Here is a 144,179-nt window from a genome sequence, read left to right on the forward strand (position 1 = left end):
TTAAAATATATGACAAAGCAAAACTCCCTCCTGCACATGTTTAAAACAAAACTGTCCATTGTTTCACTACATTTATCCAGCCGGATGATGAGAGGGCATCTGACACAAAAGGACACAGGAGGATGGGAGGGCACACATTGCTTTGTTGAAGGAGAATTTTATATCTGAAGCAGTTTGATGTTTGTCCTCGGAAGTATTTTAGAATTTAAAATAATCTCCCCTGTCTTACTATTTCACATATTCTCTTTGATTCTGTTCAGTGTTTTATTTTTATTGTTTCATTTTCTTCCTGTCGTTGATTGGCTGATTGAATTCTGAGAAGGTGATATGGCAAAAAATAAAAATCACTATTTTCTTGGGGCCAGATCACAATTTTATCACAGTTCACGATGACTTGAATATTTGTATGGCCTTAATTCACTTGACCAGCCAGAATCACACACTTTGACAAAACTTACTTACAAAATGTATCTTGTCTCCCTGATTCCAGAGTAAAAAAAATAAAAATAAAAAATATGACTGTTACATAGAAAGAAGGAGAATAAACAATATAAAGGATTGAGAAGTGGCCTGGATTTTCTCAGAATCAACAATAAAAGGTAAAAGAAAAGTTCTGAATAATATAAGAGATTTTTTTCTGCATTTGAGAGGCATATGCTACAAATGAGACCATATCAAGTTTGGATGGAGATTTGTCACAGTCTGTGGCCCCATTCCAGTCCCTCCTGGATTCACAAAAACGCTGCACAGACAAGTCATTAAAGCCTGATGCTTCGGTTGATTGGTTAAATCCAGCTGTCATTCCCTCTGTAGGACGAGTTGGTGAGAAAAAGTGTCTTTGTTTGAGCAGACAGCCATCTTAAACAGAGAAATAATGAATCACATGTGGCGATTTGACCAAAATAGCAGATTTGTCCGAAAACAATGAGGATGAAATCACTATTCTGTTTTTATGACCACAACAGTCTAGATTGAATTTGGAACAGAACTACCAACTACCAACCTTCAAAGAAGGAAGGTGAAAAATGTAACATATTTTGAAATATTTGATAGATTTGAGTCCTGCATGAGTAATTTTGTAGTAATGTTATTTCTGTTGAAGAAAATTCCTCTGGCCTAAATCTTGTTTGCTTTGCTGTGTCTTGGTCTGCAGCTGTCAGTCTGGGTTTGGCACCAGGTGTGAAGAGGTGGGCGTTCAGAATCAAACCTGTTAAAACGGAATAAAAATAACATGGCCATGTTTAAATCTGCAGAGACTCTGTTAAAGACACTATACAAGATTATTACCCTGTATCTGAGCAGCGTTTGAATAGGAAGTAAGCACGGTCATCAAGCGGGTCCTTCAGGGTTTGGCTGCAGTTCACTTTCTTTTGAAAAACTCTGGCCCCTCTCACTATAACCACTGCTGTCAGACATGTCATGTTGGTCTTTTAATGGTCTTGGCCCAGTAAAGAGATATTCTTTAGTAACTCTTGATAATAAGTTTGCTGAGTTGTGAATAATGCTTTTAAACTCACAGTGAATAATAATAATAATAATAATAATAATAATAATAATAATAATAATAATACATTAGGATGCTCAGAATGCATAAGGTAAGTGAGGAAGAACTTTGGACCATAGCAAACCATTTCAAATGAACTATTTCAGGTACAGAGACTTTAAAATGAAATACACAATAAAAAACACATTTGTAAATTTGCAGATAAGTCATAGGACGTGAATAAAATAAGACATAAATCGAATATGTTCTAGAAGCACCAAACAGAAATCAGATTGCGGTAACAAAGGACAGAAATCAGATAACTGTGACACTGTTGACCCTTTTTATCCTGTTTCCTGGAGCCAAACCTTATTACAAACCAAATCTTATTGTTATTAAATCTAATCACCAAAAAGAAGTTGTAGTAGCAGCAGTAGTAGTAGAAGTAGTAGAATAGCAGTAGTATGAGACACATTCATAAACTTCAACTTAACTATCCTCTAGACTAGAACTTTGATCAAGTTAAATTGTTTTTATTCAGATTTACCATAAATAATTGAAGTAAAAACTTGTGCAAACTTTAAACTTGTAAACTTTTGTGTGTTGCAGGGTCTTCTGTCATCTGTGAGCGAGGGTTTGGACAAAAGAGTCACAAATGTAAGTCCTGCTGCAGATTTAAAATGTCGTCTTTGATTGGTTGGAGCAGGAGCCTGAGCAGGTCAAAGGCCCAACCTAATGACAGTTTGCACAGACCAAGTTCTTCCACAAATGTACGATTAAATTCACTTTAGGATTGGCCTCATTCCCGTCTTCTGACTCTCTTTTCACTACAGAATGAAATCAAAATTGACACTAGAGTGGGTTAAAATAAGTCTTACTTCTTCCCACTTCATTTTGAGCATCAACCTTTCATTTGTGTGACTCAAACTCGGACTCAAATTGTGGAGATGTGTTCATGTGTGTAGCACCTTCTGCTTGGTCTGCTGTGAGATAGCTCCAAAGAACGAAAGAACGATGAAAAAGGAATACTGTCCCTCTGCACATGAGCACCCACCCCCCACCTACTCTGTCCTTTTCTCTTTCCTCTCTTCAGTCATACTGCAGAGAGAGTGACAACTGAATAATGTTCTGACTTCTTTTTTATAACTTTGTTTTTATTGGTTTTAAGTAACATTTCAAAACATACAAAAACAATATAAAATCAGAAACAATGTAACAACAGTCTGGAGTTGGGTCCGGTCAAGTGGTAACGGAAGGAAACAGTGGCAGATTTTTTACATTCAAACAGCTCTTATTCAGAAACTAGAGGGACTATTGAAATAAGTAAAGTATCAGAATGTAGGAAAGAGTTAACACTCCAACAGGGTAAAGTTAAACCTGCGATATTCTTTCAAGTTGTTGACAAAAAATTAAAAAACTCATGTCGGTAACGGAGGGAATGAAATATGCAGCACTGTTTTGGTCAATAAATACAAACAGTGATAACTAGTGGTTCTCATTTACATATCCTTAACAAACTGGTTTGAATATTTGCTTCATATAGTTTTTCTACTATACAGTATGGTACAAGATTAGGTTTGAAAAACCTCTTGAGATTTTTTATTAAGAAAGGTCATGGTAAAGGAGGGAAAAGTAACAGAGGGAAAATTGTACAAGCAAGTAGAAGGTGCATGATTTTGCATAATTTGTCAGCTTTTTTCTTCCGAATACTTTAATATTACTTCAAAATGAAAGGAAACTATTTCTATAAAATATGTCAGTCCTTCCAAGCAAATTTTTATCATTTACATTTTTTTTTTTTTTTTTTATCATGTACCTTCATCGACAGTTCAAAGATCAAATAACACAAGATATGATGAAATACATCCATTTATTTACATGATTTGCAGGTCTTTGAAATTTGGGAAATAATTTTTGTTCCATGTTTCATACATGGTCTGTTTAAAATGTATGTAACTTTAGAAACAAAAATGGTACAGAAAAAAGGTAAACTGTTTCATAAACTAGAGTACATATTCTATCTGTTGAATACAATTTTATATCAGATGCATTAACTTGAATTTTTGGCCTTACTGTTTACTTCTGCTTGACCGGGCCCAGTTACAGGTTCTTATTTAAACATGCATTTGGTATTGACATTTTTATGCACTATGTAGTTTTACTGTCATTTATGAATACATTCCATTTTTCCCATTGCTCATTGTATTTGTACCTTTCAGTTTAAGATTATATGTTATTCTTTCCATCACTGAAATACGCTCCACAATCCTGATCCAATCTTGTTGTGCAGGTGGATCTGGTTGTGACCAATTCTTTGTAACTGCCTCTTTAGATGCAGCTAAAACAATTTTTGTCAAATACATGTCCTCCTTCCTTACCACATCAGATATATTTCCCAGATACATCACCAGACATGTGTTCGGAATTACATATCCCAGAATACTCATTAAGGATATGTTCAATTGTTCCCAATATACCCTCATTTTCAGGCAACTCCAAAACACGTGTGTATGATCAGCATCCATTTCTCCACACAACCTCCAGCGCTCCTGCGGGGTGGAGGTCTGTCTACTTTTGATTTTAGGTGTAATGAAAAACCGTGTCATATTCTTCCAGCAATATTCCCTCCACAACTACAACAAGTACTACTACTCCTACTACTCCTACTACTACTATTAAAAAAAAAAGGAGGAGAAAGGGACCAAAAGAAATGAGGACAAAGGCAGTTAGTTTCCCTTCCAAACCAGGTAAAGTAGGTCCAAACAGCTAAACCAAGTCTCAAATAGGTCTGAACAAGGACTTAACTGTATTAGGTCCAAACTAGGACTGAACCAGGACTAAACCAGGACTGGTCTGTTGTCAGTTTTCAGTTTGTCCAAGAAAGGGTGGAAGTAAAAGACTGGAGACCAACTGGACGTCTTAAACAGGAGAAGTTTATTTACCATTAATAATATGGGTCCGGGGGAACTTGAAAAGTCAACATAGTATGATTTCAAAAGTGAACATAGTATGATCTTTGAGTGTTCTAGCCCCTTGACTCTGCTTCCGGAGGAGGAGGAGGTTTATAAAGCAAGTGGTGAGATGATGAAGACCAGTAGACACAGTTTAGATCATGATGCCAGTGGTGTGTCAAGGGAAGATCATGGTGTAAATACAGCTTTTGTGTCAATGTTAAACTGAGATGTATGTGGAAGATAAATTACTTAAATTCTCTTACATGGACCAGAACTGAACCAGGACTAAAGTTGGTCTAGCGTAGATCTAAACCCAGCCCGTCCCTCTGTGATATCAGATCTAGGCTTTAGTGTGTCCTCTCTGTGCCCTGGGACCCTGGGGTGATGTGAGTGCTGCGGACAGTGATGCTCCGTCTCCGTGGTGATGGGGAGGAGAGGTTGCCGTGGCAGCAGATGTGTAACGGCAGGACCCTGGAGCAGTCCCAGGGTCTATATCCGAGTGAGCCCCTGCTGAGACCTGGCCTTTAGGAGAGGGGAGGGGCCGAGGTCACACTTTACAGCAGCACTGAAGCTAATGTCGTCTCGTCCACTAGTATGTGCTGACTTTTATACATAGGCAGACATGAGATGGACATCAACATTTACATCAACACTTTAATAATGCCACTTTTTATGCAAACTATATAACAAAAGACTATATTTATTTTTACTCACATTAATTGCGTGTATGAATCTGAGCTATTCTGGAGTCAAATTAGAGAGACCTAGACCTTAGAGTTTATTACTATTTGGATATGGGACTGTATTTTACACCTGCATCTGGACAGACAGAACAGAAATGAACCAACCTGGCAGTCGGACACATAACGCTCCTCCTCCATTTTATATCCACATTCACATATTTCAGATACAAAGAGAGAATATACCAGCAGAAAGAGGGCTTCACCATGGGGGACCCACTATTGTCCATCATGAGTGGGTTCTACATGACATGGAGGAGAAGGCCGTAGTTACAAGAGAAAATGTGGACGTACTTTATGGAAAAGGTACATGGACGACACATTGGACAAGATGAGAAAAACGACACACACAGGAGCTGACAGAGCACCTACACACAACAGACAGAACCGGAAACATCCAATTCACACATCAAGAAGAAGCAAACACATTTTCTGGATATGAACATTAAACACAGAGACAACATCAAAATAAAAAAATACATATAATATAAATACACCATCTTTGTACAAACAGGGCTATTTATTTCTATTCCTACACTTGATTTATGCAGCTGAGTCTTCAGAACTGTTCTTACCTATGGAATTATTATAATACATCTAGTAGAAACCACATGAAGGACATATGACCACACAAAATGTACATTCATGAAAATCATGGAGACATACTAACAACAACAGTGCACTGGTCAAACATGTGCACTTATACCAGAGCCTGATGGGTCACAAACGTCCCCTTAAACACAGCCCTGTGTTAGAACAGCACCATCACACTCACCTCTCACTGATGTAAAAACATGTCTTTCCAAGTCCAACAGGTCCAGAACACACACATGTTCCTTCACATGTGTGTAATTGTCTCACACTAACACACACATGTGTAATAGTGCTGTTATTCCACGGACACTCTTGATCTTTCATAAACACACAAGCACAAAACATGCTACATGTCTCCAAGAACAGTTAATAGCCAAGGTCAGTTAAATACAATCAATCAATGAACCTGCCCAGGGACGACAGGTGGAAATTAGCACTGATGCTACAACCTGATGTACAATGCATCTCTCCTGTAAAAAAGGTTAATGTAAAAATTTGTGCACTGTCTTCCCTGCTCCAGCTGCTTTAACTCCATTGCTCCATCCGGATCCTCCATTTCACACAATCTCACCGTGAAACTAACTCACTGTTTGTCCATTGAGATTCATTTGGTCTTCCAATATTTTATGTTATTAGGTTCTTTTTTCAGACCTAGAGTTTTGTTTCATACCTGACAGTTTGGACTGTTCACTAGCGCTCTTCTTCATGGTGGTCACATGATGGATGTTTCTGTGTCTTGTCGCTCAGATGATTTAAACAGGGTTTGGCGCTGTCTTCCTACCGGTGGAGGCAGGACAACAGCGCCACCTGCAGCCCCACTTCCTCAGGACATTATCCCAGGTGTGTGAGAGTAAAAACGCCCCTTGTCCAAACATCATTGGGACAGAGGAAAACAACCATCGCAGCTGGATTAAAGAGGCAATCGAAATACAGAAACGTGCCCATGGGACGATAAACCGGGACAAGGGGCTTTTTTACTCTCACAAACCTGGGATACTGTGATGAGGAAGTGGGACTGCAGGTGGCGCTGTCGTCCTGCCTCCATCGGTAGGAAGACAGCGCCAAAACCTGTTTAAATCAGCAACATCACATGACCACTCTGAAGAAGAGCTAGAAGCGCTAGTGAGCAGTCGAAAACTGTCAGGTATGAAAACAAACTCTTGGTCTGAAAAAAGAACCTAATAACATAACTCACTGTTTGATTAAATGACGGCCTCTCTTTCTAACTAATATCTAATCGTTACAAACACATCTCTTGCTGCACATGCACACTTAGAAGAAACCGCTTCACATCTCCAATTCCATCAGGTTCCTGTGGATGATGATGTGGTCCTCAGTACACACGCACAAGCTTCTAAAACAATGGGTTGGCTTCTCCGGCTGTAAAAGAGCATGTAGAAAGCATCGACTGTAATAACTGTAAGCCGCGCTCTCAATGCTCTTAATATGTGCCTCCAAGCCTTTGTAGAAGGACAAAAACAACACAAGTTATGGAGATGTTCAGACCCACGGTTGTTGATGTTTCAAACAGAAAGAAAGAAGAAGAAAGAAAGAAGTGAAGGGAAAATGGGATTATTTGGATATATAGTTTTGAATTATATCCAACGCAATGATTTTAGATTTTATTGGGCAACCACTGCTCCCCTTGATTCCTCTGACCTCGTCCATTTACTGTCACTTACATCAGTGCACCACGAATGATCCAAAACTTCTACAGTTGTAACAAGAATTTTTTTTCACTTCTGAATTATATCGTGACCTGAATATTCACAATTATCAAATAACTGACTGATCTTAAAGAGTTGGTATTTTACTTCTAAGGGCTTTGAACTGCTGACACTTCGCTGAAAGAGAGAATAAGATGCACTCTGAATAAGGTAGATGACCACGTAAACAAACCACAAAAACAGTCAACGTAGAAAGAACAGGACAAACTTTGCTATCAACTTCCAACTGGATGAAGACACAACAGTTACTACGGACACATGAAAGGATATTTAAAGAAACAAAAACTAGATATGTTAAAAAAAAATTGACTCTAATGATGCGGAAGAATAAAAACAAGGCAACAATAGATGAACCTATAACAAATAAATAGGTGAAAAATGTACCAAAGTGCCCCCTTTCACAGACAGAACTAAACATATTAAACTACGCAATAACACCAAATAAAATCACACGAAGAATACATACTTGTTACTGAGGTTACCATGCCAATCAATAAAAGACCAGGCAGAGAAAGCGGAACGTAGAAACAAAATAGCAAGGATTCTCAAAACATTCAAACTGCCATCAGGCAATGTAAATAAAGACAAAAGAAAAGCAATACACGTGTTCGCCAAGAACAAAATGATCACAATAATACACAGGGATAAAGGAAGTGCTATGGTGATTATGGACACAGAAAAATATGAACAACAGATGGAAAACACGCTGAAGGACCCAAATACATATGAAGTGATAAAGACCCAACAGGGGAGAAGAAAAAGAGGCTCAAAACGCTGCTAAAGCCCCTGTTAGAGGAAGAAAAAATAGACAAGAAAACCTACAATTATATACCAACTGCAAATGTCACACTGCGAGCACCCAAAATACACAAAAAGGACACTCCACTGAGACCCACAGCAGACAGCATCGACTCAGTAACCTATCATTTATCAAAAACGTTAGTAGAATTTATAAAACCATTATTAAGCCATACCCAACAACACTGCAACAACTCCAAACAACTGACCCAGAAACTGAAAACCATCAAAGTACAAAGCAATAAAATATGAATTTCCCATGATGTTATATCCCTGTTCACAAAAACTCCCATAAACATCACTTTGCATAGAGTCGAGAACTGCCTCTGGACACTCAAGCAACACTAATATGGGCAATAAACAAAAGAAAACAACAGGAAAACCAATGTATTGTCTTAAAAAACAAAACAAAAAAACAACAAGAAATTCATGTACATAAGAAGGCAAAATGAATGTTTTGGATTATAAAAATGACAGGTCAGAGTGAATGAAAAACAGAACCAGAAAAACAAAAATAAAACTGAAAAAAAGAGCAATAACATGACTGTACATCAGGGGAAACACAGAAAAAGCACAAAGGGCGATGAGAAAACACAAAATCAACACATGAGTTAAACTGTACCTGAAACTACTACAAACGTAATGTCATATATGAAACACCTGCATGTCCTGCAATAAAACACACATCAGGGACACAGGGAGGACGTTCAGTACACAAGGTGAAATAAAATAAAATAAAATAAAATCAATATTTAAAATTTAAAATTTAAAATAAAAATAAAATAAAATACAAAATAAAATAAATCGATTTTGCTTTATACTCCCTCGTTAGACAGTTGTGTAATGCTCACTGAAAGTGGAGTTCACAAATATATAAAGTATAAAAAACAAAAACAATGAATTCATGTACATAAGAAGACAAAATGAATGTTTTTTGTTTTAGTGTTTGTTTTAGTGTTATGTTTTAGTCCTGTTTACTCTTGTTTTACTCTTGTTTTAGTCCTGTTTCATTATTGTTTCACTCCTGTTTCAGCTCCTGATTTTCACTTGTGAATTCATTCATTTGTGAAAAGCGTTGGTGAGATCTGATGTATCACTTTCACTTCAAGCTGAGAATTACTCCTCATAAAACTCCCTCCTAATCCTGAAGAAATAAACTAATAAAAGATTTCTGCTGGTCCTTCTGTAGTTCTGTTAATACAAATATCTTAGACTTGTAAGGCACTTTACAAACCTATCACTGCGTCTCAAAGAGCTCAGCTGTGTCATTCTTTATTCACTCCACAGCTGCCCTGGGACAGACCAGTGCCACCAACACCACTAGGCCGCTCTCTCCTCTCTCTTTCTCTCTCCTCTGTTATATATCATGCATGTGGACCCTTTCTCTCCTTCCCCTCTCTATTTATCCCTCTCTCTGTCCCATTCCCACATGGTAGGTGATGTGTTTAAGCACACAACAACAGATCAATGATCCTTTGACCTTCTGGTTGGGGATCACTGCTTTGACCACTGAGCCCTACTGCTGATGATACTACTACAGCTACTCCTAAACTGCAGCGCTAAAGCTGAACTAAACTAGGACCAAACCTGGACCAGTACTAAACCAAGTCAAGACTGAAGTGGGTTTAACGCCAAACCAGGTTAAATGAACAGAGCCTTAGTTATGTAACATGTTGTGCAAGCCTCTCCTCATCATCCATTTTGTGTCTCCTCATTCAGTTTTTTTGTTTTTGTTTTTTTTTGAGCAGGTCGTAACACATTATTTATATTAAAGGCGCACTGTGTAACTTTCCAAGTGGAGGGCCTGTCAACTGCTTGTCTTCATGGAGATGTTATTACTTTGTCTAGAATGTTCCACAGTAGGGTTCTCCTACCTGTAGCTCGGGAGCTATGAGCAGCTCTCCATCCCCTTCAGAGTAGCTTGCCAAGGGATTTCTGAATAGGGGTGTGCAAAAATATCGAAATATCGATATATTGTATTGTTTAATGTCATGACACAGTATCAATATCGTGGGCTGCTGTATCGATATATCGCCAAGAGTATTTTTTGGTATGTTTTATAAATTATTTTGTTACAGTGCGACAGTTTTGTTGTTAGTTTAGTGGAAGAAAACTCGTGTATGTGACACATTTGACATTTTCACTGTTTTGATGATTAAAATTTTGTGTTTCATATTAATTTTGCACAAGGCATGGTTTAACAAAGACTTTTAGTATCACAGCTAGCCTTTAGCCATTATTTTTATTGAACCATATTTGAAATATATCATATCGAACTGAACGTGCACTGTATGGAGATATGTATCGTATTGTGGCCTATGTATCGAGGTATCGGCAACTTCTTAATGATACCCAGCTCTATTTCTGAATTATGTGTATTAATTGTAAGTGTATCATTGTGATGTCTAACTGTGCACTAAAAAACAGGTAATGGTTTATGTTTACTGCCATCTAACTGCTCCTCATCTGAGTCTGCTGCGGCTCTTATGTATACTCATATTCTTTGCTTCTGCTAAAATTTGTAGCATTTTTGTTTTGTAACGGTAGCTCACTGGAGGAGAAAGGTTGGAGAATGCACCTTTAAAGAAAATGGGACATAAACCAAGCCAAGGAAATGACTCGTCCTCTCTTCCCTTCGCTCTAACACTGTCTGAAATGATTCAGCTCCAAGGCTTGAACCACAAGGGAGGTGCACACCGAAGAGCAGCCCCATGGAAACATGCACTAGAGAAGTTTAGTTCCATGTTTTTTAGGTTTATGAAGAAATGTAAGCAACTTTTTTATTCATTTAGTCATTAGTAGGATCATCTAAGCATTTATAAATTAAAGATGAAATGCTGCTGACATTACACAAGATAAACACATAGTTCGGTGTAAAACAGAATATTCAGGTGACTTTATATTTTATTTTAACACTCTCAAAATACCCTATACTCCCAGAGCACCCCCTACAGAACACCATGAGGGACACGGTCGAATGCCTTCTCCAGATCCACAAAGCACATGTGGACTGGTTGGGCAAACTCCCATGAACCCTCGAGCACCCGATGGAAAGTGTAGAGCTGGTCCAGTGTTCCACGACCAGGACGAAAACCACACTGCTCCTCCTGGATCCGAGGTTCGACTATCGGCTGGATTCTCCTCTCCAGTCCCTGGCATAGACCTTACCGGGAAGGCTGAGAAGTGTGATTCCCCTGTAACTGGAACACACCCTCCAATCCCCCTTCTTAAACAGAGAGACCAACACCCCGGTTTGCCAGTCCAGAGGTACTGTCCCCAACCCCCACGAGATGTATGAGATGTTGTAGAGCTGTGTCAGCCAAGACCCACAACATCCAGAGACTTAAGCTACTCAGGACAGATCTCATCCATCCAGCCTTGCCCACCACCTCAGTGACTTAAGTCAGGCTATTGGGTTTGGGGCCCTTTGCTAAGGGCTGTCCGGTCCCTGTATGACTGCAGCAGGAGCTGTGTTCGCATTGCCGGCAGTAAGTGAGACCTGTCTCCAGTGCATGTTGGACTCCGCCAGAGCTGTCCTTTGTCACCTCTTCTGCTCATTTATGGACAGAATTTCTAGGTGCATTCAGGGGCCAGAGGGGGTCCGGTTTGGGGACCACAGGATCTCATCTCTGCTGTTTGCAGATGATGTTGTCCTGTTGGCATCATCAAACTAGGACCTGCAGCACTGGGGAGCTTTTCAGCCGAGTGTGAAGCTGCTGGGATGAAGATCAGCTCATAGAAATCCAAGGCCACGGTTCTCGACTGGAAAAAGGTGGCTTGTCCCGTCCAGGTTGGTGGAGAGTCCCTGCTTCAAGTGGAGGAGTTCAAGTATCTCAGGACTGGTCAATCTACATTCCTCCCCTCGCCTGTGGTCATGAGCTCTGGGTAGTGACCGAAAGGACGAGATCGCGGATACAAGCGCTCGAAATTAGTTTCCTCCACAGAGTGTCTGGGCGCTCCCTTAGTGATAGGGTGAGGAGCTCAGTCACATGGGAGGAGCTCGGAGTAGAGCCACTGCTCCTCCATGTTGACAGGATAAGTGGAAGAAAATGGATGGTACTCTCAAAATATTTACTCAGCAGAAATACTAAAACAACACAGACGATGCCACCCAAGTTGGAATGAGGGGGCACTATAACTTGTGAGAGACAGGTAATTACACTCATGAGAGATGAGAGAGGAGAGCATCTGACATAAAGCGGTACAGTTAGGACAGGAGGACATCTGACATTCACGGATACAGAAGAGGGGAGGGCATCTGACACACAGGCACACAGGATGATGGGAGGGCATCTGACTCTCTCCTCTTCACACTTGTTTGATTGCTTTCACAGTTGTAGATTACTTTCATTTTCACTACAGTCAGAGATCACACCTCTTTCACACATTTACCCTGCTTTCCCTCCTCCTCTCTAGCCCTCTATGCCTCTTATCCCTCTATCTCTCTTACTTTTCCTCTGCTCATGGCAGTAATAGTAGTACACTTCAAATAGTTTATTTCTTCAAACGTAACTGAAAATGCTATCCATCTGTTTTCTTGCACTTATCTGAGGCTGGAATGCAGGGGCAGAAGTCTAAGCGGCAACTCCAAGACTTCTCTCACCTCAGACACTTGCTCCAGCTCCCCCAGGCCAGCCCAGAGACATACTCCCTCCAGAATGTTCTGGGTCTTCCCTGGGAACTCATACCAATGGGACATGCCGATAACACCTCCACATGGAGGTGTCGGGGGCACCCCAGAACAGATGCCCTCCCCTCAGACGTTCCCAACAGACTCTCACAACACACTTGAGTCTGCCAGGTCTTCCTAGCTTCCGCCTCCAGCTGACCAAACTCTGGTTGTGGTTTGATGACAGCTCTGTCCTCTCTTCACCCGAGTGTCCAAGACACACTGGGCTGTTCTTCCCGATCACCCCGCTCTGTTGTTGCCCACATGGACATTGAAGTCCCCTAGTAGAACAATGGAGTCCTAGTCGGCGCATTGTCTGGTACTGTCAGGTGACCCAAAGGTGCGGGGGGGTCGTGCAACTCTCTCGTTCACCAGGGTGAACTCCAACATGTGGGGGCTGAGCTTTGGGGCAATGAGCAAGTCCACATCAGCCTGCCACCACTCCCTGGAGGCAATGCCAAACAAGTCTCCACTTCTCAACTCGCCTCAAGATGACTGGTTCCAGAACCCAGGCTGTGTGTGGAGGTGAGGCTGTCTATATCTAGTCAATAACACTCAACCTCCCACACAAGCTCAGGCTCTTTCCCCCAGTGAGGTGATATTCCATGTTCTCAGAGTCAGTTTCCATGTCTGGAAATCTGGTTGTCAAGGTCTCCGTCTTCAACAAGAGGACGGTCCGTGGGGGAAGACCTGGTCATCAGATGTTCAATGTCAAGCACCCAGCCCTGGCATGGCTGGGTGAGGCTCTGGTAATGTTTTTGTTTCATTAATGTCCAGTTTGTACAGTTTCACTCGGTTCCGAGTTTGCGGATCCTCGGAGCCCACGACCAGGGCGGAGCTTGGAGCTTGCAGAGACTCGGAGTCGAAGCTCGGAGCCCACTCTGGTTCCGGTCTGGTCCCGGTTTGGGACCAGACTAGACCAGACCAGACCCTGAACCTTCTGGAGTGAATAGAGCGGATTTACTCGCACAACCAAATTCCCAAACTCGAACAACCTGGATGAGCAAATGAAGCATATCAGAAGCATACCAGCCGGCTGATATATCGGTCAGGCTCTAGTTTGCACAAAGAGCTCACGTTTAGCACATTTTCCAAATAAATCGATCTTGCTGATTTCATTGTCTGAGTCATGATCTGCATAATAGTCTGTTCAAATGTCAAAATTTGTCAAGAACATGATACCATGAACACCATATATGAATTTTTTTTTGGAACATTTGATAAATTCATGAAAGTAATTGTCTTCCTATCACACTATGTGATCATGTGGGACAGTGTGAATTTCCACCATGGCCCACTCATCAGGGCCTGGTTCACTTCTAAAGATGCTCATGGAGCTACTATGGCCATACTCTCCTTTCCTCAAAGAGTTTTTTTTTTTCTGCTTGGAGGTGGAGAGTGTATGAACATGGGACTCCAGACCAGATTGTTTAGTCAAATGATCTTATAGTTTTAAGAATGTCATTTCTATTTCAAGAAATGAGTCAAACCAACGGAGAAAAACTGTAATAGGAATTAATTAAGGGACAAAATGGGAAAATGAACACACCAGGATCATATAGATTGTAATACAATCATTTTAAGACCAAAATGAAGAGGCTCACTGCAGCAGTTACAGAGAGAGAAGCCACAATATTCCAGTGTAATGTCAATTGAAGCCAGGGTCAGAAGGATCCGGAAGCTCCTCCATGAACACGTCCTATTTGGAACGCAGCAGCTATGTTCATTTATATACAATCTGTGATATGAGCTCAGAGATACTGCCTTGTTTACAAAAAAGAAAATAAGAACAAATATTATGAGATTTGTGTATCTGTTAAAGGGGCAGGATTTTGGAATGAACACTCTTACAAAAAAAAAAAAAGAAAGTTATTTCACTTTTTTTTTCAGTCTTTTCACTCTAGACAGATACAGAGAGAGATGGATGGATGGATGTGACATAAACATTGTTCCTCTATGTTGCCAAATCAGTTTGCAACTGCAGATCAGTTAGTCTGGAGAGCAGTGCCCCCTCATGGTCTGTCTGTGAAGTGTACGTGATTTACTCATACTGGAGAGATCTCATTTAGTCCTGGTTCAGTCCTGGTTTAGTCCTTGTCTGTTAGGTCAAGAGCTCTGTGGAGCAACAGATTGAGGCTCAGCAGCTGGACCAGACTCAGATCTGGTTTAGTCCTCCTGTGTCTCTGTGTGTCAGATGCCCTCCCGTCCTTCTGTGTCTTAGGTTTTTTGGCATACTTCTCATCACTCATGACATTGGGTTTTGGATGGAAACATGATTTGGTGAAAAGTTTGGCTCTGGCCCCGTCCAGCTCCTACTAAGATTTACTACAACATTCTGTGCACCATATGTACAGGAGGGAAAAGAGAGGGAGAGCCACAGAGAAGAGAGAGAGGGGACAGAGAAAGCAACAGACTGGAGAGAAAGACCAAAGGAGAGAGAGATTGTAGAAGGTAGAGTTAAGTTAAATTAATTAAGGCCAAAACACATTTTTGTCACGTCATTTTAATATTTGTCTGTTTGTAAATTAACCATTATTATTTTATTACAAAGTGAATAATAAGAAATTATTGTCCCAGTCCTTGTTCAGTCATGGTTTAAATCTAGTATAGTCCTGGTTTAGTCCTGTTTTAAATCTAGTTTAGTCCTGGTTCAGTTCCTGTTCTGGTTTAGTCATTGGTTTGGTCTTGGATCAGTCCTGGTTTAGTCCTAGTTTAGCTCTAGTTTAGTCTTGGTTCATTCTTATTTCTGTCCTACCATATAGAAGGAGGTAAAAGTGTGAAAACCAGGAGTCATTTGGTCTAAAGTCTTATTAATCTCCCTCATTGTTTTTCTGTCTCTACACTACATCACTCCATCCTCCTCTCCTCCTCCTGGACAGAGCCTGGTCTGTCTCTCAGGTGGTTTTCACACTGTAACTAGTTCAGTGGACATAAAAAAAGCATTCCCTCTGAGAGTTTGTTTGGACAGTGTGAACATGACAGACATGTTCTGATTCACATTAAACAGCTGCTCCAAGGGGGCTTCACACAGGAGCTCTCAGAGCTGCTTCTTTCTCTGTTCAGAAAGGTTCAGTGTGGTGTGATGTGACCTCAGTTCAACCTCAGTTCAACCTGTGGTGACACTGACAGAGCAGGAACTGAGTACAACTGTATATTAGTATGAATGTATATTCATACAATATACATTTCAGATCATCAGATCATGTATCTATATGAATGGGCTCTGTAGAGCTGCTGTCTGACAGAAATAAGTTGCACAAGTTGTTATTGCTTTGAAATGTTCCACAGTGCAACATTAAATGTATGTATCTTGCATTTCTTCAATCACATGTTTTTATTAACAATTATAATCAATTTACTAACAGCAAAGCATGTACTGTGAGTGGACTCACCTTTCCACAGATCTGATCTATACCTTGACCTAGTGGTGCCACCTGCTTGTTATGGAGATAGATGGAAGCAAACATCTTCATGGAGATAAGTTGGTATCAGACCTTCCCTCAGAAAAGTTACTCAGTGCACCTTTAAAGTGTGACATTTGAAATGTGATCATGTCTGTTTAGCTCTTTGCTCATGTAATAAAATCAAACATGTCTTCCTCCAATACACATATATTGTATAAGAAGCTCTTTAGGTCAGAATATGTCCTTTTTCTACTGTCTGCATTAAAAAGCCTTTTATTCTTAGATAATCAGGAAGTGTGCTGGGGGTTAAACTCTGGTGTCTGGAAGTTGTGATAAGAGTTTATAAACTCATCATGGTGAATAATTATGAGGCTCAGAATGCATAAGGGAAGTGAGGAAGAACTTTGGACCACAGCAGACCATTAAAACCATTTGTTTTTTCACTTTATGAAGAGTAAAAGTCAGACACAGAGACTTAAATGACAATGTAAGTAAATAGTGATATTCAAAATGGTGGATCTAGGAAAACCATCATGTGATTTGTTATGCCATATTTATCTTAAAAGTGCATCTGACATGTTAGACTAATTTCACTAAAACATGATTAAGATCATTACATTTTTGCAACATGCATAGAGATAATACCATAACTGTTACCTAGCAACCATAATGCACACAAAGGCTGAAACTTGTTTAAATTAAACAATTGTTATGATTAGACCAAAAATAAATAAATAAATCAGCACCTTAATTTAGTTACTTAAAATTTGTTCAAAAAATGCCATCCTTGTGCGTAAATTGTGTCTGCATTTTGGATGGAGTTGCTGTGTTGATGGCATCAGGGAGGGAGGCTGTTTTACAACTTACAAAACTTTTTTTTTTTTCCTTTCTCACAGACTGCCACTTGCCTGGTGTAAAGTTATGATGAGGATTTACCCCATGCACTATCCCACCAAACCAACTCTGAATTAGAAAAACTAAAAAATCTAACATAAGCACTTTCATCTTTCTTTCTGCTCCAGGACACTCCTCTGTTGTCTTCTCTGAAAACGGGGTTGCCCTCACTATCATGAAGGGGCTCGGGGTCAACCGTAACCGCCTCCTGTCCGACTCCTGCGACCCCTCCTCCTCTCACCACCGGGAGGCGCTCTACCCTCCCAAAAACGCCATGAGCAGCAGTAGCACGCTCCCACGCGCTCCTTGTCTCCTCACGCCCGCGACCATGGACCGCTACGGGACCTTGGACCCTCACCTCTACCCCACCAACCCTCCAGACTGCATGCTCAACAACCAGATGCCCAACAGCAGCACCTTCCCTGGGCTCCACTACAACCACTATGACCCCCAAGACTTCTCCCCTCCTGAAAGCCTTGGAGGACTAACAAGTTCAGGGACTTCCATGTCTTTGGGAATGCAACCAGGAATGGGCATGTCCAGTTTACGGACTCCAATGATTACGAGCGGATCTGCAACAATTTCACACCACATTAGCAAAAGTCAAATGCCTCAAAGTTTGCTAGAATTTGACAAAAATCTTCCAGGAGCGAGGGATGGTTTTAGCACATTGCAATTCCATAGAACGACAGCATTAGCAAACTCCAAACAGCGCACGGATAGTCCAGGGAAGATCCGCTATATGCTGAATTCGGTCCAAAAACTGTTCAACAAAACGCAGTCCATGGAAGGGCATCAGGTGAAAAATGTGAACGGAAGGTCGTCGGGGAGTGGAGGGGGATCTTCTAGTGCGGAGGATGGAGGGAAGCAGAGCCGGAGAGCAAAGAGCAAAGACCGAGGGACCAAAGAACCCAAGAGGCGCCCCAGGTCGAACATGTCAGGATACTGGAGCTCAGACGACCTGGACAGCAGCGACGTGAGCAGCTACCACCACACACTGGGCCGTCTGGGCACGCACGACGGGATGCACAGGTGAGAGCTCAGGCTGTATATCCAACACGCCATCCTCCACTTTCCAAAAAGGAAGTGAGCATGGTGCTTTTCTGGCTCGATTGACTCCAATTCACTTTCGACTGAAAAACTGTAGCTCCTCTCTGTAACTCACACTGCTGTTGTCAGGCGTGTCATATTTGCTTCATATTAGCCTCCTCTACAGAGTGCAGCAGATTAAATGCATATTTCAAGACAATCGTTCACTTTGGTATAAAAACATGACATTTGGCACAGATTCTCTCTAAGGGTAATTTCAGATTCAAAATGGTGACCATTTTTCCAGATGGTCGCTATTTCTGTCAAATGCTCATTATGTCGATCATTCAAACTGTAATGTAGACAGTACATTTTATGAAAATACTCTTAAGAATACTGTTAAGAATGTTTTTTTGGAGAATGGTGCTTGTCCTTCAAAAAATCCAGATGAAAACCATTTGATGGTTGAGATGCCACCAGCATTTTTCAAGATGGCCGCCATTTCTTTTAAATCCTTGCATCAATTTATCAAATGGTGATGATGTCATCAAGATTGGTACAAACATTCTTCAAGGAATATTCTCATGGAAAAAGATGTGTGCCACTCAAAAATTCAAGATGGACACCATTTTCAGTCCTGCTCGAGTTCATTTTTGGAGACCTGCACTCACCCACACCCGAGCAGTACAACACCACACCCTCCCATTAACCAGTGGTTCTATTAAAGTTCAAACTACTCCCACCTGGACCCTTTAACATTCCACCCATTACCCACCCGTGCCCATGATAGATCAGGGTCAGCCCATTAATCCAACAGGCCAGAAGTCCAGGACTAAACCAACACTGAACCAGGACTAAACCTACGCCGTGTCATTAGTAGATTATAAATATATACACGCCACAACTGCAGACCCGATCACCAGGACTACACCAGAACTAAACCAGAACTGAACCAGAACTGAACCAGGACTGAACCAGGACTAAACCAGGAGCACATCAACTATTTGCGTGTACCCCTTGAGTATCCAGTGCAGGACTCTGAGTTAGATGAAATGAATTGACAGGTTGTGTCAGAGCGGGAGAGTCGAGCCAAGACTGAACAGGACAATACATGACTTGTTCATGTGTGTTTACCCAGAAGGTGAACAGACCACACAGGACTTAAATGACACTGGATGAATGATCAGGCAGGTGGAGGTGACCTGAACCTGGTTGTATCCCAGACATAAAAGTGAACTATGTCTATGATTGAGGTGGTAAAAGGATAAACCCTCCACCTTAATCATACAACTGTGTCAGAAAAACACAAAGAACCCTCCAATCACCTTCTACCATCATGTTTCTGAACATGATGAGTATAAAATGATTCCCACCAACATTCCACTCTTTCACAAGATCAACAAAATGCCAATGACCCTGAACCTGGAACGACTCGATGAAAGTGTTGGTATAGAAGCTACTTTGAGAAGGAAAAGTATTTCTGCCTGATTTTATGTTTGCATCACTATTTGAACAATTGAAATAATTAATCTTCTACAGGAACAGTGGCCATGTTTAAAAATGGTGGCCGTCTTGAATTTGTGACAAGCATCTTTTTCCATGATCATGTCCTTTAGAGAATATTTATATCAAATGTTCTGCTTGGATCACTTTTGAATCATTTATATAATAACCATTTAATAGCAATGGTGGCCATCTTCAAAAATGGCCGACATATTGAATTTTTCAGTGAAAACCTTTTTCAAAATAGTGGCCCTTAGAGAGAATCTGTGCCAAATTTCATGCTTTTATACCAAAGTGAACGATTTTTTTTCACTAACCTGCTGCACTACATAATTAGTTGTCATACAGGAAGTTCTTGGGTCTAGTCACAAATTCAGCAGACTCTAGAAGTGAACACAATATATTGTTTATACAGGCTTCTCCTTCTCTTCCAGCCCTCAGCAGAGGTACATCCACAGCGGTTACAACACCATCAGCTCGTCCAAAAGCAGCGGAGATATGAAGTTCTCCACCCTGGCAAGAGGGGAGGGGCTTGGGGGAGTGGGAGGACTGGGGACTCTGAGCGTCTCTGACCAGGACTATGTCAAAGGAGGGTCCTGGTCCGCTCTCACCATGGGCCAGCCACCGCGTCAGCTCCTCCAGCAGGGGGCGCACACACTGGATCGCTCCATGCTCAAGTCCAAATCCTGCCAACAAGATCTCAGCACCAACTACCTGCAGGTCGGGAGGAGGGTGAGTGAGAAGTGTTTTCAGAAGTATTGAAAATATGATACTGATCGACTAAAATTAGTATCAAAACATTTGAACAGCTATCGATACCATTCACATTGACAGGATGGAAATGAACCGTTCCTGAATGACTGTAGAATGATGTAGAGCTGTATCAAAACAAGTAGAAGAGCACATAGACTAGTACACACACATGGACCTACCTGGACCACTGAGGGAGCACATCGATATAAAGATGTTCATATACAAGAAAGTACTGCCATTTAATATTGAAAATCACATTCTATTGTCTATTGTCGACATTTGGATTCACAGAATGAGCTGGTTTTAAAGCTACATTGACACTGGTAGTTTATCTTTTTATTTTCCTGAAAAACAAATCATGAGGTGAACAGCATGTCAAAGCCTAAGTGCTCTGCTTCTGGATTAGCACTTCCCTTCAGTGACAGTTCAGTTCATTTAAACTGTTCTGTTGTATTCAGTTCTCAGCAGGAGTGGCCTTGCAGGGTCTACCAACATGAAGACCTAATGAATCCAACAACATTTCCCAAAACTTTCCATTTAACCAACAAAAGTTAGAAAATCAAACTTCATTGGTCCTTAACAGACAGACTAACCTTTTTCTAATCTCTTCCCAGCACGACTGGAGCAGCAGCTTAGGCAGGGCCGGGGTTATGGGGCGGGGCGTTGCCATGGAGATCCCGTGTCGGAGAATGAGGAGCGGGAGTTATGTGAAGGCCATGGGCGACATAGCTGACAGTGACGACTCCGACCTCAGCCCCAAACCCTCGCCCAAGAGCGCCGCCCGGAGGCAGAGCTACCTAAGAGCAACGCAACAGAGTCTGAGCGACCAACTGCCCCCGAGGAAGTAAGTACTATTACCATTACTGCTACTACTACTAGTGCTAGTGCTACTACTACTACCACTACTACTACTACTACTACTACTACCGCTGCTACCACTACTTCTACTACTGCCCACAGTACAGTACAGTAAGAGACCAAATATAAAATATGTCTATCTGTGTGAAGATGACCCCCCATCAAACACAAAACTGCACAAAATCTATGTCAATCGTTTGTGCTACAAAAAGTTCTGTTTGTGCTGTTTTCGTTTTTGAGATATTAATGATTTTTTTATAGGTCAGATTAAGGTCAGCCAGGCCCCAGGTAGCTTCAAAATGCTCTAAAACACCACAAAATGGTGCCATTCATTTGTACTTCATTCGTGCTGTTTTGTGCTGCAATTATTATTTTTGTGGACATTCTTTGAGGTCAATTGCGCTGAGCTGACGACAGCGACTTTAACAAAACTCCACAAAACTAGTAAAGAGGAATGACCTGAGGCTATGGAAAAGTTTGTATCAGTCTTTAGGAATTTGCTTTTGATTCATATTTGATATAATTATACAGACTTTTCCACAGCCTCAGATTGTTTCTCTTCACTAGTTCTGTGGAGTTTTCAGCTGTCAGCTGAGAAGAATTTATGTTATATAATTTCCACAAAAAAGTGCTCTGTCTGACTTAAACGACAGTGAAAATGAGATGCATTTTCTGTACAACTGTCCTTTGTATCATGACCTGCACTGTCAGTTCTTGTCTAATGTGTCTTACTGTTGGTTTGCTGTGTCTGATGAGGAGAGACTGGAGGATTTGTTTAAATGTAATGTTTTCAAGTTGGTTCAGTTTGTGTTAAAAGCCTAGGGCCACCGTAAAAGGACACTTTCTGTTTGATGTGTGATCTGCCTGCTTATTGTTTTATGTGTCTTATAAACCCATGCGGACTGGGCACCAACTGGTGCATGACACTAAATTAGTAAAATAAACTAAAAAAAATAAATAAAAAATCTTAAGAACCAGAATCACACAAACAAAAGTTTTTGCAGCACAAAACAGCACAAACAAAGCCAAACAACTGACAATATTTTGGGCCATTTTACGATTTTAGAGCATTTTGAAGCTTCCTGGGGGCTGGCTGACCACAACTGAATTGTTAATATCTGAAAAACTAAAACAGCACAAACAAAACTTTTTGCAGCACAAAAGAGCACAAGAACACTGAGTACAAACATAACTTTTGTGTAGGCTTGTGTTTGATGAGGGCTCAACTTCACAGAGTTAATAAAACTGGTGTTGTATAAGGAAACATATTTATTGTGCTCTCTTATCCAATCATCTCTGGCTCCTCCCTAGAGCTAAAGTGACCCAGACACTCCTGAGGTACTAACACCAGATACTAATCAATACTAAAACTAGTATCAAAACTAGATACTCATTTGAGCAGGTATCAGTATTAAAAGTCACATTGACAGGACAGAAATGAACCTTTCCTGAATGTTTTTAGAATGATGTTGAGTTGTATCAGAACAAGTATACGAGCACATAGACTAGTATACACACATGGACCAACATGAACCTACTGCACACTGACCATTACACACATATAACACACATGGAATAGAAAAGAAAGTTTGGTGTTTGTCATTTAATGCTGACAATCACAACCTCTTGTCGAAAGAAAGAATGTTTTTATTATTATCAAAATGAAGTATCGAGTCTCTTCCTTAATATTGAAATTGAGTGTAAAATTCCAGTTCCTAAGCAAATCAGAGGAAATGGCTTTTACAGCAGAAGACCTTTGTTCCTATTTCACCTCCACATTCTGTCCCCTGGTGGTCCTAGTAGTTTTGTCTCTAACACTCTGCCCCCTGGTGGTGGCACGCAGCAGGACAGTTGACTGGAGCTTTCTTCATGGACACTCTCTGGATGTGCTCTGGTCCCCGGTGCACCACAGCGCCCCCCTGTTGCAGCAGATGGGCAGGTCCATGAGCAGGTCAGTCAGCGAGGGGCACTGGAGGAGACAGAGCTTAAAGAGCTGACTGTTTGTGGCTCTGTGCAGCTCCTCCACGAGAATGAACATAGCGAGAAAGTTCATGTAGATTAAGTTAGCAAAATCATTCATCTCATGTGCCCACTGTCCACCAATAGAAAACTTTAGGCTATTTAAAGGTGCAATATTGCATAAAAGAGCTTTAAGGCATGTTATAATATTGTTATCTCATCAAAAACATACCTGGAGTTTTTTTTGTTTTTGTTTAGTTTTTTCATTTACACATGTTTCAGTTCCAGGGCTGAAATAATCAATTATCTAAATGATTCTAGTAAAGTTGTACTGAGTTTAAAAACACAGTGGAGCACTTCCGGTTTTACCACATGACATCACAATGTCGAAACGTTTGTTCTGTTTGCAGATTTGCGTGTATAACATGTGTGAATGAAACAAAAACAACTCCAGACATGTTTTTGATAAAGAAAAAAAGCAGTAAAGCATTATTATTTTTCATCACTCTAGTTGCATGGTAAGATTTTATACTGCTTATTGTAAGGGTAGAAATATCAAGGTTTATGGGCAAGTGTTTTTCCTTTGTTTTGTTTTATTTTAAGTTATAGGTGAAAAAGGTAAGTGGTACTTTCACAATTGTTAATTAATTATTGTATTTTTTTAAAGATGCAAGTTCTTAAAGACTCTGTACCTGATTTTTACAGTACATGAAAAAACAGAACTTGTTCATTTTAAACAGGTTGCAGTTTTTCAGAGTAATTCCTTATGCATTTTCACCATGATGAGTTTATAAACCATGGCAGAAAAGATAATAACTATTACACAGTTGACTTATTTTAATCTCAAGAGCTGCTTACACAAAATATATGTACTGGTGCAAGACATTTTGCTCAAGTACATGGGGAAAAAAATCTGGTACAGACCCTTAAAGTCAAAGGACTAATGTTACTCCAGTTAACAAGCTTCAAGAGGCTGACACATGAGTTTTAACATTGACTTAAATAAACTGTAAAATTGTACTCAAATTACCTTTGCTCCTTCCCACTAGAGGTCTGCGCGGGACAGAATTTTTAGTCCCGATCCCGAAAAGAATTGTAATTTTCAGTTCCGCTCCCGCCCTCATCTGCGATATTTTGTCCCGCGCCTGCCCGTATGTCCCGCAGAATGACATTTGCTTTCTTAAGCTCTATCAAACACGGAGAAGCGAAAGGAATTGGGCTGCGTATGGGAGGAGGCATGGTGGGCGGTATGGCGGCATAGTTAATTCCTGGCTAAATCCTGTTTTAGTCCTGGTTTTAGTCCTGGTTTTAGACCTGTTTTTAGATAAATATTCCCTGAAAATATACCCAAAGTTGTGTTGTGTTTTCTGTGTTGACATTTGAGCACAGCTTCACTCCTCAGTGCACCAACAGCTGGAGTCCTTGTGCTAACTGCTGGTATTTTAAATGCACCACTAAATACCAACATATACATACTAATGACAGAGTTTGTTTAGTGAAACACCAAAGCTTACATAGACCTTTCAGCTGTTCACTGGAGACCTGCTCCTCCATCACTTTGCACATCACTGTAGAATATATGTTCATACCAGACTCATTTAAGCCCTGTAGGAAGAACTGTGGTGTTAAAAATGCTGACAGTCCTTTTTCCTCCTTCCATCTCATTCTCTCCTCCTTTCTTCCTTTCTTCTTTTGTTCCTTTATCTCTTCTCCTCCTCCTTCTCTTCCTCTGCTACTCTCTCCCCTGCTCCTCCTATCCTGCCTCTGTTCCTTTCCTCCTCCTTTCTTCTTCTCCTCTCCTCTCCTCCTCTCTCCTCCTCTTTCCCTTTCCTCCTCTGTCTCCTCCACAGCTGTCTTCCATCCCTCCAGGAGTTGTCCTCTAACCCTCCCCTGGATCAGATGCACTCGTTGGGGGGAGAACGTTTGGATTCTCTGGGTGGGACAGTCTCTTCTGGATGGGACGATGATGATCTAAGAGAAGCCGTGAGCTCACTGGCCCGCCGCAGTGGCATGGGACAGGTACAACGGTTTAAGCATCGTTACGTAACACAGGGGTAACTTTAAAGGGCTCTATTGCGTCCCCCTGCAGTACCTTCACAGGCCCCCCTGTTGAAAATCTCTGCTTTAAACGGAAGCTTGACGGTCCATTCTTTGGGCATGACACTTTTAGATATGATCCATACATGTTTGAGTACTGATACTTTCAGCTGATGTCATCAACATTCCCTGGACGTGTGAAGTTAACTGAATGCACTATTTTGTTAAAAGTACTGTTACACATGTTAGACTTTAATCTGAGCTTCATTTTAACACAATCTGACGAGAAAGAGGTGGCTTGGTTGGAACTACAACATCTGAGCTGTTTGTGCTCTTAAAAAAGTAATTCAATTTGAACCTTTCTCAGGAGTAATATTCTGTACAAGACTCTGTCCACAAGTCTATATCACCCAAGCCTCTGCACTGCAATTCTCCAAAGACATACAAAAGCATGAAACAAAACTGTGCACTACAACTTCACAAGTCTGATAAGATGTGCAATAGTTTTATTAGCAGGGTGCTCGCTGATGATGTTGTAAAACTGGCAGCCTTTGCTTTGAGACACAATGAGCTGAGAGAATGTATTATTCAGCTTTAGCCCTGCAGTCAAATGTTCCGCAGTGTCATTTGTGAATGTAATGTTGCTGACACGGGGCTTTTAGCTTTTAGGGACAGGCTTGATAACTCTATGAATATAACTCTGAATATTCAAATCAGTTCATTTTCAGTGAAGCAGAGGAGAGCTATTTTTGGCTTGGCGGCACTTGACTCTTAGTAAAATGTGTCATGTTTTTTAAACTCACTGTTTTCTGTTTTAATAGGCTTTTGATGCTTTAGCAGAGGGACGCATTTAGCTGCCCTCTGGTGTCATTTGGATGAAGAACAAGTCATTAGTGTATTATATATTATATGTTATATATCATATATTATATATTATATATTATTACGTAGGATCTGAATCATCCATTTGACACGAGCCATTATATTCACACTGATATGACAAAAGAACAGATTTATAATGGGCTTCTCTAGGTTCTTCAAAGTTCATTACTCATTCAGTGTTCAGTCACAGTTGCCCTGGGGCTAACTGACGACTGAGATGTGGCTGCAGTTCTGTGCCTACTACTTATGGTCTGTTTTATGACCCTGTCACTAACTACACAAACATATTCAGTATTATTCACACATTCACACATTATTCTGAGCATTCAAAATATTCTAAATAACTCTCAATATTCACTGTGGTGAATTTACTCTCAGGGCCAGAGGGGAGTTTTGCCATCACGGTAATGCTGACCTGATACATCAGTGTCCTGATTTTCCTGAAAATCACTGACTGTGTATATTACAGACATCGCCTGGTCATTCTGCCCTTATGGCTATAAGCAAAAATCCCCACCCCATCCCCAGAGGAAGGGCACTACCCACTTATTCCCTATGCAGGCACAGTCCAGTCTGAGCTGTAAATCTAATTCCTGCCTCATCAGATTTGCACCAATTTTAAGTCACGTCAATAAGATTACACTGATAAATGGCTCTCGAGAGCTGTGAATGTTATGTCCATAATAAACTAAATCTACAATTACAACATATCTGTACTGGAGCAAAACACATTTGAACTGCATGGACATAACTTGGGTACAGGTCCTTTAAGTACACATGAGCACTACATCCAGTACATTCCCCTCATGATGTCATTCATGTCTCTCTTCTGGCACAGCTGCGGGGCATGGACAGTGGACCATATGAGGACCACAGTTCTGAGTTCTCCTTCAGAGACGCTCAGGACTCGCCCCCCGACCTGCCCTCTGACTTCCCCCCTCACCTGCCTCCCGATCTGCCCCGCCCCTCCTGCTTCCGCTCACGCAGCCACAGTTACCTGAGGGCGATCCAGGCCGGCTGCTCCCAGGACGAAGACTCGCTGTCCCTAGAGTCCACATCCCCACCCCCAACAGAGAGCAGTGTGAGGACCTACAGTACCAGTACAGGTGAGACTACACTACCCACAATGCACTGTTTTGAATATAGCGCTATACTTATAGTCTCTATTCACGCTTACGTCACAAACCAACATTGGAAACATGTGATGTCGTGATGACAACTTCCGGCGGGTTCTGTTTATGGTCATAAGTCTGACAAAATATAAGAAAAATTAGAACCCAGTTTTCTTCATCTCCATTTTATTGTATTGTTTTATTATGTTCAGCTAATCAACAATTCCATCCAGACCTCAGTTTTCATCATTTCCCCACTGACACACAACTCCGAGTGCACTTGATTAGAAGAAATGAGGGGACAAATTCCAGATGATTCCAAACAGCAATCAGAATTATTCAACCTCCACTGCAGGTTAGGTTTATTGGTAAAATGTAACTAAAACTAGCAGCTGTTGTTGTTTTGAGACTGCAGCTGACTACTGCAGTCTCAAAATTATTCAACCCCTTGATGACAAGCACCCCTCTTTAGAGCTCCCTTTTGCTCTTATGAAATGCTGCAAACGTGATGCATAGCGAGACACCAGCTTCTTGCAGGGTTTCTGAGGAATCTTAGCTCATTCCTCAAGGGTAAAGGCCTCCAGTTCTTAGGGTTGCGTGCTGCAACCGTCAAGTCCCACCAAAGATTTTCAGTGGGGTTGAAGTCAGGCGACTGTGATGGCCTCTCTAGTATCTTCCCGGACTTCTTCTGAAACCAAGCCTTGGTGGATTTTGAGGTACGCTTGGGATCATTGTTCTGCTGGAAGGTCCAGTGGCCCCTAACCTTCAGTTTCCTCACAGATGGCATGAAATTTTCTCTTGGGATTTCCTGATACTTGATTGAATCCATCTTGCTGCAGGTTTCCAGTGCCAGAAGTGAAGCAGCCTCAGACCATCACTGAGCCACCACCATGCTTCACTGTAGGCAAGGTGTTCTTTTCAACATAGGCTTGACTCTTTCTCTCCCAGACGTATTGCAGATCCATAGACCCAAAAAGTTCCAGTTTTGTTTCATCACCCCACAGAACAGAATCCCCAAACCTATTTAACTTTTTTATATGGTTTTGAGCTAATTGGAGCGGGCTTTTCTTGTGCCTTTGGGTCAGTAGTGGTGTACATCTTAGAGTTCGGTCATGGAACCTTTCAGCATTTAATATGGGCCTTACTGTGGAAACTGAAACCTCAGTGCCTGTTGCCACCAGGTCTAGCTGCAGTTCTTTTGCAGTCAGTCGAGGTTTTCTTAGCACCTGCCTCCTCAGGACTCAAGTGGCAGCCGTTGCTAGTTTCCTCTTTCTGCCACATCCAGGTCGTGTAGCCTCTGTTCCTTTAACTTTGACTTTCAAACTCTGCTTCCAACTGTACCTCGAGGAACATTTATTGCCTTTGCTTTATTTTTGTATCCTTTTCCGTGTTCGTACAAGGCAGTGATCTTTTCACTGAACTTTTTGGACAATTCTCTTGACTTAGCCATATTTCTAACATGCAATGAAATGCCACCGTCAACAGTCCAGATATTTTATATATTTATAGGGGTTCTGTCAAGTACACCTGATGCAACTAATGAAGCCCTTGATTTGCAAAAGTGTGCTCTGATGAGGAATTCTATTCAAGGGGTTGAATCATTCTGAGACTGCAGTAGTTATTAAAAGTAGCATTTTGTGTTGAATTTGGAGAAACCACTTGTAATATTAGTTGTGTTGAGCTATTTAAATTGTTCTTATTATTTTTTGTAAACAGCTGCTAGTTTGTACTTTTTACCAATACACCTCATTTGCAGTGGGGGTTGAATAAAATTTTGTACGTATGCAGTCTTACCACTGATCACATTCACTTTAGTGGGTTTGATCACAGTCGGTGGGTGAGTCCAGTGTCAGGAACTACACCAGAAGATGTCATCACATGTTTCCAAATGTCTTCCTGGTTTGTGACGTAAGCTTGAATAGAGCCTGTTTGAGATGAGATAGGCCTGCACACATCTGATCAGTGACTCTGGTGTCATTGATAAATCTGCATCAAAAACCAAAGACAGATGCAGCTGCCTGGTGCAGCTACTGCAGTTTGATGGGAGCCAGGAGCAACTACCTTGTGGATAGCATAAAAGAGCCCACCTGCGAGCAGAGAAAGCACTTGACTGCAATGAATGAACATGTCAGCAGTGAAAATCCCTTTTTGTCCCTAGGTCATATATAAACATTAACCCTCTCTTATCCAGGGTTGCTCTCACTAGCATTAGCAGTACTGGCCACAGATTTTATTGACAGCTATCACAGCTCGTTGCTAAGTGCCTGCCCTGTCACAAACCAGCCATGTGGGCAGGAAGAGGCGTGCACCTTCAGCAACCTCTCTCCTGATTGACTCTTTGATTTTGCACCTGGATTTACAAATTTGAAACTTGACTCCAGATTAATTGTCATAACTGCTAGCCTCAACTGGCTTCATTTGTCTGGAGCCGAAGAACTCAGAACTGCTCACAAAGCAGTTAAAACCATAAAACCCTTATGAGCAGGTAAATGTCCAGGCAACAGTTACATGAAAAACAGGTCTTCTCTGCTGCCCTCTTACTTATATATCATATTTATGCATGGCCGAAGCACAGGCTAGTTCCAAATACATCAAATCATAGCTCCTAGATCCTAGCTTCTAGCCCCTAATTCCTTTACCTTTGGACGTCATGGGGTTGACCATAAGAGAGGAGAAGGAACTTCAGCTGCATTTGGAGAATTCAACCATCCTAACTAGTGCAGGAACAACAGAGAAGCCACGTGAACCCTGCAGTTATTTAATTAAAAAATAAAACACCCACAAAACATTATTCGATATTATTCACATTGCTCAGAATTTAGGAGGAATATTTTCATTATTATCTGTGGTAAATTTAGAAGTGTGCTTCACAACTATCAGGGATCAGAGGGGTGTTTTGCCATCATGGTAATGCTAAATGTGTTTAGGGTTAACAGTGTTTGCACATGAGACATGATGCTGTTGAATAAGGAAGAAGAAGAACTAAAGAAAGAAAGATAAGACACAGACTGTATGACCTGTAAACATGAACCACCAACAACATCTGGATATGCGCCCATGCACAGAAGAGAATAAATATATTCTCCAGACTCATCACCTTCAGTCTCCGCTTTGTTCTCTGTCCCAACAAATATTCCTACCAAATCCTGTCCTTTAGTCCACGGGCAGTGGAGAGTAGAGCAGAGTACTCTCTCCTTCATCTTATGCAAATGAGCCATCTGGCTTTAAGTTTCGTTTCAATAAAAGTAAACAGTGTGCGCAGATCTCCCCTTATGTCATTGTGTGGTCTACAGATAAAGCACATGAAGCTGTGATGGCCCTAAAAGCTTTTATTTTCATGCTTATATAAAGGATTTTGTTTGTTTTGTTTTTTTTCCAGGCATTTGCATTGTATGTCTGAGGCAATGAAGTTAACTAAATAAGTTAACGTATTACCAACTCTTCATGTCGTGGAAACCGGCGCAATCTACTGTGGGATGCCTCATAGCTGTTAGGCAACACAGTAGTGGACCCCAAAAAAGACTCAAAACGAGGACAAAAATGCAAAAAGTGACAAAGGCTTATTGACTCAGAAAGATACGTGGTAAAGGGTGAGTGTTTTGGCTTAAGGAGCTAGGAGTTTAGAGGCCAATGTGATGTATTCGGAGCTAGCCCCTTTTTCCCTCAGTGAACTGGGGTCAAACAAGATGGTTCCTACAAACAATAGTCAGTCAACACCTCCCACTTTTACCTTTTGAAACTTTTTGTTTAATCATTTATTTTGATATGTTCTTTAATGTTTTCTTTTAATCCCATGTTTTCCTTTATTTTAAACCTTGATTTTGACCCTGATTCCAAACGATTACACCTCAAACCGCCCCTCACCTGTTGCCTGACCCTCCTTCATCTGTTGGCCATTACCTGTTGCCCCTGCTCCTGACTTGCTGGCCCTCATCTGCCACCTTTGCCACCCCCATCACTGCAGATGACCTCTCGGCTCAGTGGACTCAGTGGAAGTATCAGTTTGGCTCATACCTGAGGGCCACAGGTTTGGACAAAGCTCCTAAAGAGAAACAGCTGGCTGTGTTACTGCAGAGACTTGACCTGCACCTGCCCCAAACCTCTGATCAGGCCCCTGATCAGGCCCCTGCTCACCCTCCTGCTCGGGCCCCTCTTGGAAACAAGAACAGGACAGGTAACAAGAGACAGAAGAAAACATACAGGATTTAGTCAGCAAATATGAGGTGAAATGGATGAAATCTGATGTGTTAAGTTGGCGTGAAAGAGCAGTAAGAGTAATAATATTTGTATTGGTACTTGCGTTTTACTTGTTTGTTTTGCATCAAGCATCTGCCCTCAAATGCAAAGTCTCCAACTAGAGGCATTTGATGTGATTTTTGTTGCTCACACCATATCAGACTTAGACTCGGAATACAGACCTGCTTTTCTCCAAGATTGTTAAGTTTTATATCATTCTGTGGAATTTTAAGGATGGTGGTCAAATGTGGTTACAAGGCTTGCGGTTGGATCATCTGTTTTTCTCCTTTTTCTCTCTTTCTCTCTCTCTCTACAGTCTCCACCTGCGTCTCCACCTGTAAGCGCACCGCCCCTCCCCCCGTGCCCCCCCGCACCACCTCCAAACCTTACATCTCTGTCACAGTCCAGAGCAGCACCGAGTCAGCCCAGGACACATACCTGGAGCGGGAGGAGGGGCGGCGGTCTGACAGGGAGGAGGGGCGGCGGTCTGACAGAGAGGAGGGGCGGCGGTCTGACAGAGAGGAGGGGCGGCGGACTGACAGGGAGGAGGGGCGGCGGACTGACAGGGAGGAGGGGAGGCGGACTGACAGAAAGGACGGGCGAAGGTTGGAACGAGAGGTAGGTTTACAATAATAACAATATTGACTTAAAATGTGGGGTATTATGCTAATAGGGGGTTTTATTTGTACCATGTTAAAATGTTGTTCTCTGAGCAAACACATGCCTGAAGAGTTTTAGATGTCATCTGTGCATGTTTGAGTAACCTAGTGATCTCTCCTGGACCTGATTTGAACCCTCCTCATGGTTAGCAGTACGTTCTGTGCAAGGCTCCATCCACAAGCCTACATCATGTTCCCACACAACAATTCTCAATAAATATTATATCTCTATCTAATTAATTACTGGCTTTGTAATTAATTCATCTCAAGTAACTGCATAACAATATTTGCACCAAAAGCATTACACATGACATTTAAAGCTTTTTTAGGCACTCACACTTAGGATTCCAAAACCACGGATCGCCCCTAAAGCGCAGTACGTATGTCTAATGTGAGCGCAACAGCACGGTTGAGACTTTGGCCCGGTTGGAGGAAATGAGCCAAAGCACGGCACGGAGCTCATGTATGAGCACATGCACGACTTCACTATACGAGCCCTGTGTGTGCGCTGATGTTACTCATATGAGGAAAACAGTGAATAAAGTCTGCTCCAAAACATACGGCAAATATGCACTGAGGACTGCTGACAATGACAGAAGTTTTGCAGCCTCATTTCCTCCTGTCCTTTCTCCTTCGACTGTTTTTATATCCATAAACTCAGGGAGAAACGTGTATCACAGCAGAACTAATATCTGTCCATCCATCCATTTTCTTCGGCTTATTCAAGGCCAGGTCACGGGGACAGCAGTCTAAGCTGGGATCCCCATACTTCCTCCCAGGCCAGCCGAGAGACATAGTCCCTCCAGGGTCTTCCCAGGGGCCTCCTCCCGAGGAAGGCACCCAGGAGGCACCCAGAAAAGATGCCTGAGGCACCTCAACTGGCTCCTCTCGACGTGGAGGAGCAGCAGCTCTACTCTGAGCTCCTCCCTTGTGACTGAACTCCTCACCCTATCTCTAAGGGAGCACCCAGCCACCCTGCGGAAGGAAACTCATTTTGACTGCTTGTATCCACAATCTTGTCCTTTCGGTCACTACTCAGAGCTCATGAGCATAGGTGAGGGGAGGAACGAAGACTGACCGGTAAATCGAGAAATCAGGTTCAACTATCAGTTGGATTCTCCTCTTCAGTACCCTTCCATAGACCTTACTAGGGAGGCTGAGGAGTGTGATTCCTCTGTAATTGGAACACAGCCTCCGGTCCCCCTTCTTATACAGAGGGACCAGCCCCCCAATTTGCCAGTCCAGAGGTACTGTCCCCGACCGCTACTCGATGTTGAAGAGGCGTGTCAACCAAGACAGCCCCACAACATCCAGAGACTTAAGATACTCAGGATGGATCTCATCCACCCCCGGAGCCTTGCCACCAAGGAGCTTGCCAACCACCTCAGTGACTTTTTCCACAGTGATGGACGAGTCCACCTCCGAGTCCCCGGTCTCAGCTTCTTTCTTGGAAGACGTGACGATGGGATTGAGGAGATCCTCAAAGTATTCCTTCCACCGCCCGACAACGTCCCCAGTTAAGGTCAACAGCTCTCCCTCCACAATGTAAACAGTGTTGGTGAAGCACTGCTTCCCCCTCCTGAGGCACCGGACAGTTTGCCAGAATCTCTTTGAGGCTGTCTGATAGTCCTTCTCCATGGCCTCCCTGAACTCCTCCCAGCTCAGAGTTTTTTGCCTCCGACCGCACGGGCTGCAGCACGCTTGGCCCGCCGGTACCCATCAGCTGCCTCAGGAGTCCCACGAGCCAGCAAGGCCCGATAGGACTCCTTCTTCAGCTTGACAGTATCCCTTACTTCCGGTGTCCAGCACGGGATTCGGGGATTGCCACCATGACACGCACCACAGACCTTATGACCACAGCTCCGCATCGACAATAGAGGCCGAGAACGAAGCCCACTCTGACTCCCCAGCCTCCACCGGAATCTGTGAGAAGTCCTCCTGGAGGTGCGAGTTGAAAGTCCCTCTGACTGAGGGCTCCGCCAGACGTTCCCAACAGACCCTCATTACACGCTTGGGCCTGCCAGGTCTTTACGGCTTCCTCCTCCGCCAGCTGAGCCAACTCATAACCAGGTGGTGATCAGTTGACATCTCAGCCCCTCTCTTCAGTCGAGTCTCCAAGACACGCCACCGGAGGTCAGATGACACGACGACAAAGTCGATCATCGACATCTGGTGTAGGGCATCCTGCTGTGCACTGATGGGCACCCTTGTGCTCGAACATGGTGTTCGTTATGGACAAACTGGGACTAGCACAGAAGTGCAATAAGAGAACACCACTCGGGTTCAGATCAGGGAGGCCGTTCCTCCCAATCACCCCTCTCCAAATGTCACTGTCATTGCCCACATGGGCATTGAAGTCCCCTAGTAGAAGAATAGAGTCCCCGGTCGGTGCACTGTCTATTACCCCTCCCAGGGACTCCAAGAAGGCCGGGTACTCTGCACTGCTGTTCGGCCCGTAGGCCGACACCACAGTGAGAGACCTGTCCCCGACCCAAAGGCACAGGGATGCAACCCTCTCATTCACCGGGGTGAACTCCAACACACGGCGTCTGAGCTGTGGGGCAATAAGTAGGCCCACACCAGCCCGCCAATGCCAGAGAAATAGTCCCTCTCAAGGAGTTGGGTTTCAGAGCCCAAACTGTGCGTGGAGGTGAGGCCTACTATACCTAGTCGGTAACACTCAACCTCCCACACAAACTCAGGCTCCTTTTCCCCCAGCGAGGTGACATTCCATGTCCCCAGAGCTAGTCTCCATGCCCGGAGATCTGGTCGCCGAGGCCCCCATCTTGGACTGCCACCCAGATCTCTCTCCACCATGCCACTATGGATCCTCCTGCAGTTGGTGGGTCCACTGGAGGATGGCCCCACATCGCTCTTTCGGGCTGTGCCTGGCCGGGTCCCGTGGAGAAAGACCCGACCACCAGGTGCTCACTGTTGAGCACCCATATATCACTCATATCTGTATCACTATTTAATAGATATTTCTTGGTGCTGGAAAGGCAAACTCTTTTCTGCACAGTTTGGGCAAACAATGCCTTTGTCATTACTTCTATCGGGTAGTTTTTTTGAACAGAAATTTACTGTCCAGCAGACCCTGAGCTCTTTCATGCGTCAACTCTGAGTGCGTCAGTATAATTGGCATACCATAACATGATGCACTGACAAACGTTCCGTGTTGTTTGGCATGCAAACTGCAATAAAAAGCGCTAATATTTTTTATGCATTATTTTCTTTGTAACTAATTTATTGTAATTAACACGTCAATGTCCCACCCCTAATAAATATACAAAAGCATGAAACCAAAACAATACACTACAACTTCACAAACCTGATGTGATGTGCAGTAGTTTCACTAGCAGGATGTTGTGATAGCGCTCTGAAGGAGGACTGACTTAGCGTGGAGAGCAAAAGCGAGAAACTCAGAACATTAAAAAACGAAAGTGAAACTTACAAAACATGTTAATATATTGTTGGCAAATATAGCAGTAAGTTGTTAGCAGGTGTTAATATCCCATAGAAGTCTAATACCCTCTCTTTAGCAGTATTGTAGATTCGGATTTTTTATTTTTTATTTATTTATTTTATTTTTGCTTTTGGGTTATTGTTTCAGTGGCCTAAATTTGTTAGCAATTAACAATATATACTGCACTTCAAAATGTGTTGTCATGACAGGCCTACAGGGAGGAGGGTCTGCGGTCAGAGGTCACCAGCCAATCCAGCCAGGCCCACAGTAACTCCTCCGACAGCCTGGACAGCACGCACGCTAACAGCCTCGCACGCAGCATTAGACGACCTCCGCAGATCACCGCTGTCGCCAGGGAAACCAGGTGAGGAGCCAGGGCCGTCAGAAATTCTTTTAACAAATTACTCACAACATTCTACAGGCCAAATATATTTAACACAGTTGGAGGCAGCTCAGGAGTATTGCTCAAATGCAGGTTTGTGTTGTCATAGTGAGTGGGTTTGTTGGTTAGAGAAATGATCAGGTTCAACATTTGTGAATTTACCTTTTGATATTTCATGACAAAGTATAATGTGATCAGTAGATTGGCTACAAAATCACCAATGTAGAAATACACATCAAACCTTTATTTTAAGTCAGTGTCTAAGATGCCACAATGTGTTCCTTGCCTGTAAAATTTGGATGAATGGAGATGAATATTTAGCACAGGTACTGCCCCACCAAACCACCAAACAAGTCAGAGTTTGAAAAAGATGAAAAACTTCTGATATGCACTTTCTCTCCTCCGCCCCTCTGCTAGAGAACCTTTAATCCAAAGAGACACGAGAGAAGCCATCGTCCCCAACAAATCCCACGCTGCCACGGAAACCACCGACTGTGACACGAAAGGAGCTAAAGCTAACATGACGCTAACAGGAGCGGCTAAAACTAACACCACGCTAACACCAGATGACCCGCAGGAGGCACCTGCCCCCAGGAGGAAGCTGTCCTCCATAGGCATCCAGGTGAGAGGGAGGGCATGTGTGTGAGAGAGGAGGATGAGAGAGGACTTCCAGGACCTCTCAGCCTCCCCATGTTGTCTGGGGTTGTACCTAATAAAATGTCACTCCTCCAGGTGGATTGTGTCCAAGAGTCCTCTGACCCCGTTCCTCGAGAGGACACGCCCCCGCTGAGCCGATTCCAGTCCATCGGGGTCCAAGTGGAGGACGGCTGGCAGTAAGTCTATGTGTGGAGAATCCATGCTGCAGCTCTGTACTCTGGTCTGAACTCTTTAGAATGTTTAAATTCTCAAAGATTTAGCACATTGCTCTGATTGGTCAGAACTGGTCACACAGCACATGCTTCTGTTGTCAGTTGGTTGGGGGGCCGATTGAGGGAATACATAAAGAGGAAGAAAGTTTTTTTGTTTTTTTAATCATGTACCAATGTGTGCAGGCCACTGAAACAACATGACGCCATTTTTGTTTCAGCTTCAGATCGTATTATACTTCCATGGCTTTGACATATTCTATAATAATGATGCCCATGAACCAGTCAGCATGAGTCTGATGTTGGCACAGGTGTCTGGGGATCCTCCCCCTGGTATTTCTGTGCAAAACAGAAGTTATTCCATGTACTATGTAGTTTAAAGCAGTGTTTCCCAATCTTTTTATTTTTTTTATTTTTTTTCTGGGGACCCATATTTTAAAAGTCACAAACCTTCATGACCCAAGTCAATAGACATTATTTGTAAATCACAAAATAAAGGTGAATATGACCATTATTGAACATTAATGGAGATATTTTAATTAACAAATATAGCTGCAAGCAGCAATACGGAGGCCTTGCAGTGTAGCTGCAGAATAGACAAGAGCAGGAATGGTAACACACGCACAATGAAATTTCATTTTTAATCCAAGCAGATAGATATGCCTTAAAACATGTTTTTGCCAATTAAAACACTCCCTAGAGGTCAAAGGTTACAAAACAGTTTGAGAGTCCAGGGTAAGTCACCACAGGACCATTTATGCAGTTTGGTGCCAATACGTCAAAGCGTCTCTGTGCAGCGAGCTCACTTCCTGTTTGTCCAAATTTAACCAGCTGGTGGCGCTATAGCTCTTGAGGTAGAGACCCAGAAATGACTGAAATTGATCATGGGCCTGACCTGAATCAACATGCCAAATTTCATAGCTTTATTCCAAGGCGTTCTATGGGATACCCAACAAAGAGCATTTTTGAATAAATTCAACATGGCCGCCAAATGCAGATGGTCACGTGATAAACATTTTAGGACACGTATCACCGAGTCAAACAGCATCAGCAGACACAGGAATTTTCTTGGAAATCCAAACAGATCAAGAGATCACTTAAAACATCTTTTTGCTAAGTATAGCTACCCCTAGAGGTCAAAGGTCATAAAGATTTGTGAAAATTGGACAAACAGGTGAATAGTTATAAGTCCTGCAGCTGCATTGCAAGGCCTCCAATAATACAAAACATGTCTTAACATTTGAACATTTCTAGTGAGACAGGTGGTCCTATCAGGAGGAAAGCACAACACACATATCGTGTCAGAAGTGTGTATTACAGAACTACATGCAGACTGTGACAAGACCACCCAAAAATAAGTCTTTGGGAAAGAATTGTTTAGATGAATCCAAATGCACACACAGTGATTCTCATTGGGCTGCAAGCACCTTCAAGGGATGCAAAACGAATATCATACAGTATATATTATATAATTAAAATGTTGTAAGTTGCACTCTTGGATTTACGCTCATATTTGTTTCAGTGTGAATATGAGGCAGGGTGTCCAAATATTAAAAAATGACCCAAAGCTTAGATCATCTTTATAGATTCTAGTATGTTTCCAAAGTCAGTGATTTCTCACGCAGAACAGAAGAAGAGTCTTAAGTCCCTCAGTGTCTCCAGCTCCTCTGGGCTGCAACACACACTGTGATCTATAACAGTGAATCTTAACCACAGGGCCAGGGCCCAAAGTAGGGCCAGGACCACCTCCTTGGGGGCTGCACAATCAGTACATTATAATGCATTTAATATGAGATAGGGCCCCAGTTTACTTTGTTCAGAAAAAGCCAGGCCCCAAGATTTAAAAGGTTAAAAACCACTGATCTATAATATAAAAATATCACAATATCACCAACACTTCTGGACAAGACTAACCCCTTTCTGCAAATGCATTTTATTTTTGTTCATTTCAGGAGTCGGTCCAGCAGCATGACCAAACAGGACACTGACTCTGACACTCAGGAAGTCCCACTCCCTTTGTATAAGCCCCAATCAAAACCCTCAGAGAAGAAAGTGATGGTCAGCTGTGGCAGCCAATCAGTGGCTCAGGACTCTCTGGACCAGGAAGTGCCCACCCCCTCGACCCCACCCATCACACGGCAGATCCTCAACAGGTGCTGTTTTTTATGTTAAAGTTAAAATGCAAAGTATGTTTATGATGACAGAACTTTCACAAATGTATTAGAGAACATAGATCAATCTAACAGGTCCTGTTTTCTTAGATAAGTCCAGGGTGTGACTTATGGTGAATTATTGAACAATATGAAATGAATTGTAATCGCAGCATGTTCTTTGCTGCACAGGTCTACCACCCGAAGCAGCTCCGACTCCTTCTCAGAGAGCTTAGATCCTACTTTAGATCCTACTCTAGATCCCAGTCTGGACTCTGGTCTAGACCCGGCCTTGGACCCGTCCTGCCTGCCCCCTCCGGACCCGTGGCTGGAGAGTGGGGTGTCGGGGGGAGGCGGAGCAGCAGTCTCTGGGGGAAACCTGTGCCGACGTGATGGGCAGTGGTTCCTGAAGCTCCTGGAGGCTGAGAGAGGACGCATGGAGGGTTGGTGTGAGCAGATGGAGCAGGAGACACAGCACCACCAGCTGTCAGAAGAAGGTTTGACACTCACATAGATTTCATCATGTGCCAGTGACACAAGGAACTGCCTTTTGTTGTTGTTTTGCTTTTTATAGAATAGTTATCTTACTTTTAATTGTATAGTTCTGTACAGTACAGTACAGGCACCTGTTCTTTACTTTATTTTAAATCTTTTTTCCTGTACAGTTTTGGGGAAAGTGCAAAGTGCAGTGAGCAGTGCTCAGCTCCTCATGTCTCAGAAGTTCTTTCAAATTCTACTGAAATTCTTAAACAAAACAGTTTGAGAAAATAAATTTAATTTCACACATTCCTCTGTGAGTTTGTGTGTGAAATAAACTAAAACTTAAAACAAAACTGTAGTTTGTTGTTGCTGCTGATCTCAAACAAGTGAGTACATGACCGAACACATGACAGAATATAGATCAGTCAAGGTAGTTGATAGCTTGACTTTATTTTCACAATTTTATTCCCCACAAATAGTTTAAATGTTTTTTGGTAGTTGAAACCTTAGTTTGGTATTCATTTAAAGTAAATAAAGTCAACAACGTATCATAAGGTTTATTTTTACAAAAACACTCAACACCATGTTACTGTAATCATAAAACACATGAAATATTACTGCTTGGCCACACTGCACGTGTCAGTGTTTACATACATAACCTCACAAAACCATAGCCGTGCAACGACGTGAGGACGGTCACACCAGCAGCTCCAGCAGGAGGAATATGCATGGGCTTTGTGTTTATCAATGGGAAAGATGATCAGACTTGACTGAGCGTGTTTCTCCACTTGTATAGGTCTACATTAAAAACAACACACTGAATAGGCCTTTTTGAGCCTGGGCTAAACGATACAGAATGGCCCCAGGAACACATTGTGCTGATGTTAAATGCACAAATACAGCAACAGATGCATGCAAGATCATTTGTTCCATTAGATTTTGAATTTCAGATACCGTTGAATTCATCACTTTGAATTTTTTACTTAAAAAAAAGATGTTTGAATTATTTTTAGTTGCTGAAATAAGTATACTTTTTCAAAATATTTCAAATTCAAAATACACATTTCAACTACGAAATGTAGCAAATTTTTGACAAAACATTGAGAATCATAAGGGAAAAGGAGAATGAAATGACCAGGATGAGTGTTTAAATGCCATTTCCTGGTTGACTGTCCTGTGTTCCTCTTCCTCCACAGGACCCCCTCCTCTCGCCTCGCCCCTCCCCTCAGGACCTGGCCGGGTTCTGGGACTTGCTTCAGGTCTCCATCGAAGACCTCAGCCTCAAGTTTGACGAACTCTACCACCTCAAATCCAATGAGTGGCAGCCCCTCGAGAGGAAGGTACTGCCCCCTGCTGGCTGGGGTAGGAAAGCCGCCGCACCGGCCCCTCTCCTCCCTCCACCACATACCCCTCGTCCTCTGCCGCACCGCCGCACAATGGACATCCTCATGATGTCAAACAAGAGCAGAATATTTATCTGGTTTGGAAAGGTTTAGGCTAAGTGAGATTGAGATATTTAATCTCTTTAGCAGCTGTAAACTTTATAAGCAAAGCTGTGTCTGGTCTGAGTCATTCTGTCACGTTTATCTTGTGATGCATTTGTGGAGACTTGCAGATTTAGTCTCGGGGGCCAATAAATCTCCGACACAAATTGGGGGTTTACTTTTTAACCCTCACGCTCTCCTCGGGGTCACATTGACCTGAAGAAACTTTTTTCCTTGCCGCTCTCTTCAGTCAGACCCAAAAATGTATTTTCAAATAAATTCTCGCCAGGCGAGAAAATAAATTTTGCATGAGGGTTAAAAAGATTGAGTTCCAATGGCCCGACTCCCACTGTTGTGATTGGATGTGGTCACTGGTGGTTCAGACCAAACACAAAACAGTGTTGTGGTTTGGGTGGACTCAGAGGTGAGGTGCCAAATCAAACACAGTGACACCAACAGTCGTACTTCAGCCTGTTCTATACATTTATGTGGAGGGAGGCACTTTGTGCTTTTGTAGAGGAAAACATGTCTGCTTTTCTCTTGCTGCTTCCTCATCAAAAACAGATCTGGAGTTTTGTTTTGTTTTATCCACACATGTTTCACACACAAACTCTACATTTAGGCTGAGCTCTTCTCTCAAACAGAACACACTCCTGTCATGTGGTAACTGAGGAAACTCTATTTAAACTTTATACATCTTCACTAAAAACAAATGGATACATTCAGACTTTGAAATGCCAGTCTCCACTGAACTAAAGGGAAAAGGTAACAATGTGGGTGAACTGTCTTGCCTAAGGACACAACAACAGTTTTTTTGCAACTGGCAGCCCCCTGTAGCCCCTGACAGTGGTCTCCCATCCATGTCCTGACCAGACTGCTGAGCTTCTGAGATCTGACAGGATCAGGCTTTGACAAACCTGTATGACCACATGAGACATGCAGCCAAAAGCGGCAGATACAAAGCACAACAAATGCAGCCTGGAGCACGCATGGACGGTAAAGTGCTTTCTCTAGTTGGAAATACACACATTTATTATTTGGCCTTAGTCAGTACAAGTGGAAAGAATATTGTGTTCCATTGTCAACAATGTAGTGGAGGCAAGACAGAAAACTCCACACCAAACCTCTGCAACAGTTTGCAATAAAGTTCTTATTGCAGTAATTTGTTTAATTGAATGAAAAACACAACTCCAGGTAGTTATCTCCAGTAAGGAGGTAATAATTTAATGTAATAATTTAATAATTATAATTTAATAATTTAATGTAATAATTTAACTTTTTTTTTTTTTTTCCATAATTGTCACAATGCTCCACCTTCTCCAGTTTGCTTTCAGAGAGAGTTGCTTCTGATTGCTAAATGTGTAGAACATCTCTGAGAAACACTTGACAATTATCGGCCTAGTTTGAGGGTTTGAGGGAAAGTTTGAACTGAAAGTCAAATGTAAACTTATCCAAACCAGAAAACTGTTGTGGTTCCTGTCTGACCTCCTGTGGGTCTGTTTGTGGCTGTGTTTCCTCTGGGCCAAAGGGGCAGAGCACAGTGCCCCTTGAGACATGCATGGACACTGCAGTGAACAGTGCCCCTCTGGGCTCTTGAACATGCATGTCGTGTGACAGTGGGCATAGCCTGGGCTTCTGCTGCTGTTCTCTGTTTGTTCTGTGTGGCTCTTTTTCAAAGAAATGGTTAAACCAACTCAGTTTAAAGCTCCTGTATTCTGATGAGTCAGCTCTTTGAGCTTTCAAATGTTTTAACCTCAGTAAAATTGGTGATCCTGTATATTTATCTGTGTTCCTCTTGGAGATACAATCATAAAAATAAAATAAATAACTGTGAGAATTCTTGAAGCCACAATAAGTTTTGACTCAGTACATTCTCCTAAAACTATAGACCTAAATATTAAATATAATAAGAATGTTATATGGTGCTCAAAGTTACTGTACAATTTCATGTATTATTCATTCACTTTACGTAGTGACATCTGCCCTGGGACAGACTGTGTCTGTCAGTCTGCACCTTTGGACCTTCCAACCACCACCAACATTCATACACACCACATTTATACTAGGTAATGTGGAGGTCTTGCCTGTTTAGATCTCCAGGTCTCACACAGGATTGGGCTTGTTTAAAGTGATGTGGTGCTGATGGATCCAGTTTCATGATAGTCTGAGTTGGTATAACCTGTTTCTTCAGACAGAGCCAGTGTTTCTGCTGCTCGTCTCCTGCTTTTCTCAGTTTAACTCATCGATTCATTTCAGTCCAAACATTTGACATTTAACACAGTCAGGTGCGTTTGACATGAGGGCTCAAATATCTTTGCCGTGAGATCACTGATGGTTCAGTATATAGATCTTCAGAGACTGTATAGAAATATAAAAAGTCTTTGCTTAGGATGCATGGCAGGGCAGAATATTGTGCCCTCGACTGCAAACCAAGTGTTTTTTGAAATCCAATCCATAGAACAGCAATATTTTAAAGATGCACTTTGTCTTTTGTGGTGGGCTCCTGCAGAATGTTAGAAGCTGCACCTTTAAGCTGTAAAACGTGAAGGGTCAAGGCTTAGTAGGACAAAAAAATCAAAATAATGCATGATGCCGGCAACATAGCAAATTGTGATCTCATCTTTTTGATGATATTTTGTCCAATATTGTAATTCAAAAACTTTCTTTTTAATACAGCTCTATGCTTCAACAAACACTTTTTCTTCCCCCAGTCCCCCAGTCTCTATGATGCTCTGGGTGAGTGTCATGAGCATTAAACAACGAGGAGCCGTGTGTTATGTGGTTTTAACGCACATCGTGACCTTATGCATGCAATAAAAACATGCTAAGTCTACATGACCATGATCAAATTGAAATCATGATATGAAAATCAGTACATTTTTGGGGGAGCATACTTACTTTAATGTGCATTATGATATATAACTTGTATTAGTCAGAAGTTATAAACACTGTATTAAAGTTATAAAGTTATAAACACTGTATTAAATGACATGCTTGTATCTGTCCCTATGAAATAAACTAATTCATTCATTAAAATCTGTTCTAGGATTAGACAAAATGCAGCTCATCTTAAATGCACCTGAAGCAGCCATATTTTCACTTTTGGAAAAACAAAATTTCTCAATGTTAAACTTTATTTTCGTTGCTAAATGTTCTCTGTGTCTAATGTTTTCTGTCTGCAAAGCTCTGTCCCACTCCTCTTCTGTGTCTCCTCTCTACTCACTCTCTCCTCATCCCTAGGACCTCCAGGAGAGGGCAACAGCAACGTTGAAGAAGCCTGTTAAAGTTCGCTCATCTCTGGGTCGAGAGCAGAGCAGTGACCCCCCCTCCAGCTCCAGACAGGAAGCTCGCAAACGCCTCGTCGCTGCCAAAAAATCCACATCTTTTCGGCAAAACTCAGCGACGGAGAGTGCGGACAGCCTGGAAATGTACGTCCCTGAGGCCCAAACTCGTCTCTGAACTGGATCTATACCCGCGTTTCGACCAGACTAAATGGACCCAAATCCTGGACTAAAACTGGACCAGGACTGTGGACTGTGGCACATTTCTTAAACACTTTCTTAGTCTTAATACTGACATGGAGAAGCAATCAGATGCATATATTTTGAACGTTTGAGGCTCAGAAATTGAGTGGTTGGAATAAAAGAAAGAGACATTTTAATACATATTAAAGTTTTAAATAAATGATAAACTTTTGATGCAGAAATTCCTGGTCGGATGCTGCCAAAGTTTCACTGCAAATAGTAGTATATTCGCATGAGATGAAATGACGAGAATTCAGAATTTTGATCATAATTACAAGGCCCAACTGTAACTCTCAACTCTATTTGTCGTATAAAGTCTCTACATGACTATTGATCCTTTGCAACTGATGTCATCAACATTCCCTGGGGGTGTGATGCTAACTGTAGGCACCGCTCTGTTTGAGACTTTGTTAGACTTTAATCTGAGTTTTAACACAGTCTGACTAGAAAGAACTGACTTAGCTGACTTAACTCCAGCAGGTGAGCTGATCTGTGCTGTTAAACAAGTCTCCTCTCAAACAACATTACAGTCACAACCTAGATAACTTTAGCCAACAGTTTTTTAGTTAGTCACTCTCAGCTTTTAATTGAAAATCAAACTCCTTTGGCAGAATAGCATTAACCATGTGCAGTAAAATGGATTATTAGTGACTCATGAGAATCCACCTTGATGCTACAGTTAATTGGGCAGGCAGACCAATCACAGAGAAGCGTTGAGATTTGTGTGGAAGCCAAAGGCAAAGCACCCAAATGAACCCAAACAAACATGGCAAAGAGGCTCCCCCTAGTGGCCGGTGGGGTCCTATGCATCTGCAAAGTCTGTCCTTGCATCAGTGATTATTTAAATTGTTTTAAGTATATATATATTTATTTATTTATTTTTATTATTTTTTTGGTGGGTATTACGTAAAATTATCTTGTCTCTTATCTTATGAAATTTTGGTGCTTTCTACCACGTTAAAGTTGATCCCTCATCAAAAATACAATCCTGTACAAGGCTCCGCCCACAAGCCTGCGTCACCCATGCTCGCACATTAATCTTCCATTAACGTACAAAAGCATGATACAAGTTAATGCACTACAACTTCACAAAGCTTTCACGATTTGCAGTGGTACGTAGAGCGGAACGCAAAGGGAGGGGGACTGAGAGCGTTGAAAACTAAAGTGAAACTTATAACATGTCAGCACGTTTTCTGCCAATATAGCATTTTCGAAAGAATTAAAGGTAACATGGTGATCAAAATGTATTATGTGTTAGCAGTTAATACTCATAGAAGTAAAATACCCCCTCTTCAACAATATATCATAAAATAAATTATTGGCAGACCTCAGAAATACTTGGAGACTTGAGATTTAATGTGTGAATGCATCAACATTCTGAATTACGTCATTTTAACTCATGTATATCTTCCTTTTTGCAGTGTATATCTTAAATAATAATAATAATACGTTTTGTGAATATAACTTTTAGAGTCCTTAAAGACTGTTTTAATGTCAAACATTTGTGAGACAGAGACACTTCCTCTTCGTCCCAGAGCGGCGGCCATTTTGTAGCTTTGCACACTGCACCACTCTGAGACTGAACCCGACGGGGCCTGCACGCCACACAAGCTTTAAAGCAACATTGCTTAAAGAAATAAGACAATAAAACCATTCTTAAAGGCGCTGTACCTGATTTTTACTGTCTTCAAAAACTGAAAAACAGAACTAGTTCATTTTAAACACATTACACTGGTCCAAAGTTCTTTCTCACTCACCTGACACATTCAGAATCAGAGCATCTTAATTTTTCACACTAATGAATTTATGAGCACTTTTCACAACTCTCAGAGAGCAGAGTGGAGTCTAGCCATCATGGGAAAGCTAACAGCAACTAGCATGATAACAAGCACTTCCTGGTTTTTGGACAATATTTTGATCTACAATATCTGTACTGGGGAAAGACACAAAAATTGGGTACAGCCACACAAAAATAAAAGTATAGTAACACATAATAATTGTAGAAATATTGGTATTAGCCTAAAGTTTGGAAATTGATTTCAGACTTCTACTTTAAGTGCATATGACGGGTTTTCTTTTTTTTTTAAATATAATTCTGACTTGGATTTGTGGGATTTTGGTCAATATTTATCATCAGCTTAATACCAGTTAAGTGGCAGTTTGTGGGAAAAAAGTTCAGCAGAAAGGTTAAAAAGAAGTTACATGAAGTAGCACATGGAAAACTCCATCCAAAATACAAAAAACTTTTCTGACAATTTAAACTTCATTTAACAAAATAAAGGTGTTGTCATAATTTTTACTAGTCTAATCATTATCAACTATTGTAACTATGTCATTTAGACACGTTTGGCCCATGTGTAAATTACGGTTGCTGGAATCATTTGGATTATGGAATTATCTCTACGTACTGTATGTCATATCTGCCCATGTCCAATCAGGAAGGAAAATTATAAACAAAAACCTAGAAACAACAAGGCAAGATCTTCAATATAATTAAGTCAACAAGGTGTAAGTGAAATGAATAGTCAGACCCAACCAAAAGCCGTGTGTCATTTGTTCATTCGTTTTTCAATATAAAACCAAAAATAAGAAAACGAAAAAACTGCTTTTTTTTAATTTATTATTTGTCTCCAAAACCAAAATGAAAAAACTGATAATGATTCATTTTTTTTCAGTTTTCGATTTTGTGTTTAAATGAAAAATTCCCGTTTACGTGACTTCTGTGACTGTGAGGTCGGACTTTTGCGCAGCATATGGACTGAACCAGGACTGATCCAGGTCCGGGACCAGACCGAGACTAGACCGAGACTGAGACCAGACCGGGACTAGACTGGGACTGAGACCGGGACTGATCCAGGTCCGGGACCAGACTGAGACCAGACCGGGACTAGACTGGGACTGAGACCGGGACTGAGACCGGGACCAGGACCAGACCAGGACCAGACCTGGACTGAGACTGGGACTGAGACTGGGACTGAGACCGGGACCAGACCAGGACCAGACCAGGACTGAGACCGAGACTGAGAGTGAGACCAGACCAGGAACAGGACCAGACTGGGACTGAGACGGGGACTGAGACCGGGACCAGACCGGGACCAGACCGGGACTGAGACTGGGACTGAGACCGAGACCAGACCAGGACCAGACCAGGACAAGACCGGGACTGAGACCGAGACCAGACCAGGACCAGATCGGGACCAGATCGGGACCAGATCAGAGGCTCAGAGCCCACGACAGGGCTAGAGCTCGAAGCTGAGGCTCGGACCCCCTGGAGGCTCAGAGTCAAAGCTTGGACTGGTCCCGGACCTGGATCAGTACTGGTTCAGTCTGTTGCCCATTTTTTCCATTTTTTTTATTAAAACGCAAAATTGAAAACTGAAAAAACGAATCATCTGTTTTTTCATTTTGGTTTTGGAGGCAAATAATGAAGAAAATAGTTGTTTTTTTCATTTTCTTATTTTTGGTTTTATATTAAAAAACAAATGAACAAATGATACACGGATTAACCAACTATGGCTTTATAATTCTGTGCATTATTCATTCACTGAGCTACAGCTGCCCTGAGCCATTCAAAATGTTACTCAAGGAAAAGTAAAAATCTGACAGAAATGTGCAGGCCCTGTTCACATGTGTGTCTTCCTTTAGTTTCATTCGACGCTGAATCAGGAAGAGGTGCTTGGAGCAGAGGAAGAACAAGTGAAGAGAGTAGGAAGAGTGAAGGAGGAGAGAAAGAGCAGAGGAGGAGAGAAGACCAGACAAAATGAGAAATATTTAAGGTTTAAATGATTTTACACTGAGATGAGCCATGTATTTGATAAAGCAGTCAGCCAAAACATTACAACCACCCACATGTCCCTCTGTTACCATAGTTACAACAGAAGCAGGGTGATGGTTTAAAGGTGTTCTGTATGTGTTTGCCTCTGTGGGCATTTCTTTGTTCCACAGAATGACATTAAACTAATTTATTAAATCACAGATGTTTCATTCTGAACACATCCTAAAACTTGCATTTTTGCATCTGTGCACAATGGAGTGGGCTTGCCTTGCCACAGATCTGACTGGTGATTTGGCCTGTAGGCCTACTGTGGAATATTTCACATAATCTCTATGGAGACAGGTCACTGATCCACCAGGAAATTTGCACATTGTATCTTTAAGATTCAACATTTGAGAATCAGAAAAAGGGTTATATTATGCCGTCTTTAGTCCTGGTTTAGTCCTGGTTTAGTCCTGGTTTAGATCTGGTTTAGACTTGGTTTAGACCTGGTTTAGACCTGGTTTAGTCCTGGTTTAGACTTGGTTTAGACTTGGTTTACTCCTGGTCCATTCCCAGGTTAGTTCAGGTTCAGACCTCGTTTGGTCCTGGTCATAATGTTTTAGCTGACTGATGCATTTTAATTTCATTTGTGCTGCTTCTCCTAAAATGTGACTGACTTTTGTTTAAACTCTAAGTGCTTTTAAGGGTAACAGCGATTAGAAGCAGTTTAAATATGAACCATCTGATTTGAGTTCTGTCTCACTCTCCATCGCTCAGTTTGATTTTCCAAAGGCCATTTTTATTCAGAGATACAGATATTAAATGACTCTATTACAGATATGAGATGTGTGCTGTTTTTCATTTTCTAACAGCTTTTCATAATGTTTATTATATTATATATACAGACATGGACAACATTGTTGGTAACCCTCTGGTAAGAAAAGCATATATATATATATATATATATATATATATATATATATATATATATATATATATATATATATATATATATATATATATATATATATATTATTTATATTTTTATTTTAATCCTGAAAAATAACCAATGAAAACCAGACACTGCTCTTAAATTGTTGTTCAACAGAATTAAAAAAAAAAAAAAAAAAAAAACAATCCCTGAAAATGAGACAAAAATGATGTTTCCCCTAGAAAAGATTGTAAGTAATTGGACAATAGGGACATGTTAAACTTCAGTGTGTCTCTAATCTTCATCACAGGTTCTTCAGACTTGTCCTCAGTCAGTCTGTCTGTTTAAAGGGGGACATGTGTCATTGTGCTGTTTGGAGACATGGAGCAGAGGAAGAGAAGAAGAGAACTGTGTCAGGAGACTAGAAAGAAAATGACAGACAAACAGGTTAAAGATAAAGACAATAAGACCATCTCCAAGCAGCTTGATGTTCCTGTGATTACAGTTACACATGTTCTTCAGAAGTTTAAGGTCCACAGGACTGAAACCTCCCTGGACGTGACTGCAAGAGGAAAATTGATGACAAACTGAAGAGCTGGATCATACGAATGGAACAAAAGAGCCCAGAACATCCTCCAAACAAATGAAATGTGAAGCTGAAGGGTGAGGTACATGAATGTCAGATCACACCATCCATCACTGTTTGAGCCAAAGTGGACTTCATGTGAGGACACCACTGCTGAGAGCAAATCATAAAAAAAGTGAGACTGGAATTTGTCACACTGCACATTTGTCACATTGCAGACAAGCCACAAAGCTTCTGGGAGAATGTTCTTTGGACAGATGAAACAAAGTTGAAGCTCTTTGGCAAGACACATCAGCTGTATGTTCACAGACACAAACATGAAGCAGACCAAGAAAAGAACACTGTCCCTACTGTGAAGTTTTGTTCTGGGGCTGTTTTGCTGCATCTGCCACAGAGTGTCTTGAATCTGTGACCTTCTGTGAGCCCAGATCTCAGTTCTACTGAACATCTGTGAAAGGAGCTGAAACATGCATCTGGAGAAGGAACCCTTCAAACCTGAGACAACTAGAGCATTAAATGTACCATCATTTTTGAACTCTCAGGCTCCCAGGTCTCTGTTAAAGGACCTGTGCTGTAAATATGTTATTTTTAAAGGGCAGACACTCAAATTAACACAAATGTTCAGATCATTTCATATTGTCATATAAAGCTTTTGTCACTTGTGTGGACTGGTAATCTGTACTACTGGGCAAATGCCCGGAGGGCCGCTCCACCTCAGACAACATTTGGGCTGGTGTGGTGACCTCTCCGTCCATGTTCATCAGTCCAGTAGTGTGCCGGTCCACAGGAAAAATGCCAGGGCTAGATTTTGTACTCAGTCTGACTCTGACTTGACTTACTCAAAATGGAAAGAAGAACCACAACTTTTACTCAAGTAATAGTACTGTTTCAATGTATACTACTCAAGTAAATGTTACTTAGTCTAGATTAGATTAAAAATACTATATGATCATTTCAGGCCGCACAATACATAATAGCAATAACATCAATTATATTTCAGTAAAAATGTGAAGTAAATGTAACTAAGTACGACCTTACACCTGGTCTCTGCTCCAAACACATTCAAATATTAGCATCCCTTTTGTTTTGGATGATCTGGGCAGTTCCTGAAGCTGTCGTTAATGCTAATCTCTCTCTGACTGTTTGCATCGTTAGCAGCATTAGCATGTCAAAGTCAAGATAGTCTTAGCTTTTGTTTAGCTCAAAGGTTAGTGCTCTCTTTGTCTGAGCTGAGCCTGATTTCATTTTGACTGTAGGAAAGTGCTTTAACAAGTTGAAAAGATGCAGCCTAAAGTGAAGGAAAGGGAGAAGGGTATGTGAAAAGATCAGTTTTCTAATAGAAAATACTGAAATTACTGGTACTACAGTGACAACTGAATCTGCATCACCAGAGTCTTCACATGTAGACAGAGACTCATCCAAGTGTGTCTCATCATTCTCAGTATATGGACAGACCAGGTCTCATGTGAAGCTCAGAACCTCCAGAATTCCCTCCGTGAGCTGCAGAGGCTGTACTAGCACTGACTCATGACTGGTGCAGTTGCTGGGGTTTAGGGAGAGACCATCAGAGAGAGAGAGAAGACTTTTACATTTAAACCAAATGGATTTCAGCTTTGAACCTGAGATTCACCAAGATTTCTCATGTGAGGCTCATTCTGTTTTCTGATTGGATGATCCTCATGAGCCGAAACACCAAATCATAACATAAATTGACATAATGTCCAGAGTTTTTGTAATTGTTGTCAGCAAAAGCTGTATTTGATTAGAATTTCGTACTTGTGGACCCAGGTCAGGTTTATGAAATATATTAAATCAAAAGCTGACATGACCTACTGCAAAGAGCACTATCAACAGCCCATGTTGCCTCATTTATTTTGAAATGGTCTAACGCTACATTTCACAACAGAAAAGGCATATTATCCTTCAACTTAAAGGGTCACTATGTAACTTTTAAGTGAAGGATCCACAACATGCATGTTAGTTTTTGGAGATCTCAAAGCATTGCTTTAAACTGACACCACTAAGACTAATCAGCAGATCAGAATGTTTTTCAAGGGCCTATTTTTTTTTTTCTCCAACCAATACAGCCATACCTCTGCATTGGTGGCTGGCTATGCTAGCACATGTACATTTTTGAAAATATTTTTTTTTTCAAGTTAGGTTTAAGAGTTCATCTGTTTGAGGTTAGAGTGAAGGGGACAGGTTCACCAACCAGGTCTTGGCAGAACTGGGAAAAAAATAACACGAGGTAATACAATTTCAGGGTAATAAAATAAATGCAATAAAAACATCTGGGATAATACAAGCTAGATATGTTTACCGTTTTGAATTAACGTTTGTTTTGGATTTAAAAAATGAATTCATATTTTCCCTTGGTGAGCCCATATATCTGAAAGTGCACTTCTGTAGCCTGTTTAGCACATAGTAAGTCATCTGAGTGTTTGGTCCAAAGGAGGGCTGACCTGTGGGAGGGCGTTAAAAAGAGATGAGATCAAGACCACACCTCAAAGCCTCCAGTGAAACGGTGAGAACGACCCTCACAGAATGGGACCAAATGGAGTAACTGTGCCTATTCATGTCTAAAGGCTAAGTCTGTTTATTCAGCATTCTAATGAGGTGTTGACCTCACATGTCACAGTTTTTGCTTCTTGTTTTCTCCATCAACCTAAAACAACATCTGCAAAACAACACTGAAGGATGGGTCAAATGCATGTTTAGCCCAGAGACACTGAAGGATGAGTAAGACACAAAGGACACATTTATTATGTGTGACCAAGTAAAAATGGAGACACTGCCTTGATTCAGAGCTGCACAGGTTTTGCTTAGGCCAATGGGCACCACAATAGCCCGACGTGTCTGAAGAAGACAGAAATGTCTGCTCTGTTTCAAAGTCCGGAGGCACCAGTTCCATGCCATGTTGGATATCTGTGGCTGTTAATCGGCTGTCAATCATCACTCCTGTAACTGTGGCTACACAGTTACAGGAGTGAATTTGGAGGCTCCATATTTGGAAATCTGATCGCGAGTATCATAGCAACCACAAGAGCCAATCATGATTGAAGTAATTAAATATGCCTGCTCTTCTCACCGGAAAGCAGGAAGGCGGCTTACTTGGCAACGAAATGCATTAACTGTCAATCAAACCTGTTGATAACACTAGGGGAATGAAAGCATCTGATTGGTCCATTATTAATGTTCATATCTTGATTTGGGGACAAAAGCTACAAGATCCTAATGTAAGTCAATTGGAGTCAGGGTCAGAAGGAGCCGGAAGAGTCTCCCGGCGTACTTCCTGTTTGGAACGCAGTTTCTAGAATGCTAGCTCTGTCCAATACTGTCTGTGGTGAAATTGTGTCATTGGGGCTGGTTGTTGAGGCTGGTTGTTGGGGCTGGTTGTGACAGGTGTGTCAGGACATGTTGTTGGGGATAACCAAATGACTGCCTGTTTCTGGTATTCATTAGAGTACTCTATAGTAGGAGTGTAATGGTACATGTATTCGTGCCGAACTGTTTGGGTATGGGACGTTCAGTTCAGTGCAGGGCTTTGCACAAGTGATTTTGCTGTCTGTCTGTGTTTACACTCAGCCACTACATGTGCAGCTACACAGAGGCTCGGCTCTTTAATATTCACGAGGGAACTCGTCTGTGATTGGGGCATTGCGGCCACCTTCACCACAACTGCCCCCACCTTGAATACGTCCCTCTGAACCATGTGAATCCTCACAAACATGCGGAACACCTCTTAATGGAGGTGCCCAGGAGGCATCCAGAACAAATGCCCGAGCCACCTCAACTGGCTCCTCTCGACTTAGAGGAGCAGCAGCTCTACTCGGAGCACCTCCGATGTAACTGAGCTCCTCACCCTATCTCTAAGGGAGCGCCCAGACACCCTGCAGAGGAAACTCATTTCAGCCTCTTGTGTCTGCGATCTGGTCCTTTCCGTCATTACCCAGAGCTCATGACCATAGGTGAGAGTAGGAACAAAGAATGACCAGTAAATCGAGAGCTTCGCCTTTTGGCAGCTCCCTCTTCACCGCAACGGTGCAATACAGCGACCGCATCACTGCAGATGCTGCACTGATCCACCTGTCAATCTCACTCTCCATCCTTCCCTCACTCGTGAACAAAACCCCGAGATACTTGAACTCCTCCACTTGAGGCAGGGACTCCCCACCCACCCGGAGAGGGCAAGACACCTTTTTTCTGGTCGAGAACCATGGCCTTGGACTTAAAAGAGCTGATCCTCATCCCTGCCGCTTCACACTCAAACCGCCACAGTGCACATTACAGGTCCTGGCCCAATGGAGCCAACAGGACAACATCATCTGCAAACAGCAGAGATGAGATCCTGTGGTTCCCAAACTGGACCACCTCCGACCCCTGACTGCGCCTAGAAATTCTGTCCATAAATACAATGAACAGAACCGGTGACAAAGGGCAGCCCTGGCGGAGTCCAACATGCACCGGGAACAGGTCTGACTTACTGCCGGCAATGCGAACACAGCTCTAATACATATATTTATAATATATATTTATAATTTTGGCTTAGGCGCCCACCAAAAAATTATACCACCATCCACCACTGAGCTTGTCCCGCTGTGCATAAGTAAAGCTATGATGAAACTCTACATGTTACAAGAACTGACCAATAAAAATGTTTGCAGCTTGACACAGAGGGAAGAAATGAGGGAAAGAGGAGCGTGACAGACATGATGAAAGAGCACACAGCCAGAACCCGCTGAAAACCAGTTCATCCTCAGAGTCCAAACCAGCTTTGAGTAAAAGCTGCACTGCCCCTCACAACAGCCATGTGCAAGATCATCTGAAAGAAATAATGGCCATAGACAGACTTTTATATTATTTATGCCTTTTTGATGAGAGCAGACAGGTGTGATTCAGTGAACTGGCTTGTCAAACCCTGAACCTCATGCTTAGACATAACGACAGAATTTATATATCGACAGTTTGAGCTTCAGTCTCTGTGTGCGCGCTCATGGGGAAAGGGGTGTGTGCCACGTCATTTGACCAGTTTTATGCACAGAATGCTTAACAGCTGATTGTAAAAGCTACTAATAATGAACAAAATTGATTTCTGTAAATTGACCCATATCCAGCAGATCATTGCTCTTTTTGATCTACCCTTTGCACATTTCAACAGGTTAAGTTTAATATATTGTAGCCTAAAATGCATTGGAAAAAACAGACTTTATGAGCATAAAAGTGCAGAGGAGCAAAGGTGTGAATAATATTCGATAGATCGCTGCAGTGTGCAAACAAACCAGGAGCAAAGAGTGGATTTCCCAAGGCTACTGAAGGATGAGTCCATGTGCTGCATGCGGTGGAATATAAAACATATTTCAATAAAGACTTTTTCTGGAGGACCAAAGAAAACAATGTTGTGAAGGACTGAAGAGTTGTGAGTAGAAAAGAGCACCACTTCTGGTGACTGCTAGAAGTGACCTTGGTGAGTTAAACCTCAATTGGCACATCGTGTAAGTGATTTTAAAAGATGGAGAGGGTTTAACATGTATACTCACTGCCCACATACACACTGCACAGATAATAATATGTGCACACAGACTTGTTCAAAGAGAGACAAGGTATGATCTAAATCTTAACTCAGACTCTTAACCTGCTCCGGGTCAGGTTAGCTGTGACTTTAGTGATGTAGCCTTTGTGATTGAGAAAATCCAGGGTTTGAGCTTGACTAACCCAATAGCCACCTATTCGTAATATGCTCCTCAGATTTGTGCTTGTTACTGCAGCCACTTAGCGCCAAGTCTGGTTTGGCACTTTGGTAGAATGAAATTGAGGATTTGACAAACCTGGATTATTCAAATAAGACAGGCTTTCGCTTTAGTTTGTTTCGTGGAATACCTTTGATGTCATACTGTTGTTTCCTCATCACAAACAGACCTGGAGTTGTGTTTTGTTTCATTCACACATGTTTAACACACAAATCCTGCACATTTAGGCTGAGTGTTTTCTTTCTTATAGAAAATACGCTAATATAGTGTGCCACTGTGTTTTTAAACTCCACACACCTTCACTAGAATCATTTGGATCATTTCAGCTCTGAAATTGCCGATCTCTACTGAAGTAAAGGTACAAGGATCTGTTCACTTGAAAACTATAATAGTGGACCTATAAACTCTGCATTATGTTAGGCCTACTTTTAGCCTAATGAATCTGATCTCCCTGTTATAATAAGTGTTATTTAAACTCCCCGTAGGCCTACTACCTAACTGTATTCCAGCTATTTGAGTTATTTTACTTTTAACAGACAGATGTTGTAGGCACGCCTTGGATGACCAGATTTTCAAAATCATAAACTGGGACACCCACAATTTCTGGTGGTTGGTAATAATAAAACTGTTAAACGAAACGAGTGTGTAATTAAGGAAAACTGTAATGCACTTGGCCCATTCATGCCTAACATATGTTCATATAGTCACATTTTCTTGGTGTTTTGGTCATTTCTATGCATACTTTTTGTATTTTACCTAAACAAATGACAATGTATGCCTCTTTACTGTTGGCAGGGATCAAATTGGTCAAAAATGGGGACACCCAAGACATTTATTGTAAAAAATAAATAAATAAATAAAACAAAACAAAAATAATAATAATAAACTGACAAATCCCTGATTGTGGATAAATGTGCAGGGACGGAGAGGCACAGGGCTCAAAACTGGAACTGTCCCGCGTGAACAGGGACGTGTGGTCATCCTGGGCACGCAGTCTCCTCAAACGCGTCCCACGTTTTGATTTATGTAACAGTGCATTTTTTCTCAGTTATGTAAACTGCAGCGGTTCACAGTGAGGCTTGCATGAGAATGAGCTCTAAACTGCAGTCAAATTGGACGCAAGAGTTCATAAATCTTACGTTAGCACATTGTCGTTTGTATGCCCCGTGTTGCTGTAAAATGTCTGAATGGACGTCTTTTTGAATGAAAAGGCTGTGCATCAGTCACCGCAACACTCCACTCTCCTGTCTGCATCCTGATTGGCCTGCTGCTGTTCGAGGGGCTTAATAGAGCACTCTGATTGGTTGAGATGAGCTTGGAAGGCGGGACAAACCCATCTGCGTCTGTCAAGAGGTTGGCAGAAAGCTGGCGGAGCTACGTGCAGGTAAAAAGATTCAAACGACTCCAAAGCACAACTGTTTTACGCGTGATGGCACAGTGCGGTTATTTTGCTCCTGTCACGCAAATGTGTCTTTAAAACGGCGTAAACACTACAAAAACGTCCATCTGTGAGAAGAAAGTGGCGTTTTAACGCGAGGGGAGGCACGCTTTGTACAACTTGGACAGCTGTGAAGATCCAGCCATCAACACAACAATGAAAGCGTTCAAACGAGGTAAGCACATTTTTAAAACCTCATCTATCGTATGCTTCTGTGCGTCTTGGCTCGTGTGTAATTGGAGACGCCATTCCGAACGTTCAGTGCCACATGTTCACGCGTTTTGTTCATTGTGCACGGACGGAGTGTTTTGGTTTTAAATTGGAGGGGCAGCTAGCGGCTAATTTGGTGGCGTGGTTTTGTCCATCTGGCGCAGCGACGTGACCGACGTGCCCTGCTCCGTTTGCTCCTCAGTCTTTGTGCTTTGCCTCGAGCTCTCTCACTAACCAGACATTTACAAAGTCGCATCCACTAAATGCATTTTTTTTGTAATTTTGTGCGTGTTTTGCGTGAATCATGTTGGTATGACGTGATCTAATCACAAAGCAGAGGATCATACTCGTGCGCTTATGTCACCCCCCGTGTAACACATCAAAGAATCTAGACATTTTCTACATTTGTTTAGCCCCAAAGTGCATCTTGCCTGTTTGCAAATGGACAAAAGATGTTAGTTTACTTTGCACAAACTTAAATTTCAACTTTCTGGTTTTAGAATGTTTACCTTTTTTCTTCAAACTCTTCGGACAGTTTTACAACCCAAAGCTAAACGTCGTTAACAGACGCAAACGGACAATTTGAGCGTAATTTGAATTGGCTTCCATGTCTGTGGTCCCCAAATAGAAGACCAAGGCGTCAAAGGAGGACATCAAGAAGACGCCTACGTTTCAACTGTAATTATTCAGCAAATAAAGTCTATTAGTGAAATGGCCAAACTAGTTTAAAATATTGAGTTAAAAAAAAATCCGTGTCATTGCATTGTGTAGAGCGTTTTAGTAGGTAATAGGTTAATTAGAAAAATAAATAAACATAAAATTCCCTGTTTGCGTGTATAAAAGGGCTCTTACTAAACATTCTTGGCATAGTTTAGTTTACACAAAAACTAAGGTCCCACATATGTTCTAAGAATTTGCATGCTTAAAATGATGCTTATTCCTTTTCATTGCAGAACCCAAAAATCAGAGCGAGCTTTATATGTTGATGCGGTAGTTTAAACCCAGAGAAAAAGTATCAAAGTTTTTTGTCTTTTAAATTTAGCCCCCTTGTCCCTGCAGGAAGCCTCATTGTTTTTGCATAAGTGATTATATGTAAATGTGGCGCCCCCTGTGGCCGGAATGTGAGCTTCATATTTGAGTCTGTCACTGGTGTTGGAGGGAAAATGAGGCGCAGGTATTTACAAAGAGTTTAAGGGAGGGAATTCACTGCTCCTCAATGCAATTTACTTCCTCTAATTCAACTCTGTGGACTGAAATCACAACATCATTTATTTAAGTAACTGCAACTACTTGAGTATCAAAATTTCCATACATTACAAAATCTAAATCTCAACAATTTGATGTGTAAAAGCAAATTCTCTGTAGTTTAGACCCTACAAACATGTTCAGAAATGTCCCTGTGTGTCAGATGCCCTCCCTCTTCCCCATGGGATCTTATTCTGCGTAAACTCTGTAGTTTAGACCTCCACAAACATGTTCTGAAATTGATTCTTGGATATGTTTTTAAAGTTCTTATTTAATTCTTTTAAATGTTAATTGCTGGATTCAATTATGGAGAAAAAAAAAATACACATGATGACTCTTCTCTCCACAAATCTAACATATATCCCTTTCCCATGTCACTTGGTCTCCGTGGGGAGAAGTTTTAACGCCCTGCTGAGGAACATTTGAGGCAAGGCAATAACACTTCCCCTGAGACAATTGCTGGTAGTCACCCCCACCACCACCACAAACGTGCCATAGTGCAACTTTAAGTTTAAGCTGGTGGTGGTGAGCACAATTTTTTTTTTTTTCTAGTCCAATCAAGGATGCAAAAAGTAAAGGACTAAAGATTTTAGCTTTTAATTTTCCTCCTTGTGGTTGGAATGTGTATTGTCTTGCCTTGCTTGTATGTATGATTTTTTTTTTTTTTTTTTTTTTTTTTTTTTTTTGGGTGACCCCCTCCCCACTGCCCCTGTCAGTGTTCCTGCCTCTCCTCTTTCCCCTCCTCTCACTTCCTCTGCCCCCTGCTCATGTCTGATCTCCCTCCCCCTCTGCCCATGTCCCTGCTCCTAAACAATCCTCTTTGTGGAGAGGAACCAGGACTGAAGGGGCTCAGGTTTCACCGCTGCCCCAAAGAGAAGCATTCTGTGGGGTAGAGGGTAAAGTTGACCCCCAGGCAGCATAAGAACCAAAACAAATGCTACTACTAGTGCTACTACTGATCCAACTGCTACTTCAGATCTGTGGAAAGCCAAGTTATAGGTACTGGTGATGAACATATGAAAGACTTCATCTGGCACTCAGGGATATAAGAGGATGGGAATTTTGACTTGGTTCACTGGCCAATATTTATCATAGTTTTACATTAGTTAAGTGACCATTTATGAGGTCAATTACAGAGACTGGTGCTTGAGTTGTAAAACAGAATCCCTCTGTATTTTGGTGGAGTTTTCTGCTGATATAGGCAGGGACAATTTACACACAAGGAAGGTATTTTTGGACATTTGTATCATCACGATTAAGCCCTCGGCTCGCTAACATTCGGGCTGCCAAAGAAAAAACTTGGGGAACCCTGGGACCACGCCTTCTAAACTGCTCCAGTCTGTAGAATATGACCACTATAGGTTTGTATTAAAGTCTATAGATCTGTCTTACGCTCCATGTTTTCTGCTGTATTCATGTGCCTTCCTCTCGGTTGTCAGTCTGGCAGAACTATTTTAGAATGTCACAGACAAGTTGCTCTTTTCACCCTTTGCCCTCTCACTACCTGGTTTTCCTCAACCCTACATGTATATTATTATATAATTTAAAGTGTATATGACAGGTTAGACCACACACATAAAAAGTATTTAACTAAAAGTAAAGCGTACTTTCCCCTACTTTGACTATTTGGTAAAGTTTATCATTTCACTTCCTGGTAAAGTCCTCTAGGAAAGATATCTAATTTTAACAATAATTATGAGTTGATCACTAAAAATAACACATTTTATTTTGTTAAATGAAGGATTAAATGGTCAGAAAAATGCCTTCCTTGTGATTCATTGTTTGTTCATTTTGGATAGAGTTTTGTTGATGACATGGAGGAATTCTGACACGGGGATACAGGATGAAGGCATCTGACGCACAGCACTTGTCCCTGCAACTGTTCTTATCACAACTGCTATGACTCCTTATCACAACTGCTATGACTCCTATTTCTCATAATTTGACTTAAACAAAGACTTATTACTACTATTACTTCTATAGTTAGTACTATTGGTACAAGTTAGTCAGTTGTACCTAATGCATATCTCAACACTTTGGAGACTTTGACGGAAAACCATGAATTTTGTGATTAGCATATGAAGCTCTTCCTGCTGTTTTACTGTTAGTGCCAAATGAATGAGACTATATGAGGCTCATTTACAGCTCTGAGGGGAGAGGGGGCATAAAGTGTGAAATGAGAGAATACAGCCAGTTCTAGATGACTAGTAAACTCCCTGGTTAAAGTTGGGTTAGGGTGCACTTGTACAAGACCCATGGTGAAGATTGACTGCCGTGCTTCCATCAAATCGACCTCAGGGGACCTGTGGCTACACTGAAAGATCATCTGAATCATGTGTAAATTGGAAGTTAATTCCAGTGTAAGGCATGTTTGTTTTTTGTTTGTTTTTTTTGTTTTTTTTTTGTCCTTGTAGAGAATTGTCTTCTGCATTTGACCCAGCATGCATCTATGAAATGAATAAACTTGATTGGATGGTCCTGGTGGTGACGAGAGATGGTGTGTTACAGGGAGAATAATGCTGCGTTCATGGTGCATTTTTAAACTCTGAGATGGCTATGTCATCATCTGCTGCAAAATCAGCATTCTTGAGAACAGCAGTGAAATGCAATAATAATTCCATATCTTTGAGACATTTGAAAGTAAAAACATGTAGTTGTTGTGATGGAGACTTGTTAGCTGTTTTGTTTGCAAAAAAACATTTTAAATAATTACTTGGTCTGTAATTTACCAAGATGTACTGCTGTGATTACTAAAAATATTGTCTTCAGTTTGAGAAGTAAAATCATCAGTGCAAAATAAAACTCTTAGGTTTGTCATGATGCATGACTGAGTTGATATTCCAACTGAAGGTGTGTTTATTCCCTTTTTGTTCTACAGCTCTGGAGTCAGAGGAGCTGGGCCTCTCATCCGCCATGTCTGACAGTGACGATGGCTGCCCTCTTGACCTGTCAGCGGCCGGAGCCAAACGAAAACGCCGCGGCAACCTGCCCAAAGAGGCCGTGCAAATCCTGAGGAACTGGCTGTATGACCACCGCTTTAACGCCTATCCATCTGAGCAGGAGAAACTGAGTCTGTCTGCGAGGACTGGGCTGTCTGTGCTCCAGGTGAGAGAGGGGAGACTTTTTGGAGATTTGTTTTGATTAAATTGATTCTTGCAATTTAAATACACAATTTTCATAGACACAGTGCAAGCATTTAAATTGTTAATAATGATTAGAAGGGAGCTCAGTAAAATGTGGCTTCAGTAAAACAGGACAGGATTTTGGACCAATGTCTTGTCTTTGTGAAATTTCACAAACTATGAATGCATTTATTTATTTATTTTAATAATTTGATTGAGGCAGTCAAGTTTAACTCTAAAACCTTTGTTCTTTCTCACAGATCTGTAACTGGTTCATCAATGCTCGCCGCCGCCTCCTGCCTGATCTGCTGCGGAAGGACGGCAAAGACCCAACCAAGTTCACAATTTCCCGAAAAGTGGGTCTCAAAGGTGAAGCAAACTCCTCTCCGGAGCGCCACTCCTCCTCATCCTCCTCCTCCTCCCATCACCACCAAACCCAGCACCTGCGCCCCTCCGTCATCCGTTCTGGTCCCACACTTGATCTCACCGCCCTTGGAAACACAGCAGCAGCCATTTTGAATGGTTTTCGAGGCAAAGAAGCTCTGCTCCGATTGGACACGCAGAGTTTGCTGAGGGAGGCCGAGGAGCAGAACACAGCCAATCAGAGTAATGTATTTAACACCCCACCCCCAACGCCGCCGGAACTCCTTCCCTCTCATGATTTCAGCGATCTAAAACTGCTCGTGGAAGCAGCATTGCAAAGGGCAGCAGAGCAAGAGAGCCAGAGGAGAGAGGAGGAGCAGGAGCAGAAGAGAGAGGAAGAGGAGGAAAGGGCGGTGAATGATCTGATCCAAACAGAGGAGAGAAATCTGGGACCCACACCTCCACCAGAAGAAAGTCAGCAGGTGAGAATTGCATTTTGTCTGCTCTTCTCCTCTGCACACTATATAAAATTCCTCTTTGGTAGTCAGTGTTAGTGTTAGTATTAGTATTAATATTAGTATTATCTTTCAATTAACATAATGTAATCTTCCCTTACATTTGCAGATCTTGGACCCATCTCAGGCTCAGATCCAGATGGAGAAAGTCATGTCTTCCCCTCCTCTCTCCGTCGCATCAGTCAAAGCTCAACCCTCCTCCCTCCCTTCCCCCTCAGTCGTTTTGGCTGCTCCGACGCTCACTAAAGTCATTTGGAGTGCCTTAGGAAAAGATAAGGCAACCGTTCATCCCTCCTCTGCACCTCTTCCTCCCTCCTCTGCACCTCCAGCTGCATCTCTGCCCTCCTCTAAGCCTTCTCCCACTGTCACTCTCGTCTCCTCTCCTCTGCGTCTTCCTCTGTACCTTCCCATTCATAAATATGCTCTCCCGTGCCAGTCAGTCGCCAAATCTTCCTCCACCCAGTCTTCCTTTGCGCCAATTTCCAGCCAGTCGTCGACTTTAACGCCGATTCGGATTACACAGTCACAAGTTACGGCATCCCAGAGTGCCCATAGACCAGTCTGGAGCATGGTGCATTCAGAAACTAGGCAAACTGGACCGATTAAAGTTGTGCAGGCACCAATCGCAGCAGTCTGGACACCAAAACATAATTTACACCAAGAAACTGTCAACTGAAAGACACATTTATATGAAAGTTTTGTAAATATTGGAATGTATTGACTCAAGATTTGTTTTTTTTTTTTTTTAAAGAGACATTTTAGACTTGCAAAACTGTACATTTCTTGTCGGGTCTGGCACCAGCAGCACACGTCTGTAGCAGTCTTGCTGAATGTAAGAACAATTTCCTCTTTGCAGAATCCCAACGCTGGATACATGTATTTTTGGACATTTTATCAAAGTTACAAAATTTTTGCTTTGTGAAGTTGTCCTCATCACTCCCAATTTTTAAACTTGAGCTACTTAAAGTGGAACTCTATTTCAGTAGACAAATTGACTGAAGTTGTTATTCATCATTCAGTTTAAAGGCCCAGATTACACTATGTGATGAGGAAACTCCATTAGAACATAGATCAGGAAAAAAAACATTCTTGGAGTTCTGTCTCGTTTTATTCACACATGTATAAAACACGCATGTTCCTCTCAAACAGAAAACACTGTTCCATTTTGTGATGTCATGTGGTGAAACAGGAAGTACTCCTATGTTTTTAAACTCTATACATCTTCACTAGAATCATTTGGCAATTCCAGAGCTGAAATGATCCAATCTCTACAACAGTAGCTTTTAACATGAACTACCATTTCATGAAATAACAAGGTGGAACAGAGCATTCTGAGCTTTGAGTAATCCTTTATTATTAGTATGTCTGACTCAACACAACTGCAGTGCATGTTTTTGATGAGGTCACCACATTGTAACATGGCTTGGAGTCTATTTTAAATATAACATGGCACCTTTTAAACCGTGCTATGTGACAGAAATGGTTTAAAGCATCATCTGGTCATCGGTTTAAGTCAGCATGGCACAAAACAAGAATTATTTTTAAATTTTCTTTTCAATAATCTCTTCAGTTATATATTTTTTATCTGTTTAAAAATATTGATGGTTTAAAATACAAATGGTTTTAATAATCTTAAATTGCAGCTTTGCTTTAAAATTAGTCTTTAATTTCAGAAACCTCTCAGTGTTCTTGTGAATGTACAGTCTGCCATGTTCAGTCCCGGGTTAAGTACCAGCAGAACTAGAAGTGGTTTTGAATGTAGCAACACTTTGAATTTCACTCAAAAAATCTCAAAGCGAGAGAAATGCATTTTTAGATGTTTTGTTTCAAACAAATTTGCACAAGTTTTATTTACACTTTTTTTTTTTTTTAACATTATGTTTAGATGTGAGTTTTTCTTAGTCCAACAGTCCTACAAGTGGCTAATCTCTCACATAACCAGCATCTTAACCAGATAACCAGCATTTTGCCAGATAAGATTAGATTTCTTCTGTCATTTTTTAAAACATGTATTAATTTACCATGTTTCTCCATTTGAGGAAATGAAGATAATTGGTCAGATAATTTCCATTTTAACATCACATCCTCTGTAATTGTATCCGTTCTCAACAATAATGACCTCAAAATGTCTTAAGCATTAACAGCTGTGTATCTAGGATTGTATTTGTATATTTGCATCATTCACATTTTTGTAGTTTCTATGAAACTGTCTCATATAAAGGCTGGATTTTTACACCAATTTTAACTTTAGTGTTCAAATCCAGAATGCTACTGTAAAGATTCTTTTATTTTATTTTGCTAAACATGTTCACACTTTTTTTTTTTTGTCAATTTCAGAAATGTATTCTGTTCACTGCCAAACTGTCAAAAACACGTCTTCTACACTATTTACAGATGACCTCACCACATGTTGTAGTTTAATCATATTTAATACAGATGGGAGCAGCTAAAATGAATCTTGTTAAAATGCAGATTTTTGTTGTAATACGGTGAGTTCTTGAGTCTAGTCACTCAGAAATGTTCAGGTTCAACATTTGGGCATTTACCTAATATTTCATGGCAAAGTACCACCAATAAGCTACAAACTGAGAATCATTGCTGATGAAATTAACTGTTTAAGAGCACAATTATTCACATAGACGGTTAATAATTTCACATGTTTTTGTCATTTTACAAACCTTTTTATATACCTCATTTTCTAAATTTTAGTTTGATGTTGGTTTATTCTTTAGATCACAGTTAAAATGCCTCAAATCATGTCAGCAAAAAATTGTTTAAAAAGTTTAGACTGAGAAACATTTAATACGTGTGTTTGTATATATATTTGACTTTTCATACACGTTGGCATGAATTTTGTTGTGTTTTTATTCATATTTTCTGAATCAACTGAATGTTGTGCCTTAAACTTGATAATGTTTTCTTTTTTTTTTTAAATGACCAACTTCTCAGTAGAAACAGTGCAATATTAAACTCGTGTTTTGTATCATTTCAGAAAATTAAAAACATTTCTTTTGTAAATGCCAGATGTTTTAATATTTATTTTAGCTCTTTTGGTTTATCTACATGGAGACAAGTAGTTGACGCTTTCAGACCAAGTTACGGTTCAGAAGTAGTATTGTCAAGAATATTTCAAATATTCAGTATTCAATACCAATCCCAATACCACGATGATAATTAAAAAAAAAGTCTTTAGTTTAGACAGTAGAATTTGATTTTCAACATCAAGTGTATGTTCTTTTATACTCCCATGTGTGTAATCTAGGTCCAGGTAGGTTCATAGTGGTCCATGATCAATGTGCTCTTACACTAATTCTGATACAGCTCAAGATCATTCTAAAGACATTCAGGAAAGGTTCATCAAAGGTTCTAAAACTATTCAAGAAAGGTTCATGTCTGTCCTGTGAATGACACTTTTTTAAGTATTGACATCTTCTTAAATGACTCTCTACTAGTACATATAAAAAATAATAATGAAAAACAATATTTCATTCATTTCAAAAAGTCACATCTGTATATTATATAGATTCATTACACAATGTGTGTGCGTGTGTGTGTGTGTTGGCTGGCCTGTTTTGAAACTATCATCACAATGGCCTGTTTAAGTGGGTAAAAATAAACCAAGAGACTTGAATGGTCAGCAGCTCAGTGGACTCCCCTAAACCAGAATGTGAAGTCTCATTTCTGTAGGCCTCAAGGAAAACTAGTTCGCTTTGGGAGGGTCTGAATGAGTTGGGACAAAAACAGCTGGATAGAAGGCAGTGGATTGTGTAACATATTTAAATATCAAGTGTGTACTATATTAGGAACATTATAAAACAACCTTTGACCCTTAGAAAGGGTGCAGGGATCTAATATTGGACACACTGACAGTTCACAGGGCCACTGTTACCAGACTCAATTTTCAGCTCTCTACCTTAAAGCAAATTTATTTTATTTTATTTATTCATCAGTTTCATCAAATTGTGATACTGTAATTCTACATTATTTCACAAAAAGAAGACACTTGTTGCCCAGTATAATCTGTAAAACAAAATCTGTATGTAAATGTAGGAAAGAGTTAAAATTGAGTACACATATTCAAAATAATAATTAACATATGTAAATATTTAAGAAACAAATATGAAAAGAAGACACCCATCTGTGGTAAAACACAATTATTTATAAATATTAAACTCAACTGCTTTGCTTATACAAGGTCTACAACAAAACAGAAATTACAAATTTGAGTGAAGTTTAGAATTAAATATGTCTTTAGTTCATAAAGCGAGGACCACAATAAGCGGGTTTGAGACAATACTAGAAAGAGGTCTTGTAAAAGTGACACCTGCTGGTGGTTTATGGTATGACATAATGGAAAGGTCTCCATGGGAATAGAAAAACCTGTCAAGTGTCTTTTTGTTAACTAAGATTATTTCAGAGAGGCCAAGGTCACCCCAAAATTTCTGACTTAAAATTGATTTTTTTTATCAGCTAAAACCTCCGTTTAATTCATGCTTGAAATGCGGTCCCCACTAGGCATGTTCCAGACAGGTCCCTACGATGTAAACAAGTAAGTGTGTGTGTGTTTCAAGGTCAGTTCTGCATTAGTGCAATATGACATGAGTGCACCATGGCATGGATTTTAGTGCACCATGGCATGGAGGAGATCGCCCTGTGGCACTGCTCAGTAGAATGAAAGGCCTTGTTGCCTTCACGGGAGTCTTCAGGTCATGTGCATCGTGGCTCTGGTGTCTCTCATCTTCCTCTTGACAAAACCCTCGAGATTCTCTAGGGGGTCCAAGGTCAGGCAAGTTTACTGGCCAATCAGGCAGAGTAACACCATGATCAATGAACCATCTTTTAGTAACTTAGACTGTGCGGCCAGGTGCCAATTCCTGCTGGGAAATTAAATGAGCACGAGCATAGAGCTCGTCAGCAGAAGGAAGCACAGAGTGCTCTAAAATGTCCTGGTAAATGGCTGCATTGAAAAACACAGAAAAACACAGTGGACCAACACCAACAGTTGACATGGGAGCTCAGATCATCACCGACTGTGGAAACTTCACACTGAACTTCAAGAAACATGTATTCAATGCCTGAATTTGTTTGAGATGTACAAGTTTTAGTATTGATCCGTATCTGATTTTCATTACTTTTGACAAACCTGGTGGAGAGTAGAGTGTTTTTCAAGGTAGGTTTGTTCAACAACAACAAAAAAAAAACATGTGATTGCAATATATACTGGTTTAATAATGCCCTACTATGGAACATACTAACAGAGATATAGTTGTGGCGTCCAATATTCAAACTATTCAACACTGCAGTCAAGGCTGTTACATCTCCACTGAAACAAACAGCATCTGAAAAGTTGCATCGTGCAGACTTTTTTTGTTTTTTTTTTAATCACACATCGTTGCTTCATAAACATTTATTTAAACAATTTTAGGACATTTCTCATTATGTATTTAAAGAAAATATTTGTAAAAGTTAAAAAAGAAAAGAACATGTGATGGTCCCAAATACAAATACTTTTACACTTTCCAAAGCCTCGACTCAACCTCATGATGTGATGAGGTGGTTCTCCATGTCATTCACATGCTCACTTACTGATTTGAACTGCTCCACTACAATCCACACATCATCTACATTTAGCTGTTTTCCTTACATTATTTCAAATTAATAATACATGTGAATAATTTGAATAATTTCAAAATGGTTGAAAAACACATAGGATGAATAAAGAGTATAAATATTTACTTTTTTTTAAAATGAGGGGAAAAAAAGACATTTCTTAATCTGAAATCATAATTATACATTTTGCCACCAGTCTCATTCCAAATACTTTATTCAAACACATTTTTGTCTTCACCCAATAGTCTGTGTCACGTCATAATCTCAGATGGAGGCGGGGTTTGCGTAACTCTTATAACTATTTATCCTTCTATAAGTTGGGCTGCACAATTTTGAAGTTGAGACTTTTCTGATTGTGATAAGATTTGTCATTTATGTTAAAAGTAGGATTCTGATCAGAGTGTTCAGGAGCGTTAGTGTTTGAGACAAAACAAGATACAATAAAGAATCCTGTGCATTTAGATCATGTATGTAGACGTCTAAACTACAGAGACAAGAATTTTCTATGCAAAGATGGGATATTGTTGATACTGTTCTGTGCAAAGGACATTCTACCCATTTTCCAACATGTTTTTGAGCAAAATGTACATTGCCCCAGTACACATATTTTGTAAGTCCACTGTGTACATGTGTGCATCTTACAAAGAGGAAGCAAACTTTCCCTGTATGTCTCTGAAAGTTGTGAAAAGTGCTTCTAAACTCTATGTGCTGAATGCATTAGGTAATTGAGGAATCATTTTTGGACCACTGAAAACTGTTTAAAATGAACTAGTTCTGGTTTTCAGGTTTTTTAAGGCAGTAAAAACCAGGTACATAGGTGATTTTATTTGCAGACTTGTTGTATTGTGCAGCCCTACTTAAGTGTTGTTGAGTTGGCAGTTGGCCCCATTGGTTCACTCGTCATCCTTGTCTTTGGCTCCGTGTTTCAGAATCCGCGTGAACTCAGCGTAGTTGAAGTTTCCCTTTTTATCAATGGGAGCTTCTCGGAAAAGCTCGTCCACTTCCTCGTCTGTGAAGCGGTCGCCCATTGTGGTCAACAGCTCCCTCAAGTGGTCCTCGTGGATAAAACCTAAACAACAACAACATATATTATTACATGATAAAAATTAATAAAAATAAGAGATGAGAGTTGAACCTTCAAGCCCAAAGATATATACATGTTGTTTTTTTTCAACTGTCTTTCAACAGCTCTCAGTTTTGACTTGACTTGAATCATCCATGAAACATTTTCAAAGCAGAAGAACGTTTTCCTCCATCTTGAAGTGTTGCTGTCTGTTGCTTGGAGACTAAACCAGGACTAAACCAGGACTAAGTCAGGATTAAATTTCTTTCCAGTGAGGCAGAACTATGTCCTTTGAGGGCCAATGTCACTCTCCAGATCAAACAGACACGCACTGTCCACAGCACCACCTTCTGTCGCCTTCCTATGGCAAACAGGTGGACTGGTGTACACTGGGCTTCAGAGTAATCTTATGGTCCTGCATTTGAGGTTTGAATGCTCAGACAATCCCCTATCCTCACTCACAGGTCTGTACTTAGTAATATTATTCCAAAAATGGCTTCTTTAACTAAAGGCGACTACATACTATCCTCAATACAATGTGTCAGGCAAGGAAAGTCAAGTTTATTTGTAAAGCACAATTCGTACACAAAGTAATTCAAAGTGCTTTACAGAATAAGAAATACATTAAAATCACAATAAAAACTAATCAAAACATAAATAATCATCACAAAATTAAAGATTAAAATTAAAAAAGACAGAGAGACATTAATTACATAAATTAGAGAGAAGAGTGCAGAATGAAAACCTTTCAGTCATGTGCACAGTAAAACAGAATCGTTTGGAGCCTGGATTTAAACAGCGTCAAAGTCGAGTCTGTCTCACATGTTCAGACTGTTCCAGGTTTTAGCTGCGTGAATCTAAAACTCTGACTCCCCTTGTTTAGTCCTGACTCTGGGCACCAGCAGGAGGTCGGTCCCTGAGCTCCTCAGAGTGCGACATGGTTCATATGACACTAACATGTCACAGATGTACTTTGGTGCTCGGCCATGAAGACACTTGTACAAGCAGAGCTGCTTTAAAGTCTCTGAGCCACAGGAGCCAGTGCAGAGACCTGAGCACAGGACTTATGTGCTCGTACTTCCTAGTTCGAGTAAGGACCCGAGCTGCAGCGTTCTGGATGTTCTGCAGCGTCTCACAGCTCGTTTGGAGAGACCAGTGAGCAGAACATTACAGTATCTAACCTACTGGAGAGAAACACATGGATAAGTCTCTCCAAATCTGCTTTAGACAGTAAACCTTTGATTTTTGCTATGTTTTTTAGATAGTAAAAGGCTGTAGATGTTATTGAGTTGATGTGACTGTTAAAGTTCAAGTCTGAGTCCATTATTACATTGAGATTTCTTGCCTGATTTGAAGGTTTTAGAGAGAGAGACTGGAGGTGATGCTGACATTGTCTCTTTGTTTCTGTGGACCAAAAGCATGTTTGTCCTGTCTACAGCAACATTTACACACCACTGCAACTGAAAACCTCCAGTGACATGTGGGATGTAATGACTGGACCAGAAGTTTTAGAGTTATTGTTAAAAACTGACCAGATCCCTCCTCGTCGAAGCAGGCGAAGGCGTTCCTGATCACGTCCTCTGGGTCGGTGCCGTTCAGTCTCTCTCCAAACATGGTCAGAAACATTGTGAAGTTTATGGGCCCCGGGGCCTCCGCCATCATCCCCTCCAGGTACTCATCTGATGGGTTCTTCCCTACAGACAACAAACTAGAGCTGAATGATTTTCAGAATAAATCTAATTGTAATTTTTCTGACTGACATCATGATTGTGATTAGTTTTGTGTTTGATGTTTCAATAAGATTCTGTTCTGTTCTGTTGACAAAAAGACTGAAAAAGGAACAGAACTGACTGATCTCAAAACATGTTTGTACAGATCTAAACCTACAGGATTAAGACAGGACTGAACTAGGATTAAACCCGGACTGAAATAAGAATGAACCTGAACATGACCAGAGACCATATAGTTGCCAGAAAATGTTTCCCTTTATACATAGATTACTTTATATAGATTACAGTAAACATTACAGTCTCTTTTAAACAGAATGCTTAATAGTTTTATTTATATATGATCTACTCTCAATATTCTCATTTTGCATATCCCCAAAACAACAATTATGATATAAAATGGGCTTTTTATATGCTCTGAAAACAAATTACAAAATGGATTTATGCAGCACATTTTCAGGAGCCTGTCATCAATATGAGGGTTCATGGTCCTGTGAGAGAAAAGGGTGAGAGTGACAGGAACAGCACAGATCAGATCACCTGTTGTAGTTCACTTAAGTCCATTCTTTATGGTGAGTTTGTGGTAAAACTAGGGCTGACAAATGATTAAAAAAAGATTCATCGCATTAGACTTGTGGACTGTATGTGTAAATGTATCCACATGGAATCAGCTCATGAGAACAGCGTTTGTCCTGTCAGATGAGCCTCTCAGTCCAGTTTTAGCACTTGACTGGTCCAAACAGACCGTGTGATTCATGTGTTAATTCATGATGATGAGTCAGTTTGCTGTACATGTGTTAATGCCTTAACCTTGACCTAAAACAAAGCTCAAATTAAAGCCTAACTTTTGAAAAAGAGCTTCAGACAAAGCCGTGTTGTCTTTTAGCTTCTCCTCCCCAGTATTAATAATAGTAAAAGTGTGTACCGAGAGAGGCCAGCATGTCGTGTAGATCCTCCTTGTCGATGAAGCCGTCTCTGTTCTGATCGATCATGTTGAATGCTTCTTTAAACTCCTGGATCTGCGACTGATCGAACATCGCAAACACGTTGGAAGTGGCCCTTTGAGGGCGCTTCTTTGTGGTCTTTCCCTTGGCTCGTTTGCTCGACATGATGAAGGTTTACTGCAAAAAACACAAATATACAAGAGGTTTATAGGAGCAGAGCCAGAGGAGCAGACTCAGAGGCACGCAGGAGCAGACAGGGGCAAACAGGAGCAATAAATAAATGGATTTACATATTAATGCATAATATTCTTTGGATTAAAAAGCTAAAAAGCCTCTTTTTACATTTCAGTATTAATTGAATTTATTTTGACATTTACTTATTTATTTGTTCTTCTTAATTCCAGTCCGGTTTCAGGTCCTCCACAGCACAGAGACAGACATAACCAAACACCTCATAGAGCTGACAAAGGCTTTTTCTTCATCCTCATCCTACTGGACCTGACCTCTGCATCTGAAACCTCTGCATCTCTCACACCATCCTCAATGACAGATTATCTCACACACTCCTGCTCTGGTTTAAATCATATCTCTGCAACTGTGATCCAAATTTCCCCCGTTTCCTCTGGTGTTCCACAAGGCTCCATCCTTGGCCCCCTGCTCTTTATCATTTACCTGCTTCACCTTGGCCACATCTTCAGAAAATATAACATCCATTTCCATTGCTATGCAGACGATACCCAGTTACATCTCCTCCAAACCATCTGACACTCTCCCCCTGCCTCCTGTATTCCCGCAATCAAGTCCTGGTTTTCATCTAATCTTCTGAAGCTCAATAGCAATAAGACTGAAGTCCTGTTAATAGGCACCAAGTCTAGCATCAAGAAAACCCCAGGCTCTCCATTTCCACTGACAGTTCCTCCATCTGTCTCTCCCCTCAAGTAAAGAGCCTTGGCAAGTTGGCGTCATTCTGGACAGTACACTTTAATTTCAATCCCATATCAACAACATCTCCAAGTCTATGTATGTTCACCTCAGGAACATCAACCGCCTCAGCCCCTCCCTCTCCCTCACACTGCTGCTCCTCGCTGCGGTGGCCAAACTTGTCCAGTGCAAGGTCCGCTATAAGTATTTCCATTTATGTTTTTACTCATACATTTTTACATCTATTTATTTATTTATATTACTTTAATGTATTTGTACATTTTAATTTATTTAATTTTAATTTTATTATTATTGTTATTTAATTATATATATATAAAAAATATATATATATATATATATATATATATATATATATATATATATTTATTTTTTTTTTTTTTTTTTTTTTTTTAATTCAGGCCATTTCTACTTTTTTGTGTCGCTTAAATTCCTCCTGTTTAAGTGCAGCTGCTTCTGTTTGGGACGGTCTGGCCCTCCAAACATGGCCCGTGTCTCTGCTCAGTATTCAAATCCAAACACAGTTATAAATGTAAAAGTGTGGTCTGTCTTATCTCCACATAATAAACCCACAGCAGTCAGCAGAGCCTTACATGGACGTCTGCTCTGTATGTTCAGACCAGTCCTGGGCAGTTACAGTTTTTTTTTTTTTTTTTTTTCCTGAGGACCTAATTTGAATACAGGCATGTGGCGAATGCACATACAGACATGGGCAAAATTGTTGGTTCCCTCTGGTAAGGAAAGAAAAATCAACAATGGTCACTGAAATAACTGGAAACTGAGAAAAGCAATAATAAATACAAATTTACTGAAAATTAATCAATGAAAATCAGACACTGTTTTTGAATTATTGTTCAACAGAATTATAAAAAAAAAAAAAAAAAACTAATGAAACTGGCGAAAGTAATTGGACAATAGGAACATGTTAAACTTCAGTGTGTCTTTAATCTGCATCACAGGTTCTTCAGACTTGGTCAGTCTGTCTGTTTAAAGGCAACATGTGTCATTGTGCTGTTTGGAGACATGATGGAGACAACATTGAACATGGACCAGAGAGAAGACAACTGTGTCAGGAGACTAGAAAGAAAATGAGAGACAAGCAGGTTAAAGATAAAGACAATAAGACCATCTCCAAGCAGCTTGATGTTCCTGTGATTACAGTTACACATGTTCTTCAGAAGTTTAAGGTCCACAGGACTGAAACCTCCCTGGACGTGGCTGCAAGAGGAAAATTCATGACAAATTGAAGAGATGGATCATATGAATGGAACCAAAGAGTCTAGAACAACCTCCAAACAAATTAAATGTGAAGTTGAAGGGCAAAGTACATGAGTGTCAGATCACACCATCCATCACTGATTAAGCCAAAGTGGACTTCATGTGAGGACACCACTGTTGAGAGCAAATTAGAAAAAGTGAAACTGGAATTTGTCACAGTACATATTGACAAACCACAAAGCTTCTGGGAGAATGTCCTTTGGACAGATGAGACAAAACTGAAGCTCTTTGGCAAGACACATCAGCTCAATGTTCACAGACGCAAAAATGAAGCAGACCAAGAAAAGAACACTGTCCCTACTGTGAAACATGGAGGAGGTTTGGTTTTGTTCTGGGGCTGTTTTGCTGCATCTGACACAGAGTGTCTTGAATCTGTGCAAGGTACAACAAAATCTCTAAACTATCAAGGTATTTTGGCAAGAAATGTGATGCCTAGTGTCAGAAAGCTCAGTCTCAGTCGTAGGTCATGGGTCTTCCAACAGGATAATGACCCGAAACACACAGCTAAAAACACACAAGAATGACTAAGAACATTGGACTGTTCTGGAGTGTTCTTCTGTGAGTCCAGATCTCAATTCTACTGAACATCTGTGAAAGGAGCTGAAACATGCTTCTGGAGAAGGAACCCTTCAAACCTAAAGGCAACTAGAGCATTTTGCTCACGAGAAATGGGTCAAAATACCTGTTGATCAGTGCAGAAGTCTCATTGACAGTTACAGAAATCATTTGTTTGCAGAGTTTGCCTCAAAAGTTTGTGCAACAAAATACTAATTTAAGGGAACCATCATTTTTGTTCAGGCCAGTTTCATTATTTTGTTTTTTCTAATGATTCTGTTGAACCACAGGTAAAAAGCAATGTTTGATTTTTGTTGGAAAATTTTCCATACATTTTTATTTATTGTTGGTTTTCCCAGTTTCATGTTATTTCAGTGATTATTGTTGATTTTTCTTTCATTGCCAGAGGGGTACCAACTATTTTGTCCACATCTATGTATAAATGGACATATTTACCTGTTTGCTGCATCATTCTAAACAGTAAGCGAGTATGGGTGTGCTTCTGGCTCCAACAGATTTTAGTTTAGTTTGAAAGCTAATAACAGCAGTGATCAGTGTAGGATAGCCCGGGAACTAAAACATGGGGACTGGGGGTGTGAGCAACAGATTTTATTCTTGTTTGCTTGCTGTGATACTACACCAAATTTGAAACTCGCCTCCAAATTCACCATTATAACTTGTGGCCTTCATGAGCTTCACTGATGTCTCACTCCCTCAGTTCACTTCTTTATACAGTCTATGGGCAGATGTCTGGACAAAGCCATACAAAGCCATTCGATGTATTGTGGATAATAAGTCAAATTTGATGCATGTGTCATTTTGATTCCTAAATTGGTGCACCCATAAATGGATAATGGTTTATGTTTTATAAATATCTAACTGTTCGCCATCTAAGACTTGCCGTGGTTCTTATATTTACTCAATTACTTTGCGACTGCTGAAATTGGTAGCTCTCTGGAGAAAAAAGGTTGGAGACCCCTTCTTTAGTGTAAGTAGTGCAGGGGACTACAAATTCTGTCCTTTTTACTCATATTTAAATTTGTTGCATGGAACTCTTGCTCATCACATCACACATGAACATTGTATTGTTTTGTATGGTTTTATTGTATATTTATGAAGAATTGTCGTGTGGGAGCCTGGGTGATGGGGACTTGAGGGAGAAGCATTGGACAAATCTTACTGCTAACCATAAAGAGGGTTTGAATCGGGCCAAGGAGATCAATAGATTAGTCAAACTTGCATGGATGACACCTAAAACCTCATGTTCTGATGAAAGAACATAATAACATTGTATTAATAATACCCCCTCTTTAAAGTCTAAAATGAAGTTCCAGACTGAGGTGGTGCCAGTTAGTGAGTGAGCTGGAAACTAAACAATACTGGTGTTTTAAAGGAGCGTTCAGGAAAAGGGAATTTCCTCTGATAAGGCTCTGCTTAAATTACAGCACTTAACACACAAATAAGATTCAGACAGAACTGAACTCAGTTCTGACAGAATAAATGCCATGAACCATGCTGGGGTGTGACCGCCAGTGTTGGGGAGTAACAGATTACATGTACCAGCGTTACATAATCAGAGTACAAATTATGAGTAACTGTATTCGGTTACAGTTACTGTTTCAGTGAGTGGTAATTGAATTACAATTACTTTGTTGAAATAAATGGATTACACATGGCGGTATTTTCCTGTTTCCACATTTTGGGCTATATCCCTTTTTTTTTTCTCGGTATTTCCACTCATTGCCGGACACTAAACCAGGTCTAAACCAGGTCTAAACCAGGATTGAACCAGGACTGAACCCAGGTCTAAACCCAGGTCTAAACCCAGGACTAAACCAGGACAAAAAACAGGTCTAAACCAGGACAAAAACCAGGTCTAAAACCAGGACAAAAACCAGGTCTAAAACAGGACAAAAACCAGGTCTAAGCTACATCTAAACCAGGACTAAATCAGGATTGAACCAGGACTGAACCCAGGTCTAAACCAGGACTAAAACCAGGTCTAAACTAGATCTAAACTAGGTCTAAACTAGGTATAAACCAGGACTAAACCAGGACTTAAACCAGGACTAAATCCTGCTGTGTGGACCGTGTCTCCTCGTCTTCTATCAATAATATTTTTTATTTGGTTCAGTAAAGTCTGGGTTTTTCATTTTCTTTTAGCAGACAAAACTTCTTATGTGAAGAAATCTGAGTCTTTGCTTCTCTACAGTAAATCAAGTAATCCAAAGTATTCAGATTATGTTACTCACTTTAAGTAATTTAATGGATTATGTTACAAACTACATTTTGGTGTATGTAATCTGTAATCTGTAGGGGAATACATTTTAAAAGTAACCTTCCCAACACTGGTGACTGGTCCCTGAGTTTGGGTAGTTTAATGAACTTATAACAGATCCAGATCGTCCTCACTGTAAATACCCAGTACTGCACTTAGCTGGAGACAAAATGGAGCCACAGATCGGGGTTAGCACTTAGCACAGAAGCTTATTTGACTTAGACTGAGACAAACTTGATCCACAAGTGTAATTATTTGGACACAGGAGCTCACACAAAGGAAAATCTTCAGGAGCTACTCTAAACCTGCTGCTACTCTTTCAGGGACTCAGGGCGAGGATGAAGTTTGATGTTTTTTAAAGGTTGTATAGAGGATTTTTAAGGGAAAAGAAATACACCGACAGTCCTTTAGAAACGCCTAGAAACACCTCCTCCCGCCTCCTTACTCTAGAAATCACGTTTGTTTACAGCCGGTGACTGTTAAGAATTACTGTTGAAGTGACCTGTCTAGAAGTAATTTAGCGAGCAGTTTTTAGACACTTCGTCTGCTTCATTCGTGCCATCGCTGGAAGGAATCTCCAAGAATCACCTCAGTTTGGCTTTGCTCCTTTTCCCCTTCTCTTCTTCTTTCAGCGACCTCAAAAACAGACTTTTTTTTGTGATTAACTGGTCGTGGATTCTCGTCGGCCATCGCAACAAACTTTGTGCGAACTGCGAGGAAGCGACAGTTTAAAAAAGCCTCTAAGAACCGCTGCATAAACCATGTAATCCCCGCGCGCCAGCGAGTCAGTTACACTAGAAACATAGAGAGTTTAATTGACAACCTAACAGCCAATAGAAAATGAGGGAGCCTCGTTATCTATTGGCTGATGTTTATCTGGCCTCACTACGTCCACAGTTGATAGATTTTCATTCTTTTTTTTTTTTTTTGGCCATCATAATTACAAGGCTGCAATGTCTTTGAAACGGTATTTTAAACTTTCATTGACAATTTGAAATGAAAAAATAAATAAATAAAAATCCTCCATACAACCTTTAAGTGTGTGAAGTTTTGGCAAAGTCCTTCTGTTCTATTCAGGGATAAAGAGGATGGGAGGGCATCTGACACATCATCAGTATTTGCAGTTTAAACAATTTCTCACCTCAGAGTCAAAATGAACAGATTCCATACACAAACAGTGAAGTGAGACAGCAGTGACATAAGGTAGAAAGCACAGAAATTGATTTGGAGATGTTTGTATTTTGGCAACACACACAAACATTGTTTAGGTTAACACTAAAACTAAACAAACATAACATTTTGTCTCGTACAAAGATGTGATGTGAACTGCAGTCGGCCTGTAGTCCACGCAAGAAATTCTTATGACTAGACTAAAAAGGGGGAGTGGCAAAAGCTCTCAAAATGTGTATGTATCTGTGTGTATCTGAGCCAAACTGCACTCTAGGGGTTTGCAAAAATATCAAAATATCAATATATCGTATCATTTATTGTATCGATATCGTGGGCTGCTGTTTCGACATATCGCCAAGAGTATTTTTTGTGTGTATTTTATGTAATTATTTTGTTACAACGCTACAATTTTGTTGCTTGTTCAGTGGAAGGAAACTCATTTATGCAACATATTTGATGTTTTCACAGTTTTGATTATTAAAATGTGTCTTTCTTATCAACTTTGCACAAGAAGTCATTTAACAAAGGCTTTTAGTATCACAGCCATGATTTTACCTTTTTATTTTTTACCCATATTGTATCGATTTGAAATATATCGTATCAAAATGAAAGTGCACTGTATCGAGACACGTATCACGGCCTATGTATCGAGGTATGTATCGTATCTGCAACTTCTTAATGATACCCAGCCCTACTGCACTCACAAGAATACACCTGCAGGGGGCGCTCATACAGAAACTACACAAAAGACTACAAGGAAACAATATTTAAGTAAAAACTAATGTATTTAAGTAAAGACTAATGTATTTAAGTAAAGATTAATGTATTTAAATAAAGACTAATGTATTTAAGTAAAGATTCATGTATTTAAATAAAAACTAATGTATTTAAGTAAAAACTAATGTATTTAAGTAAAAACTAATGTATTTAAGTAAAGATTAATGTATTTAATTAAAGACTAATGTATTTAAGTAAAAACTAATGTATTTAAGTAAAGATTAAACTTGTGAATCATGGGTTTCATCTGCTTTTTTACAATTAAATAACAAAAAAACACCAAATCTTCAAATAATCCACTCGCTCCCTCACTTCTTCTGTTATCCCATAGGCATCTTGATCATCATAAAGGATTAGTCGACTGATACACATTTTGGTCTACTGAGACTCCATCGAATAACCGACTAAACGATGAAGGAAGCACTAAATTTCAGGCCTGTCAAGATAATTACACAACTATGGACAGAGATACGCAGGCTACATACAATTTATACACTAGGCCTACAGGTCTTTTACTCCTTACTTTTATTGAAGTAAAGGTAGTTTTGGTTACTTGTTGTGAGTCTACAAGTGTCAGAAGCTTTATGTTGTCAATATGAAGTGATTTTTATAATTTAATGTTCTATCCTTCCTGTTTCATTCACTTCACAGTTAAAAATAGATGTTATGTCCAGACAGTGGGTGAGTATAGTTTCTCTAAAAGCGTTTTACCTTTATCCAAGTTACTTCAAAATAACAGTACTTTTACTTGAGTAGCTTATATTTAGACTAAATGTATTTCACCACCACCAAGACAAGACTTCGCATAAAAATACAACTCAAAGTACTACTAGTTTCTTTAATATGCAATTTTAATAACATTAAAACTGTTTTCATGCAAATCTTGACCGATAACTACAAACTTTAAACTGCAGTCCACATATTCTCTGGACTGTACTCGACTGAAATGATACTCAAACACAAGTATGGTTTAAAAACTAAAAAAAAACTTAATTAATGCGTGAAAGGATGAGTTAAAAATGCTGACAAACTCACCTCAGATGAACGCAGACGTGTGAACTCCGGGTCGGACAGCTGAGACGCACGAGTCAAAACTTCACTCCAAATGTTTGTTTAGAAAAATGCTCTCTGGCCCCGCCCCTCCGTACGTGTCTCGGCCAATCGGAGAGTCCGTCTGTGCGGGACAAAGGCAGTGGGCGGGGGCTCGTGGAGGGGGCAGCCGGGGGGTGGAGATGTTCGAGGCCAGCAGCGAGTCTCCATACAAGGCGAAGGAATGCGCACAGAGCCGCGCGGACACAGGCCCTGGGAGAGACAGAGAGAGAGAGAGAGAGGCCCGACGAGGAGGAGGATGGAGAGAAGGCGCGGAGCTACGGCCACTCTCTCCCTTATTTAGAGAAAGGCACGCAGAGGAGAGGGGGAGAGGGAAGAGATGAAAGGGAGGGAGAGGGGGAGAGGGAGAGAAATAAAGGGTGGAGAGGGCAGGGTGAGAAGAGAGATAGAATAAGAGATAAGAAAAAGGTTCTCACAGAAAGAGGGAAGAGAGAGAGATGAGAGATAGATAGAGAGAGGTGAGAAGGAGCGAAAGAAAGGGGTGAAAAGGAGACGAGAGAAGTGAGAAAAAGAGACAGGAGGAAGACAGAGGGAGAGAGAAGAATAATAGAGGGGGTGATGAGTCATGTTTTTATATTTATTTATTCAGGTCAGAGAGAGGGTGAATGAGAGAAAGAAGAGTGAGGAGGAGAGAGGTTTAGGAGAAGAGGAAAGGGGAGAGGGGTGTGTATGTGTGAGAGAGAGAGAAGGAACTAGGGGGAGGCAGAGTTTGAGAGGAGACAGAGCATTTGTAAACACTACAGAGGAGTTTTCCTTAAATAGAGATGTGTGAACTCAAACCACATGTACACAGAATATTGTACTGTAGTACTTTAGGAATATTCTTAAAGCCAAATATCATGTAATACATACATTTACTGTGACTGGATATGTCATAGCAAATTCCAGTGATCAGTGTAATCTCCACATCCTCCTCCTCCTCCTATTATTATTACTTCTACAGCTACTATTACTACTATTACTGCTACTGCTGCTACACTTGTATTACTAGTGCTACTACTACTGACTGCTTCATCTTTACCGGTTATAACTGAATCCTTATGATAAAGAATTAGAATTTTTAAACATAAAAAGACAGGAGAGCCTTATTTATTTAAATCGTGGGCTAACCCAAAGTGGCTAAATATTAAGAATATAAAGTCTAAAAAAAACTTTACCTTTGAGTAACTTTAGTATGTTAGTACAGTCTTCTATAGCAGCCATTTCCAACCTTGGGTTCAAGACAGTGGTACAGTAACAAAGTCAAAGTAGTAAAGTACTGCACTTTACTTAAGTACATTTTAAAGTGGATAATTTTTACTTTTACTTCACTACATCCAAGAGTACATATCTGTACTATCTACTCCACTACATTTGGAACTGGACTGAAAAGTAAAAAAGACAGACAGACAGACAGACAGACAGACAGACAGATAGATAGATACACATTTTATTGATCTTGAAAGAAACATAGCAACATAACAGTCCATAAGAGTTGCCCTCATCAGTTAGAGCTCTACAGACGTGTGGCGTGACATAGACTTCCAGACTCTGTCTGTGGAGCAGGACAGGGACAACAGCTGTGAAACAGCTATGAAAATCCATCAATTTTCTTCTGCTTATCCAGGGCCGGGTGGCAGCGCAGGCAGCAGTTTAAGCAGGGACTCCCAGACTTCCATCACCCCAGACACTTCCTCCACCTCCTCTGGAGGACCCTGAGTGTTCCCAGGCCACCCCAGAGACATAGTCCCTTCCAGCTGGGTCTTCCCCGGAGCCTCCTTCCTGTGGCACATGAACACCTCCTGAAGAAGGCGCCCAGGAGGGATCAGAACAGATGCCCAAGCCACCTCAACTGCCCCTCTCGACATGGAGGAGCAGCGGCTCTACTCCGAGCTCCTCCTGTGTGACTGATACAATTGTATCAATTGAAGAAAATTTAACACAACTCTGTATCAAAATGAGTACATTTGAAGCCCTATAAGACCTCAACATATGCACAAAATGCTTTTACTTACTCTCAAAGTACATTTTTATACAAGTACTTTATTTTTACTTGAGTATTTTATTACTGTAGTATCTGTATTTTAACTTAAGTAACAAAATTTAGTACTTTTTCCACAATTAGACCAAAGATTATGAGGCTGTCCCTAGGAGAAAAGAGACCCAAAAGGGGAAGAGAGAGAAAGCCAAACTAGATTGAGCATTTTCATTTAGGGATGGCATGTTAATGCTTCTATGGAACATTTTATATTTTTATATTATAAAAATTGCTGTTCAGTAACATCATCATTTACCAGAAGAAAAAAAAAGAAAAAAAGTCTTCCTCATAAGACAATAGCTTATCAGGTAGGAAAATGTTTCATTTTATTATCTGCCACCCCCTGCTGGTACATCGAATGTGTTGCTACGTGTTCATGTGTTGGCTACAACAATAGGTCTTTAACTCCTATGACAGGGCCTTTATGTGTGCTTTTTAATTTATCACACGAAAGAGAGAGAGAGAGAGAGAGAGAGAGACAGAGAGAGAGAGAGAGAGAGAGAGAGAGAGAGAGAGAGAGAGAGAGAGAGAGAGAAAGAAGAAGAAGAGGAAGGGACAATGGATGAAAGAAAGTTGAAAAGGAGAGAGAGAGATGGGATGAGTAACAGACTTATTGATATTTCCTGCTACTCATTGCAAATAACGCTGTTGTCTTTGTTTCGTTTCAAATAAAGGTGGGATAAATGTTGTAAACCCGATAAACGGACAAAACTGTGTTGTTGCTTTTGTTGATGAAGAAGGCGGGTCTTATGTATTTTTACTCATACCTGATTGGCTGATTTGACGGATTGACAGCTTAGATCCCGGAAGTGTCGTGGAGTGTCGATGTTTTTACAAATTTATCGCTGATAGAAACACGAACGGTAAGCTTCTTTTTTATATATAAAAAAACATTTTAAACGTAAGAAACCTAATTGTATTAAACACGATCTTAAGGTATAAATGATTAAATAAAGTAAATAATCAAGTTGTTAAGATAAGTTTTATTTCACGACCTGAAGCATCCCATTCGTAAAACAAAAGTTACGCATTATACTTCCATCTACTTTACCATCTACTTCTACTTAAAACTACGCACATTTCGTTTATAATTGTTAGCTAATTTGAAATGTCTAAAAACTGAAGTCTAGACATGATCCAAACAGATGCAATGCTACAATAAAGTACGGAAGTTGTGGTGTTCTGTTGGGACGTGTTATAGCCACAGATGAACCTTCACCTTATTGATTCATATTCAAAACAACAAATAGAAATAGGAGTTTTAACAGAATTTAGTATAGATCTAAACCTTTCTTTGCTAATTCTTACTCTATGCTAAGTTAAACATTAATTCTCTAGTTATTACTTAAATATACAGTACTCATTTACTTGAGTAACTTTTTAAAGAAAGTGTACTTGTAACAGTACTTTGTGGTCATACCAGTTTGTCAAAGTGTGATCCCATCAGATCTCAGAAGCTCAGCAGGTCTGGGTCTGGTTAGTACTTGGATGGAGACCACTGGGAAAATCAGGAGCCACAGGAGGCACCAGTCACAAAAACTTTTCAGTCAGTCTGCCCCAGGGCAGCTGTGGCTACAATAGTAGCTTACAACCACCGGGGTTGGAGTGACTGAATAATGCTCTGTAAAGCGTCTTTGTGACAAATGTCTGTGAAAGTGCTTTATCAATAAAACTTACTTACTTTTCTAGCAGCATACTTTTACTCCTACTTGAGTATTTTTATTTATTTATTTATTTTATATTTTTTTTATTGAAGTAACAGTATTCTAACTGGAGTAAAAAAAAAGGTTTTTTGTGTCTACCATTTGAAAAGACCAGATTTTGTGTTTTGTGTTGAATCCTTTGTCCATCCAGTTACAATAATTTCAAATTATAAATCAGATGTTATGTCCCTCCTGTTACTCTTTAAGATACTCTTACTTGAGTAGTATTTTTCCCAAATATTGTTTTAGTCTTACTCGAGTAATTTCTTGGACCACTACTTTGTAGTTCTACTTGAGTAATATTATCTTGATGTAACAGTACTCTTACTTGTGTAATGTTTTGGTTACTCTTAACACCTCTGCTCATTGGTGGTTTTCAGATTCTAGAACGTGCTTGTGTCATGTAATGTCTTGTCCTCACTGATGACATTGTACTTTACATTTTTATTAGCGACTAGTCCCAAGAACTCACAGGATTACTACAAAATGCTTCTAAACCTCAATAAAACAAGAATGTCTTTAAGTGTAGTTTATGTCCTCTCATTCTGTGTGTGTGTGTTTGTCCTTGTCGTTTTGTCCTCAGGTCAATCTCACTGACTCACATTTTTACCTCCCACTGTTTTGTCCATATACCTTAAAGTGACAAACATAGAGGCAATTCCATAAGTGTTACCTAGCAACAATAATGTAAAAAGGCTCAAATTAGTCTAAATTGCTTGATTTATAAAATTGATAATAGCTGGGGCATATAAATCTGATAGAGGCAGGCTTAAATGTGTTGTTTCATTGTGTTGACATTAGATTACAAAAATTACAGAGAGAATTTTGCATAACTTCTTTACTATTTGAGTAAAATAGGTTTTACTAAATAAAGGCCTAAAATTTCAAATTTCCTGTCATTGTAAGTTAAAACTTGTCTAAATAAATCTGGTATTGAATTAGTTATCAAAAGCCTGTGAAGTTTGGTGTGAGCAGGGGTTACTTTAAGGGCTCATGTCCCTATGAGGCGAAATGCATTTTGAGATTGTATTTGAAGTTACAATGTCCCGTATGTCTATGACTGCAAGTTGATTAAATTCTATAGTGACACATCTTTTGATACTGATTGGACATTTTTTTAATTTCAGTACTACAATTTCAACACTTCAGTTTAAGATTTTACTAAAAACTGAATAAATTTTTTTCCAATTCGGCATTTTTTTTTAGGTTTTAAATTTTGTTTCCTGCTTAGAAATCATGACATCATGCCAGGGAATTCCATAAGTAACCGTGTAGCAGCCATATAGTTCACTGAGCCCAAATTATTATTTGACGAAAAACACCTTCATTTTATTGAAACAGAAATGGAGAAAATTTGTAAATTATAAATTGTGTCCAACTTTTGGATAGAATTCTCCCTTAGTGTGATGTCATCAATATGGAACTCTCTGAAACAAAACTTGCTACTTGTCTTCTGCAATTTTAAATACATTTTTCAACGTTTCTTTGCATATTGCTTCTTGATTTGTGCAAAACTATAATTTAAAATTACACCAAGTACTATGCCACCAATTTAAGGCAAAATGTGAGTGAGAATCATCAGAAGCTGTCAGATGCACTTTAAACCTCACCTCATGCCCCCATTCACCTTTAAATACCCAAAAGCATCAGTGGAGGGCAGAGTGTGCAGTATAGGACCTCTGCTTTCTCTGTTTTGAATGGAGCTTTGAGAATGTGCTGGTCGAGTCATGTGTCACGCTGTGAAATAAAGGAACAGAAACTGCATTTAAAAAAAATGTTCCACTGTATTGTGCTGTGTGTTTAGAGTCGTGTGGCTTTAGTTTAAACTTTATTTTGATTATCTAAGAATGGTGGATGAGGATTAGATGAGAGATTAGGTTTCGGGGGACTTTTATGGCTGACAGGAGCAAAGGAGCCAACAGGAGCAGAGACAGGACCAGAGTGGAGCTAAGCCTGGTTAATAATACAAGACTCAATCCTTCACTATGGGTAAGAGAAACTGATGAAAAAGTACTAGTGTTGATACTAAAATTTCTAAGTCGATTTCGATACTAAGGAATAAACTTGATAATCAATACAGATTCCATTAGACAATAATAATAATAACAATAATAATAATAACAACAACAATAATAATAATAATAATAATAAACAAATCTTCTTTAGACAATAGAATGTGATTTTCAACATTAAATTGTAGTACATTCAGTTATAAATTTACATTCCCATGTGGCCTTATATCAGTGTTCAGGTAGGTTCATAGTGGTCCATAGGCGTATAGTCGATGTGCTCTTATAGTTGTTCTGATACAGCTCAAGATCATTCTAAAGTTGTTCAGGAAAGGTTAATTTCTCTCCTGTCAATGTGACTTTTAGTACCGATATCTGCTCAAATTAGAATCTAGTTTTGATTCTAGTTTAAGTATCAGTTAGTATCTGATCTGCAATACTTTTAAAAATCCTTCTTACATCAGCTTACAGTTATAGGTGGACTTTTTACCTGTTCAAAAAGGATTGTGTGTTTTAGTGCTTCATTTTTCTATGATTCAAGGGTTTAGTGTGATTATCTTGTAAGGTTATTATGAAAGTTGTATGAGTTTATTTCAATATTATTATTTATTGTGAAATTTCCAGAATTAATATTATACTTTGAAATTTGTTATTGTGACTAGTGACTAGTTTTTGCTCTCGCTTACATTATGTTGGCTACAGTAAGTTATGGAATCAGTATCTACTGCCCATGTCCACCCAGGAAATAAATCACACACAAAAAACATTATGTAAACAATGTTAATGAAATGATTAGTCCATATAATATGCACTTTAAATTGTTAATCACCATGACAACTGTTCTAATTATATAACCACTGATCAGTTCATTGATCAGCTGAACGTGGGTTGTTAGGGCATGTTTTTAGAGGCTTGTCTTGTTATGAAATGTGTGTAAAAGTTGAATTCTTTTGAATTTTAATATAGTATTAGCGTGATCATCTTGGGTTTCTTTAATGAAGAGGTCTACAGCCAATCCTCTGTCATTTAAAATCAAGCGTTTGGAGCAGACACAAGACAGAGGAAAAAATTGGCCTATTCATTTTGTTCAGGGACTTTTTTGTTGTTGTCTTGTTTTAACCTTTTGAGTGTCAGTGTGAGAGTTTTTGTTTTGTATAAATAAATATTTTTATTAGATTAAAAAGAATGTATCTCTCACACAAGTATCTGGTATTAAATCTTTTATTTATTTATTATTATTATTATTATTATTTTTAACCTTTTGTTAATCAGGGTATAAACTAACTGAAATTAAATATAAGTAACTACTTAAAACAATGAACTAAAACAAATAAATAAATAAATAACTTTCTGTGTTCCAGGCTCAAACCATGAACCTCGTAGCCTCTGTCTTTGGTACAATGAAGGAGATGTACCGCGGTCTGAACCCGGCCACTCTCACCGGGGCCATAGATGTGATTGTGGTGCGACAACCCGATGGCTCGCTCCAGTGCTCGCCGTTTCACGTTCGCTTTGGAAAACTGGGAGTGCTGCGGTCCAAGGAGAAAGTGGTGAGGAATCTTTTCAAATTGTAGAACGTGAGGATGTCACACTCTCAGATCTACTGTATTAGTGACTAGACTAGAACTCACTGTACAGCAACATGCATTTCAGCCATTTTCAGTGTGTTTTTTTAATGCCAGAAACATGTGAGGTGAAAGTAGTGAGGTGAGTCTAAATGGCTCTGTGAATGAGACACTATAGAGTTCACTAAACAGTGCAGGGCTGTGGAGTGAATAAGGGTTTAGGGACTAGAGTGCTCCTAGCCTCAAAATCCTTTCTCCCTATGTGCTTTAAGGTGGCCATTTAGAGTTTCAGTTTGTGTTGTGTTTTAAGGTGGACATAGAGATAAACGGGGAGGCGGTGGATCTGCACATGAAGCTGGGAGACAACGGAGAGGCTTTCTTTGTGGAGGAAAATGAGGACCTGGAGGTGAGAACACAGATTATGATCAGATTTTCTTTTGCGATGGAACCTACCTGGATGACGGAGAGATTACACAAACATCTTTTCCCCAGTCTAAAGTCCCAGCCCACCTGTGCACCTCCCCCATCCCCTGTGAGACTGAGGAGCAGCAGGACCCAATGGAACTAGCAGAACCAGAGGGAACCACAGCGAGCGCAGGACGCAGGAAGAAACGCAGGAAGAAACGTGTCCGGACTGATTGTCCCGTGAGAAATGAGAGTTCATCAGAGGAGAAAGAGGAGAGTGAGAGCCCACAGCAGCCCGAGACAGGCCCCCTGCTACAGACCAGGTGGTTTCTACTTATTCTTATATACTGAGAATGCACATTTCAAAACATTGTTGTCTGTCTGTGTCTGATTAGCAAAAATTTAGCTAAATATTCCCAACTCCAAGTTCTCCCGATAACTGCTGGCCTTCATTTGACTGGAGCCTCTCATCACACTGACTTAGCCCACTTCTTTAAACAGTCTATGCTGATAACTGATATTTGCAGATACTGATACAAACTGTATTTATCTGGGATATAAATTCATATTTCTACTTTTTTAGTCTGTTCAAAAAGACGCACTGAGGACAAACTGGGAATGACACATGGGCACACAAACTAGGGTCAAGCAGAAACAAAATGTCTACTATATTGGACTGATGCGATATCTAGGAAAATTTTACCAATAACTGACAGTAGAATCACAAATCTTTCTGTTGTAGTCCAATACGAGTGTGTGCTAATCCCACTGTAGACAGATAGTGAAACATAGGGGCGTTTGTGAGAAGTGCTGCTGTGGCTTCTTTCTCAGCACAGTTGTCTAAATGTGTCTTTTTTGTTGTAGTAAATCCATCTACTTCTCTATGTGTGAGGACCTGGAGCAGCTGAGAGACGCCCATGCTTACTCTGACTCAGAGCAGTCACCCAACGAAAAGTAAGAACCACCTCTGTGCTCAGCAGCACCATCTAGTTCCCAGCTCGAACTTAAATGCAGATATTCCCAAAGTTTGCAGTGTAATGGCCTTCTACATCATGTGTCATACAATACATAATGCCTGCAAACATATACTAAGGTAAAGTAATACATTTAAATATCATCTTATGCAAAGTTGATTTCAAACTCCATTTTCTTTCTTGCTTGTTTTGTGACTAATGGGACACTCACATTAGTGTGTTCCTAGTGTGGTTGTAACCCTCGTCTATATTAGGGTTTTCAGAAATATTGAAAAATCTGATAGTAATTGATACTAAAACTAGTATCGAAACTAGATACTCATTTCAGCAGGTATCAGAACAAGTGTAAGAGCATATAGACTAGTATAGGCCCATGGACACTATGACTCTACTGGACCACTGAGGGATTTTATTGTCTAAATATGTTTTTTTTTAAATTATTATTCTCATTGTGGGATCAGAACCTGTACTGCGTATCAAGTGTATTCATTAGTATCAAGATCAAGTTTTAAATGTTATCATCATGATCACAACAGTCTGTATTACATTGTGCTTATAATCATGTATAAATCTATTTGATGTGTATTTGTCTTCAGTGTGTTCCTGAGTCGTCCCTCATCTCCTAAGAGCGACTCAGAGCTGTGTGTTCGACCTCGTGGATCTTCAGGACCTGAGATTCAATGGAACTGGGGAGGCTTTCCTACGGTCAGTCACTAAAGGACTTTCATGGGTTTAAGCTTCCTGTTGTTAGGTGATATTTTAAGGACTTTTGCTCCTTCAAAAGAAGTGTTAGTTTCAGTTAGTTCGCTCCTCCCTGCAGACAGATATAAGGAAGTGTCCACCAGCGTCTGACCAGAACTGAAGAAGCAGCTTGGATGAGCTGAGAAACGTCTTCAACCAAACTAACTTTTGCCCAGTCGACAAACTGAATTTTCTCCTCCCCATGGATTCTACCTGGACGATTTAGGGATTCTTCACTCATTCAAAAGATATAATATTTAGTTTTTGATTGTCAGTTGCTATGGCAATGGTGCTAGATTGTCATCATTCTGAAACCCATGATTAAATCTTTACTGTTATATATTATTATTTCATTCCTCACTCACTGGAGATTTACCACCAAAGCTGCCAAACTGATAGAACACTCCTATTGAGTTCTATTTCATGTAATAAAGTGAAAGTAAAAAAAAATTTAAAAGATAATTAGGGTGGTAGAAAGTGAAAGTGAGAGTGGTTAAGTGAGGAATAAGTTAGGACCATAAATAAACTAATAAAATGAACAATTTCTGTTTTTCCCAACTTTTTACTTAATACCAGTTAATATTTTTATTTCAAAATTGGTTTTGTATTAATTTATAAAGGCCACTGCTTTCCCTGCTGTTTTCTTATCTAGTAGCACCTCATTGGAGCAATTTAAACAAAAATCTAAATGAGTAGTAATAGCTCTATAGAGCTTCTGCAGTTGTCGTCACACAATCCTGGCATGCACCTTCAAATCCCACACTGGCAGTGATTGCGGCTGAAAATTCTCAGAAAACTGCACGGGTCATGCGTGGGTTGCAATGAACAAACTTTATCAGAGTTTCTGAGATTGCGGATTATCTTTGCGCTCCGGCATCAGATTATAACAAAACATCACCAACACTGCACCAGCCAAAACACCAGAGCACCAGGAGCAGAGGGAATGACGGACACAGACGAGCAAGATAAAAACTTAGTAAATAGCATAAATAATGAGGTGAACTAAACTAAACCAGAAGTGCAGTGATCTGATCTTTAGAAAACTTATGAGTCTCAAAGTGAGTCATTTTACTCTAGACAGAAAAGAGCTGACGTGAAGTGCACTCACAACTTTTAGGCCTGTGGTCTGCAGCCATATCCTGTGGTAGTCTTTAAACTGAGATTTAAAATCTCATAAAGTTCTCCTTGTGTCTGTTGTGTGTGCTTTTGACGCATGTTTAAAAATCATTTAAGACTGAAAAATCCTGTAGTGTGCGGCAGGCGTAAGCTATATGATTGTTTTCTTAGAGTTTTTCTGACTAAATTGCCCAAATTAAATGTATAGATAGATAATCCTATATTTTCCTTCTCTGTTCACAGCCGTGCCAGTCGCAGCGCTCCCCTGTTCATGTTTCTGTCTCAGTCTCCTCCCCCTCCCACTTCAGAACTATTGAGAGGCAAGACTCTTTTGACCTGGGAATCACACCCCCAACACTCCTGTCCGTCTCCCCCACCAGAGTGACAGTGGTCAGACCCAAAGCCAGAACAAGATCCCTGGATTTAAACAACTACTTCCCTCAGCCTCCTCTTTTAAAACCAGGCAGCGGACTGCAAAACAAGGCCTCAGTTTCAACTTTTAAATCTAGATCTTCAAATTTTAATCTTCCAAATGGTGATAAAACAGACAAAGATGGCATAATGCACATTTCTAGCAAGTCAGAAAAAGTGCAGATTCAAAATGATGCAAATAAAGAAGAAGCAATATATCAACTCGAAGAGGAGAATGGACAGATGAGTGCGCGAGTGAATGGAGGAGAGGATGGAGAGTGTTTGAAAGAGAAAATATTGGCCGATAACTTTGAATCTGTAGAGACTAGTTTTAACTATGAGGGAGAGGAGATATGCAACTCAACACCGGCAAACAGCAGTGCCACCAATTCAGAGATACAGGACCAGGACAAGAAGGGTGAGTACAATGTAATTAAAAATATTTTTTTTTGTAAATGTATTTAATTTACAACCCCATCAAGCTTGGGTCCTCTATGGGTTGAGAGTTCTGCGCAGTATCTTTGTTGTTCCTAGTATTGCACTTTTTTGGACTGAGATGTCTGATGTTTTTCCTGGAACTTGCTGTAGCCTCTTCCAGTCTGGGGGTTACAGCTTCGAGTGCTCCACCACGGGCGCCACTGATGTCTTCATTTTCCAGGCCTTCTTCAGCTCTAGTATTTCTCTAGTTTCTCGTGTTCCTTTTTCCTGATATTACCATCGCTTGGTATTGAGATGTCCACCACCACGGCTCTGCTCTGTTTCTTATCCACCTCCACTATGTCTGGTTGTCGCCATCACCATCCTGTCAGTATGTATCTGGAAGTATTTGGCTGTATCTGGAAGTCCCAGATCTTGATCATTCTCCACAAACTTTGGAGGTGTTTCCCACCTTGAAATTGGGGTCTCCAGCCCGTACTATGTTTCTGTACACTATGCCTGCTCCATGTTGCTTCATGGTTCTGTCGCTCCATGTATGCTTTCCCTGCTTGAGTGCCCAGGGCCTGCTCCTGAGCAGCCATGATCAGTGCCTCTGTGTGTCTCCATTTGTTCTTCAGACCAGCCCTCTCAAGCCATTGGTAGGATTTTTTAATGTCAGCCACTTCTGTTCTGTTCCGGTGGTTCGTGTAGGGGCTTGTCCTGCCATGATGTCCTTGTCCTTCCTCTGGACCCCATTGTCTGAGACATTCTCTGAGCACCTCATCTGTCGGGGCCTTGTCCTTGATGTTCTCATGGAGCTTGGATGTTTCATCTTGGACAGTGGTTCCCACACTCACTAGTCCTCGGCCTCCTTCCTTCCGGCCTGCGTACAGTCTCAGGGAGCTGGATTTGGGATGGAACCCTCCATGCATGGTCAGGAGCTTTCATGTCTTAACATCTGTGGTCTGTATCTCCTCCTTTGGCCAGTGCATGATTCCGGCTGGGATCTGATCACTGGCAGGGCATAGCTGTTGATTGCCTGTGCCTTGTTCTTGCCATTGAACTGACTTCTTAGTCGCTTTCCTTGTTGCCTCTTCGAGGAGCCATTTGCTTGTGGGATACCAAAGTACTTGTAACTGTCCTCAACGTCTGCTATTTTTCCTTCTGGGAGTGAGACCCTCTCTGTGTGGACTACCTTCCCTCTCTTTGTCACCATCCTGCTACATTTCTCAAGCCCAAATGACATTCCGATGTCTGTACTGTAGATCCTGGTGGATCAGCGAGTCAATGTCAAAAACACTAAAGCAAACAAGAAACCCATTCCACTGAAGAAGATGTACAGTTGTGGATGAATGGGAGTCAGTGGGGTGATAAAGTATTTTTATGTCATGGAACCAACAAATCTGCATCTTGAAAAACACAGACAAGAAAAAAAAAATCTAATTAATAGTTATCAATGGTACTTTATCTACGGATCCTAAACAAACCTATCCAATGAAATTTCACATTTTTAGAGCAATCTGTATTCCTCCTCTTTCTCTAAATCAGACACAGACTCTTTTTTCAATATACAATTTTATTTTTTCTCAAATTAATGAAAATTTTAAGGGATTAGATGAATTAGATAAAGGAGTGAATATTCTCTTTGTCCTGACAAAGCCCAAGGCCTTTTTAATCAACATTTTTGGCCTTATATCAGAAAAAAAAGAGCTGCATTTTTTTTTGTCTCTCTCACCTTTATGGACAGAAAGAAGGCTATCATTCTAAAAGAACTTATAACTAGCTATGAACTCTTAGACCCCACCAACTAATTTAAAGGGACAGCCCAGAATTTTTGACATTTGGACATTTCCTAGTTGATTTGATTCATGTATTTATTTTGGGCAAGTAAGAAAAGTACATTCTTTTACAATGGAACACATAACATTAATGAAATCATAGCAGAAATAACAACAACAATAAATAAATATAAAGGAGTGGGAAGAAGAAAACCTATTTAATCCCACCCTCCTAGTGATCCAGAGTGTTGGAGATGTGTGGAGACACTTTTTGAAATATTCCATCCAGTCCTTGTATTTGCAGAGGTCGCTGGTGTTAGGCTAGTGCATGTCCATGGTCATAGTTCTCCTGCCACTAAAAACAGTCTTACCCACTCCACAAAGCACCCGAAGCAAAACAATTATTACACCAGACTGTCAATGTAAATGTCTGTGCCGGTAGAATCATTTTAGAAGTAAAACCAACCTTGTATTTGAAGGATCTCTGTGTGAGCAGCAGCAGTGAGTTGTTCTTCCAGACAGAAAGCTCAGCAGTGGTGGACTGATATCACCGATCATCATCAAATATTTTTAAGGTTAATTACAATTTAATACATTTTCCTTATTGTTTCTGTATAACTTTTGTTGCAGAGAAGCGTAGTCACCATCTTGGAACATCTGGCATTTATTTGGACGATCTGACGTCCATGGACCCAGAAGTGGCTCTCCTCTACTTCCCCAAAACGTGAGTCACGTTTGTACAAACACTGAAAGGCAAGCTTGGGATGAGCTAGAATATGTAATACATTTTTTATATGTAATACATTATTAATAATTGATACAAAACAAACCATAATCTTTTTGATTTGATCTTTTTGATTTGATCTTTTTGAGAGAGACTGAAATCTGAACTTTAAACAAATACAAGAAGCTTATGCATTTCAGGATATGTTTGCATGTTTTACATTGAATAATACCCCATGGAGACATAGGGGTGACATCTGACTCACAGGGAGGGCATCTGGCACAGAGGGAGGGCATTGCAAACACAGGGAGGTAGGGCATCTGGCACAGGGACATTTCTGACCGTGTTTGTAAAGGTCGAAACTACAGGTACAAGATTTGTCTATAAAAAAACACAAAAGACTATAGTCCCATGAGGTTCATTTGGTCTTCCAATAATTTGTCATTAGATTTCTTTTAGACCAAGAGTTTAACAAGCTAATAGCATAAAATGCATTTCTTCTCTCCACAGGGGAAAGGAGGCCTCCCAGCCTGCGGGGGCACACTCACTGTCCAGGTCTCTCTCTCCTCAGTCTGTGGGCAGTGGGGCGTTGGACAGTGGTACAGATTATCTCTCTGACTCTGCGTTGTTTTCTGCCGATGTGAGTCTGTCTCTGTGCGGGCCAGGGGACAGCAGCGCCATCAGCAAAGGTACGCAGCTAGTATTATAAAAAAAATCCAAAAGGAGCGCTTCCTGGACCTCCAGAGGACAACACACAGTAGATAGAACACAGTGGTGCTCTTTGGGGGAGGGAAGTCAATTTTAAGATGCAAAAAACCCAAGGCACTCAGTGGTTAAAATAAAATTCCTTTATTAATTTACAGCATGTCTTAATGGACAACTTACAAAGTCCCAACGTGATTTGACCTATGGCTTTCCTCAGGAGACAAACAGAATTATGAGTGAACCACGTGAGTTAAATACAAGGAAACCCACCAACAGGGCGGCTCCACCTGGAAGAGGAGAATGTTCACCTGTCGACACTACCTGAGACACACCACATGATGACACTGTTAGAACCATGGGACATCATAGGGTATATAAACACTCATTATGTACAAAAATATATACAAAAATATATATACAAAAAAATACAACTCAGTTATAAAAACTGAATAAAAAAGAATTTAGAAAACCTTGCAGGTAGGGCAAACAAGTCTGTAAATTAAAATGTTGTTTTGCAACTGATAAAGTGTTTTATTATATATTATTTTTGTGAAAGTCCAGACATGACGTGGTTTGACATATATTGGTGCAGTGGGGACAGCTGTTACACTCATAAGAATGCGTTGGTTGAGGTCCAAGCCACGTGTGTTTGGGTGCTGAGGACTGGTAGTCAGGACCAGTTTGTCATAGAGAGTAGGGCACCTTTTAAAACTAACCAAAGAAGGCTCTGGGATGATTTCTTTAAGTGTCTCGTCACTCTCAATTGTGTCCCAGTTGTTACTTCATAATTTGCTTTATTTTCTAAGGCTCGTGGCTGAATTTGGTGCTAAAAATGACACGTTCGTTGGTAGTCTTTGGTGGACTTTTAATAAGGAGAGCTTTTCTGTCTAGATGGCTTGCCCGATGGTAAGCTTTTAGGAGGGTCTCTTTCTTATATCCCCCATCTTGGAATCTGTACAACATTTCACAAGATTTGATTTCAAAACGGCAGTCTTGGTCACAAACTCTCCACACACGTTGTATTTGTCCATACGGGATATTTTCTTTATGCCACTTTGGATGGCAGCTTTTACCGTGTAAAACGGTATTTCTGTCTGTAGGTTTTCGAAACAAAGTAGTATGTTTCCTATATTCTCTTTATAAATTGTAGTATCCAAGAAGTTTACTTTGGCTATACTCCAAAGACAGTCTTATATTAGGATTAATGTTTTTTAAAAAACAATGAAATTCTTGTAACTCTGTCTCTGATCCAGACCAAAACAGACATATGTCATCGATATATCATCCCCACCAAAGAGAGACAGTGGGTTCAATGGGTACAATGGTTCAACTCATAATTCTGTTTGTTCCCTGAGGAAAGCCATAGTCTCAAACACGTCGGGACTTTGTAAGTTGTCCATTAAGACATGCCGTAAATTAATAAAGCCATTTTATTTTAACCAGTGAGTGCCTTGGGTTTTTTGCATCTTTACACGACTAGTATTGTTGATATAGACAAAGGTACCACCAGTAATACAACTACCACATACTAGGCAGGTGTCTTGCCTAAGGACACAACTAAAGTTTTCACTAGAGCCACTACTGCCCCACCTGGTATTCCCTGCAGTCTCCAATTCACTACTACTATTACTAATAATACTATTACTACTACTGCTACTATTGTGAAAAGTTAGTAATGATCTGTGTTTTTCCAGAGAAGTTTGAGGAGCGGATGGTGACGTATCAAGACTTTAGCAATAACCCTGGACTCATCGATGACCCAAACCTTGTTGTCTGCATCAACTCAAAGTGAGACCTGGAGCCAGACTTAGACTGAGACTTAGACCCAGACTTAAGTCTAGGTGGCATTTTTGCATCACATTCTAGCTTGTAGTAAAGACAGTAAACGTAAATGCGTGCACACCACGGTAATTAATTATATGCGTAAATGCCGATCATTCAGAACTCTACTCACAGCTCATTTACATATCAATGTATGTCCAGTAACACATATACGGCCAATATAGTCACTTTACAATAGACCAATAGAAAACAGTATGTTTATGTACGGGAGCTACAGCAGCTAATTGCTAACCAGTGAGAAAGAACGAAAACTAGCTTCAAAACCGACTCATTTCCAACACTCACCGCTCACACAGGCTCCTCCTCACATCACAAGTCTGCACTAATAAATGTCCTTTTAATCCAGATTTAAACCGATTGTCCGTGAATAGAATATAATCTCAGTGTTGCACATAGATCTATGGTTGTGGGTGTAAGATCACGTGAGTGACATGACTCTGGGCCACAGACACAGATAAATGACTGCAGATAAATACTGATGCGGAGCCACATATGAGGACATTTAACTGTCTGTAAATTGGATTAAATGAACATAATGTAGAGAGTCTAAGATTTATAAACGAGGTATAACATGTCCACATGAAATATCGGCCCATATCATCAAGATTTAGGCCGATAGCAGATATGTTTCCAAGTGCCCATATCAACTGATATTATTGGCCAACCGATATATCGGCCCGGCCTTATAGACTAGACCTAGGTCATGAGAAAAGTGTGCTTAAATGAAATGTCTAAGCATGTGTTTCCTGTTTCAGTTATTATAACTGGGCTGTGGCTGGTCCCATGGTCTTAGCGATGGCGGCTTTTCAGAAGAATCTGCCCAAGGTACATTTCACCTGTTCAAAGTATTCTTTTTTAAAAAGCCCTTGACTAGTGTCATGAGACAAAAAATTCAAACTCTATTTTGATACTAAGGAATAGAGTTACTCAGTATGGATTACGATTCCCAAATTATAATTTTAAAAGATGAAAGATCAACTTTTATCCAGTTATGTGATTTTTAGTTTTGATACCTGCTCAAATTCTAGTTTTGATACTAGTTTTACTATCAATTAGTACTTTTAACAACCTCTACCCTAGATGCAAGTGAATAGTAAGAGCTAAAATCGAATGGTTTAGATGCAAAAATGCATCAATTTAATTCACTCTAAACTCCAAAAAAGTAAATAAATACAAATTCCTGTTTCATCTGTCTGTTCATGTCACATTAACTTTCCTTTCTCATTCATAAAGTATGTTTGATAAAGCTGCTAACAGAATGAGGAATGATTTATGAGACAATATGAATGAAAGTGAATGAAGGATTTCACTTCACACATGGCCGTGGGATCAATGATAGGTTCCTTTTGCATTAACTGTCATACAAAGATTCCTATATCCTTAAAAATTTAATTTATTTGTAGTAGGATTCAGATGAATTGTGAGTTTCTGTGTTGTTTTCAGAGTACAGTGGAGCAGCTTGTCAAAGATAAAATGTCCAAGAAGTCTGGACGCTGGTGGTTCCCGTTCAGAAGGAGAGATCAAAGCCAAGTAAGGACTATGATGGGTAATGGGTAGATGACACCAGTAACACAGTTCCAACACAGTGTGGATATCACATTGACATGGTGTTGATGCATTCTATAGCTCTATCCAGTGGTTTAAAAAATTTAACTCCTTCCTATGCAGAAACGTTTACACAACACAGGGTACATTCACATTCATTCTGACACATGAACACTCATTTGTGCTAGATGCGCTGAGCCACTAATGAAAAAAATGACTAGGAAGGTGATGCAAACTTATGTCAGCAAATAACAACGTATTGTACAATAAAGTAGTGATACATGATGAGGTGAATAGTTGTGAAAATTATCGTATAGTGCTTTAAGCAGATTTGCTTTGAGCTCCTCTTGGGACTGATCAAAATGAGCCCACACAGAAGAACCTATCTTCTGTTTCTCTGTGCTTCTGTAGTGATGAACAGATTGAGTCTTGCTCTACATGACCTGCTCAAGCTCCCGACATGAGCCACACCAGTGACACAGGAGATGTATCGTCACATGACATATAATAAATATACAAAATCTGATTATTATCTGATTTTTGGACCTTTGATTTAAATGGCATGCAAACTGCAAGTGTTTTTGCTTTTTACATGTCATTTAAATAGGCTTTTATCCCCTGAACTTACAGTAGATAATTAGATTTTGAGTGGGCATGTAAGCACAGCCAGCGTCTACATTTACATAGTCAGTAAAAAAACTAGAGTAATCAAATAACCTAATAATCCTAATAATTAAATCTGATTTCTTTTACGCTTCTAAACCATTGACTGTATATATGTCTGAACATAGCTAACCCGCTAGCTGCCACTTTTTAACAGGAAGCTCCTATTCACTTTCTATTGAAAAAAACATGGTCCCTTTTTCTGTAACTGCTGCTGTCAGACTCAACTTTCTCCACATGATCCTAGGGATTTTATTTAACTATTTTGTTCTTAAGCCATGATATGAACATTAATAAAAGACCAATCAGTCGCCTTCTTTCCCGAAGTCGCTCCCACTTGCATTAGCAACATATTTGATTGACAGCTCCTGCTCCCTGCCAAACTGCCAGAGGTGCCTTAAATACCCTTGCGCCGGTTTGCCTCTTTGGTTGCTATGTTTGAGATCTGAATTCCAAATATCAAACTTGGCTCCAAATTCTCCCCTATAACTGCTAACCTCGATGAGCTTCATTTGGAGCTCAACGCTGTGGGTGACACCACACTCACTCACTCAGCTACTTGATACAGTCTGTGATGTAAACACAGATCAAAAATCTGATCATCAGAATCACCTGTCAGTGACTCAGTGGATTTTTAGAGTTACTATAGTATTTGAGAGACAGAGTAAAAAGAATTTTAAAAGAATTCTTTCAATAGTTTATATTTTCATTCAGTAGACTTGAATGATGATCTGAATTTGACACCTTTTTTACATTTTAACCTTTTTTGTGATTCATGAATTTAATCTCTTTATTTTATTTATCTCTCTTCCTTTTTACAATTGTATTACTATTATCATTTGCATTTGACAGTTTTTCAAAATATGATTTTATACTGTAATTATCTTGAAACGCACTCTGCACCCTTTGTTTTGTCATGTGAGCACATCATGTGCCCTGTCAGTATAAAAGAGGACTGGTTGCCATTTTGTTGTTTTAATATATATGCCCTGATGAAATAAGGCTGAAACACATTGGTGTTTTTTTAAGAAATCATCCATGATTTAATAAAGGTTTTTTCTAAATCCCACGAGTGACTATTCTGTTTTCCTAATCCTCAACCAGAAAAGCACCTGGGTGAAACCTTTACAATTGCAACTGCAAAGACTCCAGTAGCATTCCAGTAATGTGGATTTTTGTAGTTTGTCCTTTTTCTCTGCATAATTTTCCTTGTCAAAACCTGCACTGGTGTGAAGAATCAGACATAAATCTGATTACTCACACCAGATGGAACTGTTAACATGACATTTCAGTAATCTGATAACTGTTTTTGTGTCTCTTTGCAGAAAAATTCTAAAGAAGATGAGCCAGATGAGCCAGTGAGCTCTCTTCCTCCCACAGTGCAGTGAGTATTTCATATGCACTTTAAAGAGGGGGTATTATGCAAAATTGACTTTTTGGAGCGTTCTACCATTTTATCACATTTTCCCTCATCAAAAACATGCCTAAATTGGTTTTAGATGTCATCCATGCATGTTTGAGTAATCTAGTGATCTCTTCCGGGTCCTGTTCGAATCCTCTTTATGGTTAACAGTATGAGTCTGTACAGGGCTCAACCTGCAAACCTATGTCACCCATAGCCCTAACCCTAACCCTAACCTCCCACGTCACAATTCTCTATAAATATGCAAAACATGACACAAAACAACAATTTCACAAACCTGATGCAATGTGCAGTAGTTTCATTAGTGAGATGCACACTGACTGTGTTGTAACAGAACTCTGAGTGGAGTGGCTTGGGGTGGAGAGCAAAGAGAAGTTAGACTTAACAGTGACAAAAACGAAACTGGAACTTATTTACCATATGTTGTTTTGGGTGGATATAACAAAACAATAAATGGTAACATGGTCATATAAATATGTAATGTGTTAGCAGTTAATTCCTCATAGAAGTGCAATACTTCTCTTTGGCTACACATGAAATCCCAATGTACACTGTATGTAAAGGTTTTGTCACTCCACTCTTTTACTCACCTGTCTCTTTCATTTGTCACCTGTCTCACCTATCATTGTCAGGGCCACTCTGGATGACGTGGACAGTGATGAAGCTGCAGGTTTGGGGAGATTTGCATCTCTGCCCTCGTCTCTCTCCTCCAATGTCCTGGCTTCATCTCAGAGCTTTAGTCACATGTACCGCAAATCCCTGCGGCTTACCTCCAAACAGATCGTACGTAATAACATACTGTTGACTGGGTTTAGTCCTGATTTAGTCCTTGCTTAAACCTGAGGGGTATACTATGAAGCTGGTTGGACATAGTCAGGATTTAATTCAGTGAGCTGGCTTCTCAAAGCCTGAACCTCAGCTCAGAGATAACGAATGTCACAAAACTAGCAACAGGATCTCTGAATCCAGAGTTTGAGCTTCAGTCTCTGTGAACACTAACCAAAAAAAGAGGAGGTGTGCCACGTCATGTGACCAATTTTATGCACAGAATGGGCTGCTTGCTTAACAGCTAATTATGAAATATTAAAGTATAAAAGCTACTAATAACAAACAAATACAGTACATGTCCCTTGACCCATATCTAGCAGATCACTGCTCCTTTTAATCTGCTTCTGCACATTTCACAAGGCTTATTCTTCTTGTTACATCAGATATGGACAGGGCCTAGCCTGACTCTCCCGAGTCTCCTCTCCAGTCACCCCTTCTCTCCATCTCCTTAGTATCTCCACCCAAAGCGTCTGGGAGGATGGGGAGGAAGGGCCTGATCCATGTGCTGCATGAGGTGGAATGTAAAACGTACGAATCTGGAGAAGGACTTTTTCAGGAGGACCAAAGAAAGCAATCTTGTAAAGGACTGAAGAGCTGTGCATAAGAGCGCCACTTATGTGGTATACCCACAGTATACCCACTACCCACCCACTCAAAGTACAGCACGGATCAGTAATATGTGCAGACAGATCTGCTCTAAATCTTAATTCAGACTCTTAACCTGCTCCGGGCCAGGTTAGTTATGCCGCTCTGTGACTTTAGTGATGTAGCCGCCTTTGTGATAGAGAAAATCCAGGGTTTGAGCTTGACTAACCCAGTTTAGCCACTTGTCTCACTTCGTAATATACCCCTCTGGTTTAGATCTGCTCTAGACCTGGTTTAGACTTGGTTTAGTCTTGGTTTAGTCTTGGTTTAGTCCTTGCTTAGACCAGCTTTAGTCCTGTGTTAGACTGTCCCTAGTCCTGGTTTAGTCCTGGTCTGGTTTTATCCTGTTTTAGACCTGATTTATTTTACTTAGACGTAGACAAACTTTATTGATTCACAAGGGAAATTACTTGGACACAGTACCTCACAAATCACAATATATTATAATAACAAAGAGAAAAATTATTATTATTATTATTATTATTATTATTAAATATAGTGCATAAATATAGTGTATTCCAGGACTCAATGTGCTCCTCTTTTGTCTTTTGTGATCATGACTCTCTCCCCCTCATTACTCTCTCTCTCGCCCTTCCTCCACCCTCTCTCCCTCTTCTCCCTTTCCTTCTCTCATTCCTTCCCCATCGCTTTCTCCTTCAGGAACAGTTGAATCTGTGTGAGGGGGAAAACTCTGCAGTCTTCAGTGTGACCACTCAGTACCAGGGCACGTGTCGCTGTGAGGCCTCCATCTTCCTCTGGAGTTGGGACGATCGTGTGGTGATTTCTGATATTGACGGCACCATCACTAAGTACTTTTACTACTGCACTACTACTATACAAACAAGTACTTTATATACTACACTACAGCTACTAATGATAATTCACGTTGTTTTTTCCTAAACGCCTGGTCTTATTTTGTGTGTACAGAGGCTTTATAAATGAGGTCCCTGGACTTTAGTTTCAACCCAACAGTAAAGTCTGAATGTACAGACCAAACAAAGCCTTGTGCAGTATCCTTAGGTCTAACTATATGTTTAAATTATATTGTTAATATTCTAAAATGTAACATGATTATATAGGTCTGACGCTTTGGGGCACCTCCTCACCACCATCGGAGCTGACTGGACTCACTTCGGCATTGCCAAATTGTACCACAGAATTCACCAGTAAGTCTTTTACCAGTTAACACACAGAATTTAGACCACTTGGTGTGAGTTTGTACCTATTGTTATCAATTGAATTGGTAACAATAGTTTTAGTTTTGATGTTTTGTTAGAACAATGGGTCTAATTTATGTACAAGGCTCATCTTTACTGGACTGATCATTTCTTTAGTTGACTAAAGCCTTAGTGTTTATGTTACATTTGCATAAATTATTGCTGCAATGTCTCTGTGTAGAAATGGGTACCGCTTCCTGTACTGTTCTGCTCGAGCCATTGGGATGTCAGCTTGGACTAAAGAGTATCTGAGTCGGGTGAATGATCGAGGGGCTGTTCTGCCAAAAGGTCCTGTGCTCCTGGCCCCCAGCGGCCTGGTCTCGGCACTGCACAGGTACTGCAGTAAATCACAACTTTAGCCTTTTACATAATGTTAAGCCTCGTTTTAAGTGGCAGGGTTCACTTGGGGGCCGCATTGGCATGGAACAGTTGGGGGGCCACCCCCACCCGGGAGCATTTACATTACAGTGGGCCCGGGCCTCTTTGGGCTTTACACATGTGTAGCAAGACTCACCCAATTGCTCCATCAGCCGCTGGACATCTATAAAAAGACAGATGCTAAACTGATCATTGTTCAAATATAACTCAAAACAAATGAGCCTCTGTCTATGCATAGACATCACTGCAGAGTACGTGCTCTTGTTTGATAAATGACTTAACTCTGTTACTATGCAATTACCTGGACGGAGGTGGAGGATTATGGATAACTTTACATGGTCTCGTTTGGCTGCATCTTTACACACACGTGCTCCACATTGGATATATACATCAAATTCTGTATATCAAATTCGGGATTTACGCTTTTACCGGGACCAAGGAGCAGGGTGTTGGTGGAGTTTGGTTCATGTTTTCAGTTTGGCTTCAACTTTACACAGACACAGCAGGCTGACTCATGTGGATTTATTATTACGCACAACACTTTGACTCTGAGACACTGTAAACACCTCACACTGGAGACTTGGATGTGTTTTTAGGTGGATATAAGTTTCACGCTGTCTCTTCAGCTTTTCTCTTTTTCCAGTAAGTGTGCATTTAAATAACAGTTAAGGTTACATGGTTCGCACTATTTACATGTTGCCATGCCTGGCACTACAACTAACCAGCACGCCTCCTCCATCTGCAACTTAAAGCCTATAATGCCACTATAATGCATTTATAATACAACATTCTCATCTTCTACAAAATAGTAAATTGTTTTTTTATGAGCATATATAGAGTGTTTAAATTGTGTTTACTGTGTTTTCTCCTTCTAAGTGAACTGGATGGGGATCAGGAGATCAGAATTTGCCAGAACACTGACATTTTTCTGGGACTGGTGCATGTGTGAATGGGGGCCATTGCTGAGTGTTCTGGGAACTATCTGTGAATGAAGTTTTAGTTTAATGATGTGTGTCTTAGGGAGGTGATTGAGAAGAAGCCGGAGGTGTTTAAAGTGGCCTGTCTCAGTGACATCAGAGACCTGTTCAACCCACACAGAGAGCCCTTCTACGCTGCTTTTGGAAATAGAACCAATGTAAGACATACACACACACACACACACACACAGATAACCACACACACACATCTACACTTTACAAAACAACCAGCACAGAGAGTCCTTCTGCAGCGCTTCTGGAAAGAGAAGCAATGTAAGAAACAATGCCACGTACCAAATAAGGTTGGTTTACATGTTAGATATGGACACATCACACTGACACTGAGTGATTTTCAGAGAATGATCCTAACCTTGATGTCTGCAGGATGCGTTTGCGTACAAAGCGGTGGGCATCCCAGAGACTAGGATCTTCACAGTGAACCCCAGAGGAGAGCTGATCCAGGAGAAAACCCGATCCAACAAGTCCTCGTAAGTGTCCACAGAGCCACAGTGGACCCATCTCCACACAGCCCACAGTGAGAAGGTTCTGGGTTCCACTTGTTTGCATGCTCTGCCTGTGTCTTTATGGGTCTTCTCTGGATGCTCTGATTTCTCCTCCCACTACAGTCCCTCTACAGCACTTACATCATACAAAAATAGGGTCAAACTGGGAGTAAACCCACATCAATCTGGACTTGACCAGAACTAAACCTGGTCTAGAAGATGGTCAAACCAGACTTCCGGTTGGAACACTGAGACGCTGGCAGCACAGTAGGACGGCTTCCGACCGAACCTGGGAAATCTTAATGAAATGCCCATTCAGAAGAGAAACAATACATATCTGAAGCATTAATTTTTTTTTATTTTATTTTTTTTTTAAAGAGAAAGAGACGCAATTTCTGGGATCCGTGGTCAAGGCTAACTACAGGCTAACTAGCACTTGCTTGGTGAGATGGCGGACTCCGAGATCTTACTCAAGCTAAGGCAGTTTCGACAAAAAAGGAGGGACCAATTCAAAGAACTACAAAGAGACATCTCGTCAATCAATAATAGACTAGAGAAGGCCGAAAGTCATATTGAAAAAGTCGAAGAGCAGGTTCAAACATCCGTCTTGTTTTGTATAATTGAAACCTTTTCAAAAAATAATAAGGACATTTTTTTCTCCTCATATTATGATTTCTGAAAAACTAAATTTTAAATGCATTTCAGTATTAATTTCCTGACCATGAACAATTCAGACTTTTACTGCCATTTAACAGAGTTCAGAATTCGAGATCATATTTCTTCTTCCAAAGTTTTGCGTCTGCTCCAAACCACATGTGTTTACTGACAGAGAACTGAGTAGAAGCATGTTTTAGCACATTTCTGATGGACTGGGAGAAGATTTTCTGATTTATAACACTGTAGGGAAAATCAAAACATAATGTAACAGATTAATTCCAGTCATTAGCACCCGTCTTCACCTGTCTCTGTCTCCCCTGTCATTTCAGGTACCCTCACCTGTGCGAGCTGGTGGAGCACTTCTTCCCCTCTCTCTGCACCGGCGCTGAGGTGTTGGACTGTCCTGACTTCAGCAGCGCCACTTACTGGAAAGAGCCGCTGCCACCCCTGGACCTGGATGCACTTCTGTAGACCACCACAATCACTACTGTTACTGCCACTACTGCTACTGTTACTAGAGCTAGTAGTATTACTTCATTTGTTCATGGGGGCAGCTTAAACATACTGAGCAATAAAATACAACGATAATAGAAATGCTCAAACATCTCATTGCAGCTCAGGTAAGGTCATTAGATACTTTGTCAGGGCAGTAACAACCGTGTGTGTCCGCTGTCCTCACACCACAGCGTCCTTCAGTGGAAGCCGGGTGAGCTCTGGACACGACAGAAAAGCCTCTTCTCAGCTTTTCTCTCTCTGCGCTGTCGTTTTGGTCGGTGATGAGGCCAAAATTAAATATCTTCTGCTATGTTTGGTGTAAAAAGTGTCTAGCATTTCAGGTTTAGTTGTCTCAAACCAGGGTCATGGCTTGTATATGGGAAAAACTAACTGCTCAAATCTCACAATTCAATCCTTAATTTCCTTAATGTCTATTCTTTGAACTAGACAAGCTGCAGATGTTCATTTTGTCTTCTTATATACCGTATTTTCCGGGCTATTAGACGCGCTCTTAAGCCTCCAACCCCATCAAAAAACGACCCGGCGTCCACTTGGGTGTCCCAGCACGACTTCAGTAAACTACAAAGCCGCACCACCCGCAGAACATGCAAACACACACGGAGCAGACAGCGACCGCACAGCGAAACACACCCACAGACACACTCATCACTCCACGCCAACGAGGAACGGAACGGAGGAACAAACCGAAAAAGCGAGTGCAATGCGCCACTTCTAGACACAACTGAACAACTGAGTCACTGCGAACACGCCGACAATCCAGTGGTCCCAGACAGCACCCTCCCTACCCGCCACAACTGAACAAAGCCCAGAGTCGCCATGAACGCGCCAAACAAACCAAACCACTCACCCATCACACTGTTGTGTTTCCTTTAAAGTCCAGTGTGGTTTATTTGTGAAGAAAGTTCGAAAATAGACCATTTAATGACAGTGCGTCTTATAATCCAGAGCGACTAATAGCCCGGAAAATACAGTACTTTAACTTTTTGGGTTCTTTTTAAAGACAATGCAGTAAAGTGTATTTACCTTGTTGACATGTTTCTGCTGCTGCATCTTCAGAACTGTCACCGGTGTTGGTGGTGACGTGTTGTATATCAGCTGTTGTTACTTCCTGTGGGCGTGGTCATCCTGATGGACCTGCAGGTGGCTCAGACTGACCATGCCTCCCGTCGTCCGGTGTTCTCTGGAGGAGGGTGTCCCAGGTGTGTGAAAGGAGGAACACGCCATCATCACGGTTAATTCTGTCCGTGCCTCGTTTCCTGATTTAAATGGCTTCCTTGATCCAGCATTTGAACTAGGAAGTAACAACAGCTGATGTACGACACGTCACCACCATCACCGGGGACAGTTCTGAAGATGCAGCAGCAGAAACATGTCAACAAGGTAAACACACTTTACTGCATTGTCTTTAAAAAGGACCTAAGAAGTTCAAGTAGACAAGCTGCACTTCTTAGTTGGTCAAAATCTCCAAATATTAAGTTAGAAATTTAAGATAAAAACAAAGACTGCTCAGTATACCAGTTAGTCATCCACAAGAGCAGCCAACAACTACTGCGACTACCACTACTACTGCTACTAATACTACTACTAGTTTTACTGCTATGACAATCAAAGTACCACAAGCACAGAACACTTCATGGAAAATGTCAGAATAAGAAACAGTTATGCAAATTTGCACTTTTAAATGATAAACTAAGTTTAAAATATTTATGTCTTTCCAGAGGAGAACGTGGTTAAAATCCACACTCAAGTAAACGTGCTGTTACCTCACTTTTATTTGTGAACAGAAGAGTTATTTCAAACATTTTTATGGTTAAATAATGATTCATGAAAAAACAATTATTCCATAGTTTTGGGTATAAAGTTGACACTAAGGGCACAAAACCAGAACTTTTTAGCAGTTTTATTCTTCACTTACCTTCTGCATTCTGAGCATCCTAATTATTCACCACGATGAGTTTATGAGCTCTTTTCACAACTCTCACAGATCAGAGCGGAGTTTTTCCGTCGCAGTAAACTAGAATGCTAAAGCACACCAGTGTTATTTCCTGGTTCACAGACACATTTCTACTTTATTGCATGATAGAAATTGGGGATAGTCCCGTAATGTAAATGTTTTTGGAGTTCACTTGGAGTTTCTCATGTATTTGAACAAAATGTGTTTTGCCCCATTACAGATAAATTGTATATGCTGCTCCTGAGGTCAACATAAGTCTGCTGTACGCTGCCTGTATTTAATTATAAAGCATTTTATTGTCTCAAGAATCAAGAGGTGGGTAGTGGTTTGCATGCTAGTTGTTGTTACCGTTCCTGCTCTAGTCACTGAGAGTCATGAAAAGTGCTTATAAACTTATTGCAGTGAATAATTAGGATACTCAGAAGGCATAAGGTGAGTGAGGAATCATTTTGGACCACAGAAATCCATGTATCATTCGTTCATTAGTTTTTCTATATAAAACCAAAAATAAGAAAACAGTTTTCTTCATTATTTGTCTCCAAAACCAAAATGAAAAAATGGATAACGATTCGTTTTTTCAGTTTTCAATTTTGTATTTAAATGAAGAATGGAAAAAGGGATAACAGCCGTTTCCCGTTTACGTGACTTCCATGACTGCGATGCCGATCTTTTGCACTGCATACGGACTGAACCAGGACTGATGCAGGTCCAGGACCAGACCGGGATTGAGACCATGACCAGACCGTGACCAGACCGTGACCAGACCGTGACCAGACCGAGACTGAGATCAGAACTGAAACCGGGACCAGACCAAGACTGAGACCAGACCAGGACCAGACCGGGACTGAGACCGAGACCAGACTGGGACCAGGCCGGGACCAGGCCGGGACCAGACCGGAGGCTCAGAGCCCACAGCAGGGCCGGAGGTCGAAGCTTAAGCTCGGACACTGCGGAGGCTCAGAGTCAAAGCTCGGAGTCTGCTCTGGTCCCGATCTGGTCCCGAACCTGGATCAGTCCTGGTTCAGTCCGTATGCAGTGCAAAATTCTGACATTGCAGTCACTGGAGTCATGTAAACAGGAATCTGTTTTTTTCCATTCTTCATTTAAACACAAAATCGAAAACTAAAAAAACGAATCGTTATCTGTTTTTTCATTTTGGTTTTGGAGACAAATAATGAAGAAAACAGTTGTTTTTTCATTTTCTTATTTTTGGTTTTATATTGAAAAAGGAATGAACGATTGATACACAGATTCTCAGTGAACTGTTGGCAGAAATGCAAAATGAATTGGCTCTGTTTGACAGTCAAATCAAATTCAGAGACTCTAATACAATATTTGCCTACTTCAATTCATACATTTGAAATCTTACCTCTTTAATTTGTTCCACGTTCTGTTCACTTCCCTTATGTTTGAGTGTGTTTTGTAGAAATGGGGTTAAAAACATTAGCTGTATGAACCCAGTGGAGCTTCATAGATTAGACTTGCTGACACAAAAGAGGAGGGCTGTGTGCACAGTTACTGAAATGTGTTGAATGAACCAAAACACAACTTGCTATATCCCATTTTCTTTTATTTTGATAATTCCACTTATTGTCTGAAACAAAATGCGGCAATAAGAGCCACATAAACGCCTTGTTAATGTTGGTGGCGTCAGTCACACAGTGGACGAGGTCGTTAATAATTGTCGTTGTTAAGAATCAGATTCTGCATCAATTTGAGTAAAAACATCAAATATTACAGATTTTTACTGGGCTGGTGCCTTTCTGTTTGTATTGAAAGTGATTTCTTCTTTTTTTTATATAAACAATATGACACTAACATTAGGGTGGACATAATTGAAGGCAACAGTGATTTCATATGAAAATCATTTCTCTATCAATAATATTTTTTATATGGTTAAGGACAGACTGGGCTTTTTATTTTCTGATAAAACATCTTATGTTCAGATTTCCTCATTTTTGCTTCTCTACAGCAAAAAATTACCTGTTCATGGAGACTTGGGCTCAACAGACAGTTTGAAGAGAACAAACAAGAATTTTCAGGATGTGGTTGCTACATTCATGTCGTTTTAAAAAAGCAAGACAATATCAAGTAATCCAAAGTATTCAGATTACGTTACTCACTTTAAGTAATTTAATGGACTCCGTTATGAACTACATTTTGGGGTCTGTAATCTGTAATTTGTAGGGGAATACATTTTAAAAGTCACCTTCCCAACCCTGCTCATGACATCACGGTGGAATGAAACAAAACACATCTCTAGGTCTGTTTTTGAGGATACAACATAAAAACATGAGGTTCACAAGGTCACAAGGGTCAATTGTGTGTAATATAGAACCTTTAAAAAGACAATTAAGCAGGATATTGAGTTCTTTATAGTTCGATCTTGAATGTGTTTGCCCAATCCATTTCTGTTTTTGCGTGTACAAGCTGCTGAAAGAATCATCGGTTTTATAAAGTTTTAAAAAAATTAATACTTATTATTCAAATTGGGGGTTTGATTTAGTTATTTAATTATTTTTGTATACATTTTTTGAGTTCAATGTTTTTTTTTTTATATGTTTTTAATTGTGATTGGCTTTCTCTTTTCACTTTAAGAACCACTTTAGAAATACTTGGCTTTCAAAGTGTGATTCATGAGCTAACATGAAGGGATATACTAGGACTAAACCAGATCTAAACCATGACTGAACCAGGTTTTTAATCAGGACTAAACAAGGATAAAACCAGATCTACACACTACATACAAACCACTGAACTCTGACTTCTTCCATTGCACATGTGAAATAGTCTGTGCCTGTGCTGTTCGATCACTTGTATTTATGACTTTTCCATATTTTCATAGAGGATTTATACATGTTTAGATATTTGGTGTTTTGAAAAATAAAATCTAATAAAATTATCTGCCGAAAGTGAGTCGTTTCTGTCTGCTCTGGAAAATCTAGTGATCAAGACTGAACCAGGACTAGACTAGGGTCAAATCCAGACTAAACTGGGACTAAACCAGGGAAAACACAACAAGGAGGTAAAAGCTAAATCTAACACAAGAGGGCACATCTGACTGCTTGGCTTTTCTACAGGAGGCCTAAACCAGGACTGACCAAAACCATTCCATAATCTACTGTTTACTGAAGTAAACCACTAAACAGAGATCACCTTTTCCTTGAATGATATTAGATTTTCTTATTCAGTTGGAGGCTTTCAGATTCTACAGTGTGATGATATCCCACTCTCTCCGAGGTTATACACATAACACCACAAGCTTTGGAATTTTCTTAGTGAGTGGTTAAGCTCTGAGTGTTATTGGTGAGTTATGACAAACTAAAAGGCTGAAGAGTTACCTGAGCAGCCAGAAGCACACGCTTTAACCAAACTTTACAAAAACAAGTGGATCCAGAAGGTTCTGGCTGGTCAGGCAAACTACTGGTGGAAGAAGTACTACATTGTGTTACTTAAATAAAAGTAAAAAATACCCAAGAAAGAGTAAAAGTATCACACACAAAAAATTAAAAATCTATAAAGTAAAAGTAACTGTTTAAAAATGTACTTAGTTAAAACTCTTTCACACATATTTTTAGGGCTAATAAAGCTTCAAATGTGTGACTTTGATTTGATTAAGATTTCTTTGATTTAATAAAACAACTGAACTGTTCAGTTCTGTTTCTTTCTGACTGTTTTTATGTGTTTTTGTTTGCTCAAATTATGAACTTGATCAAAAAAAACCTCTCAGCTTTTTCAGCAGGTCTCAAACTATCTTAAAAAATTCTTGTAACTTTTCAGTCCAATTTCAAAGACGAAGTGGAGCAAAAAGTCCAGATAACTTCACTCAAATGTAGTGAAGTAAAATGAAAAAGAATTCACTTTACCACTTTACGTAAGTACAATACTTTACTACTCTGACGGTCCACCACTGTGCACACGCGCACACACACACACACACACACACACACACACATTACTGCTACAGACCTTATCATACACAGTTGATCTGAACCTTTCTCCTTTAATAAAATGTTTGAGTCTGTGTTAAGGAAATAATAATTATGGAACAAAAATAACTTCCACGGACAAAAATTTGTTTAAAAATAAATAAAAATGTATTTAACCTCTAGTGACTAACAGGATGTTGTGATGTCACCTGAAACGCGGCGATAACATGCAAAGCTACGCAGATTTTGCGTGCGTAATAGCGCCCCGCACGCACCACCAGGAAGACATCAAGCCAACTAGACTTCTGTCGTAACGCACCAACGGTGAGATACTTCTTTGAAATATTCTATACACGTATTATCAAACATTGACCTGTAATTGGTACCGGTACAATTGTGTAGCTGATTATCGCGCAAACTTCAGCAAACTTCGATTTTGCTAAATTGTTTATTAATGTGACTAAACTCAAAAGCGCGCAATTAGGAACGTGAGAGCGTATTTGGGAACATTGAAAAATAGATTGATCAGACAGGCATAGCGTGAAGAAGAGAATAATAAATATATGGATCTGTGAAAGCAGAGGGACAAGCAGAAACGAAACTTAACTTCCACGCGACCAAAGTGCAGCTGCAGGATCAACAACAGCCACAGTGCGCACTGCGCAGGGTCGCTCAGCCGGGGACATGTTTTTGCGCTGGTATTGAGGTCTGTATATTTGTTTTCTTTTCAGATAGATCGAATTGTGGAGTAGACAAACTTTTGGGTGAATCAGGAGAATTTGAATGGGGCCCATTTCTGATCTCAGTTCTAATGTCGTTTCCTCATCTCAAACACACCTGGACTTGTTTGTTTCATTCACATGTTCACTCTGTGATGTCATGTTGTCATACAGGAAATGTCCAAACACCTTCACTTGAATGGTTTGGATAATACTAACCCTGGAATTGAGTATTTTGATCTTTGAAGATTTACACAGACTAATAACAGTTACTCAAATGTGTGAATGAAACAAAACACAGCTCCAGGTGTGTTTGTGAGGAGGGAACAGCATTCTAACATCAGTTAGAGTCAGTTTTATAACATTTAAGTAGCATTTTTACTTTACCTTCTTACCTGTTTTTTGGGATATAAAGCAACAACATGATCTTTAGGCCTAAAATCATTTGCTGGTGTAGCAGAGGTGGAACATGACAAAGTAAAAGTAGTGAAGTAGGCCTGCTGTACTTCAGTTCAAATGTTAGGTTTAGTACATGTACTTTACTTAAAGGTACACTATGGAACGTTTTGGTTGGGGGTTTGTCACATGCTTGTTTCTATGGAGATGTCCTTACTCTGCCTGAAATGTTCCACAGTCTGACATTAAACAGCTCTACCTTACATTTATTCAATTACAGCTGGTTTTACAGCTCCTAGAAAAACAAGTATTCTGACTGTGGGCAGGGTCGCCTCTCCACAGATCTGAACTGTAACTTGGTCTGGTTTGGTCTCCATGAAGACAGAAAAGTTTGATGTCATACTGTGAAACATTCCAGACACATTGTCAAACTTATTATGGTGACAGGCCTAATAACAAGACCAGGGTGAAAAAATGCATAGCACACTCGGTTGGCCGATGTCCAAAAGCTTTTTTATTAACAAATAAATGTTTTGGCAAAAAAAGCCTTCATCAGATATTTTTTCTTGTCTTAGACCACAGCACACTAAATGGTTGCCAGTCCAGGTGCCCATATACCCCTTCAATGAATGGGAGGCCCCAAAGTGAGGTCCGTGAAGAGCAAGAGTCTTGGTGACTCTTGCTCCTCACGGACTGAATGTGGAGTTTGATCTAAAATGTTTTTTTGTGGTAGGCTTGAACTATTTCTATATTTTATAAAATGTTTTTATGTAAATATCTAAACTGTTGTTTCTTGTTGTGGAATGGACTGAACCCACTGGGTGACCTCACTTTGGGGCCTCCAATTCATTGAAGGGGTATATGGGCACCTGGACTGGCAACCATTTAGTGTGCTGTGGTCCAAGACAAGAAAAATATCTGATGAAGGCTTTTTTTGCCGAAACGTTATTTTGTTAATAAAAAAGTTTTTGGACATTGGCCAACCGAGTGTGCTATGCATTTTTTCACCCTGGTCTGGCTGCTCCTTGCGTTTGCACCTCTACAAGAATTTTGGTGTGCGTTTTCTGTTTCTTTTGAGGCCAAATAACAAGCTCATTTTGTCCTTAGTTCGTCCATGATGTCATCTCCTGCACCGTTCCTCTGCCCCACCTGTCTCCACCTCAGCTCCACCCCAGTCTCCCTCCCATGTGGCCACGCCTTCTGCCTCGCTTGTCTCCAAACTATAGACGAGGGCTTGGACCGGCACTGCTGCCCCCAGTGCAGACAAGAGTACCACCCCAATTACTACAACAACTCCTACTACTACTACTTTAAAGAGTACTGTGAAGACCCAGGGATGAGCCAGTTCCCTCTTAAATACACGCCCACTGTCGGGAAAAATGCACAAGGTGCAGGAGAAGAAATCGCTATCAGAGAAAGTCACAGATTTCAAAATAAAACTCCACTAAACGATCGGGAAAATTGTTCTATTTCAAGTCGTGGACAGCTAGGAACAAGCCAAATGACTGACAAATTAAACAACACTGAAGAAATAGATGAAACTGTCCAAAACATGCCCGCTTTAAAATTAAAAATCATGATGTACAGGAAGAGGTGGAGGGGAAAGGAGTTAATGGTTTTCAAAATAAAACTCCACTTTTGCCAGTTCTAAATCCTGTACAGATGAAGATGCAAGAACAAAGCATGGATGTCAAAGGAATTAGCAGATTTCAAAATAAAACTCCCCTTTTGGAACAAGATTGCCAAAAAGGAGCAGAAATATTAGCTGGAAATGAAATAAACGAAAGCTCTGGTATCACTATTTCATCCGACAATGTCAAATTTAGCCTCCGGGATTTAAAAGCTGCAAAAGAAAAGGAAAGTTATGTACTTTCTGGGCATGGTGCAAGTGAAAGTATCTCTTTTAAAACAAACCAACACAATATAATGAGAGCAGACATTGGAGAGATGAAAGAGAAATGTTTGGAAAGGAAAGGAAGTGGGGAATTTCAAAATAACAGTCCTTCTGCAAAAGATTCAGAACTATACAACTACCTGAAGAGCAAAATAATAGCCTCAAACGTCACTGAAGTCGGCTTAGAAAATGATGTACTCCAAAATAAAACTCCACATGTGTCAGTTTTAAACATGCAAAAGCAAAATAGCTCTTTAAGAAACAACCAAGAAATGACAGTGCACCAAAGTATAGGAATGGAAGAACCTGAATCGCCGAGAATTGACCAAAATCTAATTGCATTTAATGATGAAGGAGACTTGGAAAGCAAAGAAAATCTTGCTTTTCAAAATAAAAGTCTGATTTTAGCTGAGAAAATGGCCGAATTGAAATTAAAACTGATGTCAAAAGCTTCAGATTTGACAAACAAATTGGAAAACGCGGAGATGGTTTTGAAGAAAGAGCAAGAGTGCAAGCGAGCCGTGACGATGGCTCATGCTAAGCTACGAGAAAATGCACTGAAATTAGTGGGAGAATTGACTTCCTTTGCTCAAAACTACAGCAAGACAATTATGGAGCTAATCGAGCAAGAACTTAGCCCGGGAGAGGAAATGCTTCATAACAAAGTGGAAAAGGCATCAGAAGTTTGCAAAAAAATTAAGAAAACAATGCATGAAGTTGATAATTTGCTAAAAGAAAAAGATGCCAATGTTTTTACGAGCAAAATTCAAAGTTTAGAATCAGAAATAGAGGGATGTAAAGAGACAAAACAACCCGAAGAAAACCAAGAATTAAAGTTTGATCTGACCAAAGTGTGTCCTGAACTGGAGCAACTGAGCTGTGAGTTTCGTGATAAACTCGGGCAGGTTCAGAGGTCACTGAGGAGTGAGTTTAACCCCTCTGAGGTGACCTTTGACCCGGAAACACTCCACCCAAACCTGATCCTGTCAGAAGACCTGAAGATGGTGACATTTAGTGCAAAGAAACAACAGTACGACCCAACGCCGAAGAGGTTCACCAACTTCATACAGGTACAAGTAGTAGTAGTAATAGAAGTAGTTTTATTTTAGTAGTTGTAGTAGTTGCAGTAGTAGCAGGAGTAGTACCATATTTTTTGGACTATAAGGTCCATCGGATTATAAGGATCAATATCAATAATGTTGAATTCTCAAATTTTCATACATGAAGTGCACCATATTATAAGGCGCACTGAGCAAAACAAACGGACGACACTTAAGACTGATCCTTAGCGCAGGCGTCCACCATCCATTGGCAGATTGTGGTGTAATTCGCCCGGCGTTGCCTCCCTGACTTGTTGAATGTGGATTATGAATGTGAATGTGGGTGGATAATTAGGCCCGAGCGCCAGAGGCTGGTGAAGGGCCTATTAGTATCGCAAAGCGATGCTCCTAGTGGCCAAAAAATGAAATGGCGTGACGTGACTCGCCCGTAGTGACCAGGGACCCTCGCCTTGATATTGCCATGTGCCAGAGGTTTGTGAAAATGTGTAGTTTGTTGGCTAAAAAAGTGGAACATTGTTCTTGTATCAGAATATTATTAGGCCCGAGCCCCAACAGGGCGTAGGGCCTATTGCATTCTCTCGGACAAGCGCATGGGCAATGACAAGCGCATGGGCAATACGAGAGGATGTCATGCAGCTTCATCCTCTCGGTCGCCCCCGGCCCCTGCCTCTCGTGCCAACAGAGCAGCTTGTGTAAAATTCTGTGCGCTCTAACAGCACTAGAGGCGACTACATAGAGAGCAGCTCCTCCTACAACAAACAGAGCTGACTGACCCACAGTCAGCCCTGGAGCCCATACTGGGACAGAAAGGCAGTCTGTGACAGAACAAGGAACGCTGGTTGGGCAGTGAATCAACTGAATTATGCGCCCAGAGACCCGCTGCCTGTAGTGTCAGGAACGCGGCCGAGGCACTGTTATGATGCTTTCTGCTTCCCTGTCTACCTCATCACTCATTTAATGCAAGAAAGTTTCACAGGATCATGAGATACCTTTCACAGGATCACCTGATAGTTTCTTGGGATCGTGTGATAATTTCTCAGGATTCTTTTTATTTAAACCCTCAGCCACAGCCCCTGTGGGGCTTAGTAAGATGTCCTGTACAAAATACATATTTAGTAGAGTTGTAGACTTTTATATTTATTATTACTATAGCAGTTTTTTCACATTTCAGATTTAGTGTTTGGAGCTTTTACAGGAGAAAATGTCACTCCTGCCATTAATACAAACTCATATAATGTTGCCACTCTTTCTAAAAAATGGGAATGTGGTGATGAAATGTGCATAACCTTTACTGCGTTTGTCTTCTCAGGCGTTGAGTGCTCAGAGCTTCAGCGCTGGTGTACACAGGTGGGAGGTGCAGCTGGATTGCGCCCCCTGGCTGTTGGGCATTTGTGTTGCATCGTCGTTGCCACGCTCTGGCCTCCCGTCAGCCCTGGAGATGAGCCCGTCCTCCTGGGGCCTCATGTGGAACCAGAGCCTCCTGAGCGCGTTTCACCAGAGCAGAACCACACAGCTACAGAAAACCCCCCTGGTGTCCAGAAGAGTGGAGCTAAAGCTGGACTGTGACAGAGGACAGCTGGACTTCTACTACCTGAGCGAGACCAGCGGCAGGCACCACATCCATATGTTTAAAATAGACACCAGGGAGCCGCTTCATCTGGCCTATAGGATGTTATCAGGAGACCCCAAAGGAAGAGCCACTATATGCTCATAGAGTTTAGATACTATATGAAGAGCAAGTCACTATACAACTGCAAGGGACATTCACTGTTTATGATCCACAAATTGATGACGTTATGATTAATTTTTGGGGACTGGCTCCATAAACTTAATGGCTCCAAATATAATCTTAAAGTGGATCTATTCAGCAAAAGCGATTTTTCAGACATTTCAGACATTTCATTTTGGTCCTCTATACTCGGTAGTGTGATCTGCAGAAATCCATAGGATAGGATTTTAGATTAATATTGTGATTAAAAATGTCCAAATTATATAAGACACTAGCCACCAAACCAAGTCCGATTTAGAAAAACATGAAAACCTGTCAAATCGACTTGTGGCGCACTATGTACCTTTTTTCTTTTCTTTCTTCAGCCGGCTGTCCCCAAAGTCAAATTGTCACTTTGGAAAGTTCATGTCTGTCTTCATGGAAACAAATGTGATGCACCAGGCCAAGATACAGGTCACAACAGGTTTTACTAATGGTACACATGGTACTATTATTGTTTCAACAACTTTTCTTTTTAAAGCAAATCGATTATGCAAATTTTATTTTTCAGAGCTTTTAACCATAAAATAAATGCAATAATATAAAATCATTAACATATACATGATGAAAACAAGATACAAATAATAAACAACATAAAAATAAAATTGGTTCCTTTGATTGTTTCATTATTATTATTATTGTTATTATTATTATTATTATTATTATTATTGTGATGTGTCTCAGTGAAATGGAGAGGTCTGTTTTTATTTTTGATGTGTGTAGACTTTGATGATTTTATTTGTTGCAGACATTTAGCAATAACATTTAAACTACGTTGTTGTTGTTTTATTTATTTAGTTATTTTTTAATATGCCACATTTCTGCCAACCTTGCATTTGAAGGATTTATGTCTGAGCAGCAGCAGTGAGTTGTATTTCCAGATAGAAAGCTCGACAGCAGCGGACTGATATCACCTGGCACCTGTCTTAAAGGCTCTGTAATAGTTTGTTTACCTGCAGTTGCCATAGCGACACATAGAGCACATGAAGAAGCCTGTTCCAGATATGGCCACGTTCACATTATCACAATGAAGTAGAGGACTTTATAATAACTACACCTTATTTAGCCTTAATAAAGCATGAACAAAGACTTAATTAATAATGATTCATGCTTAGTAACTACTTAATTACTACCTGAATTAGCACTTAACTTGCACTTAATTCGCCTGTGCTGTAAATAGTAACTCATAAGTATTTCTTACTTAATTACTTATGAACTAACCACTTGTGTGTGCATTTGTAAATGTATATTTAAGTACAAATTTGAGCATTTATTAATGATTAGTAAGCCATGAGAGAATGATTTACTAGTAATGCATTATTGTTTCTCTGGAATTTGACCAACCTTAACAAATGCTTAATAAAACATAATTAGCCTTCACTTTAGAAAAGCTCTCAGAAAGACTGAACTAACAGATAATAGCTGCCTGAATTATCATTGCATTGCATTATTAGTAAACCATTCTCTCATTGCTTACTAATCATTAATAAATGCTCAAATGTGTACTTAAATATGCATTTGTAAACATGCAAATGGTTAGTTCATGAGTAATTAAGAAGTATTGAGTTACTATTTACAGCACAGGTGAATTAAGTGCAAGTTAAGTGCTAATTCAGGTAGTAATTAAGTATTTACTAAGCATGAATCATTATTAATTAAGTCTATGTTCATGCTTTATTAAGGCTAAATAAGGTGTAGTTATTATAAAGTGTTACCAAGATATAATTTAACAAAGGCTCAAATTAGGCAAATTATTAACAAAAAAAGCTGGGCCCAACTGGGGTAACTCAAAATCAAACTCAACAGAACAAAACTAACCACACCAGACAAAGGAACAGGAGTGTTTAAATACCTAAGGACCAACTAAAGCTAAACACAAGAGGGAGGAATTACACTAATTAACTAACTAAACCAATAACTTAATCAAAGTACAAAAAAGCAAATAATTATAACACAGAAAATAATAAGTGATAATAACGTGACCTTAACACAAACTAACTTAGTAAAACAAACTAAATAGTGCTCCCCCCCTTTGCTGAGTTCTGATGGTCTCTCCCAGGGTCCGGGGCTCAAAAAAAAAAAAAAAAAAAATAACAAGTGTAAGTAAATTAGACTTATATTAACTAAAATGTGTGCACTCAAACTAGAACATAAGTCTAAATAAATGAATTAAATTATGTGTAATGTAATTAATTTAATGTAAATAATAATGAAAATTAAATAATACTGACACTATGGCGTGGTGGCAGAGGTATCCACCACATGATGCAAGGTTGGTTTTACTTCTAAAATGATTCTATCCACACAGACATTCACATGGACAGTCTGGTGTAATAATAGATTTGTTTCGGGTGTTTTGTGGAGTCGGTAAGACTGTTTTTAGTGGCAGGAGAACTATGACCATTGACATGCACTAGTCTAGCACCAGCGACCTCTGCAAATACAAGGACTGGATGGAAGATTTCAAAAAGTGTCTCCACACGTCTACAGTACTCTGACTCACTAGGAAATGAGGCCATATGTCCAAAATTCTGAACTGTCCCTTTAATTTCAGTCAACATAAGCTTCAAGACACAAAGACCTGCTTTTCTAAACACAGAAGCTTCGTCTAGTGAAGGTCTTAACACGCCGTCTGTGATTATGTATCCGTAACTTGCTGTCCTCTGTCTAATATTTAAATATAGATTCATTTTAGCATGACTCGGGTAATTTCCAACACAAAATGAATGGAGCAGGAAGTGAAGCTTTGCAATTTTTGAGAGAAGCAGAACCAGCCAGGTCCAACTCCTTAGTTTCAGCTCCATATTTTGAGGACCGCTGACCGTTCAGAAGATCAAATATTTCATTCTAAACTGTTCATTTCTTCGGGAGCGGCCTTTCGTCTTTTCATCTCTCAAACCCATGGATAGAATTTTATGATGTCATCCGAAACTCACCAGTAAGATAATATGTTGAATTAGTGCATGAATTGGGCATATACTGATGCCAAGTCCAGCCTGGATATACAACCTTTATTAATCATTGACTGAATTATCAGCTATGCAAAGTCCATTGTGACTCATGCACCTCCAAAGCAAACTAAAAATAAAATATAACCCTAACCCATAACTAAACTCTAACTCTATCTTAACCCCTAAACTAAATCCTAACCCCTACCCTAACCAGACCCTAACCCGTTAGAACTCTCACCATCATTCATAACAGTGGAACAAATAGAATGGAAACATAAAATAAAATAAATTATGGTAGATCAAACCTAATAAAGGAAACTAAATGAAATAGGCATCAGCAAGTGTTTGGGGGAGACTGTATGTATTTTGTCTTTGTATAGGTTGGTTATTGAAATGGCTTTTTTACTGGATAAGTGGGTGGAAAAGGAAGTGAGGAAAGAGAAATCAGATGCATCCTTCTCATGGTCACAGGCAGCATTATTAAACATAGATTATAAAATTCTAGCCCAAATTTTTGCAAAAATGGGATATACACGAAATCATTCAACAAACTAAAACAGGATTTATGTCCAACCGACACATTCGCTCAAATATGAGATCAGTATTGGATCTGATTGTTCTGAATTAAGGGTTAATGACACTTTTCCAAGCAATGTACCACAAATAATCTCCAACTGTCTCCCTTTATAACAAGCAAATAGTCTTTAAGGCTTTTAAAGGTAACTGAACCGTTCTATCAAGTGGAAAAGTCCCTAAACTCCACCAAAAATGACCCATGAGAGCTCATTTTCAGCTTATTTTTCTGTCTAAAATGAAGAAGGTTAATAGTAGATGTTTTTATTACTTTAATTAATCAGAATATGCCAAAGTTTCTCTGGTAAAAATTTGATCAACATCTAACTGTGCCACATGGGGAACCGAGGGTCCAAAGAAGGGGCCAAAAAGATGACATTTGGTCTGTGATCATATTTGAGACTCTACACACCATCCACAGAAATGAAAAGCCCTTGGAGTAAATAGATCTTGAACCTCAAAAATTGAAAAAATAAATAAATGAGTGTGAGTCCCCCTAATAAAGATACTCAATATTTGAAAACAAATTCAGAATTTATGACCCAGAATCTACAATAATACAAATGTTCAGCTTCCTAGCTCTATTTTTGATGAAGTTCTGGTCTCTCAAACATGTTTATAAATTAAGGCTTCCGAAAAAGTGAACATGGCCCCAAAATTTCAACTGGCCATAACTCAGGAACGACTCAAGGGATTGAGCTAAAATTTGTGATTCTTTCATTTGGTGATTTTAGAATTAGAAATTTAGATTTTTTCAGCCAAATCTGAGATGGCTCATAGGGGAGGGCGGCTGATTTCATACGGTCTGACCCTTAATAGACTGTGAGGCTCTTATCATTTTTCTGGCATTTGACACTGTTGAACACTAATTTCTCTTCAATATACTTAAAATGTTTGGATTTAGACCTAATTTCATATCAAATATAAAAATGTTATACAAAAGTACTCAAAGCTCTGTTATGTAATATCCACATACAACTCCAGCTTTCCCGTACATTGCTCTGTTCATAAACGTTGCCTAATCGCCCCATTTCTCTTTTTGTTGGTTGTACTCTCATTGCATGTCAAAAATAGTCAAATTATTTTTGGTATCAATGTTTGAAATTAGAATTACACAACTCGCAGATGACCATGCCTTATTTTTTTTTACAAGATAAATATCAGGTTGACTCTGCCATTTTTCTTGTCGAGCAGTTTTCTGTTGCCTCTGGACAAACTTAATAAGTCTATGTGTGAAAAACTGTGTTTGTACAATACTCCTGACACCTCCATATGTAGTTTATTTATTTACTGAGACAGGGACAGTGCACAACATGAAGGTTAACAGGAGAGATGCATGTACCAGGTTGTAGCACCAGTGCTCATTTCCACCTGTGTGCATATGCAACATCACTGTGAAAAAATCTATTAAAGGGACAGTCCGGAATTTTGGACAGAGGACCTCATTTCCTAAGTTAGCCAGAGTGTTGGAGATGTGTGGAGAAAATGTAGACAAGAGCAAAAATTTTAAATGATCAGTACAATATTAAAGATGTGGCTGCAAAGGGACATTTCTACTTTTGAATGTATACTGTTTACTAAGCCTGTAGGTATCTCCAGACAGGTTTATCCTGCGCTCTCACTCTATGTAAAGGACTCAACTGCCAGAGAAAGTTATAAGACCTTAACAAAGTTCATCTGGAAAAACAACCACTATCACCTAAAGAAATCTGTTCTAACAAACTCTAATAGTGAAGGAGACATAGAGATGTAGGACTTTGAATTTTTAAATTACACTTTCAAAATCAAATGACTTCAGAAGTGCTTAAAAATTGACTCTCTATGGTACTTTATCCCTTGTAATATTTTTAAGAAAATCAGAGGTCTACAATTTATACTGAAATGTAACTTTAATGTAACCAAACTGTCAATCAAATTGTCTGACTTGCATCAGCAGCTCTAACTGCATGGAAGATTTGTTATCAACATTTTTTTCTCCTCACACAAGTACAATATGGAGCCATGAAAACTTTCTAAACAGTAAAAAAAAAAAAAAAAAAAAAAAAAAAAAAAAAAAAAAATCAGTCTTCTTTCAAACCTGGGTGGACAAAAATATAATTTGCTTTGCACCACCTTGGAACCAGCCGCGGTCGAGTGCGGAGGACCGGAGCAGCCCCGACCTGTAGTCCACAGCACATTCTCACTTTCCCCACACGGAACCAGCGCACAGATGACGGCACTGAAGCACTCGGACCTAGTCCTTTGCGCTGGTCTTGCTTGCCCCCGTCTGGAACCAGGACATCTCCTCTGCTTCTCTCTCTTCTTCTCTTGCTCTCCTCTGTTCTTCTCTCCTCTGTTCCTCTCTCTTCTGTTCTTCTCTCTTCTGCTCCTCTTTTCCTCTGTTCCTCTCTCCTTTGCTTTTCTCTCTTCTGCTCCTCTCCTCTGCTCCTGTGCTCATCTGTTCCTCTCCTCTGCTCCTGTGTTCATCTGCTCCTCTCTCCTTTCTTCTGTTCCTCTCTCCTCTGCTTTTCTCTCTTCTGTTCCTCTCCTCTGCTCCTGTGCTCGTCTGCTCCTCTTTCTTCTGCTCTTCTCTCCTCCCTGTGTCTCCTCTTTGGCTGGGACTTCCTCACCCATCTCCTCGAATCAAGGAGAAGAACGCGATGAAAAAGAAATTAGATGCGCCCATTGTTTTCTATTATTGTTCCAAATTTCTTTGCCAACGCCAAAATTTACCTCATGTTTGCCTTAGAACTCCAGTTCCAGGAGGCGCTGTTGAGTCGGCTCGTTCAGGGCGGTGGATTGCGTTTCTCTCATTTCCAATCTCCCCTAAAGCCAAAGAAACTAATTTTAAAATTTAAAATGATATTTACCCCTGCAATGAATTGTTGAAAAAAGCGTTTTAATATGGAGACCAATAACTGCACATTTAACATGTAACAGTGAAATAGAAACTGTTGAACATTTGTTCTTTTATTGTAACCATTAGAAAGTTTTGAGACTCATTCCATGCCCTGTGTCTGTTCCGCGTGATCTGTGAAGTCTCGCGGGATGTCTGCTTGCACTTCCGGGCATTGTGTCGAGCAAATTCAAAGTGTCTGAAGTGAAGTTTCTATTTACACAACAACGGGATATTTGCAGATGTGGTAGAGCAAGCAAATTTGTACTCAATTTAATTACTTAAAAAATATATATATTATTATTTTTTATGTTCTCGTGTGTTTCCGCGTGATCTATGAAGTCTCGCGGGATGTGTGCTTGTTGTCAGCTGATCACGGGGAAATCTACGAAACGAAAACATGAACAGGACATTTTTCTGCTGCGAATTGTCTGCTCTTTGTCCGAATGAGCCCCTGATTTAACCTCTCTAAACCCGTTTAAACACGCCTCCCCCGAACAGGTAAGATCTGTCTCTTTATCTGTTAATTTCCTCTTTATTTACCGCCTTTCCACGCAGAATGTCAGGTTATGCCATACAGTCTGTGTTATGCTAACTTCAATAAACTGGTTTTATTTATCGTGTTGTTTATTATCTGTCATATGAAGCCATTATTCTGATGAAACGTTGATAATATACTAGTTATGATTTGCTTTGTGTCAAGTAAAATCAATATTTAGATTACATAACGTGATAAGACGAGGGTCAGGTGGCTACTGTTGGTATTCATCGGCTAATGCTACCTCCAGTCCTCTTCTGTCAAAAGTTCAGTACAATAGTTTTCTTTTATTTATATTCTAAAGCCATGTTTTGCTTTATTGAAGATTTGTGAATATGTCTGAACTATTATGCAGTGTTCCCCATTAATACAAGAGACACAAATTCTCCCCAATAGTCTAAAAACAACCTGAACTGTACTTGTGTACTTATAAAAGAGACTACACTGGTCCAAAATGTCTGTTTAAAGAGTAAATATGGGCAGTAAGTGACATTTATACTTCACAAATTGAATGGAAAATGATTTGTGCCTCCACTGGTGGATTATTGGGGTTTTAATAGTCATTCCCCTGTGAATAGAAAAGGAACGTTTAGCTGGTTTAGCATTAAAACTAAAGATCTCAGTATTATTACATAGGTTTGTAACAGTAAGAGAAATATCGTGATATCGTATCGTCAAAAGTCTCACAATAATTTTGTGTGCTGTCACAGTATATCATATTACAAGTTTCTTTGCTTAAATGCATTTTTTTTAATAGTAGCAACAGCTTATAAATAGGGAACTGTTCATTCACTGATTCATTTCAATGCAGACAACACAAAGAAATAAGTTTTTTATTTGAATTCTTGGGATTATGATGGAAATAATTCACACCAAAATCTTGTCAAGGTATTTTAAAAGCAAAAAAGTGTCCTATCTATAATTATATCAGCCTCTTCAAAATATCACAATAAATATTGTACTGTGAGATGCATATCATATCATAATATCTTTACATCCCTATTATTACATAGTAATCATAAAATATTCTATTCCTTTATAATAATTTTGTCTTATATAGCACTTTTTCAGAGGTTCAAAGTCATACAATTTCCTGCGTTATTCATTCACTCCACTCTCTTATGAATCTAATGTTAACAATGCAATATGTAGCACACAATCCTACTACTACTAAAACTATGACTTTAACAACTACAATACTGATTAATTCGTTAGAATTAGAATTAGAAGTTGGAAGGACTTTGACATTTTTGAAAAACTTTATCAGAAGTTTTCATCAGAAATTACCTAAGAATACAGATTAGATAGATAGATAAATACTTTATTTATCTTGAAGGAAATTCATTTTTCGGCAACAACAATTAAGCATCATAATCATAAGTAGCAGCAATTCATCATTTATAGTGAAGCATTGTTTAGCCGTATGGTGTGTGGAACAAGTGACTTCCAGAGTGTGTTCGTGGAGCAGGACAGGGACAATAGCCTGTCCGTCAGGTGCTCTCCTGTCTGGTAATGGTGCTTATTGAACTGTCTTTGAAATTCTAAACTTGATTTGTATTAAAGGTGCACAATGTAGCTTTTTCTGGGTGAGGGGCCACCACCTGTGTCTCCATGGAGTATAGCGTTAAGCTTATCTATGAATGTATCTATCTCACATTTATTTAATCACGGATGTTTTTTGGGGGGAAAAAGGTTTTGTGTGTTGTCACTTGCTCCTCTCCATGGAGATAGATATGTTTAATACTCTACTGTGGCACATTACAGGCAAATAATGTGAATGGAAATAAGGGGGTTTGTGATCCTCCACTTGAAAAATTACATAGTGCATCTTTAATTTCTTCAAACATCCTAAACTGATAATGTTTGTCCCTCAGGTGATGACATCATGTTGCCCACGGTTACGGCGGTGGTCAGATTTGCTCACTACAATGGCAGCACATTGCCGTGGTTACCAAACTCCTCTGTATTTCCCACGTTGCAGCCGGACACACAGAGCAATATCTCCAAACCTCACCGCTGCCTCCAGCTGCTCTACGAGGACATCGGCCAGTCCAGGTAAAAATACTGACAGGAAGAAGGAATCCATACTCAATATACGTGTATACCATGACGATAACAAAAAAAATTTAACCTCTTTAGAAAATAGAATGTGGTTTTCACCATTAAATGGTAGTACTTTCTTTTATATTACTGTGTGTCCTTATGTGTGTAATCCCTCCGTGGTCCATAGTGGTGATTTCATAGTGGTCTATGGGCGTATACTAGTCTGTGTCGATACAACTCAGTATGATTCTAAAGCTAATCAGGAACGGTTCATTTCTGTCCTGTGAATGGGATTTTTAAAGTATTGACACCTGCTCAAAATGAGTATCTTAGTTTTGATACTAGTTTAAGTATAGATTTCTATCAGATTTTTTTTTTTTAATACAACCTTAGTCTCGTGTGAGTCTGCATCTTGACAATCCTGCTGTATCTTGGGGACCACACAAAACAGCAGGACAACACCCACCTTCTGACCCAGACAGCTCTAGCACCAAGGCATGAAGCAGAAGAAAAAAAGTTACAATGAATGTGCAATAAGAACTACTGACCTTGCTAAGCTCAATAAATGTGACTTTTTTATTTTACAATGTTTATATAGCTCTTTTGTGTGCAGTGACTTATATTTCTATTACAGTATTTATGGTGAGTTTGTATGCAGTAATTACTTTTCTATTTATAAAACAGTATTTATATAGAGTTTTTGTGTGCAGTGTCTTATTTATAGTTTTAATATTTATCCTGATTTTGTGTGTGCTTGCAGTGTGACTTCTATATATTGTATTTAGAATATTTAGTCAGCCGTCAGTCTGCCCCAGAGCAGCTCGGGCTACAATATTAGTTTATCACCACCGGGTATGGAGTGACTGAATTATGATCTGTTAAGCATCTTTGAGTGTCCAAAAAAGGGCTATATAAAACTGATGCAATATTATTATTATTATTTGTACTATACATTTGTGGACAAAATTGTTGGTTCCCTCTGGCAATGAAAGAAAAATCAACAATAATCACTGAAATAACATGAAACTGATAAAACAATAATAGATAAAAAATGTATTGAAAATTGTTCAACAAAAATCAAAACATTGCTTTTTACCTGTGGTCTAACAGAATTATAAGAAAAAACAAAATAATGAAACTGGCCTAGACAAAAATGATGGTACCCTTAACTTTATATTTTATTACACAACCTTTTGAGGTGAACTCTGCAAACAAACGATTTCTGTAACTGTCAATGACACTTTTGCACTGATCAACTGGGTTACAATAAAAGGCAAATTAGACCAAAACATGGCTGTTAAACTTTATTCAGAGCCTATATAAATGATTTGCTGGTTTATAAATGCAATTAAAAGCATGATATGACTCCTTTAACAGACTCAATAGTTTGTATGCAAACTTAATTCAACACTGCTCTCTGTCTGTAGGGTTCGTTACTGGGACCTGCTGCTTTTGGTCCCAAATGTGGCCTTCTTCATGTTCCTGATGTGGAAATTGCCCTCGGCCAGAGCCAAGATCCGAGTCACCTCCAGCCCCATTTTCATCACTTTCTACCTACTGGTAAAAAAATACTTACTCTGTACTGATGAGGAGCAGAGAATGTAGAGGAGAGGGTCAGTAGTATTGTTTGTATTATTAAAGAAGTAAACTTTTTCTGTTCCAGGTTTTTGTTGTTGCTGCAGTGGGAATCACCAGAGCTATTGTTTCTATGACAGTCAGCGCCTCGAGCGCTGCCACCATCATCGATAAGGTAAAAAAACAAAAACAAAAAAAACAATACATTTAAACTTAAGTTTAATTATTTCTCAACACATTTTTTTTCCCCCTGGTTTAGTCCCTTGTTTAGTTCCTGGTTTAGCCTTTTCCTCACATTCCACTGCTGTATTCACATATAGTTTTGTTCCACATGTTCTGCAGTGGTGGCAGTGCACAGATACAAGTTACTGAACAAAAAGGTATCCGCAATTCATACGCTTCCCCTTTAGCCTTCCCACCTCGCTGCAATCAGAGGTGTCCTTTGCTCAACAGTGACTACCCAACCCCCTGGTTGCAGAAGTAAATTTCTCATGAACCCTTGCAGGTTAAAACAACAAAATATTTTATCGGACGTGCCTTTTTGTTTAGACGGTGACGGCGTTTTTGGGACTTAAAAACGCAAAAGTCTGAAACCACCCTCCAGAGTGGAAAAGTCGATATGCTCAGCTGTAGCGTTTCCGTCTACACTGCCCAAGATGCAAAACTCTGGTCAGATGTGCTCATGTCACGTACATGTTTACGTCACATACATCACCACCTAGTGTCATCACCTAGCCGCCTGGCATGCATACCCAATCCAATTCCACATACTTTTGCGTCACAGTATGCACACTGATTTTCTCCTGAAAGCACTTGTCTAAAAGTGGAATAAAAAGTGAAGGTGCGACGCCACTTTTGTGTCTTCTGTTCAGACCCTCATCATATTAACGTAGCCTTACACTTTTCAAGAAGTTTGAAAGCTCAGGGCTGATCAGCTCATTTTATTCAAAATCACTTTCTGAAACTTTATAAACATTATAAAGGTATTCAATTATTTAACCGAATCTTGAGTTTTAAATGTGTTTTTTGCACTAAAAAACAACAGCATTTTGGACATTAGTAAGCAAGTAGATGGTTAGCCTATGCGATGCCTTTTAATTTCTAGAAAAGGGAAAAATGAATGGAGAATTTGCTTCCAAAATCGAAGCCAACTTGAAGTGGGCGGGGCTGTTGACCTCCATACCTGAAATTGGCAGTGGCCACTGGAACCAAGACACGCAAAGCTGGACATGTAGTTTGTACATCTAGTTTGTACTAAAATTGCAAAAAAAAAAAAAAAAAAAAAAGGACAAAGAATGGTAGATATTACTATTAAAACACCCTATACTGTACAGTGTTTAGTAGTGAAAAAAGTGGATTTAGTGTTTAGTTCCACTTGAATAAAAGTGAATATTTTCTTTTCCCTCTTGAGGTTTTGTGGGAGATCACGCGTTTCTTCCTTTTGGCGATCGAGCTCAGCGTCGTCATCTTCGGACTGGCTTTTGGTAAACTTCAATTCTTATGATTAATAAAGATTTTACTCATGCTTTGTTAAACGTTGCCAGTATCTCTGTGATAATCTCTGTGTATATTTGTATATCCCTGTCCATTTCTCAGGTCATCTGGAGAGTAAGTCGAGTATAAAGCGTGTTCTGGGCATCACTGCAGTTCTGGCTCTGGCCTATTCCATCACTCAGGTGAGCCAGGGGCTTTCAGTGTGTTTAGAATCTAAATTGCAATTTGAATGAATGCTATAATATTTATTTTTATTTCTATACTTTGCATTTGCAAAACTGAAATTTGCCTGTTGTTTATTTGTCCCACTATGCAGAACATTTAGTGTTGCAATGAAAAAGTACAAAACAGCAGATTAAAAGAATAAAACACAACAAGAAGGTTCTGGATTTGATCCCTGGGTCACCTGGGTCTTTCTGTGTGGAGTTTGCATTGTTCTCTCTGTGTCTGGGTGGGTTTCCTCCAGGCACTCAGATTCCCCCATGAAACCTAAAAAAAAAAAAAAAAGATGCACCAGGGAAAACGGATGGGAATTGGCTCTAGTGTTACATCCTGGCACAAAGCATCTCTCCTGTTAAGGTTCATGTAGAATACGCACTGTCCCTGTCTCAGAAATAAACTAAATAACGTCATCCATAGCATTCGGCTCCAGTCAAGGCTTATAGAGGTGAATCTGGAACCAAGTTCCAGATTAGGAATAGGAATTTGTTTACTGAAACTAAATTAGCAAAATAAGCACCAGGATTTTGTAGAGTGAACATTTTAAGACCAAAATGATTAGACTCACTGCAGTAGTTACAGAGAAAGTGTTTTTCAATGTAAAGTCCAATAGAGTCAGAGTCGATGGAGCCGGAAGTACCCCCATGCTCACTTCCTGTTTGGAATGCGGAGACTAGCAAGTTAGCTATGTCCATTTATATCTAGTGATGGGTAGATAAGGCCTCAAGTTGTGTGTAACACATTTCCTACACTGTGTTGGTGTGTCCCATAGTGCCATCTGGTGGTGTAAAAAATGAACTTCTCCCTATGCAGAAGCAAAGACACAATACAGGGCTCGTTCATTCAGACATGTGAACACTCTTTTGTGATAGATGCATCACTCTGATATCCATCAAATGAAAGAACTGACCAACAATGTAATGGGATCTCATGTTATTAAAGCAAATAGAATATTGTAGAATAAAGTAAGCATATATGTGACACATGACGAGGTGAATGGTTGTGAAAATTATAGTAAAATAATATAGTTATTTCAGTAAATAGAATTTGGGACTAATGAAAACTGTGCCCACACAGAACAGGCCCATCTTCTGTTTCTCTGGTTCTGTAGTGATGAACTGAGACACTGCGACAGATTTGAGCCGAAGATTTGAGCTGCCTCAGCATTCCTGACACGAGCATAGAACTGTGGACACGAGCCACACAGAATGACGTAGTATATTAAGTCGGTCATGTGACTTTTCTTGAAGCAATACATACAGCTCGACACAGGTGTTACTTGCTGAGCTCAACACTTGTCGACGCGTTGACACTAATATAATCAGTCTATGGTTTAACCTGGAGAAACTGAACAATGGTAAAATAAAGTTTACCCTTAGTTTATCTGTGACTTGTAAATCCTTACGTTTGGCTTATGAGACTTGGCCTTTTTCCCCTTACCTTCAGGGTGCTCTGGAGATCCTGTACCCGGACAGCCATCTCTCTGCTGAGGACTTCAACATCTATGGACACGGAGGACGCCACTTTTGGTTGGCCAGCTCCTGCTTTTTCTTCCTGGTCAGTGACAAAGTCTACAGCAAGAAGCACAGGCCAAACTAGTCCAGACACATGGGTTATTAATGTGATTTTTTGATTTTGTTTTAGGTTTACTCTTTAATAGTAATTCTGCCCAAAACTCCAATCAGAGAACGGATATCGCTGCCATGTGAGCAACAAGTTTTGTCATCATGACTTTTATTTATTTTATTTATTTTGGTTGGGAAAACAAATTAGTTGAAGATATTGATCCAGTTAGAATCAAGGTTAGTTCTGTTGAGAAATAATATTTCTTTGCTATTTATGTTTGATTAATAAAAAACTACGTACAGTTGAAGAGGCTCTTAACATTGGGTTACCTATTACAATATAATTTAGAGATATTCAAATGAACAAAATCTGCAGTGAAACAAAAAAAATATTTTTAGACTATATGACAAATATGAAGTCAAATAATTTCCCTTCATTTACAAAAATATAAGGATGTTACGATATCAAATATCAGTGCTACAATTTTATGATTATTCACAATTACTGACAACTGTTTTTATTTTTTATTTATTTAATTCTTAAAAAAATATATTGTGACAAGAATAATCACAATTATCATCCAACCAAATAATTTGTACTTCTGTAAGTTTTAAACTTGTGCATATGAATCAAATCTGTGAGAATGATTTCTGTTTAACGGTCTCTCCTCTCTCCAGCGAAGCGCAGTTTTTACGTGTACGCACTGATCCTGTCTCTGCTCAACCTGGTCCAGGGGGTGGGCAGTGCTCTACTGTGTGCGGGGGTCATCCAGGGACTCTGGTTTGAACTTTACAATATCATTATTTTATTATAGTTTTAAATGTCACCTCTAATCATCTGTCTCTTGTGTCTGTGCAGCTGTGTGGACCTCACCACATTCCTGTACTTCTCGGCTTTTTCTCCTCTCATTTATATCACTTTCCTCAAAGGATTCTTCGGGTGAGTCTTCTATCAAATCTTTTCTTTAAAGCAGACCTGTTCTACAATATCGACTTTTTAGAAATTTTAACCATATTATAGTTCCATCTTACTGACCCTCTGAAGTTGTATTTGGAGTGACTGGTGCATGTTTGAGCGATCTTTTTTATCACTTCTTTTTAAGATTGCTGATTGCTGCTCAAGACTGCCCACTGTGATCTACTTAGTTTTCCAGTTTTATTGTTTTAATGTGTGATGTGCATAGGCTTCGGCAGCGTCATGTGGTCATTTTGATATAAATATAAAAAAAAAAAAAAAAAAAAAAGCTCACCTAATTATCCATGTGTTGTAGATTATAACTATAGAGCAGACAGGTAGAATAGGGCCCAGGACAGATTGCTTTATTACTCAAACATGCATGGATGACATCTCAAACCTCTTCAGGCATGTTTTTGATGAGGGAACATAACATGGTTGAAACCCTCCCTTAAACTCTTTCTTTCTGTCTGTCTTATCCCTCAGCTCTGAGCCAAAGATCCTGTTCTCCTATAAGTCCCAAATCGATGAACCAGAGGAGAGCGATGTGCACCTCCCACCCACTCTGGGCTCTCACATCCACAGACGTGATGTTCTAGACCAGGGCCTGTACTACTCCTCCACCCAGATTGATGCCTCGTCTCTGGGCAGAGGCCAGGGGGCAGGGGCCTATCTTGATGACGTGGTCTCTGGACCCTATGGCAGCAGCGTGGAAGACCGGTGGAGACCAATCAATGTGTGAAAACGGAGAGAAGAACAAGAATATTGGAAAATGGATATGGGATTTGAAATGATGTTTTTACTGAGAATCCAACTGGACATTTCTAAACAGTGTAGAAGGTTGCTGCTTAAAAACAAGGGAGATGGGGACTCAAATATATGGGAAAAAAATGTGAATGGATTTAGTTTTGATCAACGGAAAAGCCACAACAACTGGACAACATTGTAGTTTTGAAAATTGGGGGAAAATTTGTGAATGGATTTTGAAATGATCGAGAAGACATTGAAAAAAAACTGCTTAAAAAGTTGTTCTTGATCAATATTATGGATTGCTGTAATCTCAATGTCTGAAAACAAGCAAGAGAAACTTTGAAATATTTCCAAAAGGATTTGAAATTGTGGTTTTATTCAGAATTCAGCTGGACCCTAAAGCTGCAAGAGTAGTTTGGAAATTGAGGAAAATGGGTGAATGGATTTTGTAATTATTGAGAAGGCACTAGACAGTGCTGTGGACCACTACAGACCCCTGAACGCCTGAAAACTAGTGAGAGAAACTTTGAAATTTTGTGAGAAGGATTGGAATTTTGAAGATGTTGTTTTACAGAGAATACAGCAGGAGAAACCGTGTCTTCAGAGACACTGAAGAATGGGTCAAATGCAGTATTAATATAGAGGCACTGAAGGCTGGGTTAAGCGCTGAGGACACATTTCCCCACAGAGACAATAAAGTGTACCTTAAGAGTTCAGGAAATAAGGGTTATTGGTGACCTGTGACTTAAAATTTTGTGAAAAGGATTTGAGATTTGAAATTGTGGTTTTATTGAGAATGCAGCTGACCCAGCTGATTTTGAAATGATAGAGAACAAATAAACAACAAAAAAACAACAAATAAACCCTAAAAAAGTTGGAACTTTTCTAAACAGTATAAAGGCTTGCTGAAGACCTGTCAACACCTAAAGACAAGAGAAACGTTGAAATATTATCAGAAGGATTTGGAATTTGGAATTGTATATTCATCGAGAATACAACTGGACACTCAAGCTACAAGTATTTAAGAAATAGTTTTGGACATTTTTGAACAGTATAGAGGGGAGCTGCTTAAAAAACAAGAAAGGGGGACACAAGTATTGGAGGTGAAATTGTGACTGGTTTTTTGAGAAACTGGACCATAAAATTTAATTACTGATATGTTGCAGCTGTTTCCATCAACATTCCCTGGTGTGATGCTAACTGTAGGCACTGCTCTGTCTGAAGCTCTGTTACTCAAGTTCAGTTTGAGCACTAACACTCTCACCTTTTTGTTGAAAATCAAACTCCTGAACAGGACCATGAACACGTGTATTGATCACAGGCTCCTAAAAATGTGTTTTTTAAATCCATGTTGGATTTTTTTCTTGAGTCTTAGACTATTAATGTGTCCACTGTGTCTCCTTGGTAACTACTGAACATTCAGCCATAGACATACATGTAGAACCCCCCAGTGTTTACTGCAAAATATCAGTTGTGGCCTGTTGAAGAACTAATGTTCAACACTGAGAAAGAGGCTGAAAAAAAATCTGGGGACAAAAAAGTGATTTGATGCAGTTTGGATTGAGAAGACAATAAAGCAGCAAGAGTTTGTGTCATTGAATTTTGTTTTAAATTGACTTGAGAAGATGCACAGCATCAACAGAAAGTAAAATGGGTCCAAATCAGGTCTAAACCAACACAATTTTAAATGTCTAAATAAACCAGAGTCTAGACTAACCAGGTCCATAACAGGACTCAGGTCTAAACTGGGGTCTAAACCAGGTCTCAACCAGATCTTTAGGACAAAACCAAGCCTTATTCAGGTCCTAATTAGAAGCAGAAACCAGATCTAAATGAGGCCCAAAAGGACTTTTTTCTCTACAGTATTGCAATGTTTGGGACTAAACCAGGACGTAAATATGTCAAAATCAGATCCAAACCAGGATCAGGACTTTTTTCCTTTTTCTGATGCTGTATCAACAAAAATATTGAGAAAACAAGCAGTAACAACTAGACTCTGTAGAAGTAAAAAAAACAAACAACAACAAAACTTTGTGACCAATCTGTGTGCTTTGTCAATTTTTTGCAGTAGGAGAGAAAATGACTAATGAAAATGCTGATTTTGAGGTTTGGAAGAAAAGCACTTAAACAGTGAGTCTTGAAGGAAACCAAACACAGCATGAAAACAAAAGAGAGTTGAAAAATGCATCTTAATCTCATAATATTTTGTTTTGGGACAAATGTGACTGGATCAAAAGTCTTTCACTCAAGAAAAGACATTTTAAAACTGTCTGTGAGACTGTAGGAGAATGGTCAGTGCTTAAAAATGAAAGGGTCAGTATTTGGGATGATTCAGCAGAAGTTTGCACACCCTTTACTTATTTATTATCAGTTATTATTTAATAGCAAAGAATGTTCCACACAATGAAGTACACAACATTTGGATTTCGTTTTGACACTACAACAAAACTTAGGTTGAATCTAAACAAGTTGTTAACAAAAGTTACAATTTTGGAACAATTTAAGGGACTTAAAATTACTTTGAATTCAGAATGCACTATCCAGCTTTTTCAGTCCCGATACCAATATCGATACTTTGGCTTTAAAGGTGCACTATGCAACTTTTGTGGTATGGGATACTGCTTTGCCTCAAATGCTCTACATAGCATCCAATTCTACATTAAAAACCTGCATTCTTATTATAAGCATCCATGACTCATGGATCTTGACCTGTAACTTGGCCTGGTGGTGCTACCTTCTAGTCTCCATGGAAATAAAGCCATACCACCAGAAATGTTACATAGTGCACCTTTAAGTATCGGCAAATAACCAATGCTCTAGTGTTGAGATGGAAAATGGCACTTACTTTAACACAGTTTGCTTTTTGCAAAATAGATACACTTGCGTATTATTTATCCTTCAAATCACTAAACAGCTTTGTGTAGGGGTTTGTCCTGACATGATGGTCCCTCCAGCTCCTCTTCCTCTGAACCCCACTGTCTGAGACATTCTCTGAGCACCTCATCTGTCGGGGCCTTGATGTACTCATGGAGCTTGGATGTTTCATCCTGGACAGTGGTTCCCGCACTCACTAGTCCTCGACTTCCTTCTTTCCAGCTTGTGTACAGTCTCAGGGTGCTGGGTTTGGGATGAACCCTCCACATGGTCAGGAGCTTTCGTGTCTTAACATGTGGTCTGTATCTCCTCCTTTGGCCAGTGCATGATTCTTGCTGGGATCTGATCACTGGCAGGGCCGAACTGTTTATTGGCGGCGCCTTGTTCTTGCCATTGAGCTGTTTCTTAGCCACTTAAGTTTATTTAGTTTTTTTCTAATAATTCTGTTTAACCACAGGTGAAAAGCAACGTTTGATTTTCATTGGACAATTTTCAGTAAATTTGTATTCATTATTGCTTTTATCAGTTCCAAGTTATTTCAGTGATGATACTTGTTTCATTCGATTCCAGAGTGGTACCAACAATTTTGTCCACGACATATAATATATATATATATATATATATATATATATATATATATATATATATATATATATATATATATATATATATATATATATATATATATATATAATATATATAATGTATATATATGTATATATATGTATATATATATATGTATATATGTGTATATATATATATATATATATATATATATATATATATATATATATATATATATATGTATATATAAACATTGAATAATGTGAATAATTTTATTCATTTAACCTTTATTTAACCAGAATAGTCACCCTGAGGATAAGTGTCATTTTTCTGGGGAGTCCCTATTGTGCATTTTTAGTGGTGGGGAAAATGGTAGCACCAAGGGAAACCTACACAGGCACAGGAAGAACATGCAAACTCCACACAGAAAGACCCCGCACCATCTCAGAACTGAACTCAGGACCTTCTTGCTGTGAGGTGAAAGCACTAACCCCTGTGCCACCGTGACATTGTGCAGGACATTCTGATGCTCCACCTGGACTGTCAGGATGAGAAATTGTCCATTGATGTTTTTAATGTGAAACCCTCTGCTTTGTCAGTTTTTTGTTTGTTTGTTTGTTTTTTCCCCCCCCACTTATTTGTTTTGAGTTTTTCTAACCTGTTGTAATCACAGCTGCAGTTTCCAGTTTTACTCTTTGATCCTGTTTCAGAATTTGATGTTGTCAGTTTATTCCAATAAACCATCTTTACCTCCGACATCCTTTTGTACACGTCTCTTTGGTTCAGACAAAGCCCTTGTTCATGTCATTTCTAGGTAGTACATTTAATGACCATGACCTTGTGGTACCAATATTACTTCAGTTGACTTCAATTCACACTGTTCATACTGAAGTTCATTATGTGCATGATCCAGATGTAGTACTTGTTACAATCTTAAATCACTTCTTTAAATACTAATTGTCAAATACCATACATATGATTCTAAAGAAAGAATGAATGAAATAAGCTTTAAGTTAGTTTTACACAGTCTTATAATAATGCACAATGTAGTGATTACATTTTGTAATTACTGTATTGTATTTGCATTCTATGTACTTTGTGTTATTGTATGTCTTTATAAGATTCAATTAAACTATAATATACATTTTATACATAGTTATGCTTGAAAAACTTAAATAGGGTCCATTGTCCAGACACTGAAGCATCTGGACAATTGTCTGTATTGTCCAGATGTATTTGTTATAATCTTAAATGCATTTTTAAAATCTCTCTATATATGCTTTGTTTACCATATTGCATGTAGCCTTGAACCTTTATATTGTGTTCGGGTCAAAACTGACCCGTTTTCAAGTGTAGGTATGTAAAAACTACCATTCGCTTTTTTGTACTGGAACAAAGCTTCATTTAATCCTCAGCCTTAACTATTTTAATGTAACAAAATTTATTTTCACAATTTTAGTAAATTCTAAAGGTCTCAAATGTTGAGAGGAGCCAGCTGAGGTGGCTCAGGCATCTGTCTCCTGAGCGCCTCCCTCAGGAGGAGGCCCCGGGGAAGACCCAGGACACACTGGAGGGACTATGTCTCTCGGCTGGGATGACATCTGGGAAGGCCTTGGGGTCCCCCCGGAAGAGCTGGAGGAAGTGGGTGTGGAAAGGGAAGTCCCTGCTTAGACTGCTAAAAGTTGCATAGTTCACCTTTATGCTTTATGCAGTTGTGAAATTTTCAGTGACTTTTGGTTTCTTGTGATTGACAATTTTTTCTAAAAGTACCATATTTTCTGCATTATAGGACGCGCTCTTAAGCCTCCAACCCCATCAAAAAATGACCGCGCCCCACAATCCAGAGCGCCCTGTACATGAATTCACTCGGGTGTCCCAGCACGACTTCAGTAAAATACAAAGCCGCACCACCCTCAGAACACACAAACACACACGGAGCAGACAGCGACCACACAGCAAAACACCCACAGACACACTCATCACTCCACGCCGACGAGGAACGGAACGGAGGAACGAACCGAAAAAGCAAGTGCAATGTGCCACTTCTAAACACAACTGAACAACTGAGTCACTGCGAACACGCCGACAATCCAGCGATCCCAGACAGCACCCTCCCTACACACCACAAACAAAGCCCAGAATCACCATGAACGCCACAAACAAACAAAGCCACTAACCCATCTAACTGTTGTGTTTCCTTTAAAGTCCCACACGGTTTATTTGTGAAAAAAGTTCGAAAATAGACCATTTAATGACAGTGCGTTTTATAATCCAGAGCGCCTAATAGTGCGGAAAATACGGTATATCAAATATAATATAAAACCATGGTAAATAAACAGGTTCACTGCAAAACCTCCAAATCTTATCAAGAATACTTCTCTTATTTCTAGTCAAAACAAATCTCTTTACACTTCATCACACCTTGTCGCAGAAATGTGATTAAAAGTTTAATCACACAGTTCCTAACCCCTTTGATTGACTGAAAGTACATTTACTGTCTACAAAGTTGAAGAAATATGAACTAGCCCCCCAAATGACTCAAAGAGAAGAGCTAATGCTTCGTTTGTGATCAGCTGAGGCCTCTTTCTCATGTGGTCCGTCATCTTTGTTTGTAGTGACAAAAATGCCCAAGTCAAAGAGATGACTCGGGCAGAAAGTGATTTTAGACTCTTACAAAAGTTCTGAGAGGCTGAGGACAAAGGCAGTAAGACAGAGTGATGCAGCAGAGGTAGGAGAGTAGAGTTACACAGATGTCTCTATTTGGCCAAAAAAAATGACGCAGGCAATTATGCTGAGGCTAACATGTGAAGCCAGGGTTATAGAGCACCGTACTTCAAATGTTGGGGTTCTTTATTTCTCTTTCTCTTCACTAGTTCAGAAACAGAACCAACGGGCGTTATTACAGCGTTATCACTAAAATAACGGTACACAAAACATCCACACAGAACAGCAGTGGCACGTCGATATGGTCGAGTATGAACATTTGTGGCCTAAACGGATCTTTCTCCAGCAAAACATAAAACCCTTCTGATGCTTTCTCAACCGCAAGTGCTCGAGACTGTCATCTTTCAACGTTTGCATAAAGCCATACAGCGCCACCGTGTGGGGAATACAGGTATCACAGTGAACAAACAAAAAAAATGAACAGGATTTACATTACAATCTACAATTTTTCACATGTAGCCCATTTTTCATCTGGTTACATTTGTATTAACCATTTCAGAGTAAATGGGTAATTACTTTAATCACTGTAAAGTTTGTGTCTTAAAATAATAATGTCCATTATGATGGACTCTGGGACACTTGTGTTGTATTTGATAGAACTTCTTTTTGTAGCTGACAGAACTGAAACAGAAGGATTTCTGCACTGAATTATATAGAGAGATTGTGATTCTGACATTTTAGGTGATGAGAAAAATGAGGAGCACATCAGCCTGAGTTTTACACAAGTTTTCATAACCTCTTCAGTTCATTCTGATGATGTAGATGCAGAGTAAGTCTGATTATCTTAATTTATGTTGCTAAAACACAACACAAATTAACTTCATTTAGAAAATAAAATAGTACAAGAAAATAAATATTTAAATAATCTACAATTTCTTTATTAGGCTACATACTGTAAGTATCTATTAAAAGGGTTGAATCTTCAAACAAAGTGAGTCATTGGAGAACAAGTGCCTTAGACAAAGAGCTGAGCAGGAGAGAGTCCAGTGGAGACAGAGGTGAGCTGCTCAGAGCCATGAGCACATCACAGACCATATGTACAGTTTATGGTGCACATGGAGACAGGGAGTCTGCATGTTTAATCATGTTTTCCCCGCCTAATATATGGGGTTTCTTCAAAATAATACAGTGATGGTGGGTCTTTTGTTTTTTGTTTTGTTTCTGAAGTTGTAAGGGCTTGTTGCTGTTCCAGTTGGTTTCAGAGTGCTCTTGCCTGCAGAGGCCCAGCTTGTCCTGTACGTCATATAAGAAATGATCAATGCATTAAAATACAACTTAGTTACCTCCAATGTTAAATGGTCTCTTATGTGTTTCTCTTATGTTATTTAGAGATATTTAAATGAGATACTGAGATATTTAAATTCATCTGTCTAAATTGGTGTTTCTTTTATCAGTACAGAAGGATTCTCTTCTGCTACAAAGTTTTGAAAAAAGCATACTGACAGTTTTAGATACATTAAGGATCAGCTGGGACCTCTGCAGCCACTCTCTGACACCCTGACACCGTGCTCAATGCACATGTCAGTTTGTCTTAGTTCGTTAAAATCCCCTGATATGTTTAAAAAACTGAGCTATTTTTCATGTATACTTTCACTGTGATGTTTAATTGTGCTGGGAGTAAAGGAAAATATGAAGCCTATGTGGTGATATTTTGAGTAGGCTCATTTGAGAAACTTGTAATACAAAGAAATATACTTTTCATGGGTACTTTCATTATGTAAAGTTTAAGTTTGATAGGAGCAAAGGAAAAAAAAATCTCACTTGGGTGTTTTGTTGCTGTATTGACACATACTGTATCTCAGATTGATGAGAATTTAATATATTTCCTCAGTTAGGATTTCTTAGGACTTGTAGTCTGTTGTTCTGGACACTTCATAGAAATGATCAAACTATTAACAAACTATTACAATTAGTCTGACAGAAAAACACCACTTTGCTTCAAGTATTAATAGAGGAATCCCACATGAGAAATGCTCATTTTCACCATTTAAATTATGATTTCAATATGAGCATGATTCATCTGCAGCTGTTATTATTACTTAGTTTTGAATGCAACATGCCCTTCGTTGCAGTGTTAGCTTTACTTTGTCATCTGCATTTGACCCATATCATGAATCGTCTGCATCGTATCAGCCAACAGTTCTTTGGTCCCTGCAGTGTTTTCAGTCCTCATACAGGACACTACAGATGAGAAAACAGTTTCTCTTCTGTTTTATCTCATCTTTTTCACCAGAGTCACAGAGGAACCTTCATCCAGTCCAAATCCAGGGAACAAAGGCTCAGAAAAGAATGAGGAGAAGGTCCAGAGATGGAACAGTTCTCCATCAGAGTAGACCTCATAGAAGGAGAGAGCTCCAGCCTCAGAGTCCAGGAACACGCCCACTCTGCCCGAAGAAGCACCCCCTTTACCAGAGGACACGTCCTCTTTACCAGCGGACATGCCGCTGTCACCAGAGCCCTTCCCCCCTTTGCCAGAGGACACGCCCCCTCTCTCTGAGTGACAGGAGAGGTGGAGTTGTGTTGAGTTGCTGTTGTGACAGACGTAGTACTCTCCTTTACCATAGATCCCCAGACTCCAGGAGTGATCATTGTATCCAAACAAACACTCCTGTCTCCGCCCGCTCCGTCTGATCCCTCTGTAACTCACTGCTATATCCACATCTCCGCTCCAGTCCACCTCCCAGTAACTGCGCGCCGTCAGGCCAGTGCAGCTCAGGACCTGCTCCCAGTCTGTGAACCTGTCGTCATGATCTGGACGCTCCTGCTCCTCCTTCACACGTGTCACACTCTGATGGTCCTCAGACAGAAGCAGCCGTCTGTGAGCTGTGTTTGGGTCCAGAGAAAACTCACAGAAGTCTGAAACACAGTTTATCTCATTCTTTTGTTCTAATTGTTTCTACATTTTGACAAAATGGACCAGTCTGCCACTTTATTTCACTTTGATTTTCAGGGTGTCTATAAAATTAAGCTCTGTAGACTGAAAGTTTTATTTTCATTAAAAGAGTTGGCATCTTGGCAACACACTGCCCTGTCCATATATGTATAGATATCCAGCATATTTATTCTGATGTGTTCCTGATTTTTTTTTTTGAACAGTCGCACTTCATGAACACTATGAGTCATGAACATTTTCACACAGTTTCTCAGCAGCAAACATTTGAGAGGAAAAGTAAAGGAAAACTAGGCTAAACCAAAAATGTTAATTTTGTCTTCTTCTTGGGTTAATTTTTTAAAGACAATACAGTAAAGTGGATTTACCTTGTTGACATGTTTCGGCTGCTGCATCTTCTGAACTGTCATCAGTGTTGGTGGTGACGTGTCGTACATCAGCTGTTTTTAATATAGGTGTGTAGTCGCTGTCAGCCTGATTGACCTGGCGGGTCACTCAGACTGACACCCACACCCCAAAGATAAAATTGCACAACAAAAATGCAGCTATGAAATCCAATGCAAATCATGCAATAAATTATATACAGGGCAAATGGGTTGGGCATTTCACATGTGAAAAAAGGAACACCAAAAGGAATGCAAAAAGGAAACATCAGGGAGACTCACCAGAACACAAAAAGACAAAGTAGAACAGGAAAACCTAAAATCTGCCTTATCAGAGCAGTGTAAAAGAAATAAGCACATTCTAGATTGGGACGGGGCTCGGGTCACTGGATCAGTTCAAATGCTGGATCAGGGAGGACAGTGGAATCAGGAAACGAGGCACGGAAAGCATTAATCATGATCGTGAGCGTTCCTCCTTTCACACACCTGGGACACTTTCCTCCAGAGAACACCGGGCGACAGGAGGTGTGGTCAGTCTGAGCAAATGGTCAAAAGGCTAACCATGCCTACAGGAAGTAACAACAGCAGTACGACACGTCACACCAACATCAGGAACAGTTCTGAAGATGCAGCAGCATCAACAAGGTAAATACACTTATGTCAACAAGGTAAATACATTTTACTGTAGTACTGTCTTTAAAAAAAGAATCCAAGAAGTTAGAAAACTAGGCTAGATGTATTTAGAAATCTATGAAACATATCCATATAGAGTAAATGACATGAGTGTGGCCCTTGTTTATAGTATCGTTGCTAGGTGACAGTCATGGAATCACCTCTACATGTCACATCTGCAGTTTAAGTCTAAGTTAAATGATAAATTTCTCCAAAATGGTCCAATGAAAGAAAACTGGGCAAAATTTGAACAAATTTGAAACAGAATGAATGGAACACTTTACTGTGGAAGGAAAGAAAACAGACTCACACTTCCTCAGACCTGGGACCATCCAGCGCTCTCCAGCAGGATCCAACCTGAAACACACAAGTCCTGTTTAGACCAGACTAGAGACCAGACTAGAAGCCAGACCAGAGACCAGACCAGAGACCCATGTTACCTGACAGACAGCAGGGGGCGCTGGTCCTGTAGAGCAGTCAGGAGCTCGGCGGAGGGTCCTGGATGGTTGTAGCTCAGGTCGAAATCTCTGAGGTGGGAAGAGATGGAACTCAGAGCTGAGGCCAGAGCAGCCCCGCCCCTCTCTGAGACCAGACATCCAGACAGCCTAAAGACACAGCGTTACACTCATGTGGACACAAGGGGGCAGAGTGCATCATGGGAGCGTCTCACCTGAGCGTCTCCAGTCTGCAGGGGGCGCTCTTCAGTCCAGAACACAGCAGCTCCACTCCTGAGTCCTGGAGGTCGTTGTTAGTGAGATCCAGATGTGTGAGACTGGAGGAGCTGAGGACTGAGGCCAGAGGAGCACAGCTGTGAGGGACAGGCCACAGCCAGCTCTCAAGAGACTGAGAGACAGAGAGAGGACAGTCTAGAGATGGTTCTCAGAGGAGTCAATCCTCTGTGGTCAGCTCATTTAGACAGTGGAGCAGGTTCAGACTTCTCTCTCAGACAGACTCTTTTCATCCAGCTTCTGTTTGATGTACTTTATTGTCTCCTGATTTGTCCGGTCACTTCCTCAGCAGACCCTGGAGCAGGTTCAGGTCCAGGTGTC

General features: G+C 40.0%; 6 protein-coding genes and 1 long non-coding RNA gene across 9 annotated transcripts; 5 read left to right on the forward strand and 2 right to left on the reverse strand.

Annotated features, from left to right (window-relative positions):
* Positions 1 to 17,438: 17,438 nt before the first annotated feature.
* On the forward strand, positions 17,439 to 45,390 carry dlgap4b (discs, large (Drosophila) homolog-associated protein 4b). Its single transcript, XM_055160619.1, has 17 exons — positions 17,439 to 18,295; positions 20,230 to 20,527; positions 21,163 to 21,392; positions 23,250 to 23,357; positions 25,216 to 25,384; positions 27,123 to 27,390; positions 31,361 to 31,495; positions 31,931 to 32,075; positions 35,972 to 36,118; positions 36,581 to 36,758; positions 36,869 to 36,969; positions 38,335 to 38,337; positions 38,955 to 39,155; positions 39,345 to 39,649; positions 39,818 to 39,909; positions 40,829 to 40,972; positions 44,357 to 45,390. The coding sequence occupies exons 1-17, from the start codon at positions 17,439 to 17,441 to the stop codon at positions 44,573 to 44,575; spliced, it is 3,600 nt and encodes a 1,199-aa protein (XP_055016594.1). The 3' UTR covers positions 44,576 to 45,390.
* Positions 45,391 to 56,995: 11,605 nt separating this feature from the next.
* On the forward strand, positions 56,996 to 65,448 carry LOC110165724 (uncharacterized). The gene is made up of 4 exons (XM_055160645.1): positions 56,996 to 57,274; positions 61,433 to 61,659; positions 61,937 to 62,521; positions 62,664 to 65,448. The coding sequence occupies exons 1-4, from the start codon at positions 57,256 to 57,258 to the stop codon at positions 63,228 to 63,230; spliced, it is 1,398 nt and encodes a 465-aa protein (XP_055016620.1). The 5' UTR covers positions 56,996 to 57,255; the 3' UTR covers positions 63,231 to 65,448.
* A 2,498-nt stretch (positions 65,449 to 67,946) lies between these two features.
* Positions 67,947 to 80,053, reverse strand: myl9b (myosin, light chain 9b, regulatory). Its single transcript, XM_020930901.2, has 4 exons — positions 79,931 to 80,053; positions 71,880 to 72,075; positions 70,760 to 70,921; positions 67,947 to 69,233 (listed from the first exon to the last, which is right to left on the reverse strand). Exons 2-4 carry the CDS (start codon positions 72,061 to 72,063, stop codon positions 69,058 to 69,060), a joined length of 522 nt encoding a protein of 173 aa, XP_020786560.1. The 5' UTR covers positions 72,064 to 72,075; positions 79,931 to 80,053; the 3' UTR covers positions 67,947 to 69,057.
* Positions 80,054 to 82,759: 2,706 nt separating this feature from the next.
* LOC110165722 (phosphatidate phosphatase LPIN2-like) lies at positions 82,760 to 108,817 on the forward strand. Of its 2 annotated transcripts, none has more exons than XM_020930910.2 (20): positions 82,760 to 82,885; positions 87,096 to 87,284; positions 87,610 to 87,705; positions 87,792 to 88,027; positions 88,569 to 88,658; positions 89,275 to 89,383; positions 90,779 to 91,364; positions 93,772 to 93,865; positions 94,376 to 94,554; positions 96,265 to 96,358; positions 97,168 to 97,237; positions 97,856 to 97,942; positions 99,946 to 100,004; positions 100,676 to 100,826; positions 102,177 to 102,325; positions 102,596 to 102,682; positions 102,915 to 103,067; positions 104,132 to 104,246; positions 104,473 to 104,576; positions 105,578 to 108,817. In XM_020930910.2, exons 2-20 carry the CDS (start codon positions 87,105 to 87,107, stop codon positions 105,717 to 105,719), a joined length of 2,781 nt encoding a protein of 926 aa, XP_020786569.2. In that variant the 5' UTR covers positions 82,760 to 82,885; positions 87,096 to 87,104; the 3' UTR covers positions 105,720 to 108,817. The 2 variants fall into 2 exon arrangements, with proteins under 2 accessions (XP_020786569.2, XP_055016166.1); XM_055160191.1 differs by lacking the exon at positions 82,760 to 82,885 and adding an exon at positions 85,278 to 85,714.
* Positions 108,818 to 111,831: 3,014 nt separating this feature from the next.
* LOC110165813 (E3 ubiquitin-protein ligase TRIM39-like) lies at positions 111,832 to 118,111 on the forward strand. 2 transcript variants are annotated; one of them, XM_020931006.2, is made up of 3 exons: positions 111,832 to 111,971; positions 113,870 to 115,726; positions 117,027 to 118,111. In XM_020931006.2, exons 2-3 carry the CDS (start codon positions 114,425 to 114,427, stop codon positions 117,429 to 117,431), a joined length of 1,707 nt encoding a protein of 568 aa, XP_020786665.2. In that variant the 5' UTR covers positions 111,832 to 111,971; positions 113,870 to 114,424; the 3' UTR covers positions 117,432 to 118,111. The 2 variants fall into 2 exon arrangements, with proteins under 2 accessions (XP_020786665.2, XP_020786666.2); XM_020931007.2 differs by lacking the exon at positions 111,832 to 111,971 and adding an exon at positions 111,980 to 112,353.
* A 5,330-nt stretch (positions 118,112 to 123,441) lies between these two features.
* On the reverse strand, positions 123,442 to 124,008 carry LOC129411017 (uncharacterized). Its single transcript, XR_008633098.1, has 2 exons — positions 123,722 to 124,008; positions 123,442 to 123,622 (listed from the first exon to the last, which is right to left on the reverse strand). It is a non-coding gene; the product is annotated as an uncharacterized LOC129411017 (long non-coding RNA).
* Positions 124,009 to 124,229: 221 nt separating this feature from the next.
* Positions 124,230 to 134,623, forward strand: tpra1 (transmembrane protein, adipocyte asscociated 1). The gene is made up of 11 exons (XM_020930965.2): positions 124,230 to 124,385; positions 126,297 to 126,477; positions 127,893 to 128,025; positions 128,129 to 128,215; positions 129,452 to 129,524; positions 129,637 to 129,716; positions 131,200 to 131,310; positions 131,398 to 131,458; positions 131,997 to 132,099; positions 132,178 to 132,258; positions 132,760 to 134,623. Exons 2-11 carry the CDS (start codon positions 126,308 to 126,310, stop codon positions 133,013 to 133,015), a joined length of 1,155 nt encoding a protein of 384 aa, XP_020786624.1. The 5' UTR covers positions 124,230 to 124,385; positions 126,297 to 126,307; the 3' UTR covers positions 133,016 to 134,623.
* Positions 134,624 to 144,179: the final 9,556 nt, after the last annotated feature.

Source organism: Boleophthalmus pectinirostris, unplaced genomic scaffold (assembly GCF_026225935.1).
Source record: "Boleophthalmus pectinirostris isolate CB_2022bp ecotype Guang Dong unplaced genomic scaffold, ASM2622593v1 HiC_scaffold_3, whole genome shotgun sequence".
Lineage (NCBI taxonomy): Eukaryota > Metazoa > Chordata > Actinopteri > Gobiiformes > Gobiidae > Boleophthalmus > Boleophthalmus pectinirostris.

Excerpts from the sequence above, each read along its gene's own strand:
- dlgap4b (XM_055160619.1), top strand. The coding sequence starts at position 17,439 with ATGAAGGGGCTCGGGGTCAACCGTAACCGCCTCCTGTCCGACTCCTGC. Across the intron at positions 39,156-39,344 it reads ACACGGCAGATCCTCAACAG|GTCTACCACCCGAAGCAGCT; the intron begins GTGCTGTTTTTT and ends TTTGCTGCACAG. Across the intron at positions 39,650-39,817 it reads CCACCAGCTGTCAGAAGAAG|TTTTGGGGAAAGTGCAAAGT; the intron begins GTTTGACACTCA and ends TTTCCTGTACAG.
- LOC110165724 (XM_055160645.1), top strand. Across the intron at positions 61,660-61,936 it reads CTGGGCTGTCTGTGCTCCAG|ATCTGTAACTGGTTCATCAA; the intron begins GTGAGAGAGGGG and ends TCTTTCTCACAG. Across the intron at positions 62,522-62,663 it reads CACCAGAAGAAAGTCAGCAG|ATCTTGGACCCATCTCAGGC; the intron begins GTGAGAATTGCA and ends TTACATTTGCAG.
- myl9b (XM_020930901.2), bottom strand. The coding sequence starts at position 72,063 with ATGTCGAGCAAACGAGCCAAGGGAAAGACCACAAAGAAGCGCCCTCAA. Across the intron at positions 70,922-71,879 it reads CGACATGCTGGCCTCTCTCG|GGAAGAACCCATCAGATGAG; the intron begins GTACACACTTTT and ends TGTTGTCTGTAG. Across the intron at positions 69,234-70,759 it reads CTTCGACGAGGAGGGATCTG|GTTTTATCCACGAGGACCAC; the intron begins GTCAGTTTTTAA and ends GTTGTTGTTTAG.
- LOC110165722 (XM_055160191.1), top strand. The coding sequence starts at position 85,619 with ATGGCTGACAGGAGCAAAGGAGCCAACAGGAGCAGAGACAGGACCAGA. Across the intron at positions 85,715-87,095 it reads GACTCAATCCTTCACTATGG|GCTCAAACCATGAACCTCGT; the intron begins GTAAGAGAAACT and ends TCTGTGTTCCAG. Across the intron at positions 88,028-88,568 it reads GGCCCCCTGCTACAGACCAG|TAAATCCATCTACTTCTCTA; the intron begins GTGGTTTCTACT and ends TTTTTGTTGTAG.
- LOC110165813 (XM_020931006.2), top strand. The coding sequence starts at position 114,425 with ATGAAGATGCAAGAACAAAGCATGGATGTCAAAGGAATTAGCAGATTT. Across the intron at positions 115,727-117,026 it reads GGTTCACCAACTTCATACAG|GCGTTGAGTGCTCAGAGCTT; the intron begins GTACAAGTAGTA and ends TTGTCTTCTCAG.
- tpra1 (XM_020930965.2), top strand. The coding sequence starts at position 126,308 with ATGTTGCCCACGGTTACGGCGGTGGTCAGATTTGCTCACTACAATGGC. Across the intron at positions 129,525-129,636 it reads CATCTTCGGACTGGCTTTTG|GTCATCTGGAGAGTAAGTCG; the intron begins GTAAACTTCAAT and ends TCCATTTCTCAG. Across the intron at positions 131,459-131,996 it reads AGAACGGATATCGCTGCCAT|CGAAGCGCAGTTTTTACGTG; the intron begins GTGAGCAACAAG and ends TCCTCTCTCCAG.